The sequence below is a fragment of the Dreissena polymorpha genome, chromosome 11 (genome assembly GCF_020536995.1).
Source record: "Dreissena polymorpha isolate Duluth1 chromosome 11, UMN_Dpol_1.0, whole genome shotgun sequence".
NCBI lineage: Eukaryota > Metazoa > Mollusca > Bivalvia > Myida > Dreissenidae > Dreissena > Dreissena polymorpha.
The window spans coordinates 26,931,108-27,043,021 of record NC_068365.1 but is presented as its reverse complement, the minus strand read 5'-3'; the positions used below and the strand labels follow the sequence as shown (position 1 = coordinate 27,043,021).

The window sequence follows — 111,914 nt, the reverse complement described above, 5'->3', positions numbered from 1 at the left end:
TCTCTCTCTCTCTCTCTCTCCCCCCTATATCTCTCTCTCTCTCTCTCTCTCTCTCTCTCTCTCTCTCTCTCCACTATCTCTCTCTCAGAATCTCTCTCTCTCTCTTCTCTCTCTCCCAGCTATGTATAGTGTATACGACCCAAACTAAATTATAGGATGAAAATCTACTAATCAAACCAAGTCCAATTCTGAATTAAAACATTTTCGTTCTCGTACACTGATTTGCCCATTAGTTTGATCGATCTACCGGTGAAGTTTCGGTTAATACCTCTTATAAGTTTCGATATATGGCCCTGCCAAACGTCTATCATAAATCTCAACACCGCATTACGGTATATGCTTAATAACTATCTGCAGAGTGTAAATCATTACACAAAAAAGATTGAGCTCGCGTATAATAAGAAAGTAAGCATACAAAAGGACATGGCCATGTTTTACACGGCCGTTAATCACGCGCGCCACCTCTTTTTTGAAATGCATTGATAAATGAGTCAATGCTACTTCCGAGGTGGCGCTCAGGCCCGGATGTTTTGACATTTAACGGACAATTTTACATTGCCTTTTTCCTGTGTGACGAGCAAATTCCCGATCTAATAGATAACTTTGCATTTTTCAAAAAGAGATGGAGCCAATGCCAAGGAGGTGGCGCTCAGATTAGGAGGTGGCGGCAATGCATATTTATAGCTATTTTAATGTGAAATATTTTATGGTTTACGTTATGTTTACAGGACTTATATTATTTTTTTTGTAACTTGAATACTTCAGCACATTTAAGTCGCGTGCGTTTTTAATTAGAAAAAAAGTAGTTTTCTAATAATGTCTTGAAGGATTTAAATGTTCGTCTTTATAAATAAGATAAGAACATTTTACATGTATTATTCAATAAAAGTTAATGGAAAAGTACCGAGCTAACTTTAATTTTTTGGAGTTGATAGTTTGAAAAACAACATTTATGAGCCTAATTAAGATTCGTCGACCCTGGCAGTTTTAGTAAATTAAGCATTTGGATTAAGGGACACAAACCATCGTTTAAAGAAGAAGTATTATATTTGTTTCGTGAATTAATATACTGTATACAAATATTGCTGTCGATGAGTTATTTTGATAATGTGGAACATTGAGTAATTGGTTTTGTTGAGTATTACACATTTTTGATTTATATCGTACAATATGTTTTATTCATGTTGGTTACTTCTTACTTGAATTGTTCTCTTATAGATTAAAAAAAAACATCCTATTTATTATAGAATGTGTTTATTTTCTGTAAAGATTTGGGCCTTCGTATGTACTTTGAAAAATATATTAAATATTACAAATAACATAATCTATCAAATGTACGACATGCGATAATATCATTGCAATACGGCTGTTAATGGATACATTCTGCATTACCACCACCTCCTATGATTAGCATCATCTCCTAAGCATTGGCTCCATCTCTTTTGGAAAAATACAAAATCATTAACTACGTCGGCAAGTAGCCAATATTTGTGTGCACTCAGCATCTAATGCATGTTGCACGTAATCGTTTGATACCGTTAGCGATTTCATTAGGTGGAAATTTTCTCGTCACATAGGAAAATGATTTTTTTAACTCCACCTTGGTACAACTTACAAAGGTTCTCGCGTTTTTAAATGGGTTGTGATTGTATGTTTCTGTACATTTTGGATGAATTTATAATCGCTGAATCGCTCTAGATTGCCCCATTTTAAAAATAATGCGAAATATGTTGAAAAAACTATATAAAATCTAATGTAAACAAATCCATGAAATTTCAAAGCATCAGGGCCTGAGCGCCAACTCGGATGATGAACTGGCTTATTTATTAATGCATCTCAAAAAAGAGGTGGCGCGTGTGATTAACGGCCTTGTTTTATATGTTTTTACATTTTATATAAGATGCAATGCACTACACCTCATTATAAGTCACAAGTTGGTATGAATTTATAACTCTGAGGGAAAATTGTAGTATACTGAAAGAGTACCCGTTGTACTTTTAAGTAGTTCCTGAGCCAAGAATGACCAATTGAGATAACCACGATTATTCATTGTCGGATCAGGTGCTACTGAAAAGTACCCCGAGTACATTGTATGTATACTTCAATGTACCTCAGTTACGGAACATATACTTAAAAGTACCTTTTACCGGTTACCTTTAAGCGTATGTTTCGTACCTGGGGTACATTAAAGTACATACACTTAAGAGTACACGGGGTACCCTTAAGTAGTACCTGACCTGACAACGAACAATTGAGCGCAAATAGACATAAATCATATAATTATCAGCAACACCTATTATGCTATTAAATAAGTAGACAATGCCATTTTTAACAGAGCAAGCAGATGAGATGCCCATGAGGAATTTTACTTAATGATTTAGAAATGTCTTCTCGTGACCATTACATACATTCTAGTACAATAAAAAATGACATCGTGACATATTTCCTTGTGCCACCTTCCATATGAGTTCAATTTACCTAAATGTGCAAAATATCCAAGGAGTAGAAGATTGCATATTTCGCCCTGATAACTATTCTTACTCTTGCATGTATCAAGAGGTTCGCTTGCTTCGGATCTCCGTTTTGTCTGTTATTAAAATATTTTGGGAAAACATTATGCGGTTGCATTGTACAAAGGACTTCATAATGTGTGTTTAACTAACCAATCTAGACATAAACGATGCAGAGCACATCTTTTTTACAATGACATACGGGTCCCAGATGCCCACCTAATTACATTTCATCAGCTCATGTCGGCGATTATTGTTACCGTGGGCAAACAGTGATAAATGATACTGTAAGAAGAACAGGACAGAACAGACTGTATATAAATACTTATATATAAGTACATTGTCTTTAATGCAAATACTTATACATAAAGTAATGTCACCTGTCAGTATACTATAGTAGGTAACCAAATCAATATTGCTATGTACATATATGTGTAGGTTAAATTAAATATCAGAACAAAATTCAATAAAATTTCTCTTCAAAATAAGAACAGAGAACAATATCGATTTTGAACAGGAAAAACATAATACTTTCAAAGGCAGTAAGGACAAACTACTACGTTTAATTTACTTTGGTATACATAATAATATTCAAATGTAAGAAGCCGTCAGCTAGAATCTTGTTTTTTTCTCCAAACGTAATTCAGTAATTCTTTTCCTTTTTTTCGTGGTTGGTGTACGTCGTTCTCGGGGTCTCTTAATAGACCTTCTTTCATGTAGAATGCTTCTCAATCGTTTATATGTTCAATAACATTGATTTGATTTTCATCGATTTTTAGTCGTAACATTTGGGTAAACATAACGAAAATACCCATTACCATTTCAACTATTTCGCATACTGTGAGCATGTTTAAGAAAACAAAATGAATACTTGTCGTTTTTACAGTAACACCATTCGTTTGGTTACGCATATATTCAATTAATAACGCATTATATTTTACAGCTACATCAATGTAGCATGCATCGGAACTTTATGACACTAGAGATAAAAACTTACCATGCAATAACATAAAAATAATAAACCAAAATGCAGATGCTCAACAAACTCTATGAAGACGTATGATGTTACATTAATTCACCAGTAGTATACATAGTTCACACGAGAAATTGCCAAAATTAATAAACAAGAAGACAATACCATATGATATGGACCGTGCTCTGTGAAAAGGGGTTTAATGTATGTGCGTAAAGTGTCGTCCCTGATTAGCTTGTGCAGTCCGCACAGGCTAATAAGAGAAGACACTTTCCGCCTAAACTGGATTTTTGCTAAAAAGAGACTATCTTTAAACGAAAAATACAATAGAAGCGCAAAATGTCGTCCCTGATGAGCCTGTGCGGACTACACGGGCTAATATGGGGCGACACTTTACGCACATGCAGTAAACCAATTTTCACAGAGCAAGGCCCATATATAGGATAATAAAAAAAGGCTAACACACACATACCTGTACTCAATGCAATGGTTTACACCTTAAGGCAGTTCTATAGATCTGCTCTTGGTGAAACGTTCAAATGATATACCGTTTATAGGAGCTCAATGTTATGGGGTCGCCGTGGAGTACTGGCGGTCCCCTCGGTCCCCACCGTTGGAGCGATCTTTAGATCTTCCCCATTGACACCAATTACGGGTTCAATACATGAAACAGACTCTGGAGCGTTTCAATAAACATGTGGCTTTAAACGTATTCGAGCTTAAATAAATAGGTTGAAACTAAGAGATGAAATGTGAGCAAAGCGAAAATCAATCAAGGCACGTACAAAATCAGTTGTTGGTTTAAAGTTTAGAGTCACTATACACACACTAACACGGTGCCTATACCACGTGACTTTTTAAGATCTGTGTTGGGAGAATAAAGCGCGACCCAGTTTACATTTTTAATGATGTCTTTTTAAATATTTCACCATTTCTAATGGGATAAAGTGGAGATCCCGCTAATTCGTGAGAGTTTTCTATAGGTATCATGATCTTTTTAAACAAATAAGTATTTTTTTCAGTAAAGTGCAACCGCGTGTTTGTATAATGAAGTCCCTACACTGATCCGACATTTTTCTAACCGTTCAAACGCGCGGTTGAACTTTACTGAAAAAATACTATGTGTGTTAATAAGTTGGTTAGGTTTTTAGCCAAAAAGCGGTCGGTCAGTTAGTCAGTCAGTAAATTTTATAAACTTTATTAAGCTGTAATTACGTTTTAAAGTTCCATTTCCCTTCATGCAGCTGTGCATTACCAGAGAGAAGCTCTTTTCATGCACGATGCTTGGGTTTGGATATACGTGAGAAACCAACTAGAGGGTTGCAGCAGTTATGTATTGTATTGTGTAAAAGAGCTTGAATGCAATGATGTATATAATCTCGCATCAGTAGTGTTTATATGCTATGTAAATTATGTATTATAAGAAATAATCAACACATTTTGCCAGTTTACAGTTAATATCTTTATTGCATATAATGATTGTTTAAATAATCAATGTTGTCTACAGCTTAAAATACACATAAATCGTGAATGAGTTCAATACTGAAATATCGTACATGTCAACAACAAAGACCTCAATATGTCAATAAATATAAATGGGTCGTGATCTGTAAAAAGGGATTTTAATGCATGTGCGTAAAGTGTCGTTTCAGATTTGCAGGAACAGCACTTTCCGCCTTAAGAAGATTTTTGCTAAGAAGACACTTTCTGGAAACGAAAACTATCATAAAAGCGAAAAGGATTGTCCCTGATTAGCCTGTGAGGACTGCACATGTTTATCTGGGACGACACTTTGCGCACATGCATTATACCCCCTATTCACAGAGCACGTTTCAAAAATTACAAAATACCTAGTCACAAAAAAGTAACGTATATGTACAGATGCCCTCTGCGAAGAGGACCGTATGATTATCACAACCTTTCTATGGGTAACTACTTTGTTAGTAGTGGTGATGACTAAATAACTCTTGCGATCGAAAACAAACTAGCTCGTGGTAACGACATAATCAACCGATCAGAATTAACGAGTTCGAAAAGCATTTTAATCGCGAATCAATCCGATGTTTATCAAACGAAACTGTAATAACCTCTCTTGTATTAGCTATTTTTTAACATGCCTTTAAAAACACGTGTGTTCTGGTTGGCTTGTAAGGCCATTTCCGCGGCTTACTTATCTCGTTCATACGAGTTACCGAGTCTCTTTTACGAGTAAGTTATCTCGATCCCACGACTTACAATGTAGAAATTCATTTTACGGCTTACTATGTTATTCTCACGAGTAAATGTGTTTTTCCACGTTTTTTTTTCGTGCGAACAAGTTACAATGTCGTTTTATTGACCTATATACAAATATGAACTTGTCACATCTGTGCTACCGTAGAGATGTCACGACTATACTACAAATTAAACACTAAACGATTGACTTCCAATTGTGACCTAGAACAGTGTCACTGACTTATGCCTTCTGCTCATCTTCTCAAAGACATTTACATTTAAACCAAGTTCTATAAACATTCTTAAAGGAAAAAGAAGATATTGCGCGAAAAGAAAAATAACGGTTAACATTGTCACCAAAAAGTTTTTCCTTGATCTTGGGTTGGCGTAACGGACTATGCCCTCTGCACATCGTCTCAATGACTAAAAATGTATTTTTTCATGAAAATATTTCAATTGGATTGGAATATGTAGAGCGGAAACTAAAATAAAGACCTTGAAGGACAACGTTGACATTATGTCAGCATGACTGACCCATGGGGGATATAGGATGTATAGTGCGGAAACGACAGCGGCGATTCAAACCTTTGGCTGTGCAATACGAACTTGACCTTTAGCTGGTAGTACATGTAAAGATGTAATGGGCCTAACAGGTAATCACACAATTTCATTAGCTTTGTACATACGGTTAAGGACCATTAGGTGGTTTCAAGCTGTCAATGCACATACAATGTTTCATTTTGATAAGCATGTCCATTGTGTTTAGAACAAAAATTGATGATACCATCAAATTATTGTCCCATGGCAAAATATGTATATCGTATGCATGAAAATCAAACCAAACTTTACACTGTCATTAACGCATTTCTGAACACTTTGTAGTTTATAAATCTTTATTTAGGCACGATACTAAGCAGATCAACAAGTATGGATCTATGCGTATAGAGGAATGATGCCTTATGACGTCACCAACATAGTATAATGGATGACGTATTATCGATCTAATTAGATAGTTATGTCTCAATGTTATCTCAAATAATTTATTAATCAGGAAACAAAGTTCTTTTCAGAAACAAGTAAACGACGTTTACAACATTAAAACGGTAGTGAGTGGAATGGAAACAATTACAACAACATCTAAACTGTAAACGAAGTAATAATCACCATGACAGAACTATTAATGAGATCAGAAAACACAAATGGCTAATTAGTTAAAATTATCATAAAAGCAAACTCTTATCAATCAATTAGTTGGCTGATAAGATTATCTAAAATTATGTTAAGAAATATTGCAACAAATACAAAATGGGAATATTTTTCGGGGAAATGGTATGTAATTATTTCGCAAATGTACAATGATGCCATACGATACTTTAGCATACAATTTTCGTACAAAGGTAAATTAAAGATTCATAAAAATGCTCGAATTGCAGTTTGAACCTTAAATAAGCCAGTGGGATAAATAGTTAATAATATAAACGAACAATGAATGTAGGGAGAATGCTAATTTCAATGAATGTTTATGGGCCACAGCGATGTTGAACTTGTGTAAGGTTTGTAAATATGTGATTATGCGTTCGGATTCTGGAATTTGACCTCAGCGTCAGATCAGTCCTGTCGGACAACCAACAAACTGCATATTGCTACCACAAAAGAAAACACGCCTGTATTGTTCCTGATTGCTGCAATATCGTCCCGGTGTTTCAGCCAATTTAAAGGTAACAAGCACAACAACTCGCCCCAACGATTTACTCATCGGTACGACAATAACGGTTTTTTTCGTTTTCTGTGTTGTCACTGTTGGCGTGTTGCCGGTTTTGAAGTGTGCCGAAAAACAACAATACACCGGACCGACAATTATGACTTTCTTTGTTTTTCTTTTCTGTCGGCATGATGGGGGCTAGAAGGGCGCATAAACATAACACATGATTTTTCGCGCTGGCGTGTAATCATGTTCTCGCCCTTAAATATGCCAACACACAAGAATGATATGGCAGCAATCACACGCCACATATATATGCTAATGCAGGGTAAAGAACTCTTTGATATAACTTTGACCAGACGCATTAGGAGTTACTGCGCTTGGCTTGAAAATGGCGTGGACTAAGTGCGCCTTAGAGTAGAACACGATTGCACAGGTGATTGACAATAATAATATAATAAAGGCGCAGGGCAACAGTATAGAAAACACACCAATAACGTCAATGTACTTGCAATCTGTTAAACGTATAAATGTATTACATAATGTTAAGGTTTTTAAAGGATGTGTTTTGTTGAAAGAATGTAAGACAGGACGGCCACAGGATCACGAATCAACCAGCTAAATACCATGAAGTGTTCATTCAAATTGCACTTAAAACTAAACTTTGTATCAAATCAATAATGCAAATATTTCTCTTATGACTCTATCCTTATTTTAATATGTACACACTGATTGTATCGTGTGTTTTATTAGAATATTAAAATAATAGATGTTTGTGTTTATCTGTTCCTAATTTTTTATGGAGTTGGCACAGACAACATTGTGAAAAACAAAAACATGTATATCATAATGTTTTATCTTCACACTGTTAAGTCATTACTACCATTGTTAAAAAATAAACCATAGAATTTAAACAGTGCCAATGAATTCAATATAATTAGTCCTAATTCAAATACTGATACTCACATCATTAACCATCATTTATATAAATATTGTGAAATGTGGTTTGAAAACACAAAGAAAAACTAAAGGGCATGGATTGAGTGTAAAATAAATATATTAATAAATTAATAAACATTCATTATATCGAATCACATAAAATCACAAATGTTTAACGTATATACATATATTAATCGGTAACTTGATTTTTAATGACGACGTGTGGAAAATAATAAATATAATACAATTGATTTCTTGGGTATATACATGTACAAATACAATAATGCAATTTGTACATATTAAAAAAAAAGTGACAACACGAACACAAAAAAACATAATTTAATTATTTAAAAAGTGGAATACCATAAAGGATGATCGTATGTAGCAAACACAGTTGAATAACTGAATTTATAAATGGATTGTAAATATGATACAATTGACTAGTTGTGTTCTTGTTTGAAACAGAGGAATATCAACGAATCTAGTAATTAAAGTATGGAATAAATTTTAAGTAAATATTAAATAAAGTGATGACAGATGACAGAATTAAACAAAAACTTAATATAAACGTTGCAATGTATCACATTTAGCTCTCCGTGTCGCTGTATTCGGCATGCAGGTACCCGCCCGCACCAAAATCGCACTTGTCATGCAAATAGTCCAGCTCAAAGTCCCCGAAAGTGCGCTGCACATAGTCACGTTGCGGCTTGATCTCATTCGTGTGGATGCCGCCATTGGCTGATGATTCGGGGCGCATGCTCGACAATGGACAATCTTTCTTGTGCTTGACAGATTTGCATTTGGAGCACATGCGTTGTCAAACTTAAGGCCGTTTCGAGGGGCCGTGACACTTGACGGCAAATCGCAACTCTGCCGCCATCTCTGAACACAGTGATTGCTACAAGGGACATACTTGTATTTGGTAACATTGAAGCACTTATTTTCAAATTTAGAAAATATTCAACGTTAAACTGATGCGAATAACAACAAAACAACAATTGAAAAAGGCTTGTCACAGGATGTGATATATTCCTCAAACCATGATGGTGTTGTTTGCCAGAGCGAAAGCGAAGACTCATAACCTGCCACCTTAAATGGTGACCTTTACCTTTCTTCGAGGGGCCTCGCCAGACAGTTGATTAATTGGGGATTAAACCCAAGTGATACTAAATTCTTATGTGTTCACGATCACAGAGCAGAGACATAATCTGATAAGACATCCCAATAACCCCACCACTCCAAGCACCTATTTAGTCTATTTCAACCCAAAGTCGAATGGTCCGACAACTATATGCACCGCTCTCCGACGGCACATATCATGAAGCGCACAGGGACATACCCGTTTATTACATGTTAGCGTATATACATTTCTCTACGCTACATTGTCAAAGAAAATATACTGGATTGGTCGCTGAGCTACTAGCATATCAATACAATCGAATGGTTTTTTCTTCATAACTTGCTCTGAGGAGGAACAACACGATGTTAAATAGACACATTTAATCATGCTTCATTTGTTTCCAATTCAACATTTTGAAAGATAATGCAATTAAAAATGGATTTAAGATCGTAAGTTGTCAGACAAATTACATTTTAAATTGTATATATCTAAACGTATTTTTCTCTGACGTTCAACATACAAAAGAAATCGGTAATTGTTTACCGTATAATTTCTATAAACGCGATAGCTAACAATGCATGTGGAGTAAATCAAGTAAGTGAACTACGTTCGTACCAAGCAAACGATAAAGTATGCATTCTATTCGCACTAAGCGATTTCGATTAAACACTGTTTAACTATGTATACCTGATAGTTTTCAGCGAATTTAAAGTCATTTTCGTTCATAAAACCTGATGCCATTTTAGCAAGCATGTTATCATTTTTGGAGTTAATTCGCTTTTATCGAACGTACCCTGTTTTCCCTGGCATTGGTCTTGGAGTTCCATACGAACTCGATGAAAGCTACGACGACAGCAAGCGCAAGGCCGCCAATGAGAAAGACAAAGATTCCGCCGACGTATTCCACCCCCAGAGCGCTCGCTTTAGAATCTTTCTTGTCGTCGCGTACGCAGGCGCCGATTTTTTAAATTTAATAATTTGATACACACACTGCTCATACCGCGGTATTACTCACTTTTTTCACTGGCCATTTCCTCGCATCTTGCAGTCTTCGTCAAATACATTCCTTTATACCCCTTACTCATTCACTATTATTTATTGGTGCTAAACTGTGTCTTGCCATCCTTTTAATACTTAATACTGCGCTACCTCAACTTTCCGACTTATAAGTATTATATTACTTGTAATTTTCCATCGTTCCGTCTTCACGAACAACATTGTTTGTATACAGCCGCGGCATTGCCGATGATTTACTGGTATATAACGTAGGTATTGATATCCTTTCAGCTTTATAGGATATAACCGAATATTATCGACCATTAACTGTATATAACCATACACATTTCTAGACTATTACCGAGTAATTTCAGACCATTTGAGAAATTCTTACCTGTATCTTGCCATCCTCTTGTAGGCTTAGTATTGCCATTGAGAGCTTTTCTTTTAGTGGCGAATCTGTAAATAAATCATTATCATAAACACTTTACTTTTACATACAATGCAACTTATAGATTGATAAATATACGCAGTAAACAACTATTAATGAATTTGCACCAACATTCTGATTTTTTTTATTTGCAAATACATAGAATATATTTTCTTATTAAGATCTGTAGCTATTGCAATTACTAGACTGTAAAACATATTTCTAACCTAAGCATTGATATTCCGAATTACACAGTTTTCATATAAAATAGTTCAATATTGCAAACGTATGTTTATGTATGCGAACAAGTTGTAATAATAATTAATTATCAACGCATATGGTAACAAACAATATGTGTACATGGTACCTACACACCGTTACCATGGCATTTAAAAAACGCTTTCTATAATGTATAAGACAGGGTACATTGTGACTTAATGTGGGAAATAAATTGTCATTTTTTTACGGCATTTGTTGTATTTATTAACAACACAATATTAATTTGAATTGCCCTAACAAAATATAGCAGTAAACGCGTTATGACGAAAGTTTGTCTGGAACGGAAATCGAACCCAAGATGAATGAGAATATGCTTTACCTGCCATGAGGCTTTAACACTTCATTGATGTTTATAAGAACATGTATCCTTTTTTTTCATTTTACGTGACTACCTTAGACGGCTTGGGGTGACGGAAATGTGCGAAAAAAGGCGATAATACGCTACGTGCATTCTTTAAATCCGTAATCAACCATAATAAACCATTGGATTTTATATGCAAAAAAACATTCGTGGAAAACGGAATACTTTCGCCACTTCTGATACGAAAACGATGCCATAACGAGCCCATTGAAAATTAATGTCTTAAGTTACCGTTTGTCACTGTTTCGTTGTTAACCTTGTATAGTTAGGTCATGACTTACCGATGACGTGCCATTGTCGAAAACCTCGTTAATTTACGTCAATTCGTACCGATTGGCCTAGCACAAACCTGGTATCATGACGTAACGACTCAACCTTGTGCGTAGCATTGTCTTTAACCTTCTTTAGTGTCGCCATGACTAAGACATGACGAACATTAGCGTAAACCTTGTAAATGACGTAACTACTTACCCTTGGGAGTAGCGATTCCGTATCCCTTGGAGTCCATGAGACCGCCCACCTGCAATAGATTGCAATTGCGCTGCGTGATGTACTCGATGGAGGTGGACTCCATTAGGAAGGCGTAGTCGCCGGCGGCCACACGCTCGATCCCGTCCTGGTAGCTCTTCGTAAACGGGCTCGGGTCCTTGCTCTCCATGAAGTTCCACATGCGCTGATATGTCTCAATGTTTGAGTCCTGCGAAACGGTAAGCGATGCAAATTTTTTTTCCCGTAATGGACTCTAAACTTATTTATATAACATACTTAATGTAAAGTTACAACTGGACGAAATGTCTTCGTGCCGAAAGGAGCGCTTATTAGGGCCATGTTCATTCTGTAATATATATATATATATATATATATATATATATATATATATATATATATATATATATATATATATATATATATATATATAATTCTATTTATTTGTGTGATTAGTTCCTGCCCATTAGAGCAATTCCACGGAACGGGTGCACGGATGTCTGGTAGTGTAGATATACTTGGCAGGATATTGCGAGCATTTAACCAATGAGATCCAAAGTCGTACGAAATAAATATTGTGTCTAGTTATCAATTGAGGTGGTGAAGTATATTTTATCTAGAAATACATGTATTAAGTCATTTCGCTAATAAACGAGTTCGTTTTTTTGTGTGCGTAAACTAGGTATAAAGCCATCAACACAATCCATAGGTTCTTTTTCACAGCCGAAAGTTTTATTTCATAACAAATATACCATTTAAATTAACACATCTTACATAAACATGATAAACATTTTAAAATGTCTGTTCATTTTACACAATTTTGCAATATGGCATTTCACCCGTATTTCAACAATTTTCATCGACATTTTGATAATTAAACCACACGTTTTACAGAAACTGTCGGCGATGATGAAAAAATAATAATTTGTCAGTTGAAAAAGAAGAGAGAAAGGGGGAAAATAAAATAGACATCATTGACATGGATAGAATCCATATTAATTGTGTTTGTTTTCTTGGGTTTAATTTATTTCAGATCATGGAAGCATGGTATCCATTTGTAGTTGAATTGAGCCTCTTCCGAAAATTACAATGAAAATGAATGTTATGTTACCTTTTAGCAAATTTAGTTCATGAGAATGCAGCCAATGGAAGACGATATGGTGTAGCAATGAAATTTCGGAAAAAAACATCTACCATATTAAGCGCACCCACACACTTAATCTGTGACCCTTGCCTCTATTTCGAAAAACATAATTACTTTAAGAACATTTCTCACTGGTGTTCGATTATTAAGAAAATGGACACGCGACTGCAATTTACCAGTAGACATAAATTTGTAGCCGCGACAGGAGCCGCTGTCACATCTGATATTTGGCCGCAGTGGTGACAAATAAGCCTGTCCTGGACTTTGAGGCAGCCTTGCAGAAATCTTAAGCTTCAAATGATGCTCGATGTGACAACAAAAGCAATTATTGAAGCCAAATTCGATGTCACAGTATGATCAAAATAATAACCAGCAAATGTTTGTCCAATACTATTTGTAAAGAAAAAGGCGAGCAAAGTTCTACTTATTCTTCGCTTGAACGGTCTCACAAAAACACGGTGGTCACGGTGAAAGAACTGAAAAATTGATTTGAAAACATTCTCATTTTTTTTATTTACTTTTGAATGCAGCTGTTTTATTCTTTCGTTCCTAAATTCAAACGGATGTTCCAAATCTACGTCGAATGTGTTGAATGATGATTTGGCATCAACAATCCCGATCAGTAATAATTAATTGAATGAGCTCGTCGGAAGCAGAAACCTCTCCGATCCTATTCATGTGATTCTGACGTGCCTAAGTCGGCAGTTGCATTTTCAACCAATTATTCCTGAATGACAATTGAGTTAACACGATGGACAGAATGAGCTTAAAGGGACTGTCAACCACGACGACGTAGAAAAGAAAAGTTGTAAAATACCGTATTTTTTACAATTATAAGTTTATACCGATTAAAATATCACGACTGGTATATCACATTACTTGAAAAAAGTTGTTAAGTATTCATATTTTCAGTATATTTGGTAATAAATTTTACTGGGTATGTCTACCAGGTAACTACCAGTTAACTATAAATAACGCCAGTAGATTGATCACCATCGACACGTGGTAAACCCAGAAATGCAAATTGTGCATGCGTAGTGAATTGTATATATTTTATATATAAAATGATAAATCTACTTGCGTTATTTATAGTGTGTAAATCGTTATGTCATCTATTTTCGCGATGTACTTTCGATTTCACATCGCGAAATTTTATCACCGAATATACTGAAAATATGAACTTTTTCAAGTAATGTAATATACCAGTCGTGATATTTTTATCAATATAAACTAACAATTGTAAACAAATACGGCATTTTAGAACTTTTCCTTTTTTCGTCATTCGTGGTTGACAGCCCCTCTAACGTTATCAGAATAGTTCAAGAAGTACGATCATTAATACATTGGATTGGACCTTGTGACCTGGTTTTTTACTTCACGGTATCCTGTTTTAAACTTAGCATAGATATGGTCAAGAAAAACACTCAGACAAAAACATATTTTGTTTTCTCTACGTTTTTTTTTCTAATATTTAATCATATGACCTATGTTTTAATTACTGTTGATCAGGATAAAAACATAATATGTCAAGGTAAACAACATCTTGACCGCTTCTCATTAAAGGGGCCTTTTCACAGATTTTGGCATATTTTGAAGTTTGTCATTAAATGCTTTATATTGATAAATGTAAACATTGGATCTTAAAAGCTCCAGGAAAAAATCAAGAATAAAATTAAAACAAGGAAAAAAGTAGCCGGTACCAGGGCTCGAACCAGTGACCCCCGGAGTCCTGGAGTTAGTCTGAAGTAAAAACGCTTCAGCCCTCTCGGCTATTCCGCCGAGTATACACAGACTAAGTATTTTATACCTTATATAAGCAATCTTCGTAGTTTCGATAATTTAAACGACAACAACAGAACTTTCCAAATTATTCAATCGTTTCGCGTTGCAACGCTTTATAATTTTTAGGTTTTCAAATCGTCAAAAGATACATATAATGGCTTTATTGGACTATGGTAAATGTTCAGTAATACTGTTTCCTCACAAATATCGTGACTAAAACGAAAATTTGCGAATCTGAAACAACTTTTTTAAATTTTGTCAATTTACCAAACCGTGAAAAGATCCCTTTAAGATTGGGCAATTAATGTGATTCATGGTACATTAAGACAAATTGTCATGAAGATTGCAAGATAAATGTGGCCTCTTGAGTAGTGACAGCTAAAATATTGACGATTAACGACGATGGACGCTACGATATAGACTAATGACGAAACACAAACCTACTTAAAGTAGAACAAAATAAATAAAAATACATCGGACATCAACTTACTCTAAAGAAAGACATGGTAGATCCGCCGGCTAGCGTCCCATATCATATGTCCGTCTGGTCGGCGAGGTCCTCGGCGCTCTCGATCGGCGATACCATGCGTTCCACGGTGAGGAATGCCGCCAGATTCGCCGTGTACGACGATATGATGATGATTGTAAACAGCCACCACGTGCTGCCGACGATCCGCGTGGAGACCGCACGAGAGTTGATGTCCGAGCCCTGCTGCATCAGGGTTCCCACACAGAACCAGAAACTGTTGGAGAGGCTGAATATGTTCTCTACAGTATCCGTTTCCGGATTGCAAGGGTGCGGATTGTACCACTCGTAGGGGCTGAATCGCGCGATGATAAAGATTGTCAGGCTTACGACAAAGTATGCCGCGGAAATATACACCCAGATCTCTAGCGCGAGAGGGTTCATGAAGCTGACAAGTCCCGGCTTTTCACGCAAAGAATACTGATACCCAGATTAAGGAATGGTTTTGTAAAGTCAACGAAATGTTCCCTTTAGTAACCAATGGTCAAAGCGGCTGCTGCCATATCAACTTTCTGGAAATAAAAAACAGCAAATGTTCATTATAAATTATCATGTATTATTACAAAAAAACGAATATATTTGTTTTGTATATCGCACGTAAACAAATGAGTGTTACCTACACGTTCAACGATGCAATGTTTACGTGTATTTAATATTTATCTCACGGGAAACCTCAAATCATAGTTATAACATAACCTACGCTCCCGGAGTGAAATAACGTAATGCTCAATTTTGTTTATTACACGGGTGTTATTACACTAGTTATATAACTGTGAAATGACGTCATTTTTGTGACGAAATGACGTCATTATTTCAGCGAATCTTTTTTACAATGTGAATAAATAGAGAATACTAGGTCGGTGCCGAATAAAGCAAAGTTTTCTTTGCGAGGCTTAGAAAATCTGAACCACGAGCCTTGGCGAGTTGTTCAGATTTTCGTGCCGAGCAAAATAAACTTTGCTTTATTCGGCACCGATCTAGTATTCGATATATCCCATCAATTTTCTTAGTCGTAAATTATTTCTTTAAAAATAGAATAGAAAAATCGAACTACACGGAAAATCCCAAAGTTATTTTAAGCAAACATTGTTTCATTATTTTAATCGTGCCGAGCCTAATACATTACAAAAAGATCAGTAACTAACCTGTTTTTCTGTTTATCATACTTCTACATCCCCGATTTTTAAGAAATAATGAAAAAAAAAACACACTAAAAAACTGCAGCCTTAGCGTGAAAGAACATGCATTGTGTCGTATGACGTGTTAATAATGACGTCACGAGTACGCGCACTTAATATTTGTAAATAATGTTTTTTTGCTTTTTGAGTTTCATAATGTGTTAAAAATATATTACATCTTGGTATCAAATTGTTTGTTTTGTTGAATCTGATTCGATTTTACTAAAAATGATTACTTTATAGTTGATTCCGAGTAATATGACCATTCTCCGCCGCGCGTGACAGCTATATTTCAGCACTGCCGAAATAGAGGACAATTTATTCCACAGTTGTTTATTTCGACAATGCACGTCCGATGATGGGATAAAAGGTGAAAAGAGCATAAAATAAAAAGAAAATTTGTTGGTCATGTTATAAATAGAATCTTAGATTCGTGGTCATTTTGTATTGATTTTATTAAACTCGTCATCTAAATAAAGATAAAAACTCGACAAGCCTCGTTTTTATCTTTATTTAGATGAATCTTTAATAAATTCTATATAAAACGACCATTCATGCAAGATCCTATATGAAATAACTCGTTATAATAACTTGTACAAACATATGAATTTGCATTAGAAGAAAATACGTGCGATATCGGAAGCACGCATTAAACTGTTAGTGATACCGTTTAACAATAGAAGGACATAACCATCATATAAACACTATTATAATTAAAGCCGGAACACGCCATACCAGAGTTGCGACACCTTAAGGGTTTCGCGGGATGGAATGAGTGGGGAGATCAAATCAAATTGAAAGCCGATTATTTCAACAAAAAAAATTGGGTACGAAAAAAATAAATGGGTACGAATAAAAAAAATTGGGTACGAAAACAGTTGGGTACGAAAAAAAATTTGGTACGAAGAAAAATGGCAATAAAATGATTGGGTACGAAAAAATTTGGGTACGAAAAAAAATTGGGTAGAAAAAAAATGGGTACGAAAATAATTTGGGTACGGAAAAAATTGGGTACAAAAAAATTTGGGTACAAAAAAAGTGGTTACGAAAAAAGTGGGTACAAAACAAAAATTGGGTACGAAAACATGTGGGTACGAAAACAATTTGGGTACGATAAATAAAAATTGGGTACAAAAAAAAATTTGGGTACGAAAAAAGAAAATTGGGTATGAAAAAAATTTGGTACGAAAAAAATGGGTACAAAAAACATTTGGGTACGAAAAACATTTGGGTACGAAAAATATTTGGGTACAAACAAATGGGTACGAAAAAAAATTGTGGGTACAATGGGTTCATGTTAAGGTTTTAGCATGGCAGACGCCGGATGGCGAAAAGACACGACATGACACAATGAGCTGGCTATGACAAAACCTGAGGTTTTTTCCGAAAACAGCCGAGCTCATAATGCATAAATCAGTGAGTAATAGTACTTATACTCAATAGGCACAGGGTATAAAATCAGAACCACTGGGCCGAATCTGCTGAAACTTGGTCGCATTATAGATTATGGTCCAAACAAGCTACAGAATGAGCGCTTCTGGACCTGACAGCGTAAAACATTAACCGATAATGGACAGCACAAAATGGGTCATTTTGTACAAAAAAAAACAAACTTAAAGTGGCATTTAAGACATTTTAGACATCAGAAAGTTGCAAATGTTTAATATTCTGCACTCTTCGACTGGTTTGTTTTTTTACAAATTTAGAAGCATTTATCCTTGAGGTGTATATAAACCCTGTTATTCAATGTCAAAAATAGCTAAGCAGCAATGCCCCTTTAACATTATTCCTTATATTTAATTGTATTGTTTAAAGAAATAACTGTGTATATTTAATGATAATGGCTCCGTATTTCACACTTGATAGGCCACTGCTGGGGCTTGAACCCAGAACTCATCTCACATTGTAAGATGCATTTTTCAATTAAACTACAATGACTGTATCGTGTGAAGTGGAGCCAACATACACCCACATAAGTGAAAAAATCATTATGTCGATATATTTGTCCTGGGCGTTTTCCGACATGTTGCATAACTGTTTACCACAAAAAATGTCTACATAGATAAATATACATACATGTAAATGGGAAAAAAATGAACTGTCTATTTTTAATTTTTGCTTCTTATATACACATTTCCTAGCCTGCCATGATTTATAATTATATCATGTTGAAATCATTTATAGACAGAATATTACTGAAACTGCAATAAACAATAATTCTATCTAATGCAATGAACAAATGTTCTTCCGATGCCATTTTCACTAAGGTATAGGTATTGAATCCTGATATACGACTAAAACTGAACATCTAAACAGCAGTATTTTACATGAAGATTACTCACAAAACCACAACAATAATACTCGATGAATGAACTGTCCGAAATCCGAAAAATATGTACACTACAATAACAAGACGTTAATAAAAATATGCACGTTAACATTATTCAAGATATGAAAGCAATATATCAAGGGATATAGGAAATATTTGGGGTGTTACGCACAATTTAACATAAAGTCAGTGTGCGAATTTCACTTTTTAAACCACTAGCCCGTTCGGGCTACCAGATGGATTTTTTCACTATCCTGAACCAAAGTTTACTAGCCCGAACTGTTTATCACAAGTTTTTAAAATAAGTTTATATTTTTGACGGTTCTGGATAGTTTTTATTGCAGGTAGGGTGTAATGATGAGGATTGCAACTAACAGTTGATCCCAATTAGCAGGAAATGTTATTATAATATTTCAATGACACAATATGATTATAATATTTATGTATGACGATATTCGTCAATCAATACCTTACATGCAGTCAAGAAGCAAAGGTTTTTTTATCCAATCTGTAAATAATTTTAGATGTCACTTGTCCCAAATTAGAAATCCGAAACATTAAGCCTAAAGTCTGAGGCCGTATGATAAAGCGAATAGAGGGCAGTGTCTCCTCCCCCTAGCTTATTGTTCTTTTTTATAGTCTTTCTAGGTCCAATTCTGGTGAGTACAATGTGAAAAAATATCAACCAGACCATCCGTAAAATCGCATGTGTATTCATCTTTCTAGATATTTTTTTATCAAGAAAGTCGAAAATAAATTAAAATCGACAGATAAAACCGTATCCGGAAACAACTGTCCGAAAACATATCAATATAAGTCTTTGCACGTGAAATAAAATATGCATATCGTTAAACTGCCTAAACTGAAAACCAGTAAAAAGTAACCAAGCAACTATGCAATCAATATATAATTTGGTTGACATATTCTATTAAAATATGATAGTTCAATGCGTTGATTTGTCAATAGATCATTACAAATCCAAGATGGCGGACATTAAAAACATTTGTAGACTTGTATGGTTTGCTGAAAGTACAGCAAATTGAACAACCTGGGTAGATCCGCATTTTATTCGCACAGTATCAAAAAAAAATTTGTCATTCAAACTCTCGTCATGTCAACATAATCGGAAGGGTGAGGAAACGCGATACGACGCTAAATAAACGCTAGATATGGTTCAAGCGATGGATGAAAATAATATTTTTGAGCATTTTTTATTTCAAAAGTTTGAAAAATCAATAGCCCAATCGGGCTAGTACCCATGGAAATTCAGTAGCCCAAAACGAGATTAACAAGCCCCGGGCTAGTGCAAATTTCGAACACTGTAGAGTTATAAATAATATGCATATTCTACGTGGAAAAAGGGTCATAATTCTTACAAAATGCAAGTGATACAGTTGTCTGCTCTTGTTTTTAGGTCGGGGTCATGTTGGTTAACACGTATGCAAAATATGGAAGCAATATGTCAAGGGACATAGGAAATATTTGGGATGGTATGCAAACTATAACATTTGCACGCTAATGCCGATGCCGGGGTGAGTAGGATAGCTCCTCTATATATATTTCATATATAATAGTCGAGCTAAAAAGTAAATTTACTATAAACAACAAGCTTACCTAAATCACAACTTTAATGCAATGCTTATAACAATTAAGTTACAAAGATATTTCATTGATTAAAACTAACTTATTACTATTGGTTGCCCGCACTGACAACCATCTTTAGTATGTTGGTTGCCCAGATAAAGAATAACGAGCCCAGAATTATGTACATGTGTATATTATACTTTCTTTTAATAAAATAATAGATAATCAAATAAATTTGCTGACATTGCACTTCTCAATGAATGATGTTTTATTATGAGTCTGAATTTAATCATTTCCTATTCCTTAATAATGAATGTTATTTAACTAGTATTGATCCATGGTGGTCAATTGTTATTCAATTTTGATTGCACTGAATTGTTTTAAGCTTAAAAAAACAAAAACAAGTTGCCCGGCCAGACTATCAACTTTGGAAATTGAGTTGTCCAGGCCAAAACTACTTGCCCCGGGCTCACGGGAAACCACTAATTTTCATCCCTGTATACCCTTTCATTTTCTGTTCTTCCATCCCATTCTCAAAATGAATTTTAAACCACAATATTTTTTAATAACATTTGTATGAATTGCTAACCATTATCACCCCAAAAACAATTTTACAAAGCTGTAATCCTGTCGTAGAGATTTAGTTTACTATTATCAGTGTTCTCTTAACTTAAATACCGGCAGCCAGTGATTTTGCCGGTTACATTTACTCTTGATGCCGGCTACTTTTCCCAAATATATCAAGTAAATGTCACAAATGCTTTCGTTTTACTGCATAGTTGCCGGCCATATAACTGGCTACTCAATTTTTTCTAGAAAACACATAACTATGCATGACAAACACACAATACTTACATGTACATACATCTTAGATTCGTTTTTAAAATAAATTGACACTTCCAGCTTGTCGTCATTAAAATCCAAAGATTCACATAATTTTCCACGAGATACGTCAACAATTGTGTAATCAAATGAATGAAAAATAAAAGTAAAGAAAGCCGGAATTTACATAAATTTCAGGTTGATAAACACAACAAGGTAAAGGTAGTCGGTGAGATATAATAATAATACAGTTAGTAAGGCCCAAACCCTGGGTACGGTAAATATACTAAAACATACCGGGGAATTTTAACACTAAATCGGTTGTTGTCGGGTATGTTGTAAAAATAAATTATGTTCACATTTATGTAAATTTTCTGTTAAATGGCATTTATATTATCAAAACTAATTGTTAAAATCATTAATGTGATTTAATTTTAAATCTTAAATTGTTCAAAGTCGCATCATTGTATGACGTCATCAAGTATATTTTCTGCGACGTTGCACGTTCACTTTTTAACGCCATAGATTTTTTTAAAGAAACATTATTTGGTTTGCGAGGTCCGTTAAATGGGGAACACCATATTCTGTATTTATATTATGTTTTAACAATTAATTCATGCTGTGTAATAAATATTGTATAAGATATTTCGATATTGATTGAAAATGTTTCAAATTGTTATTTATGAAACCTCTTATTCTAATGAGTGTATGCTATTATATTATACTTTGAAAAGCATATCTGTTGTACTATAATCTTATTATTCATTATTTATTGTTAATTTCATTTATTGTAGAGAATCGTCAATGTTACATCTAGTCGCCAATGCTTGTTGTCAGTGTTAGTCATAAATGCTTGTGATCATTGTCGTCAATGTTAGTCGTCAATCCTTATCGTCATTATACATGAAGGAAATAAAAGCAGAAACAGAGACGTATTCTTGATTACTTGCTTATTCCTACGGCGTCCTCTCAACACTCATACTAAAAAGCATGTTGATGCAGATTTTAAAAAAAAGGTTGTTTAAGGTAAACAATATTGTTTTATGTTAATCTGTAGCATGTTTAACATCGGATTTTTGGCGGATATACAACTCGGATACAATCTAATATTTGCGGGTATGTTTAAGTTTATTTACCGTACCCGGGGTACATGTAAGTAAAGTTAAGAGTACCCGGGGTACATGTACCTGTAAGAAGTACCTGAGCCGAGAATGACCAATCGAGCCTTAGTACCAATCGAGCCTTAGTAAGTGAGTGATGGTGTATGGGATAACATGCACTGAGGGTGTATATTTTTCATGAACAAGTCAATTGAAGGTGTTAGAGATGTATTGATCCATAAGATTAAAAAAGGTAATTAACCACGCGCTTATTAAAATTAAAACGATGACATTACATCGTACCAGCTGTTTATTGTTGTATACTGTAAGCTGGCAATATTTTAAATAATGTAAACAACTTACCTTGTATTAAGTTGGCACATTGTTGTCAGGTGTAGAAACTTTTTATACTTATTTCTGTTAAATTGCACTGGCTGAACCAAAATAATTATGTAGTCGTTTCTGAATAATCACGAAACAACCTACTAATGCATATATGCTTGCCAGTTACTGAGTTTGTGCATTTCCATTCATTATACTATCGGCATTGGCAAACATCGTAGACCCAGATAAAACGCCGTGTGATGTCTGCTTTTTCGTTACGCTAAAGATTTCCATATCCACGGGTGTTTTTGTGTCAAATGTTATGGATTTTCAATAGATCGTATACTTATCTACAAAACAGCGAATTAGCGTTCACTTTACATCATTTCTGATGATCTTATTTTGTAAATAATTTATGAGTGTTTATTCCTACGTTGCTATGTCGTCAGCCATTTTGACGGTTGATTTGTTTACTTTCGGTTTCCACTACAAACGAAATTAATTGATTTGCTGTTCGCGTTTATTTATTGATTCAATAATAAATTATTAAACCCTAATAATGTTATTGTCTCAATGTCATTTATATTCAAGATATTATCGGATAAATAGAATACCATTCTAATACCAGTGTGTACTTACATTTATCTCGGAAAGCCTAGCCGTGTAAACCTTTCTTCTACTCGTCGCACACAATACGTTGAATAACACATAGATTTATGTCATGTTTATTAAAAAACCACACTGTGCACAAAAGACATGCATGTGTACTTCCGATTGATATTCAAACACAATTATTACGTCTTTGTTTATCGATTAAACGCCTAACTTTATATTAAATTAATAACGCGTAACGTCAGTTTCTTTGTTTCGTAGCAAGATGGAAGCTAGCATAAGCGCTTTTCATGACGTCATGCGCGCGTGCTCTTTCCCATAAAAATATTTAAACGCAAAATACTCGAAAACTAGATTTTTCCCAGGTATAACGCCTACGCCAACAGGTAGATCGCATTCTGATCCATATACATGTCAAATTTCAGCAAACGTGTTCGGCCAGTTTTCAAGACTCCCAAATCGCGGCTATATGCGCCAGCTTAACGAAACTTAGCCCCCTTAATCATTCGTTCGAATGAACGTCATCAATGATGACGTCCAATACATCACTCATTCCATACTAGAGTTGCGACACCTTAAGGGTTTCGCGGGATGGAATGAGTGGGAACTAAAAAAATGTGGGTTCGAAAATTTTGGGTCTAAACAAATGTGGGTACGAACATTTTGGTTACGAAAAAAAATGTGGGTACGAAAATTGTGGGTACAATGGGTCAATGTTAAGGTTTTAGCATGGCGGACGCCGGACGGCGAAAAGACACGACACGACACGATGAGCTGGCTATGACAATACCTCAGGTATTCTCCTAAAACAGCCGAGCGCATATGCATAAGTCAGTGAGTAATACTCAACAAGACTCATAATTGTCAAGCAAATTTGTCCCCTACCGGCTCCACCATTGTCAGAATTTATTTTATGTTTTTATTTATTGCCATAGAAACCAGAATTTTTGACGTAGGAACAAAATGAAATCACGTGCATAATGTCCTTATTGCCATCTATCCATGTTTCAAGTTTCATGAAAAAATATTAAGAACTTTTAAAGTTATCGCAGGATTCAGAAAAGTGTGACAGACTGACTGACTGACTAACTGACGGACACACAGAGTGCAAACCATAAGTCCCCTCCGGTGAAACTGGTAGTGGACTAATAAAAGCTAGGCACGGCGTATAAAATCAGAACCACTGGGCCGAATCTGCTGAAACGTGGCCACATTATAGAATATAGTCCAAACAAGCTACAGAATGAGCGTTTTTGGAACTGAAGCGTAAAACATTAACCAATGATGGACAGCACAAAATGGGTCTTTTGTACAAAACATGTAAACTTTAAGTGGCATTTAATAACCTTTAGACATCAGAAAGTTGCAAATTTTTAATATTCTGCACACTTCGACTTGTTTTTTTTACAAATTTAGAAGCATTTATGCTTGGGATGTATATAAACCGTGTTATTCAGTGTCAAATTTGGCCAAAAATCACAATAACATCCCAAAAATGGCTAAGCAGCAATGCCCCTTTAACATTATTCCTTATATTTAATTGTATTGTTTAAAAATGTGCAGCTCCATGAGATACATATGCATTCCAAATATCAAGTTGCTATCTTCAATATCGCAAAAGTATTCATAAAATAAGCGATTTGGGCCACATATATTTGACCTCTGACCTTGAAGAATGACCTTGACCTTTCACCACTCAAAATGTGCAGCTCCATGAGATACAAATGCATGCCAAATATGAAGTTGCTATCTTCAATATCGCAAAAGTACATGTATTCATAAAATAAGCGATTTGGGCCACATATATTTGACCTCTGACCTTGAAGGATGACCTTGACCTTTCACCACTCAAAATGTGCAGCTCCATGAGATACACATGCATGCCAAATATCAAGTTGCTATATTCAATATTGCAAAAGTATTTATAAAATGAGCGATTTTGGCCACATATATTTGACCTCTGACCTTGAAGGATGACCTTGACCTTTCACCACTCAAAATGTGCAGCTTCATGAGATACACATGCATGCCAAATATGAAGTTGCTATCTTCAATATAGCAAAAGTTATTGCAAAATGTTTAAGTTGGCGCAAACAGACAGACAGACAGACAGACAGACAGACCAACCAACAGACAGGGCAAAAACAATAAGTCCCCCACTACTATAGTGGGGGACATAAAAAGATAACTGTGTATATTTAATCATAATGGCTCTGTATATCACACATGATAGGCCACTGCTGGGGCTTGAACCCAGAACTCATCTTACATTGTAAGATGCGTTTTTCAATTAAACTACAATGACTGTATCTTGTGAAGTGGAGCCAACATACACCCACATACCGGTAAGTGAAAAAATTATTCTGTCCATATATGTGTACTGGGCGTTTCTGACACATGTCGCATAACTGTTTACAACAAAAGATGTATACATAGATATATATACATAAATGGGGAAAAATAATTTGTCTATTTTTTTTTTTTCATATATACACATTTGCTAGCAATGATTTATAATTATATCATGTTCAAATCATTTATAGACAGAATATTACTGAAACTGCAATAAACTATAAGATGGATAGATATAATGTTTCATTCCATATAGTACAATGAACAAATGTTCTTCCGATGCCATTTTCACTAAGGTATAGGAATTGAATCCTGATATACAACTAAAAATGTATGTTGGTTAGCATGAAATATTCAACAAATCCTCATATTCAAGCTTGGTCATCACTTAGTGAAATAATTTGTGGACATATCATAATAGAAAAATGCATTTCATGCCTCTAGATTGCTTTATTACAGGGTTTCCAGCTTTTTGTATGAACAAAATTCCCTGACTTTTCCCTGATGGAAAATAAAACGTCCAGGATCATAATTTCGACCTATTTCTTGTTTTAGACACCCTGAATAAATAGCAGTTGCAGACATAACTTATTTTTAAAGCTACATGTATACTACAAAGTCACCATAGCCATGCAGAGGAAATAATTTGCTGTTTTAATTGTATGGACTTCTCGAGACAAGTTGGGAAAGTCTGCCCAAGCAAAATTCCCTGATTTTTCCCTGATTTCAGGAACTTTTCCCAAATTCCCTGACTTTTCCCTGACTGGAAAAAGTGAAAGTCTTTTTCCAGGTTTTCCCTGATTTCCAGGTTGGCTGGGAACCATGAATGATAAAATGTTCTTTAGATGCCATGTGTATTAATATATAGGTCTATTTTTCTGAGATATTAATGAAAATGCCTGTGGGTATGTGGCGAATATTAAAAAAATCTGCAACTTGATATATGGTGCTAACACGGTAAAATTGTATGAGCCCAAATTTTAATAGATGAATGCGTATTATGCTTCTCTGCTTATACTATGACGACATGTTCATACGATGCCATTTTTATTAATATATATGCCAAATTTAATGAAATAGAATTGAAAATGTGTGTTGCCAGTTACCAAGTAAGAAAAAAATCAGCATTTTTATGTAGGGTCTTCACATGGTAAAATTATTTGTGCCCAAAATAATAATAGATGAATGCATATTAGGCTTCAATGTTGCTTATACCATGACTACTGGTTCATACGATGCCATTTTTAAAAATATCTATGCCAAATTTAATGAAATAGACTTGAAAATGTGTGTCGCCAGGTACCAAGTAAGAAAAAAATCAGCATTTTTATGTAGGGTCTTCACACGGTAAAATTATTTGTTCCCAAATAATAATAGATGAATGCATATTAGGCTTCAATGTTGCTTATACTATGACGCCATGTTCATACAATGCCATTTTTATTAATATATATGCCAAATTTAATGAAATAGAATTGAAAATGTGTGTCGCCAGGTACCAAGTAAGAAAAAAATCAGCATTTTTATGTAGGGTCTTCACATGGTAAAATTATTTGTGCCCTAAATAATAATAGATGAATGCATATTAGGCTTCAATGTTGCTTATACCATGACTACTGGTTCATACAATGCCATTTTTAAAAATATCTATGCCAAATTTAATGAAATAGACTTGAAAATGTGTGTCGCCAGGTACCAAGTAAGAGAAAAATCAGCATTTTTATGTAGGGTCTTCACACGGTAAAATAATTTGTGCCCAAATAATAATAGATGAATGCATATTAGGCTTCAATGTTGCTTATACTATGACTACTGGGTCATACGATGCCAATTTTATAAATATCTATGCCAAATTTAATGAAATAGACTTGAAAATGTGTGTCGCCAGGTACCAAGTAAGAAAAAAAACAGCATTTTTTTGTAGGGTCTTCACACAGTAAATTATTTGTGCCCAAATAATAATAGATGAATGCATTTTAGGCTTCAATATTGCTTATACTATGACTAATGGTTCATACGATATCATTTTTATAAATATCTATGCCAAATTTAATAAAATAGACTTGAAAATGTGTGTCGCCAGGTACCAAGTAAGAACAAAATTAGCATTTTTATGTAGGGTCTTCACACGGTAAAATTATTTGTGCCCAAATAATAATAGATGAATGCATATTAGGCTTTAATGTTGCTTTTACTAAAACGACATGTTCATACGATGCCATTTTTATTAATATATATGCCAAATTTAATGAAATAGAATTGAAAATGTGTGTTGCCAGTTACCAAGTAAGAAAAAAATCAGCATTTTTATGTAGGGTCTTCACATGGTAATATTATTTGTGCCCAAAATAATAATAGATGAATGCATATTAGGCTTCAATGTTGCTTATACCATGACTACTGGTTCATACGATGCCATTTTTAAAAATATCTATGCCAAATTTAATGAAATAGACTTGAAAATGTGTGTCGCCAGGTACCAAGTAAGAGAAAAATCAGCATTTTTATGTAGGGTCTTCACACGGTAAAATTATTTGTGCCCAAATAATAATAGATGAATGCATATTAGGCTTCAATGTTGCTTATACTATGACTACTGGTTCATACGATGCCAATTTTATAAATATCTATGCCAAATTTAATGAAATAGACTTGAAAATGTGTGTCGCCAGGTACCAAGTAAGAAAAAAACAGCATTTTTATGTAGGGTCTTCACACGGTAAAATTATTTGTGCCCAAATAATAATAGATGAATGCATATTAGGCTTCAATGTTGCTTATACTATGACTACTGGTTCATACGATGCCAATTTAATAAATATCTATGCCAAATTTAATGAAATAGACTTGAAAATGTGTGTCGCCAGGTACCAAGTAAGAAAAAAAACAGCATTTTTATGTAGGGTCTTCACACAGAAAAATTATTTGTGCCCAAATAATAATAGATGAATGCATATTAGGCTTCAATATTGCTTATACTATGACTAATGGTTCATACGATACCATTTTTATAAATATCTATGCCAAATTTAATAAAATAGACTTGAAAATGTGTGTCGCCAGGTACCAAGTAAGAACAAAATTAGCATTTTTATGTAGGGTCTTCACACGGTAAAATTATTTGTTCCCAAATAAAATTTGTATTTGTATACCATGTGCTCAAGTGTTTTCAAATTCAGAATGACATTTCCCGGTATTTTAGAATATTCTGGCTTGTTTTGTTAACAAATTGTAGTGTAAATACAAACTCAAAGTAAATATTTAAAACTACCCGATTCACACTGAAATCAGTTTTATAATCCACCAGACGTTTGTTGTTAATCACAAATAATAGATTTCAGAAAACAAAGGTAATGTTTTATTGTTTACAATATCAGCAAAAGATGTCAAGGATGATCCGACAGTATCCAAATGAAAACTAGTCTTGGACAAAGCGACAATGGCTTCAAAATTGTGAATTTCAGACTGATGAGAGTTATTTTCATCTATTGTTAGATGCATTTGAAACATTTAAACCTTAAAATATTCCTCGATGCAGTAATTTATATTCATTCACCAATATATGTAGTAATGTATCCAAGAAAATGAGTATTCTTTGATTTATTGCGTGACATAAATATGTTACGACTCTGGTTGACTTTAGATACAGAGTTGGCCTCAGAGAACAGGTATGTCAATACCATATAAATTGTACGCTGAAGTTTCTTTAGCTAATAATTTTCTAATGTTGACAGACCATTGACATTGCTGAGGTTTGTTGATTTAAAGACTTATTATCATCACGGGCAGAAAAACATTATAGACATTAAACAGCGCGTCATTAAGTAGACAACAGCTGCACAATTGTATGGTAAAAGGTAAATATGTATCTTAATAATTATGTTGACAACTAGCTTACGCAGCAACGTCCGAAAATATGAAATATCCGACATGTATTTCAATATTTAAAATTCAAGATATAATGACGACTGAACTGTTTTACTTTAAGGAAAAAGCGGTAAAATTATGTTGAAAATGAAACACAACAAACTAAATACTTATCTGTTACGTCTAAACGACTAATTATCCCCATATAACACTGTCATTGAATCGCACATTTCAATTATAATTATTCCCCTTGAAAGTTAATGCATATTGATATAACGAATTCATCAAACGTTATCAAACATTAGTAATTTAAATTGCATCGGATTCGCACAATATTATGTGGATGTAAATCCGATCCGGTTGTTGTTTATGTGTCAAGCTCATTTTGTCAGTGAGATATAATAAATTTCTTGCGTAGTAAAATCTACTGTAAAGTACACAATGATACTTACATAATTCTGTCGTATCCGTCTGAATAAACATCCGCTGCACAAAATATAGACATTTGTATTAATGATAATTAAACACAATCATATTTTCTGTGTTTATTGAATTAATAACACTGAGTTTCTTTGTCGCGTTACAAGATGGCGGATGTCTAACGCTGTTTGTGAAGTGACGTCACAATGTTTATCTGTGCGCGTGCCCTTTCCCATAAAAGTATTTATACACAAAATACTCGAAAACTTGATTTTTGCCAGGTATAACGCCTACGCCAACAGGTAGATCGCATTCTTGTCCATATACATGTCAAATTTCGGCAAACGTGCTGGGCCAGTCTTCAAGCGCCACAAATCGCAGTGATTCTCGCCAGCTTAACGAAACTTAGCCCCCTTTATCATTCGTTAGAATGAACGTCATCAATGATGACGTCCAATACATCACTCATTCCATACTAGACTTGCGACACCTTAAGGGTTTCGCGGGATGGAATGAGTGGGGAGATCATATACAATTTTCAGCTTTCAGGAAGCAAGGACCCTCTGGACGTGAAACATCAGCTTTCCAACACTATATGATTCCAGTTCCATAGCACATATTGCATTAGTTCAATGGGAAGAACATTAAACGGCATATTCACAAATCTCTGAAAAACAAACAGTGCTCAAAAATATTTAAAGTAGTCATTTACTATTTAATTGATTATGTCCTCTGATTGTTGCATTTTTAATTTAAATATGTGTTCCTATATGCATTTATTGTTGTTTTGACTTAAAAAACTAAAATGGATGCCCATTCTTAGTTTGCTGTCTTAGTCTACCCTAAAATTATACATGTTTCTTGCATAATTGAATTATCAAAAACTGCATACTTGTAAAGGCATTGTCAGAGTTATTTGGTTAAGTTAGAGACAAAGTAAAGCAAATATATTTATTTTTCTTAAAATGAATCATCCTCTGAAGCCCCCACTGGGATTCAAACCCAGATCTCTTTCCTCTGGGAAGGAAAGTATTCTATCTTGAAATACAAGGGCAAGTAAGAGGACAATTTGCAATTTTAAACCTATAAACATATAAACTTAATTTTTCACCTGACCTTAGAAACAACACAGACATCTCCGAATCTGAAATACATTACAGTTACAATTCAGGTTTTTAGTATTGTGCATTGTACATGAATGTTTAAGTATTGTATTTATCCTTGGTACACAGAACTGCCTAAAGATGCGTAAAATACCAGTATTCAAATCTGAAAATATCCCATGTGTTTGTTTTACTCTGTTAGTATCCCTATTTTATTTCAATAAAGCAGTTTTTTCCTTCTCCTGAAAATTTAACTAAATATCAGTTATGCTACTTTTTACATTCAGCAAATGACATGTGTCCGTAATGTCCATTTTGAAAATTTGGTTAAAAAAACATTATTTTTACCAAAAAGGTAGACTTAAATAATTATTATTAAATAGTTGATGTATGTCGCCTTAATAAAGAAACAAAAATGGGAAAGAAATAAAATGTTTAAAAATGTCAGTTACATGACTTATAACATTAAGTAGACGATATATCTTTGATACTTTAGGATAAGAGTAGACCTTAACACAAATAGGATAAGAGTAGACCTGAACACAAAACTTAACCAAATTTTCAATTTTCTAACTATAAAAGGGGGCATTATTCAGTCAAAAAACAGAAAAAAATGGGTAAAAAAAAATGTGTGTACGAAAACAATTGGGTAAGAAAAAATTATGCCGAAAAAATATATGCTAAAATAGCTTGGGGTCTTGACCACCAAAACGGCTTGGATTTTAATTATGCTGAAATAACTCGGGGTCATGACCACCAAACTGGCTTAGAATTCAATTATGCTGAAATAGCTCAGGATCTTGACCACCAAACTGGCTGGGATTTTTATTATGCTGAAAAAGCTCGGGATCTTTACCACCAAACTGGCTTGGATTTGAATTATGCTCATAGTTCGGGTTCTTGACCACCAAACTGGCTTGCATTTTAATTATGCTGAAATAGCTAAGGATCTTGACCATCAAACTGGCTTGGATTTTAATTATGCCAAAATAGTTCAGGATCTTCACCACCAAACTGGCTTGGATTTTAAATATGCGGAAATAGCTCGAGGTTTCGGCCATGAAACTGGCTAGGATTTTAATTATGGTGAAAAAGCTCGGGTTCTTGACCACCAAACTGGCCTTGATTTTAATTATACCGAAATAGTTCCGGATCTTGACCACTAAACTGACTTGGATTTTAAATATGCTGAAATAGCTCAAGGTCTCCCCCACGAAACTGGCTAGGATTTTAATTATGCTGAAAGAGCTTGGGGTCTTGACCACCAAACTGGCCTGGATTTTAATTATACCGAAATAGTTCAGGATCTTGACCACCAAACTGACTTGGATTTTTATTATGCTGAAATAGCTCGGGGTATCCGCCACCAAACTGGCTTGGATTTTAATTATGGTTAGAAAGCTCCGGGTCTTTACCACAAAAAAAATTGACCACCAAACTGGCTTGGATTTTAATTATACCGAAATAGTTCAGGATCTTGACCACTAACCTGACTTGGATTTTAATTATGCTGAAATAGCTCGGGGTCTCTGCCACCAAACTGGCTTGGATTTTAATTATGGTGAGAAAGCTCGGGTCTTGACCACAAAAATGGCTTGGATTTTAATTATGCTGAAATAGCTTGGGATCTTTACCACCAAAGTGGGCGGGGCCCTGGGGTGGGTAATGTGAACATGGATGGTCGAGACACTGTGTTGTCATAAGAAATCTTAAGTATTAATTTGAAGTCAAATGGTGAAGAATGGTGCGGCAGAGGCCGACGCGTATTCCCACGCCGCATGTTTGACCCAGGGGGTGCCCCAGGTTTGGGAATGCGGCCATGCATGGTTGAGATTGACCGTAACTATTGTCTTAAGAGATTTCGAGTGCTTGACAGGTTAATGTAAGCCATCATGGAGAGGGGTGGTTTATGTGGGTTGGTGGTAATTTAAAAGATGAAGTTTCAAAAATAATTATAAAAATAAAATTTGGGGGGGGGGGAATTCTTGGGTGGGGCATGGGGGATAGTTTGGGTGTGCAGTGCATTGTGGTATGTCAGGTAAGTGTTGTTTTGTCAAAGTATGAATCAAATGTGATCATATATAAAGAAGTTATGGCAATTTAAGCAAAATGTTCAATTATCTAAGTATAAAAGGGGCAATAATTCTGTCAAATGCTTGATACAGTTTTCTGCTCTTGTTTATAGATTGGGATCATGTTGGTAAAGAAGTATGCAAAATATGAAAGCAATATGTCAAAGGACATAAAAATATTGGAGGTGGTATGCAAACTTTAACATAGATTTATCAAAAATATGCATATTCTAAGTATAAAAGAGCAATAATTCTGTCAAAATGCTTGATACAGTTGTCTGCTCTTGTTTATAGATTGGGATCATGTTGGTTATGAAGTATGCAAAATATGAAAGCAATATGTCAAAGGACATTGAAAATATTTGAGGTGGTATGCAAACTTTAACATAGATTTATCAATAATACACTTTAACTCCAATATAGTGCGGTCCGTTATAACGCTGTGTCCAATATAACGCGGGGGATCCTTGGATCCCTTTTTTTCTCCAACCTTCCATTTCTGATTCAAATCCATGTTATGCAACTTCATGTATTTTCATAAATTCAAAGAAGCTGGCGATCACAGCTTGATTGCTTTATCCGCCCGTTTAACTGATTTTAATCGATTAGAGGTTAAACGACACTCGACAGCTAATTGGTGTTAATCTGTTGTGTAATGTCAATAAAGGTGTGAAAACAAGCGAGTCGGTGTTTATTACATGTATTCCCTATAAGAGCGGTTCGATGCGCTAATTTCAATAAGGCAAGTGCAAGCGGAATAATTATCAAATTAAAGTTATTTAAAACTATTACCTGTTTATGTTCCGTATTTATCGTGTATTGTATTTCGTTGGTATAAAATATGGCTGTGTAAGTGTGTTATTGTTTATTATATGCTACACATGCTTGATAAATAAAGTTATCTTTGTGTGTGTTTAATGTTTCAGTACGTATACGAAAAATACATTTAACAAGGGACAAAATTGTCACAAAACCAGGTTTTCATTGTGAAAAAAAAATCTGATAAAGGGAGAAAAGTCAAACTGAACTTTTGAAATGAACAAACAAAATTAACCCCCTTTATAAGTTTGTTTTTTTTTTAAATCTATTTTTAGTCGTGGCGACCTTGACATTGGAGATATTGACGTGATTCTTTCGTGCGACACACCGTCCCATGATGGTGAACAAATGTGCCAAATGATTTTAAAATCTCACAATAAATGACATAGTTATGGCCAGGACAAGCTCATTTATGGCCATTTTTGACCTTTGAACTCAAAGTGTGACCTTGACCTTGGAGATATCGACGTAATTATTTCGCGCGACATACCGTCCAATGATGGTGAACAAATGTGCCAAATGATTATAAAATCTGACAATGAACGACATAGTTATGGCCCGGACACGCTTGTTCCGCCAGCCCGCCCGCATTCGCCAATCTAATAACCATTTTTTTCCTTTGGAAAACCTGGTTAAAAATCCTGACGATTTATTTACATGCTAACGCAGTGTAATAGTTAACAGAGATGCACTTAAATTTTTGCCAGTTATCAGAAAGTCCATGGAAAGCACGTTTTTTACATGCTGCGTATGACGCAATAAAACATTTCTTTGTACATGTATCGTATTGCCTCGTATTGCATTCATTCTAAATTTAAATTCGCTCGTCCAATGAAAGCTGTGTCCCATAATGCACTGTACTAATTTTTCTGAAAAATGGCGTAGGCATATGAATTTGTTTACGAAGTTCGTAAACATATTTCTTGTCATAAATGTTAAACATTATTTTTTCGTAAGTGATGTAATTATATTGGATTATCGGATAAATGTGCACATTAGAAAAGCGGTAGTTATACTGTTATCGCACGATTCGGTTTACATGCATGTATTTGCGGTTGACAACACAGCATGACGATACCATGAACTATATTATAGGCTATACTTTACCTGTTTTTATAGCCCCTTAAATAAATTAGCTCAAAACTTATAACGCTTTCCGTTTATAACGCTGTTGCGTGGCTTGGACCCCGTCATCCGCGTTATATTGGAGTGACAGTGTATGCATATTCTTAGTATAAAAGGGGCAATAATCCTGTCAAAATGCTTGATACAGTTGTCTGCTCTTGTTTATAGATAAGGGTCATGTTGGTAAAGAAGTACATGTATGCAAAATATAAAAGTAATTTGTTAAAGGACAAAGAAAATATTTGGGGTAGTACACAAACTTTAACATGTGCACGCTAACGGTAACGCCGACGTGATCAGGATAGCTCCATTATATATATTTCATATACATTAGTCGAGCTAAAAATGAGTGAAAATCTCTGACCCGTCTCCACCCCATCCCCTTTAACTTTTGACCCAGGGGTCAGATCAAAATTCCAAATAGTGCAGGGTCGCACATAATGCTCATAGCTACCATGTGTTTAAGTTTCAAGGTTCTAGTGCTTATGGTGTAGGAGATAGTGGCTAGGACAGACGGACAGACTGATGTTGGAGATAACCACAATGAACCTGTTAACAGCCAACTAACGCTGCCAACAAAGCACAAGCTTTACGTGTCAGGATGCGGCACTATCTATACAAACTGCATAAGGAATTACAAGACGCTTAGGGTTTGAGGGACACCAAACCTGATTATGAGTCTTCCACACCTTAAGCATCTTAATAACCCTTTGCATGCTGGGAAATTTGTCGTCTGCTGAATTTCTAAAATCAGCATTTTCTTCATTTTTTTTTCAAAGAATACTATCAGAATAGCAAACAGTTTGGATCCTGATGAGACGCCACGTTCTGTGGCGTCTCATCTGGATCCAAACTGTTTTCAAAGGCCTTTAAAATTCGGTTCCCGCACTGAAAGGGTTAAATATACTTATTTGCTTGCGTACATGTACCTGATAATAAATTATTATTATTACCTGTTTTGGCATCAACAAGCTTTATCGATTGGCTCTCAAATTTTGCACATGAACGCTACACGATCAACCAATATGCCTTTTCATTTCAAGTCGGAAAGCAATTTAGCCCTTATTCGGCCATAAAAGGGTGGAGGATCTATTTAAAGTACAACTATTCCAGATACAAAAATATGAATTCATTTATTTAATGCACTTATTTTCTTCTCTTTTGCTACGAAATGACCATAAACCAGCTTACGCATATTTTGCATTAGCAGATTATATTTCTTTTTTTACATATGAAACAGGGCTTTATTTCCTGACTTTGTGAAGCGGCCCTGGCCCCCTTATTTTGTGAAAAAATGAGTCGCGAACTTTTCAAAATTGTGAAAAAATGAGTTGCAATCTTTTCAAAATTGTGACAAATTGAGTCGCGAAACTTTTCAAAATTGTGAAAAATTGAGTCGCGAACTTCTTAAAATTGTGAAAAACCGAGTCGTGAAATTATTAAAATTGTGAAAAATGGCCCATTTTGTAAAAATTCACGGCCATGTTAGGTTTGTGAATTGTCCTTTTCAAAATTGTGAAATGTCCTTCCACGGCCACTCATAAAGAAGGAAAAAAAGCCCTGTGAAAGGTAAAAATAAATTCAAGCAGCATTTTATAATATAAATTTAAAAATGCACTCAATCATGCACTTTTAAACAATATTATTGTAATTCTGTTATTTATAATCATATTAATAATGCCTCATTTTTCTCAATTTTATGGTTTACTATCTATTTTTCCCAATTTTATGGTTTATCTTGATTAATTTCTGAATTCAAAAGACACTGGCTTAAAAAAACTGTCTATGCATGTAACTGTTTATTGAAATCTCTTTATGAGTGATTATAAATGCATGATAAAATTCTAACATGTTATGTAATAGATAAATCTATATTGTTTGTATTTTTCGTAAACATTATTAGCCACCGTTGTGGTCAAACATATTTTTTTTTTTTATTAGTGACTTTGTTTCACAGATTACTGTAACAGAGCTACAGATAAGGTGCGCATTTGTGTAAATACCCAATGTAAAATTGCCGATTACGCATAGAAAAATAAAACCATGCGTTCCGAAACCCAATTGAAATTGCCGATTACGCATATCATATTTTTCCTTTGCATAACGAGTAAATTTGTCCCGGAAATACCCTGGTCAGAAATACCCGGATTCTTTCCGCTTTGTCCAAGTGCTTTCAGTATAACCTTCAGCACAATAATATGTACGGAAAAAAGTGTCTTTGTGACTACGTGTTATTGTTGTGAAAATGTCGAAACCGTGAGGCCTTAAAAATGGAAACATCGTATCCTAGGAACAAAGAAACTCAATTTTAAGATATTTAACCGCAGGCAACACAAAATCAGAAGCGGAAAATATAGTGAAACTAATTCTTGACGATATTATGTCGGAGGCAATCGCTGTCAGTGCTTACATTGTAAAAAAAACTGGTGGAAAAAATCGTTGAACTTTTTTTTTTAAATCAAGACTGTATATTATGGATACATCTACATAATTACACAAAATCTCTGAAACTAATCAATTAAGAGTGGAACTACAACCAGCTTATTCAGGTAAGCAGGTGAGAATTTAAGACAATGAACATACCCAATTTTAAAACAAAGGTACCCAATTGTCAATTAAAGTACCCGGTAGTGGGTACCGACTTTTTTGTACCCAATTGAATATGAAAATACCCAATTGAACTCAAAAGTAGTGGGTATTAACCAAATTACTCAGAAAAGTTATCTGGAGCTCTGCTGTAACGTACAATCTTTATACGGAATGAAGGAGTTTTTATTTACAAGTACACTTTTTGTATTTTGTTGATAGTCTACTTAATTTTTGTTTTACTGTTAAACAAAATAACGCCGCACGCGTCAGACTAATGTCGTTACAATCTAGAGTTTAAATGAAATTATGTCACACGATAGACGTATTAAAATATTTAACTGCATGTCCGACTTGTCGTCATTAAATTCAAGTAGTCATCAAATTCAAGATTTAAAATGAAAATACGTCACAAGATATATGTATTTCATACCATACGAGTTTTTAAGGATATTTTCAGATCTGAATACTGGTATTTTACATGTGTTAAACTTTAACTGTAATGTATCGCAGATTCAGAGATGTATGTTTTGTTGTAAAGGTCATTTAACCCAACATATCTCAGACACAAAGAGTGTCCAAATTTGTGCGAACAATTAAATTAAAACTAAGACATTTATCGATTGTCATTACCTGCTGTATAATTTATTTGTGTACTGACATATATTCAATTGTGGTGAAATCAACCGGGATCACCTTGGTGAGAATCTGGTGGAAAAATCACTGCACTAACCTGAGACATCAGTCTGTCATGATTGATTGCTCAGTTGTACATATTTTTCTAATTCTGGCTACCATAACTTTAAATGTCGCTTTTTATGACTTTTGACTGGCGCGACTTTATAGTTATGGACCAACCCCATTAGGAAAGTCAACCAGAAAATGCCCAAAAGTGGACAGTTAACAAAGACCGGTCCAAAACAGCTTTTAAATGCAGTTATTGGCCCATATCAATCACTTGATTGGAAAGATTGACATTTTTCACATTTAACTGATACATTCTTTCACAAACTACTATCTTAAACATTTAAAATTTATCTATTCTGCTCTTACACATGGAGAAAAACAGCGATGTGACAGACTTTCTTGAAATGCGAATCTCCCGAGATTTCACGGTCATATGATGGTATTTCTACTTTTAAGTAACATACCATGTGCTCAAGTGTTTTCAAAATCAGAATGACATTTCCCGGTATTTTAGAATATTCTGGCTTGTTTTGTGAACAAATTGTAGTGTAAATACAAACTAAAAGTAAATATTTAAAACTACCCGATTCACACTGAAATCAGTTTTATAATCCACCAGACTTATGTTGTTAATCACAAATAATAGATTTCACAAAACGAAAGTGATGTTTACAATTTCAGCAAAAAAATGTCAAGGTCGTTCGAAAGTATCCAAATTAAAACTAGTCTTGGACAAAGCGACAATGGTGTCAAAATTGTGAATTTCAGACTGATGAGAGTTATTTTCATCTATTGTAAGATGCATTTGAAACATTTGAACCTTAAAATATTCCTCGGTGCAGTAATTTATATTCATTCATCAATATATTGTTCTGGCTGACCTGGAGAGTTGCGTCTGACCCATCGGAAGCGCGTTGCGCATGCGTATAGAGGAGACGCAGGGAGCCTGTCCGACTGTTAACGAACGAACACTCAGTGAAATTAGCTTGTGATTATTGTTATTAAATCGTTATATCTTTTAGCACGTGTTAAGTTTTACCTGGAAAATAGTAAAGATACATCATTGGCGACGAGGCAAATACTTAAAGAACAGCGGGATTCCGGGTAATTAAGAACTTTTGCATTTGCCAGTTTGGCAACCACGTGCTATTGAAACATCGTATTTCACAACTGAGATCGTCTAGAGTACGTTCGTCGGTGCAGATCGACCAGCACAGAGTATTTTTAAACAAATTTGAGCCAGTTTGGCAGTATTAATTTGTTTAAGAAGTGTTTCTCTTGAAAAGAAAATTGTTGCTGTGACGTCACGAGTTTATGAGCACACAGGTGAACATGTACTAGCCGTTTTCGCAGTTTGCGGAGGCGCACAGGGGTACGTCGCAGTTTGCGCACAGGGACTTCTCGCATTTGCAGTTTTCGGGGGCACACAGGGTGTTTTTTTGCAGTTTGCAAACAGATACTATGCTGCAGTTGTAAAGACGGAGGGAGTTGAACTTGGCTGTTCGTATACTTCTGACCAGTTTGGTTGGTATGGTGGGCTATTGTTGCAATTAATTAAGTGAACATTGGTTAACAATATTATTCAACATAATTTGGTTTAAATACATCGTTTGGACTATTTAGGTTTTAAACTTCTGCAGTGATCCGAACTGAATAAGATGCAATAAATACACAGAAGTTTTATGCAAGGCCCGGAATTGCCTTGATGATGTATCTGAAAAACAAATAGCTTCTGATATTAAAAGCGGAATCAGTAGCGGTAGATATGAAGATGAAGAGCAGCAGCCCATTTAAAAACGATAAGAAAAAGCAGTCAAGACACGATGAAAGGCCCTGTAAGCCCTCAATTTATAGCCAGGGGGTTGAACAGCCGTTGAAGAAACAATTCAGAAGAAATGAGAGCAGTGACTCGGACAATGAATCAGCGGTGCGGGTGGAAAAGAGGCAAAGGGGAAATCACTCCAAGACTTATGATCATTTTAGGCGTCGTCGGTCACAGGATAGGGTATCAGAGGAAGACGACGACAGTGGCTCGGGAAATGAAGACGACAACAGACGGTCAGTTCGTAAACATTCCCGCTACAGTCATGCTCCATCTGGTGGTAGGCCATCACAAAAGCCAAAGCACAGGAATCACTCCAGCGACTCCAGTTCAAGATCAGGGTCAAGACACGGTGTTTCAAGGAGGCGGCATCGTCATGTACAAGGTCGTCACAGGGCAAGGTCATCACAATCAAGGTTCTATTACAGTTCCAGTTCAGAATCTGATAGTTTATCAGAGAATGAATATCACTCTAGAGTCCACGGTGATCCAAGGAGGCAGCCAAAGAACCTACGATATGATGGACGAACCAGTTGGCTGTCATTCAAGCAAAAGTTCAACAGCTATCGGAAAGTCTACAAATGGTCTGATCATGAATGCCGTGATTACCTGAACTGGTGCCTCGAGGGGAAGGCTCTCGATTACTTCACTATCGAGACGCATATGGGAGAAAGTTTTTCTTTCCGTGACATTATGCGAAAGATGGAAAGGCGCTTTGGTTCAAAGGAACTACCTGAGACAAGTAGAGCTAAGTTCCAGCAGGCTACACAGCAACCGGAGGAATCGTTAGAAGATTGGGCGGATAGAGTGTTAACTCTGGCAATACCTGTTTTTAGGGACCTTCCAGATCAGTTTGGTCAAAGGGAGGCAGTTTCAAAGTTCTGTCAAGGTTGTATTGACAGTGAAGCAGGGAAACACGCCTGTTTTGAACGACCACGATCTATTCAGCATGCTGTTGATCTGGTACGACACCATCAGTATGTCACTCAAGTGGTGGATGGCAAGAAGGCTAAGCAATATGATCAAGAAATAGCGGTCAATGCGGTTCAGTCCCCGTGTGATGTGAGATTAGAAAAACTGGAAAAGGCGATCGAGCAGCTGACTTGTAAGTTTGAAGCTAGTTTAGCATCAAACAGTGCAAGAAATAACGAGGATATGACGTTCCCACAGAGGACTTTCAGATGTTTTCATTGTAATGGCAGGGGCCATATAAAAAAGAATTGTAAGGTGTACCAGGAATCCCTTAAATCAACGTCTGAAGGTCAAGTGGCTGAAAAGAGTCCACAGAAGACTAATCTCCAAAGGGCCGGTAGCGAAGGCCAGGCACCGCAGCCCGATGTAGCAAGAGGCCATTTGTTAGTGCCGGTTGAAGTGCAGCAGGATGCTTCATCTGGATTGGCGGCTGAAAAGGAAGGGGGCAAATCCGTGTCAGCAAGTGGAGTGGAGACCATAGCAGTCATGGTTGTGACGGCAGGGTCTTCGTATGTGAATATGTTGGTAGGAGACCGTCAGGTTAGGGCTCGGGTAGACTCTGGAGCGGATATATCTATACTGTCTTCAGCAGTCTATGACCAGTTAGAGCGGAAACCAGGCAAGGTCAGGGAAATCAACATGCAGCTTGCTGATAGGAATTCGGTTCTCAAAGGATTTGTGACACAGCCTTTACACGTACAGCTTGGAAAGCAGTCTTCCAGGGAAGGGGTATGTGTAGCGCCAATCAGTGATGAGATGTTGCTGGGACATGACCTGCTGCGGCACTTCAAGGCATTGATTGATCTGCACTCGGACTGCCTTTTAATCAATGGCGAAAGTATACCTTTGAATACAACATTCAGAGATAAACCGGTGGTAGCAAAAGTTATCATGTTCAAACGAACAGTGGACATAGGTCCGGATCCGGATATCCTGTCAGGAACGCCAATTCCGAGAAAGGGTCATAAAAAGTCATCGACGGCAGTTTGCCCGATGGATGTCAGTTCTTCCAGCGGTGACAAGGTAGAAGCTACTGTTGGGGTCCAAGAGTGTCACTTCTCGGACAAGAAGGCAGAAGGTCATACCGAGTCCTGGGCGGTTGGATGTCTACCTTTGGTAGGGGTCGAGGGCGATCAGTCCGAGGATACAAGTCCTGTTCGGAGTCGCACGACCACCAGAAGAGACGGGGTCGAGGGCGACCAGTCCGAGGATACAAGTCCTTTAAGGAGTCGCACGACCACAAGAAGGGACAGTTTGTCCCAGATCCAGAAGAGCTTGGAGAGCCAGCGCCAGGTGGATAAGTGTACAAGAAACCACACCTGTCGTGTCCCTGGGTGTGACAGCGTGGGGGTTAAATTTGAAAAGGTCCATGCGCCAGCAGTTTACGATAGACAGTTGGCCGATCCAAGCGGCCAGTTAGCTCATGTTTTCAATCGAATGGAATCGGCTAGTCAGCCTGATTCATATCCGTGGGATCCGGGGGGCGAGCCGTTCACTCAGTCGTGTCGGGTGTTGGCTGGAAGTTTTTCCCAACACCCACTTTTGTTACAACAGGAGTGAATTCACGCTCCTTACTTCACTAGGCCCTATCATCGATTTCCGGCGCCAACGGAAGATGGGGATGTGACTGCGATGTTGGCGGAACTTCAGGGGGTGACAACGCAGCACATCCTGAAAGTCACCACGAGAAACGCAGTCAACCTGTCTGATGCGATCTCCACAGGGCAGGTTGCCCTGTAGATCTACCTCGGAAATCGATGGTCCCCAATATACGCCAGTTTGGCAATCCAGGATTGGCACAACAAACCACAACCAGATAAATGGCAGAATATTGTTTCGGGCGGTGGTACCTGGTCCGGGGAGCGGTTCCAACAATAAAGACGGGGGGAGTGTTGTGGCTGACCTGGAGAGTTGCGTCTGACCCATCGGAAGCGCGTTGCGCATGCGTATAGAGGAGACGCAGGGAGCCTGTCCGACTGTTAACGAACGAACACTCAGTGAAATTAGCTTGTGATTATTGTTATTAAATCGTTATATCTTTTAGCACGTGTTAAGTTTTACCTGGAAAATAGTAAAGATACATCAATATGTAGAAATGTATCCAAGAAAATGAGTATTCTTTGATTTATAGCGTGACATAAATATGTTACCACTCTGGTTGACTTTCGATACAGGGTTGGCTTCAGCGTACAGGTATGTCAATACTATATAAATTGTACGCTGAAGTTTCTTTAGCTAATATTTTTCTAATGTTGACAGACCATTGACATTGCTGGGGTTTGTTGAGTTAAAGACTTATTATCATCAGGGGCAGGAAGACATTATAGACATTAAATAGCGTATCATTACGTAGACAACAGTTGCACAACTGTATGCGTAAAAGGTAAATCAGTATATTAATAATTATATTGACAACTAGCTTACGTAGCAACGTCCGAAAATATGAAATATCCGACATCTATTTCAATATTTAAAATTCAAGATATAATGACTACTGAACTGTTTTACTTTAAGGATAAAACAGTAAAACTATGTTTTAATGAAAATGAAACACAACAAACTAAATACTTATCATGATAACGGCTAAACGACTTATTATCCCAATATAACACTGTCATTCAATCGCACATTTCAATTAAAATTATTCCCCTTGAAAGTTAATGCATATTGATATAACGAATTCATCAAACGTTATCAAACATTAGTAATTTGCATTGCATCGGATTCCCACAATATTATGTGAATGTAAATCGGATCCGGTTGTTGTTTATGTGTCAAGCTCATTTTGCCAGTGAGATACTTAAATTTCTTGCGTAGTAAAATCGGCTAGATTGAACTTTACCGGTACGCAGTTGTTTACCACTATCAAATCTACTGTAAAGTACACAAAGATACTTACATAATTCTGCCGTATCTGTCTGAATAAACATCCACTGCACAAAATATAGACATTTGTATTAATGATTATTAAACACAATCATATTTTTCTGTGTTTATTGAATTAATAACACTGAGTTTCTTTGTCGCGTTACAAGATGGCGGATCTCTAGCGCTGTTCGTGAAGTGACGTCACAATGTTTATTTGAGCGCGTGCCCGTTCCCACAAAAAATATTTAAACACAAAATACTCCAAAACTAGATTTTTCCCAGGTATAACGCCTACGCCAACAGGTAGATCGCATTCTGGTCCATATACATGTCAAATTTCAGCAAACGTGTTCGGCCAGTTTTCAAGACTCTCAAATCGCAGTGATTTGCTCCAACTTAACGAAACTTAGCCCCCTTTATCATTCGTTCGAATGAACGTCATCAATGATGACGTCCAATACATCACTCATTCCATACACTGTCGATAAGCTCCCTGACGATGCCGTCCCACTTGCCGTCCTGCAGCACCACGTAGCGGGCGTCGGGCAGAGACATGATCTTGTACTAGAGTTGCGACACCTTAAGGGTTTCGCGGGATGGAATGAGTGGGAACTAAAAAAATGTGGGTTCGAAAATTTTGGGTCTAAACAAATGTGGGTACGAACATTTTGGTTACGAAAAAAAATGTGGGTACGAAAATTGTGGGTACAATGGGTCAATGTTAAGGTTTTAGCATGGCGGACGCCGGACGGCGAAAAGACACGACACGACACGATGAGCTGGCTATGACAATACCTCAGGTATTCTCCTAAAACAGCCGAGCGCATATGCATAAGTCAGTGAGTAATACTCAACAAGACTCATAATTGTCAAGCAAATTTGTCCCCTACCGGCTCCACCATTGTCAGAATTTATTTTATGTTTTTATTTATTGCCATAGAAACCAGAATTTTTGACGTAGGAACAAAATGAAATCACGTGCATAATGTCCTTATTGCCATCTATCCATGTTTCAAGTTTCATGAAAAAATATTAAGAACTTTTAAAGTTATCGCAGGATTCAGAAAAGTGTGACAGACTGACTGACTGACTAACTGACGGACACACAGAGTGCAAACCATAAGTGAAACCGGTAGTGGACTAATAAAAGCTAGGCACGGCGTATAAAATCAGAACCACTGGGCCGAATCTGCTGAAACGTGGCCACATTATAGAATATAGTCCAAACAAGCTACAGAATGAGCGTTTTTGGACCTGAAGCGTAAAACATTAACCAATGATGGACAGCACAAAATGGGTCTTTTGTACAAAACATGTAAACTTTAAGTGGCATTTAATGACCTTTAGACATCAGAAAGTTGCAAATTTTTAATATTCTGCACACTTCGACTTGTTTTTTTTACAAATTTAGAAGCATTTATGCTTGGGATGTATATAAACCGTGTTATTCAGTGTCAAATTTGGCCAAAAATCACAATAACATCCCAAAAATGGCTAAGCAGCAATGCCCCTTTAACATTATTCCTTATATTTAATTGTATTGTTTAAAAATGTGCAGCTCCATGAGATACATATGCATTCCAAATATCAAGTTGCTATCTTCAATATCGCAAAAGTATTAATAAAATAAGCGATTTGGGCCACATATATTTGACCTCTGACCTTGAAGAATGACCTTGACCTTTCACCACTCAAAATGTGCAGCTCCATGAGATACAAATGCATGCCAAATATGAAGTTGCTATCTTCAATATCGCAAAAGTACATGTATTCATAAAATAAGCGATTTGGGCCACATATATTTGACCTCTGACCTTGAAGGATGACCTTGACCTTTCACCACTCAAAATGTGCAGCTCCATGAGATACACATGCATGCCAAATATCAAGTTGCTATATTCAATATTGCAAAAGTATTTATAAAATGAGCGATTTTGGCCACATATATTTGACCTCTGACCTTGAAGGATGACCTTGACCTTTCACCACTCAAAATGTGCAGCTTCATGAGATACACATGCATGCCAAATATGAAGTTGCTATCTTCAATATAGCAAAAGTTATTGCAAAATGTTTAAGTTGGCGCAAACAGACAGACAGACAGACAGACAGACCAACCAACAGACAGGGCAAAAACAATATGTCCCCCACTACTATAGTGGGGGACATAAAAAGATAACTGTGTATATTTAATCATAATGGCTCTGTATATCACACATGATAGGCCACTGCTGGGGCTTGAACCCAGAACTCATCTTACATTGTAAGATGCGTTTTTCAATTAAACTACAATGACTGTATCTTGTGAAGTGGAGCCAACATACACCCACATACCGGTAAGTGAAAAAATTATTCTGTCCATATATGTGTACTGGGCGTTTCTGACACATGTCGCATAACTGTTTACAACAAAAGATGTATACATAGATATATATACATAAATGGGGAAAAATAAACTGTCTATTTTTTTTTTTCATATATACACATTTGCTAGCAATGATTTATAATTATATCATGTTGAAATCATTTATAGACAGAATATTACTGAAACTGCAATAAACTATAAGATGGATAGATATAATGTTTCATTCCATATAGTACAATGAACAAATGTTCTTCCGATGCCATTTTCACTAAGGTATAGGAATTGAATCCTGATATACAACTAAAAATGTATGTTGGTTAGCATGAAATATTCAACAAATCCTCATATTCAAGCTTGGTCATCACTTAGTGAAATAATTTGTGGACATATCATAATAGAAAAATGCATTTCATGCCTCTAGATTGCTTTATTACAGGGTTCCCAGCTTTTTGTATGAACAAAATTCCCTGACTTTTCCCTGATGGAAAATAAAACGTCCAGGATCATAATTTCGACCTATTTCTTGTTTTAGACACCCTGAATAAATAGCAGTTGCAGACATAACTTATTTTTAAAGCTACATGTATACTACAAAGTCACCATAGCCATGCAGAGGAAATAATTTGCTGTTTTAATTGTATGGACTTCTCGAGACAAGTTGGGAAAGTCTGCCCAAGCAAAATTCCCTGATTTTTCCCTGATTTCAGAAACTTTTCCCAAATTCCCTGACTTTTCCCTGACTGGAAAAAGTGAAAGTCTTTTTCCAGGTTTTCCCTGATTTCCAGGTTGGCTGGGAACCATGAATGATAAAATGTTCTTTAGATGCCATGTGTATTAATATATAGGTCTATTTTTTTGAGATATTAATGAAAATGATCCATCATCCAAGCTTTAGTGAAGGATGATGGGCATTATTTGAGTAAAGCCGGAGGCTGAGCATGTATACTTAGCATATCGGGATGACGATATCGAGTGATCCGCATTTTAAATAACGCGCTTAAAAACACCACGTGACTCACCTACATACCCGGATATTCAACCAGATTTTACCATTCTTTAAAACTGTTTTGTTGCTTCAAAATCGTACACAAGCACAAAGGGAAGGGAAAAGAGTTGATCAAACTTCAATCAACCGAAAAGCCATATATTAAATTATATTCTCAGAATACATAATATAATTTCATAAAGAAGGGTGGGAGTATACATGCTCAGCCTCCGGCTTTACTCAAATAATGCCCATCATCCTTCACTAAAGCTTGGATGATGGATCATTATTTTCCGTAAAGCCTCCGGCTTTCACATGTATACTTAGCATCTTTAAATCTAGCAACAAAACCGAACACAAACAATAACAACGGTGAGTATCTTTAACTAAAGACTTCCATCATAACTATCATTATCAATCATTTATGGATGTAACACTACAGACATTTTCACAGGAGATTCAACCCTGTTAAAACAAATCAACACAACATTTTTGGATATGCTATCTTCATCAACACATTTCATTACTAGTTTAAAATAATAATTATTAACTACCTAACACAGCGTCATTAATTGACACTGATTTCTGTACTCCAGTTATAAAAATTCTTGTCAAATTTCCAGTCTGGAGTTTTGAAAAATGCCCACTAAGGATCATCCTTTATTATATGCTGCAGAAGTAGCTGCAGATGTAAACACACAAGCCTTAAAAATACCAATGTCTATACCAAAAGTAGTAAGACTTTCCTTAGCCATCTAGCCGCAGTACAAGTGGTAACTGTCTTATAGGTTACATAAAACACTAACAAATAATATACATTTCTAAAGGCTTCAGGACATTTTACATAAAACAACACGGTATGCATAACATACAATTTCTCATAATGAAATTTTCTAAAACTAACAGATAATTATTATGCTTATTAGTGATTATGAGATGATTAGGAAACACAAAACACACATTATTATTACTTGTCTTCATATAGCCTAAGTGTGTTAAGTAACACTAAAGTCTAAGCCCTGGGACGCAGGATAATGCTATTAAAGCAGACACCTAAAGTGTCATCATTTTCATAGTCAGTTTATTTAATGGATACAAAGACCATAAAACTTGAGAACAGTACTCACACTCCATGTGAATATATATATCTAGGAAGAACTGGACAAATATTAAATATTCCTACATAAATTTAGTTATAAAAAATATATTGGAACACCAAATGTAACCATAAAATTACAATTTCTACAATAGCATTGCATAATGAGTATTTAACACTAAATAGGATTTCTAATCCTCATGGAGGTCATACACCACTACACCTTCAGTCATTTGAAAGGGACTGTAAAGCCATTAAACCACACCATAAATACCACTTTTTCCAGGTCAAACGATATTGATTCCTTGTCCATGGTATATAGGCTGACAGGGCAATTTCTGCAGTTCTTTGTGAAACTCCCCAACTCGACAATGATTGCCGGATATAGTCACCACGACCATCTTCAATGAATGACTGAGAGGATGCACCATGCTGCTGTACGGATGAAACAATAGGTCCAGATGTCTCAGTAACCTGACTGGCAAAGAAATTATATTAGACAATACCAATGGATACCATGATTATATTAGACAATACCATTGGATACCATGATTATATTAGACAATACCAATTGATACCGTGATCAACTTTTCCAAACAGGACAAACTAAAAATGCCTGTTCTACTTCATTAGAAATAATCATATTGCATATTTTGCCAATCAGATTAAAAGGTTGAAAATATAAGGCTACATACCACTACAAGACATATAAAATACATCAACACCATAAGACCCTAGTTCTGGGAACCATTAAACAAATGTATCTATGTATTAAGCCTAGACGCAAAAAGGTCTGTATCTGTCTAAAACAGGTGTCTTCAACTTCTAGAAAAATGTCAGATTTAATATCCACTATGTGGAGTTTGAAAAACTTTTTAGAATAAAAATCTGCTTAAATATTAGTATTTCCTGGAATATGAATTGCTAAAATAAAAAATATTTGTGTATATTAAAACACCAAATCCAAATGCCTTATACCAAGCAATCCATAGGACCTTAATTCATTGCTCCCATATCTGTAATATAAGACACAGAAGTAACATTAACACTTTGTATCTTAATATGAATATCACAGTTTTAACTCCTCCTTACTTCCATTACTCAAATATGTACCTTTATCAAAGTCATTAATATCCCCATGACCTCTAAACTTATCGCGCTCTAAGCTTCTATAATACAAAGGCGCCTCTAGAATAGCAAAAAATGCATTAACTACATGGTATCTGCCTGTGAAGGAAGCAATTTCTCGTACTCTCACATGCCTTGTATGCAATACAGTTTCATTATCAGTCACAATCCTCTGTGCTATGCCCTCTGTTAAAACACCATAAACCAGACGGTATCAATGACAAAACCAAAATGACTACTAATCACTATTATCTGCGAAGGCTGTAATACAGATATTTAATTATTTATAATTAATCCTAAAAATTTCACTATGTCTAGAATCCAGTTTGAATTTTGTAAACAGGTCTCTTTAATTTGATGCATATTAACTGAAACATCTAGATATAATATAAACACATGATTTCCATAAATCTAAACCAAGCATGTATTGGCTGTAAATTTTATGTTAACAATATTGGAGCTGGCGCTAAACTAGGCGTCAGGCAAACAAACTTATAGATTTCCATTCAATCCGAAAATAAATTCTTTGATCATGTTCATTCCAAGGTACTTAAAGTATATGTATCCTGCAGATCTATACTCTAAAATAATCATTCTTCTGAATGAGATCCAAAAACATTTATAACATTTCTTATTTACAGTGCTCACAAACAATTAATTCATTAGATATTTCAAATTAATTACTGGTCTATAATTCTCATTTGCTTTAGGCACTATAAAAATATTAGAAATAAACTGATTGTCTTCATCACTTGACTGTACAATCGCTTCTTTTTTAAGTAAAAGATTTACTTCCTCATTAACAAATAATATTGGATCAAAACTAAATGGAATTTCATTTGAAATAATGTTTAGCCAGGAATAGTAAGAAAAATCCAAGAGTCTAGTAAAAATTTCTCCCATTTTTGCACGTGATACTAAATTTTCCCTCAGTGCATACCAACAGTCTATTGACTGGTCAGCCATAGTAACAGTAGCATTGGGAATAGTCTACTTATCTAAAGGCACCGCATGATCGAGTTGCCCCTATGTATGAACCCCTTTGAGGGTATGGTGAACCAAATGGCATTAGGAGGTTCAAAACTACCAATGAAAGTTGCAGGATGAAAAAACTTCTACCCAGAGAGCGTCTTAAGGGTATTGCATAGAACGCTCACATTCTCATATCATTCACAAAGCAACACAATTGTCACAGTTTAGAATTTCTTTGCTAATATTATCACCAAACTGCATTGATGAAACTGGTGTGTTAACATTACACAGATTTGAATACTTTTTGTTTACATTTGGTCTTATCATATACCTGCGCCTAAGAGATAGATTATATAGTACATTATGGTCATATAAGAGACTGAATTAATAACCTCAGGACTATTAGCAATCTGTGTCTTTACCATATTGGCCAACTTAATAATAGGCACAATCCCTGTTGCCACGGCGCTAAATTCTAAATCTCCACCATGTCCTGATTTTGTGACCTTGCCCTTTTTCCTAGGACTTTCCAAATTTCATTGTTAATCAAAGGTGCACCCAGACACAAACAATTCTCTGGTAATTTATATTTTAAAAAACAATTGAATCAGTGTCACACTGAACAGAACAAACGGTGTTAATCAAATTAGCCAAATATTGGGGAATGGCAACTTCCTTTTCAAGTGCCCTTAAAATTAGGCAAATCCCCAAAAACCTCTGAGGTGGGATCATTGTCAATACCATCAAACACGTCTGCTGAGAACTCAGCCCAGTATCCTTTTTATTATAATTATATTATTTTACTATAAGTGAACATTATTGTCACTATCATAATGGTCCATTTTCAAATGGATGTTTGGTCAATTGTATAAATTATGCCCATAATAGTGGGTAATGTCATCATTTTCCGTGCATACGTCATCAGAATTTACTCCAAAAGCAAATTTCAAATTGTCAATTTCTTGCTTGGACAATTTAGAAAAAGAAAACACATTGGAATTCATTATTGGATTGATGCACGTGCTCATAGAAGCTGACGACATATTTCTGTCAGTCTTTTAACTTACTTTTTGAATAAATTACACATATATATAAGCAACCTTTTAGCAAACAACTGCCTTGCCTTTCGTTTTATTAATAACTACAAACTTTAATGTCCTTCTGAGAACAAATGACAATAAAAAATCATCACATCCGAAATCCGAAATTTCGGACAGTATTTTCCGATGCACGTGCTCATAGAAGCTGACGACATATTTCTGTCAACTTACTTTTTGAATAAATTACACATGCATTATAAAAAACCTTTGAGCAAACAACTGCCTTGCCTTTCGTTTTATTAATTACTACATACTTTAATGTCCTGGGAACAAATGGCAATAAAAAATCATCACATCCGAAATTTCGGACAGTGTTTTCCGCGAGCAAAGCTCGTCAGATATTTTTGCTCTAATTATTGCCAGACAAATTAAATACTAGGACTACGTCCTTAGTAAGGCAGTATTAAACAATAAAAACAATAGATTCAATCAATTTCAACAGGTATTTACCTACCTGTCCAGAGAACGAACCACTCGACAGAACGCCAAACCGAAGAATGGTAAAATCTGGTTGAATATCCGGGTATGTAGGTGAGTCACGTGGTGTTTTTAAGCGCGTTATTTAAAATGCGGATCACTCGATATCGTCATCCCGATATGCTAAGTATACATGTGAAAGCCGGAGGCTTTACGGAAAATAATGCCTGTGGGTATGTGGCGAATATTAAAAAAATCTGCAACTTGATATATGATGCTAACACGGTAAAATTGTATGAGCCCAAATTTTAATAGATGAATGCGTATTATGCTTCTCTGCTTATACTATGACGACATGTTCATACGATGCCATTTTTATTAATATATATGCCAAATTTAATGAAATAGAATTGAAAATGTGTGTTGCCAGTTACCAAGTAAGAAAAAAATCAGCATTTTTATGTAGGGTCTTCACATGGTAAAATTATTTGTGCCCAAAATAATAATAGATGAATGCATATTAGGCTTCAATGTTGCTTATACCATGACTACTGGTTCATACGATGCCATTTTTAAAAATATCTATGCCAAATTTAATGAAATAGACTTGAAAATGTGTGTCGCCAGGTACCAAGTAAGAAAAAAATCAGCATTTTTATGTAGGGTCTTCACACGGTAAAATTATTTGTTCCCAAATAATAATAGATGAATGCATATTAGGCTTCAATGTTGCTTATACTATGACGCCATGTTCATACAATGCCATTTTTATTAATATATATGCCAAATTTAATGAAATAGAATTGAAAATGTGTGTCGCCAGGTACCAAGTAAGAAAAAAATCAGCATTTTTATGTAGGGTCTTCACATGGTAAAATTATTTGTGCCCTAAATAATAATAGATGAATGCATATTAGGCTTCAATGTTGCTTATACCATGACTACTGGTTCATACAATGCCATTTTTAAAAATATCTATGCCAAATTTAATGAAATAGACTTGAAAATGTGTGTCGCCAGGTACCAAGTAAGAGAAAAATCAGCATTTTTATGTAGGGTCTTCACACGGTAAAATAATTTGTGCCCAAATAATAATAGATGAATGCATATTAGGCTTCAATGTTGCTTATACTATGACTACTGGTTCATACGATGCCAATTTTATAAATATCTATGCCAAATTTGATGAAATAGACTTGAAAATGTGTGTCGCCAGGTACCAAGTAAGAAAAAAAACAGCATTTTTTTGTAGGGTCTTCACACAGTAAATTATTTGTGCCCAAATAATAATAGATGAATGCATTTTAGGCTTCAATATTGCTTATACTATGACTAATGGTTCATACGATATCATTTTTATAAATATCTATGCCAAATTTAATAAAATAGACTTGAAAATGTGTGTCGCCAGGTACCAAGTAAGAACAAAATTAGCATTTTTATGTAGGGTCTTCACACGGTAAAATTATTTGTGCCCAAATAATAATAGATGAATGCATATTAGGCTTCAATGTTGCTTTTACTATAACAACATGTTCATACGATGCCATTTTTATTAATATATATGCCAAATTTAATGAAATAGAATTGAAAATGTGTGTTGCCAGTTACCAAGTAAGAAAAAAATCAGCATTTTTATGTAGGGTCTTCACATGGTAAAATTATTTGTGCCCAAAATAATAATAGATGAATGCATATTAGGCTTCAATGTTGCTTATACCATGACTACTGGTTCATACGATGCCATTTTTAAAAATATCTATGCCAAATTTAATGAAATAGACTTGAAAATGTGTGTCGCCAGGTACCAAGTAAGAGAAAAATCAGCATTTTTATGTAGGGTCTTCACACGGTAAAATTATTTGTGCCCAAATAATAATAGATGAATGCATATTAGGCTTCAATGTTGCTTATACTATGACTACTGGTTCATACGATGCCAATTTTATAAATATCTATGCCAAATTTAATGAAATAGACTTGAAAATGTGTGTCGCCAGGTACCAAGTAAGAAAAAAAACAGCATTTTTATGTAGGGTCTTCACACGGTAAAATTATTTGTGCCCAAATAATAATAGATGAATGCATATTAGGCTTCAATGTTGCTTATACTATGACTACTGGTTCATACGATGCCAATTTAATAAATATCTATGCCAAATTTAATGAAATAGACTTGAAAATGTGTGTCGCCAGGTACCAAGTAAGAAAAAAAAACAGCATTTTTATGTAGGGTCTTCACACAGTAAAATTATTTGTGCCCAAATAATAATAGATGAATGCATATTAGGCTTCAATATTGCTTATACTATGACTAATGGTTCATACGATACCATTTTTATAAATATCTATGCCAAATTTAATAAAATAGACTTGAAAATGTGTGTCGCCAGGTACCAAGTAAGAACAAAATTAGCATTTTTATGTAGGGTCTTCACACGGTAAAATTATTTGTTCCCAAATAATAATAGATGAATGCATATTAGGCTTTAATGTTGCTTTTACTATGACGACATGTTCATACGATGCCATTTTGATTAATATATATGCCAAATTTAATGAAATAGAATTGAAAATGTGTGTTGCCAGTTACCAAGTAAGAAAAAAATCAGCATTTTTATGTAGGGTCTTCACATGGTAAAATTATTTGTGCCCAAAATAATAATAGATGAATGCATATTAGGCTTCAATGTTGCTTATACCATGACTACTGGTTCATACGATGCTATTTTTAAAAATATCTATGCCAAATTTAATGAAATAGACTTGAAAATGTCGCCAGGTACCAAGTAAGAGAAAAATCAGCATTTTTATGTAGGGTCTTCACACGGTAAAATTATTTGTGCCCAAATTATAATAGATGAATGCATATTAGGCTTCAATGTTGCTTATACTATGACTACTGGTTCATACGATGCCAATTTTATAAATATCTATGCCAAATTTAATGAAATAGACTTGAAAATGTGTGTCGCCAGGTACCAAGTAAGGAAAAAACAGCATTTTTATGTAGGGTCTTCACACAGTAAAATTATTTGTGCCCAAATAATAATAGATTAATGCATATTAGGCTTCAATATTGCTTATACTACGACTAATGGTTCATACGATACCATTTTTATAAATATCTATGCCAAATTTAATAAAATAGACTTGAAAATGTGTGTCGCCAGGTACCAAGTAAGAACAAAATTAGCATTTTTATGTAGGGTCTTCACACGTTAAAATTATTTGTTCCCAAATAATAATAGATGAATGCATATTAGGCTTCAATGGTCCTTTTTTCTATGACGACATGTTCATACGATGCCATTTTTATTAATATATATGCCAAATTTAATGAAATAGAATTGAAAATGTGTGTCGCCAGTTACCAAGTAAGAAAAAAATCATCATTTTTATGTAATAATAGATGAATGCATATTAGGCTTCAATGTTGCTTATACTATGACTACTGGCGCGACTTAATAGTTATGGACCAACCCCATTAGGAAAGTCAACCAGAAAATCCCGAAAAGTTGACAGTTAACAAAGACCGGTCCAAAACAGGTTTTAAATGCAGTTATTGGCCCAAATCAATCACGTCTTGATTGGAAAGATTGACATTTTTCACATTTAACCGATACATTCTTTCACAAAATACTATCTTAAACATTTAAAATTTATCTATTCTGCTCTTTCATATCGAGAAAAACAGCGATGTGTCAGACTTTCTTGAAATGCGAATCTCCCGAGATTTCACGGTATTTCTACTTTGAGTAACATACCATATGTCAGTCAATAGCGATACATCGCTAATGTTATACTTGTTATGTACAAACTGACTTAAAATAAAATTTGTATTTGTATACCATGTGCTCAAGTGTTTTCAAATTCAGAATGACATTTCCCGGTATTTTAGAATATTCTGGCTTGTTTTGTTAACAAATTGTAGTGTAAATACAAACTCAAAGTAAATATTTAAAACTACCCGATTCACACTGAAATCAGTTTTATAATCCACCAGACGTTTGTTGTTAATCACAAATAATAGATTTCAGAAAACAAAGGTAATGTTTTATTGTTTACAATATCAGCAAAAGATGTCAAGGATGATCCGACAGTATCCAAATGAAAACTAGTCTTGGACAAAGCGACAATGGCTTCAAAATTGTGAATTTCAGACTGATGAGAGTTATTTTCATCTATTGTTAGATGCATTTGAAACATTTAAACCTTAAAATATTCCTCGATGCAGTAATTTATATTCATTCACCAATATATGTAGTAATGTATCCAAGAAAATGAGTATTCTTTGATTTATTGCGTGACATAAATATGTTACGACTCTGGTTGACTTTAGATACAGAGTTGGCCTCAGAGAACAGGTATGTCAATACCATATAAATTGTACGCTGAAGTTTCTTTAGCTAATAATTTTCTAATGTTGACAGACCATTGACATTGCTGAGGTTTGTTGATTTAAAGACTTATTATCATCACGGGCAGAAAAACATTATAGACATTAAACAGCGCGTCATTAAGTAGACAACAGCTGCACAATTGTATGGTAAAAGGTAAATATGTATCTTAATAATTATGTTGACAACTAGCTTACGCAGCAACGTCCGAAAATATGAAATATCCGACATGTATTTCAATATTTAAAATTCAAGATATAATGACGACTGAACTGTTTTACTTTAAGGAAAAAGCGGTAAAATTATGTTGAAAATGAAACACAACAAACTAAATACTTATCTGTTACGTCTAAACGACTAATTATCCCCATATAACACTGTCATTGAATCGCACATTTCAATTATAATTATTCCCCTTGAAAGTTAATGCATATTGATATAACGAATTCATCAAACGTTATCAAACATTAGTAATTTAAATTGCATCGGATTCGCACAATATTATGTGGATGTAAATCCGATCCGGTTGTTGTTTATGTGTCAAGCTCATTTTGTCAGTGAGATATAATAAATTTCTTGCGTAGTAAAATCTACTGTATAGTACACAATGATACTTACATAATTCTGTCGTATCCGTCTGAATAAACATCCGCTGCACAAAATATAGACATTTGTATTAATGATAATTAAACACAATCATATTTTCTGTGTTTATTGAATTAATAACACTGAGTTTCTTTGTCGCGTTACAAGATGGCGGATGTCTAACGCTGTTTGTGAAGTGACGTCACAATGTTTATCTGTGCGCGTGCCCTTTCCCATAAAAGTATTTATACACAAAATACTCGAAAACTTGATTTTTGCCAGGTATAACGCCTACGCCAACAGGTAGATCGCATTCTTGTCCATATACATGTCAAATTTCGGCAAACGTGCTGGGCCAGTCTTCAAGCGCCACAAATCGCAGTGATTCTCGCCAGCTTAACGAAACTTAGCCCCCTTTATCATTCGTTCGAATGAACGTCATCAATGATGACGTCCAATACATCACTCATTCCATACTCGAAGCCCACAATGCGCGCCATCTCGCTGAGCAGGTCGATACAGAACCCCTCGTAGCGCGCGTTCCCTTCCAGCGGCTTGCTCTTTAGCATGTCCGTCCGCAGCATCGCGTACGGAGGTTCCTGTGGATGATTATTGAGTTAAATGTTTCCAAAATGTTACCAGTGCTATGTTGTGCTGAATAGAATTAACGTACAAATAATGTTATAAATTGTAAACAATTGTAAAAATTGTGTGTGTGTATATTTTATAGCAGTTCTCATTTTAAAATTGTCCATAAGGAGATGAGAGATCACAATCATTGTTAATTATGCAATTAAGTTGCTTTTAAATCCCTAAACATTTTGCAAATTAATTATGAACAGAACATAAGAACAGCATATCGAACCTTTTAACAAAAGAATGTGTAACACAATCTTAGAATAATGAAGTTTTAATTAAGGAAATGGTTTAATAAGTCGCCTATAATAATTATGACGTTTTCTTTCACAATGACAATTCCTTTCAATGCAAATATAGGGCAAATAACAATTGAAAACAAAAACGCTAGTTTTTTTTTTAAAGTAAATCAATAGCCAGTTTCATACAGTTTCATACAGGGAAATTCATAAAGCATTAAACATCAAATTAATACATCATTTGTCGCCGCAATGGAAATGTACATTAACATTTGGTGAACAATAAAATAAGCCCAATACCAGCAGCGTGGACACTAGTAAGGTTTTATTGCCGAAAACCCCTTGGCCCAAGAACCTGTTCATTGTGATATTTCCTCCATACCAAGGCGCCCATGTGCCCGTCTGAAAAGACAACGTGATATTTTACATCTGGGCGTGGCAAGAATGCGCGACAAAATCGCTTCACATGAAGCATAAGTCATAATTAAAACAATTACAATTAAAAGAAAACGATGTTGATTGAATACAATTCAAGTTCATCTAGTTAAAGCGATAGCGTTTATATAAGAAGTTTTTACTGGCTTGATTTAAAGTAATGGCTTGATATAAAATTAATACGTTTACATTTGTAACGTAAAATTTCGAAAACAATTAATCATATTTTTATCAAAACGAATATAACGATAGGGAACAACCATGCCCTTAGGATAAAAATATACTAGTACACAGAGCGAAATATGGTTGTTATTATTAAATATGAGAAAATAGCCTTTAAGGTCAATCTTCTAAATATGAGGGGCACACACAAACTGTATTGATGTCGTGAGTTGAGTGCGCAACTGTTCTATCCATCAATCTTGGCATCAGAGATAAAATTGTTTTATACTGAGCACGCAGTTAACATCGTTGCAAAACGAACTGTAGTATCCCTTTTCATGTCATATACTTCAAACAATAGGAAGTAAATTGAATTAACTATACATTTTAATTTGATAATTATTTGTAGATTGCACATTTTCTGTTTTGAAAAGTTTCTGTTTTACGGGCGGGACATTTTATTCAAAGTTCATTGGCCGCTTACAAAGATCAGTTTATGTGAAAAGCTGGGTTCAAAAGCTACGCCGAAAAATCCATACCAGGTGCAAACGTGCCCTTCTAAAATGAAATCAAATGCCTCTAGAACGCCTTATTAAGCGTTCGCCATACTGCTTTACACATGCGCACATTAAGTAATAACACCTTTATTTGCTTTCCAAATATGTGCCATTAGATAAAAAAACAGAAGAAGCTAATACTCTCACACGCGTGTCTGTGCATTTTAAAGGGACTTTTTCGCAGATTATCGAAATGGCCATTATCCAACGTTTCGTCACATAAACAAAAAAAAAAAACACTGTAAACCAGGCATCGAAATAATACTAATGGCGTAGAATCAAAATGAGAATACAATGTCGAATATTCGTCAGAAATTGATCATATCATGAAGAGTTACAAACCCTACGCGGTGAAATAATTTGATGGGTCTATTGTGATTGTCGTTTATTCTGTAGCATTCGTATATGAAGTATCAAAATGTTACACATATTAAGCTGGGTCGATGGGTTTTAGCTTTCAACCTACATATACTAGACTGCATTTTGAGGACTGTATTGATCCGTAGGCATCTGCGCTTTGTTCTCACCACTTGGGAGTCATCATAATGTCAACGTATATCTTTATCATCAAAGAAATGGCACACGCTAACATGAATTATTGACAACAGTATGCCATTATGTCATATTATTTTAAAAGTATAGTCTGTTATTCCATGCACTGTTAGGGTATTGCACTCGTTGTTATTGAAGCAAACAAACCTTGGCATAAATGAACTCGCAATTTTATGTTCCTAGCATGTCGGAAGAAATCACATCCAAATATATTTAGGTATTCTCTTGAATAGAGAATTTCATCTTAAATAGCGTTTCCATTTGGTTAATAAAGTTTCGTCGTTTACTTTTCAGTAAATGGGCCGTGCTCTGTTACAAAAGGGGTTTATTGCACGTGCGTTTAGTGTCGTTTCAGATTAGCCTGTGCAGTCCGCCTTAACTGGACATTTGTTAAGAAGAGATTTCTGTTAACGAAAAATACCATAAAAGAGGTAAGTGTCGTCAATTTTTAGCCTGTAAGGACTACACAGGCTAATCCGAGACAACACTTTACGCAAATGCATTAAACACCTGTTTCATAGAGCACAGCCCATTTAGATTTCACATACACATTATAAGCAGCTTTTATACTTTCGAAGATAAGAATGTGGATTTCTCTTGTTCCAATAAGAGTTTAACAATTAGTGGGCAATTAAGCCATCAAACTTAACCATTTATTTGTGCATCTTACTGTTACCATACCTTTAAAAAGCAAGTGGAAAATAGCATTACATATGTTAGAAACGCTGTAGATGGACACCAAACACTTAGCAGTATTACACTGAAGAAGTATGTGACTATCATCGTTTAATTGTACAATCGTTGCGGATTTGATTAAAAATAATTTTTTGATGATGTCTTAAAGGACAGATTCATTGACAGTAAAGGAATTCTTGTAAATGCCCACTTGTCATTTCTAGGTGAGTTACCCATTGCCGATATGAGACAGGTATGTACATATACCAGGACATTAAACTTAAGCAAATTATTTACGCTGGGACAAGCACCTTATAAAGAAGGGAAAACCTTGCTTGATGCATGTGCGTTAAGTATCGTTCTAGAATTCCGCATAGACTGATTTAACGTCAAGAAGAGACTGTACTTTACCAAAAATTTTATAACATCAATGAGTGTCGAAATTGATATTTCTATCCGAACAAGCTAATCTTGGATGATACTTAACGCACATTTTTAAGCCAAGTTTTACCAGAACAATGCTCGTGTTAAAGTGGTTGAAAAACAACAACAACAACATATGTTATATATATATATATATATATATATATATATGTTTGCTGCAAGTCCTACCCTTTGGGGGCCTTTCTCGCACAGTTCCATAATATCGAGCTGGAAGTTGAGCCTTTTGCCGTTATAAAGGTAGATGGGACCCGTCAGGCAGACCACTCGCATCTTGGGCATTGAATGGATAAAATAGTGAGATAGAATTATAGTTAACCCATTTATGCCTTGCGTCTAGAAAAAGGCCTTGGCAAACAGCGAAGACCCGGATGAGATACCGCATGATGCAGCGTCTCATCAGGGTCTGTGCTGTTTGCTTAAAGGAATTTCTGTAAGAAATATTCTAAATATAGAAATAAATATACTAGACATCCCTTATTTTGGAAATAAATCGATCCAATGTAGAAGGATGGGAGAGTCCAATAGGCATAAATGGGTTAAAACGAACGCGTTCAAGCTTTATTAGCAGTAGGAAAAATCTCACTGATAACATAAGAAATAAAATTATAAAGGTCATGTATTATATTCGGGTTGCAAAAGACCAAATATAATAATTAAAATATTGATATTTCGCCACTAGTATGAAGAAAAACAAATGGCAAACACCTAAAGATATGTATAGAAATGATTAGAAATTTTTGTATTCGGACAGTTGTTGAGAACCCTTAATTATTTATTGGGGATCAGAATCTTGAAGTTTGTTAAAAATGAACACCGTATTTCCTGCACAATTGCAATTTACTATATAATTGTAACTTTGTGTGAAGAAAAGGTGCGATCAAAAGAAGTGCTATGGCTTAGTTTTCGACGTTTTTTTCAGGTATCGACATGTGTATTAGCAAATGTATATTTGAACATTATAACATCGACAATAATGTTTTCATATATGCAATTATCTTTGCAACACTGTGGAAAAGATAATTCTTTCAATTAATAATCTGATAATTATTTCAATGTTACGCATACAATTTTGAATCCATTCGCTCTTTGTACTTTCATTTCGAAATCGATTTCTGCTTTTCCGCATTTATAACGAATGTCACCTACATCAAAACATTTTAATGCCATTTAAATCCGTTATTCATATTATTTCCGATTAAGTTTTGGAGAGCTTAATGAAACATGTCACCTAGGTCCCTTAAAGCTTTAGTTTCATTCCAAAAAAGACACAGACAAGCCATTTACACTTCATAACAGATCCTTGTCATTATATTATACGTAATTATATCTGCCATTTTGCGACGTATAAAGTAAACTTTTATCACGAAAAACCAACAACATAATTCTGAGCATATATATGGATTCGAATAACCTACGACAGGCGTTTTAAATACTGACATTGTTGATGAAGTTATATAAATTGCGGCCGTCTCTCCAAGGGTTTAGTTCGCCACAGCTCGTGTTCGGTAACGTTAGGAAGCCGGCACGTTTCATCTCAATGAGCGCATGCGACAACAAGTAGACGGCGTCGAAAGTGAGTGCTCCTCGATGCAAAAAAGAAGCTAAATTTGAGCGGCGCACAGGGAAAACATATCTTAATGCATGTGCGTAAAGTGTCGTCCCAGATTAATGTTCAGACGAAACAAGCGAAATCAGAGACGACACTTTCCGCCTAGACTAGTTTTTTTGTATATGAGACTTCTAGTAAACGAACATTTCCATAAAAGCGGACAGTTCATCTTGACATGAATTAAGCCTGGTTTTCCCGTACCTATGATCACATATATTTGATTAAAAAAACCCGGTTCCGTATGCGGTTTGATTGTGAATTGATACAATTAGACAGAATAATAAACGCATACGTTCCACAAATATAAAAGGAATACTAGACATAACAACTTAACATAACAATGCTTTATTTGATTTTCATGCCTCATTGTTACAAACACGTGTGTATTTTGTTGTAACGTTTGTCAACAAAAAAGTAATAAACCCTTCGATGTTTTGTTCAATCACATAATAAACCATCGATCATGTGTTCGTTTATGGCTATTTTAAACAACGAGTGAACCTGGGGAAACAGGCAGATGTCCGATTAAAAACAAATTCATGCGACAATATGTCCGATAAAAATATCTTGGGTTAAATATTGATATTAATGATATATGTCCCGACAATTTGCATTATGTTCGGCGATATCTAAGTTGAACTTAGATAACAAACATTGGTAAATCAACATATTAATTGTATTTCAAATCAAACTCGTAAATGTATGGGTCAATTTGACCATGATATAATGACACGACTATTATAGGAATTTTAATGAAGATTGGTTCAAATCGGACGAGCATTGGTGTTATAGCACACCGATCGAAATTTGCAAAGTAATGTACTCGCGATACCTCGACTTAAGCAAAGTAGTACACGTGATTTCTCGACTTGATAAAATATTGATGGCGTGAACTCTTAGTCAATCTTTTTAATAATATCAAAGGAAGAATGTATTTCATTCGTTGCATAATGTTTGTATTTATAACTGAATTCTGTATAAACGTCCCCAGCAACATACCGATAAAGTCGAGCCGTTCAATATGGGAAGTTGTGTGTTCTCTTGAAAAAGTTCCATATCAAACAGCGTGTTTTTAGTAAAGTCGCTGAGCATGTTTACCATGCGGAATCCAGTCAGATTGACGTAGTTGTGGCGGTAGACCTCCAATTCCAATATCTCAATGTCCTACGGCGGTGGAGAAAACAAACGTGTCTTATGAATATTACGCAATAGAAAGATGCTTTCGTTTTTACTAGATGGCCAATAAAGGATGACCTAAATCAGCTATCTTAAACATGTTAGATACAAATTTATAATGAGATATGTAGGCAACGTGATTAAAATTAAATCGTAACAAACAAAATACAATCTTGGCGGTAATGTTAATATAAATAAGTGTATATATGCGTGAAGAAATAAACCTATATGTTACAGTATGTGTTTACATATGTTAACAGGGTTTAATAGCTAATAATTTTTTGTTTTTGTTTTTTTGGGTGGGGGTGGGGGTGGGGCGTCACAGTACGGAAATGTTAGTCGGATGTACTGTTACAAACGTTAACGTAATATTGTATGAACGCATGTTCCTTAAATACATTTCGTATTAAGTACACCATCGCCAAACAATCCAAAGATAATCCTAGTGATTATATAATTACGATAGTGACGACCAGAAATTACTCACTTACATCATAGATTATAACGAGAAATTTCAAACATAATTGAAATAGGAAACTTAGGGGGTAACATTAAAACATCTGCGTTATGTTATAATAACAGCATTATCAACACCAATATTTATTATTGTTTGTTTTTTATAAAACGTATACTTATGTCAATAATTAGGGAATTTAAAATTGACAATAATTTATAACATTATATAATGTACGCGTATTTGCAAATGAAAAGTATACACATGTAAATGAATAATTTATATTAACAAACAAAAAATGAATTGACTCTCGTTTTTTATGTATATCGTTGGTTGCTCATTTGCCATTTAAAGAAAAATAACCATCAATATGTTAGGATGAATTACTGATAACATACATCATCTGATGCGGAAACGATCTTTATGACAACATAGCGAGCGATCCGACGATCTTCTTTGAGGAAAGTTCTGTTTTTTATTACGGCTACCGTAACGTTTCACAATAATGACTACATATGAGGGACGTTTTGATGTGCAGTATCTAGAGAGATGTAAATAGTAATACGGAGACGGACTGGATAAAGTAAACCTCGATAGACACTTTCGTTTGTATAGAAGATACTCATAACTTTATACAATATACCACGACAGTTCTGCAGCTGTTCGATACGTAAATTTGTGCTAACTTACTCATATTGTCGTGGCTGATATAACTATGCAAGTCGTCAAGGCTTAATTGAATTTATGCACACATGTCAAGATATTCATTTGCACGAAATTCATCACAATAGCCAAGCAATTCAGCTAATAGCTTACAAGTGTTCGAGAAGATACATCAGACACAAATAAAAACACTTAATATCTCAAAACAACTTCCCGCTGAGAGTTTGACAGCAAATCTCTTGACATAACATCTTAATTACAATAGGTAGGGTCTTAAGTCGCTAAAATACAAAGGACTCTGGCTTTGATTGACAGGATCAATCATCAAGTGAAATGCATTTCCATTGATCTCTCTGATCGAATGCACGTCACATTTTAATAAAGAGTGAAAAGGACGAGACTGGAACATGACTTCTTGGGTTAAAACTTAATGTTTCGCGAGTGTTAATTATCCAAAATCTAAACCAAGCAATAGTGCAATGTAAATAAGAAAGTTATACCGTTGTATACTTTCAAAGAAGTTATCAAGTAATTAAATGATTCATGTACCTATTCAACTGTGATATGCCATTGTTTAAATTTACGGAGTAAAGTTATAAATGCAGGTGTGGTAAGGTACGGTAGGGAAGTTTTACATTTGGTTAATTGTTATATTTCAAGATTAAAATACTTAATCCGATGCCTAAATTATAGGCATTTATCCTCACCATGTTTTAAGCGGATGATGTTATACCAAACAAGTCTTTAATCTATTTGTAAAAAGGTACAACATTGTTTAAGTCTTGGAATTCAGATTAAGACAATAAATGGAATTCAGATTAAGACAATAAACTGTAACAAACGTATGTCAATCGTGAACACAAACACATGGAACACTGAATAAATGTTGAAATTCACGTGAAGCGCAAAGCATCCAACTGTACATGATAGTGTTTATTCATATTTGGTCGCGTTGTAGTTGTTAGTGTGTGTTTTTTCGAACTGGTATTGTTTCTACAACTACCGTCTTTTTCGTCAACACTATATAGTTGTAAAGCCTGATTACATTTAAAAGGAGCCTTATACTATATAAAAAATGAATATTTATTTGGAATATTTAAAAAAGAGTTGATTATATTTTAAGACAACTAACAAGTGTAGAGTTTGTTGTGGACGAAATAAAGTGATTCACAAGCACCACTTGTGCTGACATTAATGTTTTCAGAAATACAACTTTATATGATTTATTTACACATGATTAACCAACTATTGGATAAGCAATGATAACTGGCTTCAATTTTTCTAAAAGTAAACACAGCTATTCCTAGTTTTTCTTGTTTGATACTAAGTACTCGCAGATTACACGTTTAATCAAAATGTCGCCTTATATTATCGCATGAGACAAAGCGCACTAACGCCAGGAACTTCATCTATAGCCGACCAGATCTCAACGAAAATACACAAGATCATGAAGTCTTAACTTAAATCCGTGACGAGGTGTTTACATATGACTTTTGGTGATTATTAATAATTAAAGTGCACCAAACATAATTGTCGTTTTATTTAAATTAAATATTCGTCATTCAGTAATGTTCTTATTTTGCTATGTTACGCCCGCCCGTTGTATAAAACACATTAAATTTTTTAGTGAAAACGTCTTGCTTTGGTAAAGCTTTTTTAAGATGACTTGTTAAATATTAAACCAAAAGTTTGACATGTATCTCAGTAGTGCTCTTTTGGCTTACACTTTATAACGTGCAGTAGGAAAATAATGTGTTGACAAATAAATATCATCCAATTACATCGACTAAACGTATTTTAAGAAAATACATGTACGTTAATAATGTTTGGAAAACATTAATTGATTAATAATACCATTTATGACAAATCTAACATAACTTGAATGTGCTCATTATTGATGTATTAACCGTTATGATATATATCAAAATGTCAAGCCGACATGAACCAACAGATGACAAGTAATACAATTGCACTTACATAGTAATATTGTTTGTTTTCACATCAGAATATACTATATTTATTTATAAAAAAAACAACAACAACAAATTAACACTTTTATTATACATCAGAATTGTAAACAATACATGTTGCAAAGCTACTTACAAGGTTATTTATGATATAATGGTGATACGAGTCTATCATCCCCTCTTGCAATGCCTGAACAAAACAGCATTTGAAATATTAAAAAGATTATTACAACAGTGCATCTTTGTTTAAACGTTTTCTTGCCATTTACATAAAAAGAACGATACCCTAAAAAGCAGGTTTTTTAAGGTTTTATTCTAGAATAAATTATTTCTAGATGTATACTATTGGAATTGAACCTAAGCAGTACGTTTGCGAAATAATCTGATTAGCTAATTACATCATACCATTTTCAGGAATAAAGCTGTCTTGGAAAGGTTGAGCCCCACAACAATATGCCGCCACCCCTTTTTCTTCGCATCTTTGAGTATACCCCGCATGTTGTAGGCGTCCGCCTGTCGTACCACAACTCCCATATTGACTGTCTCGTTACTGGCTCGAATCAATGATTGGACTTTCAATAGACCTGTATAAGTTCGATAATGTTTTACCAGACATGTGTGAGAATAACGCTGTTATAAGTACGACAATGTTGAGGTAGAACGAACGATATGAGATGGGTTCATCTTAACAAAGACAATATTTGAATGTGTTTAAAGATAGGGCCGTTGTCGTTGTTGCTTTCATTATAAGCTAATTGCCAATAAATTCTCGCCTCAGAGCAAATACAAAAAAGATATTAACAATAATGAAGTATAAAGTAATTATAACATGTATTTCCGTTTCAAATGTGTTCACCGGGAAGTAAACGTTTAAGTTATACGCCACATCTGAACAAATGGAAATCTTATCTGATCTTAAAAAATTATGTACCCATTAGGCACCAATGTTGTTTTTTTCATTTAGAAAAGTCAAAATTAGATACTATTTGTTGTTGTGAACATATTTTAACTGATTCAATTTGGGTTGTACCCTTAATGAAGTAGGTTCTACAAAATAAAGATTTTGATAGTAACACCATTTGAAGTCATTACTTTTAACTATGCGTCTCGGGTTGTCTGTATGACGAAATAATTTCGAGATATTTATATCCTATGACATTGTAACACATTGAAAAATAACATGTTAATGCAAACGTTTATTATTATTATTATTATTATTATTATTATTATTATTATTATTATTATTATTATTATTATTATTATTATTATTATCATTATTATTATTATTATTATTACCACTACTACTATTATTATTATTATTATTATTATTATTATGATCATTATTATTATTATTATTATTATTATTATGTAAACCAAATTAGGCAAATCGACCGAAACAAATAAATTCATATACAACAAAATTACATTGTTTACTGAAACGCATGTGTTCTCAATAGACATCGTGACATACAAAAATAATTAAAAGAGCATTCGTACATGTACATGAACACAAATAGAGATAGTGATGGGTATTCTTGAAAGCATTTGAAAAAAAGCTATAGCGTTTTCTGAACGTGACATTTGTTCAATTATGCACATGCCATTATTTAAGAAATAATTACATAGATGACATAACTTATAACTTAACAATCTACTTCCCTCATGTACTGACCAATACTTTCCAGTGAATGGAAGAACATTCTGGCAAACGGTTCGATTGAAGAGATATACAATTACACCGAGACATACATTGCGAAGGTATTAACGTCAGCCACAAGGGATTTCGAAGCTGTCAACATACACAACACTGTGCCTCAAAGGATATACAAGAATACTCATTTCCTCTTGACATTATTGCAAAATGGATGGTTTTATAAATCTATACGGCTTGTCTCATGGGTATGTACAAATAGGTTTAAATCCATCTGAACATAATTATTTTCTACAGACAACAAGTTGGTGAAGAAAATGAGACGAAACTTTCCCATGAAGAAACTGATAAGTTTCGAGTATCAATGGTTATGCGAAATTGAATCCATGAATTAGGAAATTGTATTATTTATATCAGATTAAAATAACTCGATTTTTTGTGATCTCCTTATTTATAAAAGTTTTTCTCCGGCATCCATTTTTTACATTCAAGACGCTATCCATCTTGCTACGAATGGTACGTCATTTACTCCGTTGGCAAAAAACTACAACAACATTGAAATTTGCCGTTAACACATTTGATGTCTGTTACATCCGTCATGAAAAACTTCATGTTTGCTGCCATAATTTGTGTGTCGGAGACGATTACGTCATTGTTTTATTTGGTTATAATAAGGCTCAATCAATAAAAAGAATGATCAGTTAAGACGCGTTGTTCAATCTCTCAGAATGATTAGATTTCTCTTTTGTAAATCATGATCTTGTGGGAATGAACTGATCATTCTTGGGTTATACAATAAATATTTACACATTTTCTTGAACACAACGTCACGCAATTTCATGCAATCACAGAACAATATTTCGTCCTTCAAAAACACTGGTTATATTTTCTTAAAAGCAATATACTACATGTAGAAAATAAGTTATAGTTCTTTCTTATTCACGAAATATTAATATTTAAAAAAATTGTTTAGATTGATTTAAACAATGGTTATTTAGTTTCTCTTATATTCAAGTAAGCAGGAGCATTCAACATATAATGCTAATTTGACAAAATATGTCAAACAGGTAGATACAAAAAATACTTTTAAAGAAATTAAAAAAACACAAGATCTCTGAACTGTTCTAAATCTAAAAATGAAAACAGAAAAATTAGTAAAACATTAATAAAGTTAAACTCTGGACAGATTATATAAGATATACAACAGAGAAAGGTACTACATTAGCTTTTATCAACAGATATTTTAATAATATAAATACATAGAAATATATATAAATATAAATCAATTAATAAATAAAAAACACGAATAAATAAATAAATGTAAATAAATACATATAATTAAATAAAAAAAGAAAAAGAAAATCAATAATAAAAACAAATGAATAAATAAATGAATAAATAAATAAATAAATGCATAAATAAATAAATGTATATATATATATATATATATATATATATATATATATATATATATATATATATACACGAAATCATAAATAAATAAATACATAAATAAATATATATTTCGTCCGCAGTATATTGTCAGCTCATGACATTGTGAGTAACATATTGGGCAGATAGAGTGTTTCATAAGTTTATAGTTTATGGTTAAAAAGATCGTGCAAACAAATGCGATTTAAAAGAAATGTTGTGAATAACGTCAGAACAGCGAATTCGGTAATCTGTTAATGCGAGGGGATCAGTGTGCACATACAATGGGAAAAAGTGAATTATACCCTCGTAGAATAGGGTAAATTAATATTTTATTCTCCTATTATTTAAGAGTTCCAGAGTCGTTTAATGACATAGATTCTTTAAAGATACTTAACCAGTTCATCCACAAATGATCCTTGCTTCTTCATCTTATTCAATATGGTATATCAACGTATTCATTTTCACGGTAGGTAATATTAGTTCGTGACAATATGATAATTTAATATTTACACATAAATAACTACTAAGGTTTTAATTAGACACGTTGAACTTTTACTAATTTATAAATAATGTTAACGTTTTTAATGTTTCGATAATGCACAAGATGTTTGTACACTATATGTGTGTTTAAAATAAAAACAATTTCCTGATGGTAATATATTGTATAAACCAAATTATAAAAGCAGGGTTGGCAGCACACACGTTTTATCGTCCAATATTTAGCATTTAGCTCGTTGTTAATGATGAACAGTTACGTTTGATTAATCTCGGGGGAATTCTTAAACCCTGAGGAAAATCTCGGGGGAATTCGTAAAACCTGAGACGCAGGCACACATGTTTATCTCAGAATTGAGGGCACTCTGTTAATTAAAGAATTTGCTGTTAAATGTACACGGAAACCAAAGGAATAGCAACGCTAGCACATATGTTTTCCCATAATGTTGAGTAATGTTTAGAAGTGGCGTTCTTTAACCCCTCTTGGAGATGGCTTAAATCATTAATGTTTACTTAAGTGTTTAGACTACATGTAGTCTTAAATAATTTTGTCATAACAATAATACATTAATAAATAATGCCTTATTAGAACAAGGGAATTGAGAAAGCATAATCTTAGTCGCTACCTATAAACGATTAAGGCTATACCAACTGACAGCACATTGTTAACGAACTGTTAATAATCCGCGTATTCACCAAATTATCATTGCAATCAATCAATGTATAATTATTAAAATGCACACAATTGATAATTATCGATACACTGATATTTGTTACATTTTTTCTAATCAGGGGTTTTAGTTTCCTAGTTTGAACAAAATGTGTATTTTTTGTAAAGTTTTCTTTTTAATAATCGTTTATCCTAACTGACATAATACTTTAAAACAAGTAAACATCATTATTTCCCTGAGAAATCCGGTAAATTGCACAAATTAAACTTTATTTCTTCTTGTATTAACTTGCGACAACTATTAAACACATTTAAGCAAGATACAATCAGGTTGAGAATAATTGTTTTTGTCGCTTGGTATTTCTTTTGATACTTGTCCTGCAACATAGTAAATATTACCACACGCAATTGGTATCATCGCTGGTACAAGGACTCAATAAGTATTCTCGTACTTTTGCAGATAATGGTCAATTTTTCATTTGCTAAACACTTGCGTTCATGATCAGTAACTTTGCACACAAAAATTGTGTAAAGTGACATTTATGTTTTTGTTCCTTCACTATGTGTTTATTTCCTTAGTTTTTAAAACTTTTTTTACTGTTTCAACCAAACTAAATGTATTTGAAAAATAAATATGTTTAATAAAATATTGTTAATCATGTACACGTACAATATTGTTATATTATGAAATGTTTGTCAGCAGCACTTAATAAATTTTAATTAAAGCACCAATGCGAATGGTTCGAACCAGTATAATACGTTCGAAAAATTGAAAAAAACTTTATTGACAAAATAAATGTAAAAAACAAACACATGCACTATGGTAACTTCTGGGACACAGTAGCAGCGAATTGTGCATTTAGTATATTATATTTGCAGGTCTGCCAATCGATGCAGTCTCATCGTCACATAATTTGATAATAAAACTAGTTTAGCATGATGAATTATTACAGTAATTGTATTATAAACTCAGGGGAAAATCGCATATCAAGAATGCTGTTGTTGGCTAGAAAACCTGTAACATTTACCATTGTGTAGTTGAGGGTCAATGCGTAGTAATTAAATAAACGCGCTTACCGCGTATACATGTGTTTGAGTGTTAAATAAATGCCCCAATGGTAATCCAACTAGGACTTTGCCATTCTTTAAATATTGGCAACGAAATACGAGCTCTTAGCATAGCGTTATAAAATACGCGGTTTTAAAACGACTTTAGATAACACGTATTCGAATTGCAGAAGATATTACATTAACAACAGTGTCATTTGGGATCACAATTATGTTCTTTCTCATATTTTATTTGTGTTTTGCCAACTTAAAAAAGTTTCAGTAGACAAAGCGCATTTTGTCAGGCCGCTTTAATGCATGAAATGTGTCGTGTTCTGAGAAAACTGGGCATAATGCATGTGTGTAAAGTGTCTTCCCAGATAATCAAGGACGACACTTTCCGCCTAAACTTGATTTACGGTAAGGAGGGACTTCCTTGAAAATATAAATACCATAAAAGCGGAAAGTGTCGTCCCTGATTAGCCTGTGCGGACTGTACAGGCTAATCTGGGACGTCACTTTACGTACATGCATTAAGCCAAGTTTTCTCAGAACGCGGCTCAAATGATAACATATGACTGATAGCAATATTTATTGACCTGTTTACATACGTCATGCATTTAACCGAAACACAATAGTGAAAAGAGTTAGAACAGACGCGTTTACTTTCGTTTGCGACAAAAATCGATGGTTTATGGCATCATGTCCCAATTTTATTTAAAAACCTATCGTTGTTATGCCACCAATTAAAATAATGTTTAGCTTACACATATAACAAACCGCTTTTGCTACTAGTGTTCCGTCAAACACGACTGCAATAAGTTCTCAGAACATCGTACTGGTCCAAGATTCTACACGTATTACCTATATGATTATTGTAGACGATGAGCATCTCTGATCAGCCGACGGCTCGAATTACGTCAAGGACGGCGTGTGAGAGCAGTTCCGGGTCTGGGTGCAGGTTGATGGAATAGGAGGCGGGGAAAGGAGCAGCGTAGGCGTCCACGCGAATCTCGATGTGGGGGATGTTCAGGTTCGCGCACGCGGAACTAGTGAAAGCGGCTACATCCGGGTTCGCTGGACCGACTGTTGCGGGATAATTGTTCACAGACTGTAATGTACTGTTTTATGAAATTATAATTCATGTTGCATATTATATGTAAGCATAAAATGTATATTGTGCTTTTTTATTTTATATATTTAGCATCTATCGACGAACTGAGTACGAAAAATTAACGCAGTATACATTAAAGTGATATTATTGGCATCTAACAGTTTATAGGTGTCTATCGCAACCGTTGTTTATTTTTGGTGTTTTCACTTTATATACACTTATATTTGTTAATGCAGCATCAACATACTAAAACATTATCCCGGAAAGAGAAAAATAATGAATTTGAATATCAACCGTACTTTCGTTTGACAACTGATCATACATCTACGATGTGAACTTAAATTTAGTTTAAGTGCAGGTTCGTTCATACAACACAAATTCACAATTTTGTTTTACGGATCATTGCGGCTTACAATACTGGGTAAGTCACGTAAAATATCGAATATAAAATATATTTATATAAAAAACTGGTAGCAAGATGAGTTGCAGCTAATTGGTCAGTAACCATATTTTAACTAACTCTTTTGACTTGTTAATTCTTTTCAGCTCAATTCAAAAGTGAAAAATACCCATAATATCACTTTAATTAAATGTAAGAGAGTATTTGTAAATTGATATAGAGAGAGCCAACAAATTACTTTTATGTTTGCAGATAAATGGGGCATAAAAGATCAGCTAGAAATATTTATGAATTGGAAGAACGTCTGTAGTGGCCAGCGATTGATTTATCCATTATAATGACAGTAGCGCTTTACAGTCATTCGTAAAATGTTTGGCCGCCATCGATTGAAGATGCTAATCATCCATTTGTTTCTGTTTATGATATCAGGTTGTCAGAATTGTCAATGTTTTCGTGCAATATATTTGTCTTGAAACAATGTTTTAACATGATGTATTGTACAGCGAACGTCAGACCCACACCCTCATGGTTTCCTGTCCGATTGTGAAATGCCGGTCAATGGTGCTAGATAAAAAACTTTAGTGAGATTAATGATAAAAGCCGACCACGTGTTCCTAAAGGCCACGAATTGTTTCTGAACCAGTAATTGAAGCTATTTGAATAGTTTGTATGCTATCGGAAAAACTAATTGACCACTTACAATTTTGCCTAGAAACGATAACGTCCGCAATAAAAGATAACAATTCGTTTCAAAAAAGGTTGAAACCATTAAATTAGTACATTCGTCGACGTTTTCTTCAAACTGTTTACAAAAACAATCGCAATTGTACATACTGGCATTCGCAAACATTAATTGTCATATGCAATTAAATTGATTTACACTATTAGGAATACATGTTTATTCAGAGTGAGTCAAACAAATCTTTTCATTGACTGCATATACATTTCCTTTTTTCGAGGCTTCAAACTGGTTGAAGACAGATAGACGTTGGACGTCATATGCCAGAGTGACGTCGCGTAGCAAGTTGCGTTCATGGCTGACCCGATAGATGGCGTATTTGAAGGCGTTCACAATAGTAGGAGGCTCGTCATCGCCAAAAAGACCACCTGCGACGACAATAATATTAGTCGTTTAAGGTACACATTTAATGCAAATTGAGAAAAAGATGGATTAAACGGACACCAGTGTAATATACGGTTGTAATCCGGAACTTTGGACAATGCCATCTTATCCGTAGTTGCAACTATTGTATTTAATCTGTTAAGTCAATGCAAAACGGGAGTCTTCACTAGATCGATTCTGAAAAAACCGTAGATTTGAATAATGCTGATTAAATTGGTTTGCCTATATAATTACATAAATGATACATAAACATGAAATATGATGTTACAAATGTATGCTAAATATGATACAAAGTGTGTATTCTATTAAATGCAATGATGTTTTAGAAAGTTTATTTACCAGACTTGTATTTCTATTTTTATCTTTTTGTTCTGATTTCAAGTAACTGGTACCTAATATTCATACTTAAACTGTCTCAACTACTTTGTACTATCTTAGTTCACCATTTGCGCACTCACACGTTGTCGCCATTATCTTATTCGCTATCCACTTTCCATCCCTTAAAACGCATAGGACAACTCGATGAATGCACTCTTTTTGTATTACATTATGAGGCTCTTATCGTATTAATGCCTTCTAAAAGCATTCATGAATATATTTGTATGTTGAATTCTGTACTTCGAAAGGTCGCGTGGCTAGTAAGAATTTAGTACATTTCTGTCAGAGATATATGTACTCGTTCATGTTTCCATTTCAATATAACCACGATCACCATGATCGAAGGCGTATGAAGTATATGATGTTTGCTTCGCTCTCTGTATATTTCATCTTTCTGACTTCATCTGATACTGTAGATTGCCCCGTACCCTCAATTTTGCATTTTTGTTTAACTGAATGAGTTAATGTATATAAACTTAAACAAGTTTTATATGGAGTAGCATCTTAATGAGTCCTGATATATGGATATCATAAATAGAATAGTTAAATAAGATGACCTCCTGAACTATATAAACTTCGCAAATTAATCTTACATAATTTATTTCCAAAACAAGGGAAGGGCGATGCTGTTTTTATTCATATCATACAGGTATTTGTTTATCAATATTCGTGTATAGACATTCACAATGTGTATTTCAAAAATCAAAATGTCCAGAAATGTATTTTTATTTCAATACATGGCCTGTATATGAATGTAAGTAAGATATTAATACATATTTAGCGGTATTTAATCGCAAACTGAAAACTACGTTCTTTAAACAAAATGCATTTCAATATGTGTACACATCATCATGTATCTTTATATTATCGGAATTGGATCGCATTTGATTAATATGAGCAAATAAACTTATCCGTATGAGACAATACACTGGCATATGTAGCCCATTTATTTCCATAATTGCATATTTTTTTTAAATGAAAGAAAAACATGTCACGAAAAGCGTCATATATAAATAAACTTTAGTATACAAAGCGTGAAAACATGACAGCTTTATGACATGAATATTGAAATACATAACATATTACACCACGTATTATGTTAATATTTAACACCTAATGATATATGAACTAATTAGTGCATTTTGTCCCTAAACATTGCTTATGGTTTCCAGAATTTTAAAGTTTGTGTAATTGTCTTGAGAGTCTGTAAACCTTGCTAGTAAAGGTCCAAGGTATGAGAAACATTAGTTCTTTTTCATTTATGCTATATATATATATATATATATATATATATATATATATATATATATATATATATATATATATATATATATATGGTGATCTACCGACCACATTATTCTTTTATTGCAAAGTAAATAACACACGCTTCGGATACATGTTAACACGTATACATGTTCATACATAAAAAAGTTATACGGTGCTTACCTATAAAAATCTATTATTATATATAAACTATTTAGTTTTGTCATTTAACTTGTGTAACAAAACGAATCCAAAAGAATTCCAAACAAAGAACACTCATATGGGTGACATCTTTTGAATTGAGCATATATGATGGCATTTCTTTGCATAAGTACCTTATATTCACTGTTAGTCATTATACCGAAAAACCTGATTTAAGCAGTAAGTTTTACATGCATGTCAGACCGTTATATCATTTTCTCAACTTACTTGAAATACCTGGACTTAGATTTGAAAATTATTATTTACAATTTTCGTTGATCAAATACCAAGACTTGAAGGATCGACTGATATGATTGGGTGTCATATGCATTCATTCCCATTTAGCGCCTTTGATTTTTGAAAAAAAAAATGAATTAAATATTTTGGAAATAAGCACTTGGACCGAAAGCTTGGTATTAAAGTGAATGATTGAATAATTACAAGTATACACAACACTGTTCGCGAAATAGTGCCAGAAAGCACAACTAACAGACAAGCTACGTTTCGACTTTCAGAACACATCCCAAACTAAAAAAATTGTTTAGCACTATAAATAGGTGCACGAAATCAATGTAATCGGAAATCGCAGAAGGATTACTTGTGTCTTGTACTTTTCCGATTGATTGTTCAAAAGTCTTTATTGGTAAAACATTTTGTTAGAAATACTATGTAAGTTGATCGCTTGCAAAATAAGTATGTTAGCATTAGGACAACATTTACAGCTCAGGTAATATGTTGATATTATAGCATGAGAATAGTCAATGATAATGTACTATGTTTAGGTATACGTTCTGTTACCAACTTTCATATGTATGTATATGGCTTGTCCTATTGGGTTGTAATTTCACAAACACGACATTTAAACAAAAATTTTATGAAATAATAGTTTATGAAATATTAACTGATTAACGACGATGGATGGCTACAATCGTATCGGGATGAAGTTTATTATCAATTAAATAATAAAAAGGTGACCTATGTGCTTCTAATGCTTCCAATGATTACTTTGATTCGAATATCGATATAAGTCTTAAAAACATGCAAATCGAACAATCGTATATAGATATAAAATATATATGTTTATATGATCATTAAGCGTATTACAGAAGTATATGATTGCTACCGTCGGTTTGATTGTTACAGATCATATGGACGCGTTTTGCGTATTTGACTTGTCAAACATATACACATACGTACGACTGACCGATCGGAACCGTACTCAAAATGAGAACAACGTTTTTTTATAACAATAATTCATTTTATTTGCATATCTCTTCACAAAATGCTTTGCGTATCTAACAATGTATTGAACAAGCACCACATCAAACTTGCATTGCAGTCATTCATATTTGAGCAGATTTCATAATTCTTTGTTAACCATTTTTAGACCTTATAACGAATATTTACTCAAAAGTTATGTTCAAACTGTTTTTAAAAGAAACCTTTTACCTGGATGAAGATGCACGCAATTCTTGTTTAATAGTAATACAAGAAAATGCAATCCATGAAATTAATGCTAATTTATTTTGTTAGTTACGTCAAAGTATTTCGCGCACATCCATGTGTTCCTAGTAGTGAATTAATATCCAGTAAATTAACCGAATATCATGCTATTTATTTTATGTCAGATATTTTTTCTTAAGCAAAAAGAAAGTTTATATGTTGATTTACAAAGTACAGACACGGGATGTATTTCCTTCTCGGAAAGAAACTAAACCAACAAGTTGTGTAATGTCATAAACATATATTAAGAATTCATTCTACAGAAAGTCCAGGAAACAATTTACGGCAATACACTTCATGGAAATAAGGATGGATGTGTACGCGTATTTTACCTCTTCTAATGAGGTTGTAATTGCGTGTCAGCGTGAACTTTTGTGTAACAATTACGTCGGAGGTTTTTCTTTGCGCATTTTGATATTTAACTATTTAGAATAGAATGTATACCATTACAAGCTACGATGTTTACATACGTTTGCAAAAGCATCAATCATATGTAAATTTATCAATAATTGATTTCAAAACTTTAATTTTTAGAAAGTTACACTGTGTCCTAATAACGAAAATAAAACAATTATTAATCATGCACCTCATATGCATCTTATGTCTGTGTTGATGCTGAAGATTAACATATGTGTCATGGACTCTGCGTATGTCTTTGTTTAAAAATGTTTTAACAGTTGTTCCAAGAATAATATTTTGATTAATACAATACATTACAGTATATTACATAAAACTATATTATAAAAAGACAACTACGACACTGTATTAGGCGTTTTATTAGTATTTGGTGAGGTTATTTTCTGCAGCTCAAAATCTTTCTGAACCCGTCTGTTACACTTTCCAGTAGTGTCATTTTTGTCCTCCCATTTCTCACCACCATGGGCTTATAAGGACTTACGCTTTTAATGTAGTAGTATCGTTTCATATTTTGTTAAACTTGTGTTGATACGCCCTAACAATTAAAGTATTTCAAGTTCAGTTCAAATCTTTTATTTGATGTCAAAGTCCAACCCGTGACTGGTATGATTATGATGAACGGTTATGCGGTTTAATAGCGGTTTAATACATTTTTTCCAAATGTGTTTGTATTAAAGTCGTATTCTAATAGAAAGATGGATTCATGGCCCGTCTATTACGATAATCTATATTGAAATGAACAGAAACATGTGTTTGTTTTTCTAAATCGCGCCATTATCTAGCATATATGTATTAAACTTGGCTGTGCGATGATCATATGTTTTAATATAAACATGTGTTTATTTTTCGAATGTCTTTATTTTTTACCAAATGTGTACCATCAGTTTCTTATAAACGTTTTGCTAGTTCATGTTATGAATGTTTTCATTTTGCGTTTCCATTATTTTATTATGTGGACACTGCATGCATTATTTATCTGAAATAGGCGCATTATTGCTTTCTGGTGTTGCTTGAAGCAACGCACACATGGAATGTCGATCTGGCAAGTGGGTAAAAACTCTGGAAATCAATGTTAATATAGTTTGACTCTATGTTTATCTTTGTCAGAAGCGTTTATGAACATTGAGTCGTTGCTAAGTTTGCGGAAACTGTCACATTAAGACTGTATTACGATAGTCGTGTAATACTTTATGCAAATGATTTTGGTGGTTTGATGCTCAACAGTTGTCTTATAGCAACTTAAACAAATATAGGTCAATGACATCTATTGAAATGAAGCACTCATACACTCGGTATATATTTCTATATTCGTCTGGAATAGAGTAGTCATTTACAAACGCAATAATTGCAACTACGAGCGTAAATTAAATTTACATATATAACAAATTATTTGAAACTTTATGTAAAAAATCAAACTACATGTATTAAAAACCAGGGGGACTACATTGACAAACTTCATCAAAAACACGTACATGTAGCTTACTGTGAAATGTAGACATTGACAACAGCCTGATTTGATTTATGATTATTGTATGATTATGATCATTATGATTATGATGGAATATGATTTATTATTGTATTATCATAATTGTTATATGAGTATGGAAAGTTTCTTAGCCCATACTTAAATGGCAAACTCTTCTAAGAAAAAAGAAATATTTTCTTGATAAGAACCGATCTTGCAATGTAATTCCTGATGCAAAAATCAGTTGTCCAACATTTGGGTATAATACTGATATAAACTTTCATTTGGTAATGAATCCGTAGGAAGTTCAAAGACATTAGGCAACAATGAGAAATATGTGAGCTACTTTTTTATAATATTATAAAATGATAGTTAATGAAATATTAACAGATAAACGATAATGCATGGCTACAATCGTATCGGTATGAAGTTTCGTTTCAATTAACTTATAAAAAATGTTACCTTTGTGAATATCGAGCTGCCAAGGGTTAGTTTTATTCGAATATCAATATAAATTGTATATGAATTCAGCCTTTATCAAAAATGCCAATCGAACATTCGTATATAGATATAAAATATATCGGTTTATGTGATCGTTAAGCGTATTGCAGAATTGTATGATTGCTGCCGTCGGTTTTGACTGTTTTCAGATCATATGCACGCGTTTTGCGTATTCAACTTGTCAAAATGATCTCAAAATAAGAACGTCTTTAATATAATATTTTTTTTTTGCATATACCTTCACAAAATGCATCGAAAGCTACGAACACTTGTTACTTTGCGTATTTAACAATATATTGAACAAGCATCAGATCAAACGGGTATTGCAGTCATTCATATATGTGCAAAATTTCATATATCTGTTATACCCTTTTCAGACTATAAAACGAATACTTACTCAAATGCTAAGTTTAACTTGTATTTAACATAATTCTTTATTCCTGGAGGAAGATGTGCACAACTCTTGTTTAATAGTAATAATATATAAACAAATCCAGGAAATTAATGCTTATTTATTTTGTTAGAATCGTCATTGAGGTCCCTTTATTTTCACGCACATCAATTTGAGCCTTATACTGTGAATTAATATCCAGTAAATTAACCTAATATCATGCCATTTTTGCATGTCAGATTTTTTTGTTTAACAAAAAGAAAGTTTAAATACTGTTTAACAAAGTATGCTTGTGATGTATTTCCTTCCGGGTATGGAACTAAGCTAACCAAGTGTGTAATGCCATAAACATATATAAGGAATTCCTTCTACAGAAAGTCCAGGAAACAATTCACGCAAATAAACTTCATGAAAATAAGGATGGATGTGAACGTGTATTTTACCTCTCCTAATGAGAATGTAATTGCGTGTCAGCGTGAACTTTTGTGCGACCATTTCATGGGAGGTTTGTCTTTGCACATTTTGATATTTAACTGTTTAAAAAGAATTTATACAATGGCAAGATACGATGTTTAAAATACATTTGCAAAAGTATCAATCATATGTAAATTTACCAATAATTGAATTCAAAACTTGAATTAATAGAAACTTTCGATGTATCCTAATTAATAAAGTAATTACTAATCATGAAAGATACGCACAATATGGCTGTGTTGATGCTGAAAATTCACATATGTGTAATGGAATCGGCGAATTTCCTTGCTTCAAAATGGTTTTACAATTGTTCCATGATACAATATATTACAATATATATTTTTTTAAACTATATTATAAACTGACGACTACTACATTGTATTAGGCGTTTTCATAGTATTCGGACAGGTTATTTTATGCGGCTCAAAATCTTTCTGAACCCGTCTTTTACACTTTCCAGTAGAGTAATTTTTGTCTTCCCATTTCTCACCCCCATGGGCTGATACGGACTTACGCGATATATGCAGTATTGTATAATATTTTGTTACACTTGAGTTGATACGTCCTAGCAATAAAAGGCTTTCAAGTTCAGTACAAATGAGATAATTTATGTTAAATTCCAACAGGTGACTTGTTTATTTATGATTAACGGTTATGCGGTTTAATAGCGGTTTAATAAATTCTTTTCAAATGTGTGCGTATTAAAATCGTATTCTAATAGAAAGTTGGATTCATGTTCCGCGTATCACGATAAGATATATTGGAATGAATAGAAACATGTGTTTATTTGTCCTAAATTGCGCCATTATCCGGCACATATGTATTAAAACTTGGCTGTGTGGCGATCATATGTTTCTATAGAAACATGTGTTTATTTTTTGAATGGCTTCATTTTTGACAAAATGTGTACTATCATATCCTTTATTGCCGTTTATCTAGTTTATGTAATGAATGTTTCTCTTTTAACGTTTCCATTATTGTATTATGTTGACAATGAATGCATTATTAATCTGAAATAGACGCATTATTGCTTTCTGATGTTTCTTGAAGCAACGCACACATGTAATGTCGATCTGGCAAGTGGGAAGAAACTCTGGAAATCAATGTTAATATATTTTGACTCTATTTATATCTTTGTCAGAAGCGTTTATGATCATTGATTTGTTGCTCACTTTGCGGGAACTGCAGCATTAAGATTGTATTATGATAATCTTGTAATAATGTATGCAAATTATTCTGTTGGTTTGATGCTCAATGATGGTTTTTCTTATAGCAGCTTAAACCCATACAGGCATCTATTGAAATGTAGCAATCGTAAACTCGTTATATATATTCCTATATTCGTCTGGTATAGAACAGTCTTTTTTCAAACGCACTTGCAAGTTCGCCTTAATTTGATTTATTATTGAATGATAAAATCTGTATGCGAGCATGGAACGTGTCCTGGACCTAAGACCATACTTACATGGTAAACTCTTCTAATTAAATAGCATTTTTTTTTCTTAATAAGAACCGATCATGCAAGGTAATTCCTGCAAAAATCAGTTGACCAATATTTGGGTATACTACTGCTATAAACCTTTATTAGGTAATGAGTCCGTAGGAAGTTCAAAGACATTAGACAACAATAAGAAATATGTTTACTTGGGATATGTATGTAACGTCATCCGATTCTAATAAAGTGTTCAATGCAGGTTTGCATTACCTGTTTTTAATGATAAGAAAACCGCATGTTTAACACTGTTTGTTTGCTAGCAACCATGCGAAATAAACGTGTTCAAAAACGTTCATGCTGTGTCTGGTTACATATCGGTTACTGACAGCAAACCATAACACACGCTGTTTTGTGTGTTGTCAACTTTCTTTTATCAGGAAGGGGATCAGACAAACGTAATTCCCAAATCAGGCCAATTAATTTGCGATGGCGTTTTTCTATAGTCAAGTAGTTGACCATGAATTATTAGGTTCCATAGTAATTAACATTAATCAATTTCGGTTTAGTGAATATTTACTATTGATAGCCATTCATATTTATCCGCAAAACGTCAGAATGTCTTGATGCCGACAGTAATATATATTAAGCAAAATACTCACGGACTGCGTGAATGCATTATACACGATGAAGTTGATAAAATGATATATAAATTATGCACTTGCTTTTTCACTTATTGGCACTGATATATCTCATTGCTATAAACAATATAATTTTTACATATATTAATGCTTATTGAATGTATAAATAAGTTTTTGCGATTCGGATTGTTAGGAAAAGGAGGGACTTATACAGCATCCGTCGGATTTTGCAAACAAAAAACAACATGTGTTAAGATGAATATGCATTAGGTTAACATAATGCTTCATTATTTAATGCAACAAACACAAAACAATACCAAACACTAGTTGTAAAATTACCTTTTCTTACGTTCGTTTGCTCTTCAATAAGATGCATAATTGATACCTCACATATTATAAAAACTTAACTGCGTCAATGAAATATATATATTTGTAACAATTATATACATACTTAAATATTCTAAATCAATATAAACAAATTCGCACGTCTATAAAGAAAGCGTAAAATAGTTCATGAAATATTAATAGCTAAACTTTACATATATCTTAGGACCTTTTTATCAAGATTGGACTTAATTGCCCAACGTAAATATTAGGGCTTTTAAATCTTCTATGTAAAGTGCCTTTTTGACACATTGAAAAGATTAAAGATAGAAATTGTGCGGGTTAAATTATGTGTTTGTTATTATTTTGATCGATCCCTTTTCATTAAGATGGTATAAGCAATCCGTATTTAATGTATAAGTACACATTTGCAACCATTTATTCTTTCAATTCCAAGTTGTTACTCTGGTAAGATGATTGGACTATTTCATGGACGCGCGTTGATCAGATTAAATCAGTTTGACATATACTATCAGACACTTTCAATGATGCGTCTGTGTAGTGCTTAAATGCGATAATTCTGTTATACATAAAGTAAATGATTTCAGGCGGAGAGATCTGGAATCAATGGTCAAATCATCAAGAATGTTCTACGTTTCATTCAGCGTTAGCTTAAATCGACACACGAAAACACAGTAAACAAATATAAAATGTTCATCCGTCGTTCCGTCGGTCTGTCAGCCTGTCACCATGGCCGAAACAATTGCGTGTCTTCGCGATATTTCTTAATACCTTTGACGTGTTTTTATAAACCTGGCTCGAAGGTTATGGGATTTAAGATGATGTGCAGAAGATATCAGTAAGTAATTACAGCGGTCAAAATCGTACTACGTTGACAAACGTTTGAGCTTCCATTGTCATGTTTGCTCCATATGTCCTAATCCCTTTGAAGTATAGGTCCATCAGAATAATCAAAGTTAATTTTGAGGATATTATTCAACGTGTTGAAATCTGTTGCATACAACCTATATAAAATAAATATAAAGTATAACGAATGTTACATTTTTACCATTTAAATCGATCAAAAATGATTTAGTAGTAAAGTATCAACGAAAAAAATCGTGTGTCAATAGACAGCGTGAATCACCAGAACGGTAATCCAACAGGATTGGTGAAGCAGCTATGAGCGTTTAGAACTTTTAAGGATAAAAAAAAAGAACAAAAAGCATGCATACATACAGATAAATAAATTTTACTATCCAGTTTTCAAGATATAGTAACATAATATTACGGAAAACGAAAATGCTATCAAATCAGGTTCTGAGACTTTTCTTCATGTATCTTAGTATTTGGTTCTTGATAAGAAAGGGAAATATTGACGGTCATTTCAAAACTTCATACGATTTGTTGTAGAAATCAGTACAGTCAGCCATTAACTAAAAGATGTGATTTGTAAGCAATTTCCGGCAAAGTGTTGAAAGCGCAAGTGCTTCATTATTTGTTTTAAACATTACACTGCCCAATTTTACATAATCGTCCAAGGATTGTGAGGTATTAAAAAACTGAAACATACACACAAAATATAATGCTGAATGCAATGTCTAAAAGTTAAAAATAAATAGCATAAAGAACTATGTCAAGAACAGCGTGTTACTCAACACATATCGCTGCATATGAAGGAGGTACACAAACGACAAAATAATAATGTAATCGCAATTGTTCTTATTTTTAATGTTTAGGTAAAATATGTGTCATGTACGACCTTACACACACAACTCGAATAATGCTATTTAGTCGTTATAAATGTACTTTTGTTTGTATAATACAATATTTTATTCAAATCCCGGTGAAGTTTGTAAAACAATCAAAGTTACAGAACATGCAAAAGGTAATGAAAAATGAATGTTTTTATAAGGACCATTATGACTAATTCCTCGATACCAAGCAATTCATCATTGCAATAAACGACTCAATATTTATCTCGCTAACATACTCATGCGTTGATACAATTATTCGAACGATGAATCGAACGATATGCATTGATCATATAAATTTAGCGTGCAAACTTGTTTAAACAGTGGTCGCTTTAGCAAATATTGCATATTTTTCAGGAAATAAAGCCGTGGAAATAAATGTTGATTTATTTCTGCAGCATTTACTTATGCCATACGCGTTGAATGTATATTTGTATGTTTTCTAGCATAAGAAAACCTCCACTGTGATCATATTTTAAAATGTTGGTAAATTATGTGAATGCTATGTTGCTTATCATCCACAAATTAATGCAACAGCATGCGTTTTTTCCAAAGCGTTGTTCAAATATACACACAATATTACTTCAGTTTCATAGGCAGAAGCGAAACCTTATTAGACAAAGCTGACCTTTAAGTCGCGTTCTGAGAAAACTGGGCATTATGAATGTGCGTTAAGTGTTAAGCGGACTGCACAGGCTAATCAGGGACGACACTTTACGCTTTTATGACATTTGTCGTTTAAATGAAGTCTTTTCTTAGCAATAATCCAATTTAAACGGAAAGTGTCGCCCCTGATTAGCCTGTGCAGACTACACAGGCTAATATTGGACGACACTTTACGCTCATGCATTATGCCCATTTTTCTCAGAACGCTACTCCTTTATTTATTTCAGGGGACTAAGTGCCAAACAACTGGGCACACAACAAACAGACAAGACACATAGGTACACAACACACACACACACACACACACAACAAACGAACGTTACAAGTGTCCCCGCCTTGGAGCGGTCAATGCATGGCATACTTCTTACGACAATGAAGCGAAGTTTTGAACGTACCAAGTATAAGCGGCGTATGAATTATTGAATTATTTCGAGAAACAGTTCGTGTTTTGTTTTTATTTTATTTTTCTTGTAGCTGCTTGTTCAAACCGCTGCCTTATTGGGCACGAAATGTATTAACATTGGTATTCTAGCAATCATTATGAAATGTACTTTAACATTTGTTCAGCGCTTTTTGAAAATATAACATGTTGTAGTCATACAATAAACACGTATTTGATATATGTTTTAATTATCAGAAAATACAACATCCTGAAGTAATCGACGCAAGCATGCTATGTATTTATTAAGTTAAGAGGTTGTATATTGTAGAACAAGATAACATATCACATAAGGATCGCAGTATATTAAATATTGATGAAGACATTAAACTGGTTAAGATGAAACTGCATTGTAGTTTATTACAGAACCGATACTTGCATTCATCCAATACATCTTATGCTTCTATGAGACTTGCGTGGAAGAACTACGTTGAATATCAAATTATAGCATGTGCGTTTATGTTAATGGAGTACGGATTAACCGATACGTGCTTCTTTATCAGTTCTTAAGCAAAATTCCGAAACGTTCGTTCGTCCGCAGAATTATCGCCCACATCGACATAAAGTATTTCACAACGTAAAAACGACTTTTAGACATACGAACGCTTTATAATGCTTTAGTTTTAAGTATTTCAATCTTTCACACCATTACACAGGCCGTCTTATCAATAAGAACTATGATATTTTGTATAAAGTTTATACAAAATTTATGTTTATACTATAAACATAAAAAGTCTGTTTGCGAGTAATGTTCTTCCGTGTGGATTGGTACCATTTTGCGCGTGTGCCTTTTGCTAAGTCTTTAAAGCCACACAACTTATTTGGCATAGTAAATTTAAGTATAAATAAGAAACAAATTTTTAACTGTGCCCATAAGGATTTATATGGTGGTTACAAGGTAGACATTCGTCTTTAAAACTTAAATATAATCGCGTTTGTCGGAATGGACGTATACTTTCGGTTTTAAAGGCGGTACCGTTTGAAAAATAATAAATTACTTGCTAACTAGGCTATATATTTAGTTCTATCTATGCCAATAAGAATATATCTGGTTGTTACAAGGTAGAAATCCGTCTTTTTTGTGCTTTAAAACTAAAAAATAATCGCGTTTGTCGAAATGGACGCATACGTATAGAAATCCTATTTTTGGTTTAAAAAGCGGTACCGTTTGAAAAATAATAAATTACTTGCAAACTAGGCTATAGATTCAATGACATTTTTTGCACACTTTCAAACTGCATCTATATGTATTGATTAACGTGTATTTCATTTCAAGGTCAGTGGCCAAGTGTGTGGCTTTAAGTATAATCGCGGTATTAAGTATTAAGTATAATACAGTCGGGTTGCCACGTTTTGTAATAAAACAAATTCGCAAATACATCATATTTCATGATTTAAATATACATATAAATAAATAAATAAATAAATAAATAAATAAATAAATAAATAAATAAATAAATAAATAAATAAATGAATGAATAAATAAATACATAAATACATAAATACATAAATAAATAGATAAATAAATACATAAGCAAAAATAAAAATAAAAATAAAAATCAATAAATAAATACAGAGAGAAAGAGAGAGGAAGAGGGAGGGAGGGAGGGAGGGAGGGAGGGAGGGAGGGAGGGAGGGAGGGATGGAGGGAGGGAGGGCGGGAGGGAGGGAGTTATGCAAACTCTGGGGAAATTAAAAGAAGTCATTGTAAAGTGCGCATAGTTCAACCAAAATCAAATTGAACATCAATGAAAAACAAAATACTGAACTTTGTACAAAATCGAACGTGTATGGCCCGATACTAGTTTCTGCGACTAAGCTGTTATAACAAAACAAGTATTGCTATTCAATTATAAGTAGTTTTTTAAAAGGACAAATGAGCATTAAAATCAAGAGTGATGTTTCGGGCGTCCTAAAATCCAATACGCTTTTAAATGGCCTCGTCAAGGCTGTTGGTAAAAGTTTATACATGTGTGTTTTGCTTTAGCACTTGACAACAACATTTGAAGAAGGATCTCTTTGTACTGACAAGTAAACATCTCCTACGAATGCAAATTGAATGTTACATTGTTTATAATTAAACGCATATTCCTTTCATTTAGTTATGTTTGAACGCGTGTAGCAACTGATGACATATACGTCGTTGGTAGTGCATCGTCCGTCATCAGAGTCTCTTGAATATATAGTTTTTATTATTAATTTAAATTTCATGTACTGTTCTGTAAGATATGCTTCATTAAAAAATTAATATATGCTTTGATATTAATTAATTAATAAATCAACGTATTGATTTTTAAGAGAATTAATGAGAACGTATGCCAGTCAATTGAACGGGAGACTCAACATCAAAACACAAAACCTGCGTATTATAACATTAACTTAATATCTTTTGTTCTTAACTTGTTTTAAATACATATCAAAATATATCGTGATTTTTTATGTAAAGTCTGAGATGTAAAATATAAATAAATCAATTTTAATGATCGTGAATCCTTTTGTAAAGATGACACAATCAATTACAACCCAGTGAATATACATCATAATATTTATTCTACTATCATATTATGTAGACATTTGTATTTTTTTTTTGTATTCTGCAATGTTGAACATGTATGTGCATCTGATACCATATTATTCTCACGTTAAAAGAATCGGTATTTATATTTACTTCCAAAATGTCTGATGTCATAAACATGATGCAGCAATTTTTGCAGCTTGATCTAGATGGACAAACGCAAATATTACAACCAACCTAACGGAAAGTCAATTTGGAGTCAGACAAAGATAAGAAAAACAGGGTTTCAGTTAGCTTCCAGACGTAACTTTCAAGATTGACCAAATGAATAAAAGAAACAAGCTGGAAATTCAGTATGCTATTATTAAAGAAGATATGTGTAGTTCAGCCGAAACCCATTAGTTTTTTTACCATTACACGACGCGGAACAATTATCATATATTTGATGTATAAAATCATAACTAAATTATAAACGTTTTTTTCCGGTGTGATATTCTTCAAATACCTTGGAAGGAATAGTAAGGTCAAGGAAGTTTAAGTGAAACGAATTCAGTGACAGATTTATCGAACATATTTATAAATGATTAAATTTAAAATAGTTATACCTTAGTATTGGGAAGCATTAATGCATTTATTGTACACTGAAAAAAAAAACACAGTAAAAACTAAGTTATTCGTTCAATTCAACGTAATAATGCCAAAAAGAGATGAAATCTTATTTGTGCGTTTACAGAATCGCACTTATCGCAGATAAACCTAACGGAAAATTGTGTACATGAAAATCGGCAACGGTAGTGGTAGTGGTAAACACGGTGACGATAATTATTAACATGTGACAAAACATGGCAAACTAACATATTGCTCTAACCGTTGCTATGGAAGAGGTACTCAATAATGGCTTAGCAATAAACACAAGTGTTTACGTATTAAGTTGTTGTGTGTAAAATTTCGTCTACCCACCAGACAGAGAAATAAACTTCACATACATCAAATATAAGAAATTATGTTTTATAAGTATGTCTTAAATAACACAATCAAATCTATATGTGTGGCAGAATAGAAGTCATACAAAATATATAATTAACTTTCTTGGAGATTTTCAACTACACATTTTCACCATCAAATATAATTTGCATCAATCTGCAAATAATGACGTAACTTGGCGTTTCGAAAATGAAAGCATTACGACAAACAACCTGTTTCACACACACACCTCATAAAAATACAATTTTAATTGAATACGAAAGGCGGTAAGGTTGTTTCAAATAATTGATTAAGAGAGAGTTCTTATATCGCTAGCTGTTGTGGTGTAGCTATATTGAAGACCTATAAATGCGTGTTTATCATTGAAATGGTATTTTGAAGCACTATTACGAATTTAAAACTAGAAACAAATTGAATTGTTTGTCTTTTGTCACAAACACAAAGCACAATATTTATATAAATTGAAACCTCTAAATCAAATGTTGGCTATTAATAATATGTTCGATGTGATGAATTTTATCTTAATTATTTGCACTAGTGTAATAAGATTTTTTGTTTAAAAGATATTTGCAATTAAAATATATTTAAATGCATTTGTAGTGCCTACTCGCTGTATTGCTATTTATTTTGTACACACATGAATGAGGTTGTTTTGTTTTTAAAAAAATACGTAAGATTGTTGCGCCAGATTGATTTATCGATGATATTTCAACCGATTCGCCGGTTGTACGTATTTAATCGGATGTTGTGGTATTTTACTTCTAGTTTTCGGGTACCTTTTTGTAAATGCATATTTATTTTGAAAGAAAAGGATTTTATTTCAAACGATGATGTTTAATGTTATTTTACATCTTTTCCTCTGTGATTATGCTATTCAATTGCAAAACAACATAGACAAAATTTTGATGTCGTACTTTATCACGGACACAATAATTGGGAAACACTATTTCGGATGTGAAGAAATGTTCGTATTATCGCAAAACTAGTTGTTAAATAATTGTTATTGTTTAGCTTTGGTTGATACATGTATACATTATTTGATATCGCTTTATAAAGTAGTAGGAGAAATTAGTATAGAATCGATAGTCTTCAAAACTGTTTCGACGTTTACATCAGAAACGTAAAATTTTCTGAAAGATCAATTAATCAGTTTAGTATTTTGTAAATGAAAATCAAGCAATCGTTAGTCAAGTAATTATTGTTTCTAGCTCGCAATGATGAATCACAAACATGATGTAAATAACCATCTGACTGTCCACAATTATCATACGCACGTAATCGGGACTCGTTTAATTTCAATAAATATGATTTCAGAAAAGGGATGGGTTTTTTCAAATATATTGCAGAAAAGAGCCAAACTAGATCTGACCATTAGTGAAATAAAACACTATTATAAGTCGATAACATTAAACACAAATACATGTTCCTAAAATATTCAGAAACATAATTTTATCTTAAAGCTGCACTTCTCTACATGTGTGTTAAAGCTTATGGATATAGGGATACGGAAGTAAGATCATGGTAAAGTATTAACTTTAATTTAACAAATGCGAATCTGTATTTTTTAATATAATGACACAATGACATTTGTACTTGAATGTAATTAACAGGCACAGATATTACCAGGCTAGAAAAGGAAAAACACAGTATAATTGACCATTTGTTGCAATATCCCGTCTGTCACTGAATTGCTAATGGAGGAATGAATTGTGTCCACTAGAAACCCATTACCGCGCCACAACAAAACTGTTCTGTTTCCTTTGGTGATTCAATTGACGGAACCATCATTGTACTAGAACAGTACGTTATAAAAACATAACCTTACTTGCTATCCGCAATCAATATAATGATCTTTGTTTAAGGAAAAATGAACGAAGCAGAGTGGGTGCGTTTTGAGGCTAATTTTGATCGTAAATTACTTGTTTACTGGTCATCTTTTAAGTCAGCAAAATTATGTTGACCTATAGATAAATAACGGTAATTAATCGCACATAATATTATTATTTCATAAAATGTGATCGAATCGTTCATATATTATGCTAAGCATGCAAAATTGCATAAATGTTTATCGGGTTGTAATAGAATAAAATTGTGGATAGAGATATGGACTGGTAATGTTGGGCTATGCTGCTCATTGGTTCCTAATGTAACCCTCATAAGATTCAAAAAAATATCTTTAAACATTGATTAAAAAAGATTCTAGTTGTATGTAATTGCCTTTTGAATACGTTTCATTATTTTAAGACGTATTCTAATACGAATTGTTTTTCCCCGCATTGGTATGTTGATGTAATTTAATGTTTGTTATTGCCTTTCATACGGCTGCGTATTTTAAGTCTGCTGTCATTTGTTCGGGTGTTTTTGTGTTTGTTTAACTGAAAGTTATATTTAATTCAACATAAACATAAACTATAATAAAACATGTTTTTTAATCAGTGTCGAAAGTTTGCTGATTCCATACGTAGAATCTACCACTTTAAGTTATACATACCATATTTCATCAAATAGTCAATTATTTACTCCTAGAACAAACATACAGCGATATCTACATGTTTTAAAAGGTAAGTTTGTATTTAGATGAATACTAAATACATCGCAAATACATTCTTTTAATTCAGAATTTCATAAGTATGGATTAAATTTGCTCTATTGACCAGTGGAAGATGTAGATTAAATGATATTTTTTATTGTGACGTCAACCGAGCATGTAAAGCTTACTGAAACATGCAAGGTCATATAAAGTTGATATTTCTGGCTTTAATGTATTTAATATTATAAATTTCGGTTTGTGTGTAACCATAGTATTGTTATCTTAACTCTCTGTTAATATTATAAATGGGAAACATGTTAACCTTATGTAAACTATTTAACATGTCGTCCTATTTGTTGCTAAAGATAAACCTACACAACCCAGAATGGTAATTTTGCATCTAACAGCCGATATTATTTTGCGTTTACCTGACTTACACAACGATTATCTGAATGTACATGTATGATGTCTCTTAAGATTGGTAATAGCGATTAGAGGAAGTCGATATCCGCTTGGATATCATATCATCTGGTCTGTAGATATATAACCATGCAGTCAAATGGTAATTACATTAATTTGATGTGTTTTGTTATTATTTTCTTAGTGCACCTAAGAGGCTGAAGTTTCAATGTGTGTATATAAGAATTGCTTTGATGAGAAAACTCCAATTGTTACAAAACCAATTCGACACGGAAATATATATCCGCTGCAATATCTTTTCGCAGAGAATTCTTTAGGGAAATAAGTACAGATAACCACTAAAGAGGCAACCAGTCTATATGAGTTTATCGTGGCATCTGAAAAAAAAGACAGCAAATATATTACAAAGTTAGCTATCAAGAGATACTCGTAACTTAAAAATTGCACATTCTCTGTCAGTTATGAATACTAGGTTTTTCGTGCATTAAGCAATGATATGTGTACACGAAACGGGGATTAACTATGGCAAGTTATTCAATCAAAATCGTTTATTTTGCCATTCCATTTGTTCGGTTACGCTTATCGCTTTGGGTAGAGAATAAACGGCATATTCTTATTTAATAGCAGAAACCGTTTTGAAATGTAATCAGGCATATAAGAAAAACTTTGCGAAACCGAATATCTCAAACAAAGTATCTTTTCCTTAACGATATTCATATGTTCGATAAAGTTTGCGATATAAAGCTTCTTTGCGATCATTTATTTATGGTTGTTATATTATATTTCCATTTCTTTTATATAATTTTTACCTTTTAAAATAGCCTTTTTCATGGGATGTTTTCATTTTCCAATAAGATTTTTTTGTTTTCCCATTGGATTTTTTTCCCATATGAAAAATGAATTGTTTCTTTAAAAAAATGAACAAAACTTAGCAAAAAAAAAAGGTTTATGATGCCTTAAATCTAAATCTTAGCATAAAAAAACGAAAAACCCATCAAGCAAGTGGGAAAATTCCCAGGGAAATATAGCAAACAAATCCCATTGGAAAACGAGCAAACCAATGGGTAAATGTAACGAAAAAATGATAATACATTTCATAGTGTAACACGACGCAATTTACTCAAAATATTTCATTTATAAAACAATAAGACTTTTAGTGCACACGTTATCACAAAGATGGTCATCTTAAAGAAAAAGTATACTTCAATTTGCTTAATTTCGGTTTTCACAAAGTTTCTCCGATGGCCCTTTTCTGCTTAACAGCCGATACAAAAAACCTATTATAATTGTATATACGGTGTGAAAATATGCTGGTATTGAGTTACACATTTTACATTTACGTTTTCCATGGCCAGTAATTCACACTGGCATGTACAGCCCATTGCGATAGTAATAGTAATTCAACTTAGAAACGCTTTCCTCACCTATTGCATAGCTTGTTCAAATGTGACAAAACAAAGTACCATTGTCTCTATTCTCAGCTGAGTAAATATCCCATAAGCAGATGTATTAGATCAGAGGATTTCGATGTAGTCCACTACAGACACGGTGATCTAATTGTATACATCTTTTGTACGCTATTGGAACTCAAATATTTCATAAGAGATTGGTTTTCATTAATACCTACATGTTTAAAATTTCACGATGCACACACTGTGCGACATATTATACCAAACCATTAAAGCCACACAACTTATTTGGCAAAGTATATTTAAGTATAAATAAGAAACATATTGTATCTATGCCAATTAGAATATATATGGTTGTTATAAGGTAGAAATTCGTCTTTGTTGCGCTTTAAAACTTAAAAATAATCGCGTTTGTCGAAATGGACGTATACGTCTAGAAATCCTACTTTCGGTTTTAAAAGCATTTCAGTTTGAAAAATAATAAATTACTTTCTATCTAGGCTATAGATTTAATGTTAGCTATGCCAATAAGAATATATATGGTGGTTACAAGATAGAAATCTGTCTTTTTTGCGCTTTAAAACTTAAAAATAATCGCGTTTGCCGAAATGGACGTATACGTATAGAAATCCTACTTTCGGTTTTAAAAGCGGTACCGTTTGAACAATAATAAATTACTTGCTAACTAGGCTCTAGATTTAATTTAAGCTATGACAATAAGAATATATCTGGTGGTTACAAGATAGAAATCCGTCTTTTTTGCGCTTTAAAGCTTAAAAATAATCGCGTTTGCCGAAATGGACGTGACGTATAGAAATCCTTTTTTCGGTTTTAAAAGCGGTACCATTTGAAAAATAATAAATTACTTGCTAACTAGGCTATAGATGTAATGACATTTTTGCACACTTTCAAATTGCATCTATATGTATTGATTTACATGTTTTTTCATTTCAAGGTGTGTGGCTTTAACCCAAAACAATCCACACATTTACAGTCGATGCTAAAATATAGAATGTTCTCTGAATATGCACAGATTTTGAGGATTTACACAGTAATCCTAACTAATAATGTGGTAAACCCCTTGTATTTTGTTATATCACACATAACTTCGTAAAATCAATAAGCAAGTGAATGGCACAAAGTTAACATAATTATGCTTTTTATCAATAATTACACGGTATTTCTATAGTTATGCAATATCATATGAACATCGGTCTGGTTGGGGCCCGTTTGAATTTAAAAGTTGTTTTATTGCCAGTAATGAGTGCTTTAGTATTTGTAAAGAACTTATCAATTTCATGATGTATGTCATATATGTTTTCATCATTGAAAGGATTTTTCTGTCAAATTCAAACGAAATATTGCGACTTAAAGGAACATTCACCTCGAGGCCAGCCTCCGACCTAAATTTATGTTTTTAATTTATTAAATTTAATTTAAATATATGTTTTTTGTTGTTGTTGATTATATTAAATGCAAGGCTCTAAATAATGACAAAGGCACTATTTTCCTCTAATAGGTTAATGGCGCAACATGGCAACGTGTATATGTTTATTTATGTCTTCAACCAAGATGTCTTATGTTTTAAGATTAATTTCGCTAAGCGACAACCTTTGTCAACTATGCAATGTCACCCGAATGGTTCTAATGTATAAAATCATGCAACGATTAAAAAGATCTCTACATTTACAAGATAAATGTAAATAAAATAAACATGAATTAAGGATTTACAGTTATGTTAAGAAATTGGCTGAATATACTGATTGTTATCGGTCGGCTATGATTGAAGATCTAGTAAAGAGAGAGAGAGAGAGAGGGGGGTAGGGGAGAGGAACACATTATACACATTATCGAATTACGTCAACACTGCTATGGTTCTTTTTGTTGTTTGTGTTAGTCATTTGTCGATTCCAACATTGTGTTAGTACAGTGTGTTTCCTCGCTTTACGTCCATAACATGAAATATACAATATATTTTCAGTATGCATTATTGTCATTCGAATCTGATCATCATTGCGACAACCCATAAAACATCAACCTTCTCATCCACAATCAATATGATTATCTTTTGTTAAGACATGGTGAAACCGCTCAATTTCGTATTACCCCAATGATGATATGTCAATAACCCCGTTTAGTAAGACATGGTCTGATAAACCGAAGTTGTTTATGTATCAACTAAGAGTCTTTATAGATATGTTGTTTTATAAATAGATTGAAATACTAAAATGTAACATTACTTTAATTTGTATATTAGTGTGAGTCATACTAGTCGTTTTGGGTTATTTCTTTATTCATATTGTACAAGCAAAGTCTTCTTGCAATATTGCATATTAGATTGTATATATTGTGACTTGAATATAAAGTAACATTTCAATGTTTGTTGGGAATTTTCGGTTGCTTATTTTATTGCTTCATAAGTTTTGACTAGTGTTCAAGTTTAAAAATTGCCTTGCAGTTCAATTCATTGTATTAAGATTTAAATATTAGATTGCATTCTTCAGTTGTTTCGGACCAATCTATAATCGAATTGGAATTTAACTGTCATATCGCAGACAATCCATGTTTATCCTTCATCCTCGGAATCATTGGGGAAATAAATACAGAGAGCCTCTTAGGTGACGGAAATCCAATACGAGTTTCATGTGGCTTCGGATATAGAAAGCTAAAGAATTACACCATGAAATATGTAGGGATACCTGTTGTTCTCCAAAACTCTTTATTTGTTGAAACAAAACATCGAAGACGTGCGTACATAGAATGTTTACTAACTTTATACACTTTTAATTAAGGTTGGCATGGTTTGTGATTTGGAAACGATTTGAATGGGTCAGCGTTGTTTGTACCCAGAGATAAGCTGTTTTGTTCCAAAGTATAACTTATTCTGCAGTGAGCATTTTGTAAGCACGAATGAGCATATTTGTGTCTTGTCATGCATTTGCACGAAAGAAAAATAGTACGAATAAACGAGTCGTGTTGGTCGAATATAATATTCATACTCATAGCAAATAAATATCGAAAGATGAAGGTGAGCTTCAGGTCTGATTTTGATGCTAGACTCTTTAACAAACTGTAACCCCTAACTCTGGATAACAAGTTGTCCGTTTACAGTGCAGGGTGTAGGCATATTTGCGTATGTCTTTCATTGGTAACCATTTATATTCTTAGGTGGAGATGAGCAAGCATGCGCTTTTGTGTGTGCTCTAGAACATTCCTTGATCTGAGCGGGATTGGAACCAGGAATCCTCCGATTCCTAGACCAGCATCTTACAACGAGACCACGGTCCCATATTAATCGTATTTTCCTAATTCAAATATCGAATGGCAGTTTCAATATGCAACATAATTCATTTGTATTTGGTACATGTAATAATTTTGATAAATAAAATTATAAAATTGGACCTCGTTTTTTTTCATTTAGATACACATCATTACGCTATGTAGTTCGTATTTGTTTCCTTAGATAACATGTATAATGTATTTGTGACAAATGTATCTATTAAAACCGTCTAATATGAAGTTTTTTTTCGCATAAAATAGCATGTGCTCTATGCGATTTTATCGATATGACATTTACAGCGATATCTAAGATGTTTCGGTAATTCAGCTTTAATATATATATGAATATTATCTAAGCCAAAAGCAATTGTTATTTTGTTACAATGAGTATGTTGGATATGGTTGAGGATTTAAAACGGGGTGAACATAACTCAAATATACATGTCATATGTATCGAAACAGGTCTTAGTTGGGTAGGGAATATGGTGTCCGCCAAGTGATCGCAAGGTCAAGGGTTCGATCCCCACTGTGGGAGCGTTCTTTAGATTTCCGCCATAGACAATCAATGCTGGTTCACTTTACTGGAAACGGACCCGAATCATCGAAACTATTAAAATAAGCCTTAGGCTTCCTAGGCACTCGAATTAATATAAATAATTTTTAACAAATCGAAACAATGATCACTTGCACGATTGTAATAACGATATTAAACTTTAATTAATAACTACATGTAGTCTCCTTAAACGATTGCTCATATGACCACATACTATTATGTATTATTGCAATTTTTAATATTCTGCATTCCCACGCGCATGACCTGTATATTGCCAGTTTATAAGGCATTTTAAATTAAACATTGAACTATATTTTACTGAATATGTACCTAGCCGCAAATGGATGAGCTGCCAGTAAATCCTATTTCAGTTTAATGCTAATTTTAAAAACACTATATTTAACTCCAACTTAAAGATACACTCACATACCCCGTAAAAGTTATGTTTCCAAAATGCTTACAAACTAAAATAACTGTTATTTTAAAATATTCTGGTAAATAACCATTTATTTAACATTGTCCACTTGGAAACCACAAAGCATAACAACTATTTAATGACTTTCGTTGTTATAAACGGGCTTTGTAACATGCAGTATTACCATAAAGCAAACGCAAATAAAGCGCAAACATCCAAACAGTAGAGTCAGCCGATCCGTTTGCCAAACCGCATGCCCTCGTGAAGATGTTAAGAATCATAAATATGAAGCTAATCACCCTCTGTCTGTCTTCATGCCTCCTACACATTGTAATTCATCAACTGGTTTCATACATCGGGAACTTTAACTGACATGGTGTCTGCAAAAACTCAACATTTGTTTATTATTTTGATAATACACAGCCAAAAACGGCACCTTATGCGAAAGATTTTTGAGAGTATAAAATACAAGACATACAATTTTTTAACGTTAACCCATTTATGCTTAGCGTCTAGAAAAAAGGCCTTGGCAAACAGTCTAAACGTGTAATTGTCCAAATTGTATTTATATCGTTGAAAAATGGCATTAGCAAGTACATATGTGCCCACTAAAGATTGGACATTGTTGTTTAGTTAATCTAATGACATCCGAATCTAAAAGTTGTTGCGGAAATATTGTCTGTTATAAATACAACACATAACGTGATTTCCATAAAGATGATCCTAATCTCCCTTTAAGGATGGATGAAACACCAGGCTCGTTTGTGTATGTTGAAGCACATGTGGATCGATCATTACTTGTTAACTGGTTTTCGTTTATGGCACCCTGTACAAATTTGGATCTCTGGATCAATAAGGCAATCGTTAACAAATAATATTCCAATATCAATTTGTACTTAGTGTACCAGGGATTAAATGTTATCAGATTGTTAACATCTATTCACCAAACAAGCGCAAGTACAATATCTATATTTGGTAATTATTATATCATATAGACTTAATATTAGATATACAATATAAGGCTAGATATATTTGGGATGATTTCTATTATAGGGTGAATTTCCCATATGATATGATCGAGGATTGTGGAACGTTAAATTACTGATCTAATCACTAGTCACTGCACGTTCGTCTAGTAAGGAATATTTTGTCAAATTAGTATGAAAAGCCATTAAGATGAAGAAAAGCAGATACCAATTTAACGATAAATAAAATATATTACACTTATTAAGAAGTAATCGCTACAGGGAATGCAAGGGCTAAACATATATTACTGTCAATGAAACAAAAGACGCGATTGTCCAATAATTATATACAAAATAATTCAAGCCCAATGAAATGTTTCTCTGGAAAAAAACACAGGTTCATATGAGTGCATAATGTACCATTGTTTCATTCTATACCAATAGCTAAGTCACACAACCGACTCTATAAGCACTGGTTCCACTGTATTCCAATAGATTAATGTAAATTGTATTTGTGTTGCTCTTATGGGAACATTGAATCTTAAGGTTGCTGTAAGTTGTATTTATGTGGCTATATTATATACGTTTACCATAGCAATCATTGCATGCATATACACACTAGTTGTGTAAAGCATTGCTATTGAGACGTATGAAGAATACAAAAACACAAAAGCCTCATAATAAGCACATTTGTATTTTTCATCAATGTGTCGCCTTATTTAATGATAGCCTGATCACATAATTCGCATCATAGCGTCCCTTGCGTTTCGTAGTTAATTTTTATATCGCGTATTTCTTTCCAAAGACAATATGAATTAACATGATTACAAAAAAGATAACCATTTCTAAGCATGCATCATCATTTCAAATATTCCTCAAAATAAATAAACGGCGTGTTTTGAGCATGTGTAAAGATGTTTGAACCTCTAATAAAAAAATTAAGTTTTCACGGATTTCAAGACTTGTTTCCTATATGTTTGATAACGCATTCAGTAGAAATTATTGTTACTTTTCAATTTTTAAACAAAATGGGAAATGCATTGACACCTTGTGTTCGGTAGATCAAGATATATAACCTTTTATGGAAAGGCATCCTAAAAAAAAATCAACTGAGTTGATATCATTTATCAATAGCATGAACGTATTGTATTGCACGGTTTTATTATTGAATACTGTTTATGGTTTTGGCTTCGAAATGGTTTAATTCATCTTATATATCGGACAACATTTATTCGCTGATAAGGGTCACAAGTTTCATGGACTCAAAGATCCAGGAACTTATCAAATCATGTCCTTGAATTTGCATGCTCATCTGATGTAACAGTATTTGTGCATTGTATGTTATTTGCTCTACATAATGTTATATTGTATTTTGAACAACGACAGTCTTGCTAATTTAGAGTTCTTAAACCGGGAATGAATAAATATGTCCGGGCCCAAAGCGACTGTAATTTCGTTGGATAATGTCAGGACGTTAGGCATATCGTGCTACTGAGAAGCTTATCAATTTTTCATGAGCTGTAATGCTTGGGAGGTTTTATAAACGAGGTTTATGGTACAATGTACTAATAAGGATACAAGTCATGCAAAACCGAGTGCCGCTTCTAGGCTACGTTTCTCCTCGTTGCAAACATGTCGTAATAATCTTGCGCATTCCCAAACAAATTTCGTCGACATGTCTTCTCTTTTTCCAACATTTTGATGCGTTTTACCGATTAAACAAAGTAACACCAATTTGCTGAAAGTTTGGGGAATTTTCATTTGACATATGCTAGTCCAACCTGGTACATTCTCGAAGATAACTATTCGTTCGTCGTAAAGAGATGGAACGTAGCTAGTACTAATATTGCATATATTGGTTTAACTCGTTAAACAGTGTGATTATCGTATGTACGTCGTGCTTTTGTCATGTAAAGGTTAAAGCGAACTCGAGCTAATGTAATTCTGAAACAATTCTACGACCAACTCGTCCAATCTACGAAGGGTTAACATTCGCGCGATATCGAAGCTCAAATACACCGCAGTGTGATAAAGCCTAAAATCTTAACTTTTAAGGTTTTAACGTAAACACATAGCATTGGAATTCAACTAAATTATGTTTTAATTATCTTTCAATTTAGTAAAGAATTAAGTTAGATTCACCTAAAATAATGAATATAGCCATGTATTCTTTGTAAATTCACAATGATCTTGCACGAGTATTTGATTAAGAAAACTTACAAAGGTTTAACCGATAGCAAGTGAATGAATAAACGTGGAGACTTCTATATCTAATTTGTATGTAGTAGCCTGTATTCTGTCTAGAAACTAGCTTATTTCATTACAACATTATATAATTGCTTATTTGAATATGTGTTCGGGTCAACAATTGTTTTATCAACATATAAGTACTCAATCATAATGTTATACTATTATTATGATTATTATTTTATATTTTCGCTCTCCAAATGTCCCAGTCAAAGTCCTGAGAATAGAAATCATATCAACCTGGCATGCATTCTATGTAAACAATAACGTAAAAAACTATTACATTATTTAATACATTTAACATAATAGAACACTGTTAAAATTCCAAATAACAGTAAAAGTACACTGAAAATCATTACGACGCAGGATGAAGCAATGTGATGGTGGCTTTAGAATCAATGAAATTGCTTCGTCTAAATCATGTTCAATAACGATTCGACTTCCGTTATAATTAGTAGGTTACAAAGCAGTAATACATTAATAGTTGCACACCAGCATCTGTGTTAAAAGCAATGGAGCACGATTAAAATATAAATAAATGTATATCTCCTGCGTCTTAAAAAATATAATATGATATGTTCGCTCTCCAAATCTCCAAGTTCATTTGTGGGACAGAAGTACACTACAACAAATGATTGGATTGAAAAGGGCTGGCGCAGAAGCGCCAACCGGCATATATTAATTGCTAAATAAGAAAGCAATCATAGAAATAAAACATTAAAAAAACTAAGACATGCTCTTGGAATTTAATTCGCAGCAAATTTAGTTAGGAAAATTAATATAGATGGTTGAGGAGCGCCAAGTCTCACGTGAGTTTACAAATGCAAAGCTTAAATATGAAGGTGTTATCGCCATCATGAGTTTGCATTTTTTTATAAAATGCTGCGAATGTTTAATGCAAATGTTGAATTTGAGTCTCATTCGACAAATAACGAGATGGTTATTCTAATACACAATATCTGGGTTGCACTATTGAAAAATAAATAAGGCAATGAAAGTTTGACATTAAGGACACTGTTTTAAGCTAAACATTTATTTTTTATCATTGCATACTATATCTGTGTTTCAATCGTGTTTCTATTACAAAGCCTGTCTTTAAATCGACCCTATGCTTATACGTACTTATATGTACTTTCTTTTGAACTAAATAAATAGTGTTTAAACCAAATCGACCCTATGCAATGAAAGGGCTCTTTCATGATCATAGCCAGCGAGATATAATCCTATTTAACGGTGTTCTCCGACGCACCTCAAGGTCGCAATGCAATAATAAAAACTCCATAATTGCAATTGTATTGCGCAACGTTTCTGTTAACATGTTTTTGTTATAGGTACATAAAGGAACTTAATGAAATGACATAATAGTTTGTAAACGTTTTGTTATAGTCATAGAATATCAAAGATCAAACCCTTAAAAATAGACGATCTTATAGCAAGTTGGCCGTAAGTTCAGACGGTTGGAATGTTCTGTCCTTATATTTAACGTTTGTGATGCCTTTATGAAGTTATTCTTACTGTATGTTGCGATTCATCGTTGGTGATTTCTATATTTCTAATGTTATTTACCTTATGGCTGGACCAGAAATATGATTCCAAACAACGACGTTGGGTACACGCACATCAATTGAAATAGGGTTATGTATGTACATGAACCACATTATACTTAGACAAAAAGTATCTGCTCATTTCTGATAATGTTCCCGACGAATATTACAAACTATTTAAGTAGCAATCCCCCATCTTCAAGAAATACTAAACACAAAACTGCCAAAATGAAGTGATAATAACCCGCGGATATTTCTTGATTACTCAAACTTAATAAATAAGATAAAGAGAAGACCAATGACTTCCTCATTGCAGTTAAGTGACCGATCAGTCTGACCAAAACCGTTGATAGGTCTGAAGCCGAAGCATGTTAATATAATGCGAGAAGACACACACATGGTTGTATTATTTATTAAATTATACCACTCATTTGAGAACTTGCATTTTAAAATATAATTAGTTCACATGACATAGATACCTTCAGCGTGTACATGACAAAGAAACATCTTGACTATGTATGGTATAATATGAGTAAATAGACTCATGTACAAACTTACTTTTAGAGGGACAGATACTTTACTGAAGCTACTCTAAACGATTCTTATATCCGCTAAAATCCGATTTTTATTTGATACCAGGGTTCGAAAACAAAATAGCCATTAGGCAATATTATTCCACGGTATGTTGTCGTGAAACTCTGCCTTGTGTGACTCTATGATTACCAGACGAAATGAATTATGCACGAGCAGAAGGATTCATAAACACTTTGAGCAAGGTTTTGTTTTCAAAACTGGCCACACATTCCGTGAATCAATCATCGAACCTGCATGATATGACAAACGACTATGCATCTGAGCGTATTCATATGTGAATGTCAAAACACGGAAACAATAGATCTACACTCAAAAGGAACCCCACGAAAAACATGTGTTTTTAATGGATTAACCATATGCATATTAACACTAATGCCAATATTTGTTCCGCAAACAGTTCATGCATAATCAGACACTTGTAAATAGCTTTTCATCATTTCTCCTAGTTTTTATGTACTTAATGTAAGCACTCAATCCTTAATGAGCAGGTGATGAGTACTGGAAATAACCTGTTCATCGTTTATGTTAAGCTAATTGCTTACTCTACATGAGTGCAAAATGCGTAGGAATGTTTATGTTCCTTTGAAACATTTTTCGTAACATTGTACACATGTAATCAATACGATGTTGTGTTCCCCGCAAATGCAATATCAAGATCATACGACGTTGTCAAAGTCCAAATACAACACTGAAGTGACACGGATTATTTTAGGATATTTTGGGCATTCGCCTCGCCAACCAGCCCAAACGTAGGTTCATCCTCTTTTCACGGCAAGACAGGCTAAAGCGTTATGCTTACATAACCACACTTAAGTTGATATGCTGACTTGTAATCAATATCTTGTTCAATCTGTACATAACTCTAAACTTTACACTGAACACAAAGCGAAATGATTGAAATTATGTGCAGTCAATAGTCCAATTTAATTCATAGTAACACGTTTAAAACGCACACGGGTTATGTGTGCATATTATTGTTGCAAAACGATTCAATAAATTATGTCACAACAACGTATAACTTTTATTAAGAAAGCCGCACGTCTATTCGGATAATGATAAAATACAAGCTCCAAATAAATCATAAAGCAGAACGTACTACATGGAAATAATTTGTGGGAAGTAAGTTGATTTTATACGAACCATTTTATACAAGTGTATGTTTTTTTAAACGCGCATTATTTAAACAACTCAAAAGGAGAAAGATAGATTATTCTACTTATGTCATATCGATTTTTGAAGAGCGAAAAACTATAAAATTTAATCATCGCATGAGTTTAATTTACATAAGGCTCCTGGACGAAACATGTTTTAAATAGGACCAATCATATTACTGCATTATGACACATTAAATTATGATTACGAGAATAATGCATAATACAATAAAAGCAAACATAGATCGTTAGACTTCGAGAAAGCCTTGTGGATAATGTCTGAACCTAAGAAAGCGTACTTTGAACCTGCCAAGCTTTAATAAATCAGTATGCATAATTCAACCAAAGCAAAGTCAGACATTCACGGCGAAATTTAAACAATACAGTTTTTAGTCATCCGTCTTTTTTGGGATCCTTCGCTAAAAAAGTATGAGAGTATATAATCAGCATTTTAACAGACAGTCCTGCTCATGTTTTATTTTAACTTGTGATCGAAGTTCTCATACAATAATGTCCATAAACGATACACAATGTGCTAAACCGACTAGAACTTTGAATACGGTCAATAATTATTATTTTAATTGTGAAAAAATATATCGTTAGTGGAAATGGAAGCTCACGTTTTAAAACATACGAAAAATATGCGACTTGCAATGACGATGACACGCGTTTTAAAGTAATATCTACATTAAACATGCATAAATAGTTTTATACGCGATCGGTCTGTAATTACTTGTCAGTGAATAAATATATAAACTCAATGGGGCTTAAATGGGTCGTGTTAATCAAATTATCGGACATATAAAAATAAGTCAATATCTGCAAAATAAAATTGTGAACATATTTTTTAGACCGATGGTTAGTTTGCTTTCTTAAAGTATTATTTAAAATATATAAAAAAAATTTAAATCTAAAATATTTAAATTCAGATCTTTTTTACTTGAATCATCTTGTATGCATTAAAACGCTGTAATCGTAAAAACAGCAACTTGTTGAAAAAAGATCAGTTACAGGCGTGAACAATAAAGACTCAACGGGTAAGATAGGCAGACTGCTGTCAATGATTTGAACGGAAACACAATCACACGCGTAGTTACATTTTATATTCGCCATTCCTTTCGGGTTATTAATCTTTCCAGTGCGTTTATTGGCAATAGACACATGTGATGGCCTTAATAGCAAACTTTCACCTTATTGCACAATATTAACTGACTAATACATGCATTTGATAAACCCTTAAATATGTTTTTCCCTCCTGATAACGTTTCTGGTGTACGTATTTTATCTATATATTCGATATCAAACATATTTTACCGAGCGTTTTTGGATTGTGTTGTTAATGGTTAATGATCAATGGCGTTAATGTTAATGCGTCTTAGATACATGAAACACGTTAATTTTAAGAAGTGTACACAAAACTTATTATTTGTTTAATATATTCATTTTAACATAGGTAGCAATGTGGGCTTAAATGTGCCATTAAAATAATTTAAGGTAACTTGATTAAACCACTCAGAACGATGTTTCAAGATTTAGAAACATTATGTCCATGCAACATATGTACATGTGAATAAGCTTTGTATTGAAAACTATTTATAAAAAGGCTCTTGTTAATATGCTTATATTGTCTCGCAGCACGCAATAGGAATACAATAATGATTGACATCTGGTTAAGACGTTTCTTAACAGCAACCGTTATTATGAATGTATGTGTCCAGACATCATAGATTGTCACGCTATCAGCTACAGTCATATGTGATGTTAGTAAGGTGTAATGCTATAAGTAACACAGCTTTTGACCCCTACCGTTTGATACAGCGTCAGTCAATTAATATTGGGCGACAGTTCTAAAAAATATGCTTATACTGTCTTTAATCACGAAATAGGAATAGACAGCATAATTGCTATCTGGTTAACGCTAAAACGTTGCTTAAAAGCAACCAACTCTGTATTTATGTACTTATGCACCCAGACAGCATAGCTTCGCACGCTATTTGCTTCAGCAGTATGTGATTTTATTAAGTTATAATATTATAAGTGACACGGCTTTAAACCAACTCCCTACGGTGTGAAACAGGGTCCGTAGACTAGTTTTGGCAGAGGACGTAGCTCCAGCCGATTATTAATTAACTTAAAATTAAATGGAAAAAATATTTTTATATAAAAAAGAAGTTAAATCGTCCTTGTTCTTTGACATGGTAATTTAACCTTTTTTTATTAAATTAGTTTTACTGGTATTTAAGATCGATGTGCAAAAAGCATAGCTTCTACCCCTATAATGTTGGCAATATACACAATTATATTAGCAATATTGCGCAAAATTGTTGAGTCATTATAAGTAATCAGGACGCAATTTCTATTTGCTAATTGCTTTTAACAAAAGATAAACGTCCATGTTTGTGTTTTTATTTCCTTTAGCACACAAAAAATGGCAGAACTTGATCATACGAACAGCATTCAAAACTAAATATTCAACACAATCAAAACGGACATCTTCTGTTGTTTATAATGCAACATAACACATTTACTTATGCCTTCGAAAGAAGTAAAGTGCTGTTTACGTAAACACTTGTTGTGTTATCATGGCATATGTGTTTACGTTGACAGTATGCCTATATACATTTTGTATGAGTTTATTTACACGCAAAGGTTGCTGGGCGTATAGCAAATTAACTATCAAACTATGTAATGATGCAACAAATTGGCATCTTAAAAATAGCAAATCTCAATCAGAAAAACCCACGGCACATTAAATGCGAGTCAGAGGCGTACACAATATCCATGAAACGTTTTATTTATAATAATAACTCAATGTATTCCTAAATTGATATAGAGAATAATAGGTTAGTGTTGATTATAGATCAGGTTTATCATGCGAGGCTTAGAAAACAAAAAGCACGAGCCTTGGCGAGTGCTTTTTCGTTTTCGTGCCGAGCAAGATAAACCTGATCTATAATCAACACTAACCTATTATTCTATTTATCCCACTTTTTATTCAGTAAACTATTTTTATTTAAACAAAATAAGTTTTCATGAGTGTCTGTCGTACTTTGATAATGACTGTAGTGTAACCAAGGTCAGTGTATTACTCCGCGTTCCAAAAATAACCGCTGATCAAATAATCATTTTTTGTTTAATCTGAATATCGTTCTGTAACAAAGTGTCGAGCGTTATTTATTACACTTTTAATCATATTGAATTGCAAATCTTTAAGTTTTATGATATCAATATGGCATTAAGTTGTTATATACAAGGAACTACATTTGTTTACAACGTAGCCTAACACCACACACAATTCACTTTCGATATCAAACTATCGAGTCGATCACGAGGTGCACAATATTTCCTTCTTTGTTATAATATGTGGTTATTTCGTGACAAAATAACAAAGATTACTTGGATTTAAGCTAATTATATACATTAACATTTTGAATGTTGAAAGTGGCACCAAAGAATTGTGAGGCAAAGTTGTTCGAACTAGAGAAAGACATTTGCAAGTGAAGTGACTGGGTGGGGCGAACATCAAGATCAACTTGTTCGACGGTAGACATCGGTTGTCTAGGCTGCATTTCGGCCATCGTTTCAGTGCGTGAAGGTGAACAAGAGGAATCTGTTGGATTGTTACATTTACTGGACTGAGCAAGAATGAACACTTTTGCTGCTGTTCAACAGATATGTTGGAATAATTGGTTATGGACTGGACATTTTTGTGCCCTGTTATGGCCATGGTTTCAGTGGGTGGAATGTTTGCATTTCGAAGTTTTTGGACCAGGAATTTGCGAACTGAGTGGTTCGTTATTCTCTTGTACTTGAGAAAGCCGGCGTCTTTTGCCATGGCCTTCAGCATCTGACCTAACTTGTTGACACCCAATTGTTGACGCAAGAATCACCGGGATGCAGTGTCATTTGTGCGTATTGCCAGGTAGAAAAGATGCTTTCAAGAAAAATCAGATGGACGCATATCCGAGTACATCTTGTAAATGAACACAGGATTTCTTGGTCCAGACGATTGTTTTCTACGGTCAAAGGGGAGCAACTCGAACTGACTTCTTCAAAGGGGAGCAACAACAACAGAACCTATTTGCATAGTGTTAAATTTACCTAATACTAGGTTTTAATGACAATAAATGACAAAAAACTCGTTTATTTGCTACTTTCCTTTGTTTTAAGGTCATTAAGATTGACAAACATTTGAGATTGTTTTTATTATTGATGCACTTGGCAAATACAGGTGACGAGGTGCGTGGGAAAAAGTAGTCCCGGTTCGGCAGTTGATGACGTCATTTCGTGCCATTGATTATAGCCTTGCCGTTGATTATAGATGAAATTTAATCAACGGGGCTTTAATCAACCGATTTCGCTGTAAAAGTGGGATAAAACAAATTACGTAATGGTGCAAATCTGCTGCAATTTGCTGCTTATCGTGCGGTGTTCTGTTTGAAATCAAGAAAATGTGCACTCAAATAGTAATGATTCTTTGTATCATCTTAATTTTCAAATAAAATGAATCGCTTATTATTAAAACAATAAAAACCACATATCGTAAACTGTACGCATAGCTTAGGAATTATCGTCTTATATATGTCTACTTAGAAATACGATTTCATTTATTATTTTATTTTATTTTGTGTGCGGGTTTATATTAAAAAGCGAAGTTCTATTCAGCTTTAATGATAGCATGACAAAACAGTATTATATACTACAATATTGTACGCACGCACGTAAAAAACTTCTATTTAGAATTTCTAACAGTGTCATTATTTTTTTATATTTTGTATTTTATGTAGTTTAGTTGCGATCAGTAAATATCACTGTGATTACTCATTTACTGTGAACACTACTAAATGGCATAATTTAATTTGTGTATATCTCTCACCATTATAATAAGCTAACATTTTCTAAGGAAAAGATCCCGATAATGTTGTAGAACTTTAGGTCTAACCCTTTTTTATGATGTATGTATGGACCAAATGTGTATAAATGTCATGCTTTTGGAAATAAAATATGTTTAAATAAACAGTAAATCGGTTAAAGTTTGAAGAACAGAATCTTAATATTATTAAAGCATGCACAAACAACTGACAATATTTTTAACTCACATTAACAACATATATACATCCAAAATAAAGTTATCAGACCATTTAAAGATTTTTACGTACAATATTAAACTTGACAATAGTGGTAATTTGAACATCCTTGTTACGCGAAGTTCTAGTTAAGATAATGTTCCAGACCTCTAGCTGGCAATTGTTAAGTCACCAAAAACCGCGAACAACTAGCATTTTTTTTATTCTAAAGAATATATTTATACTTGTGAAAGGGGTAAATTGAATAACAACTTTTCCGACGCTTTTTTGCTCTATGACGTGAGTCAAGGCATGGAAATATTAAACTGTATTGTTGACTAACACAAGTCGAAACGAGTTGAGTATTAAGGCTTATGCTGTAGCTATACATAACATCTTATAAACTACTACTACTACTACTACTACTACTACTACTACTACTACCACTACTACTACTACTACTACTACTACTACTACTACTACTACTACTACTACTACTACTACTACTACTACTACTACTACTACTACTACTACTACTACTACTACTACTACTACTACTACTACTACTACTACTACTACTACTACTACTACTACTACTACTACTACTACTACTACTACTACTACTACTACTACTACTACTACTACTACTACTACTACTACTACTTCTACTACTACTACAAGCGCAAGTGCCGAAACATGATTTGTCGATCGCGAAATGAATGCAGAGCAACGCATGTTCACTCAACCATCAATGCGAACAGTCCGATAACATAATCCAATAAATATTTCTAAGCATTGCTTGATTGCAGTGTATCAACAGGCTTTACCATAATTAACATCTTTAGATGTATGTTATGTAGTTGTACTAATTAACATATCATTAATAATCACACCGTTTCAGTTTCTAAGAATGTTATTATGAAGACATTGTATAAACAAATGCACATGTTGTTGAACATTTAAGTAAATTAGAATACAATTGCAGGCATGCACTTAATAGAGGAGCTGATTGTTGGTATTTACATTGTATAAACAAATGCACATGTTGTTGAACATGTTTCTTTGTTCGAATTAGGACGCATGAATAACCCCAAGTATAATACGGTTAAATCTGCTTTTATGACATATATAAGATAGGCTGATCCATTTCTTTCATGAAAGAAATTGAGAAACTTGAAAATGATATGTTTGTGCCCGTACGCTCTTGTCCGATGTAAAAACGGCACATAGGACTAAACATTACACGGATGTGTAAATATTTTGTGATAATCTAGCTCCCCTAATACTTTTCTTTCATAAGAAGGTAATGAGTTTGCAGCTTCTGAACGAGACGACTTTTCTTTCATAAGAAGGTAATGATTTTGCAGCCTCTGAACGAGACGGTAGTTTAATGCCTTCTTATTTCTACAAAGATTATCTGCGATAGCCTGATGTTCACCTCTTGTGAATCGACGAACACACTAATGAATAGAACATTACACAGGTTCGTTACTTCAAAATTTCAAAGCAATATACATATTTTACATAATAACATTTCAAAATGCACATGTGTTTATTACAAATAATGTTTTATTCTTTTACTTTATAGTCAACTAAGTATATATAGCGTGGAGATATGCAGGCGCCATGTAAAGCTGGTTTGAGCTAATGATACAATTACTATTGAGTCACACGTGGTCATTTATTTTCACAAACTAGTAAACATAAACGCGATAGTATTGTTCTAGTATTCGTGGTC

The 111,914-nt window shown here is 33.8% G+C and overlaps 1 pseudogene; it reads right to left on the bottom strand.

Moving 5' to 3' along the window:
• Positions 1 to 8,924: 8,924 nt before the first annotated feature.
• On the bottom strand, positions 8,925 to 75,126 carry LOC127849712 (glutamate receptor ionotropic, kainate 2-like; annotated as a pseudogene).
• Positions 75,127 to 111,914: the final 36,788 nt, after the last annotated feature.